Source organism: Lytechinus pictus, unplaced genomic scaffold (genome assembly GCF_037042905.1).
Source record: "Lytechinus pictus isolate F3 Inbred unplaced genomic scaffold, Lp3.0 scaffold_19, whole genome shotgun sequence".
In the NCBI taxonomy this organism is placed as follows: domain Eukaryota; kingdom Metazoa; phylum Echinodermata; class Echinoidea; order Temnopleuroida; family Toxopneustidae; genus Lytechinus; species Lytechinus pictus.
In genome coordinates this window covers 2,770,236-2,914,414 of record NW_026974140.1, presented here as the reverse complement: position 1 = coordinate 2,914,414, position 144,179 = coordinate 2,770,236, and the positions used below count along the sequence as shown (strand labels likewise).

The 144,179-nt window shown below is 36.3% G+C and overlaps 4 protein-coding genes across 20 annotated transcripts; 3 read left to right on the top strand and 1 right to left on the bottom strand.

Annotated features, from left to right (window-relative positions):
- Positions 1-22,132: 22,132 nt before the first annotated feature.
- Positions 22,133-24,721, top strand: LOC129261029 (adenylate cyclase type 9-like). The gene has a single exon (XM_054899065.2). It carries the CDS (start codon positions 22,644-22,646, stop codon positions 24,333-24,335), a length of 1,692 nt encoding a protein of 563 aa, XP_054755040.2. The 5' UTR covers positions 22,133-22,643; the 3' UTR covers positions 24,336-24,721.
- A 12,375-nt stretch (positions 24,722-37,096) lies between these two features.
- LOC129261198 (uncharacterized) lies at positions 37,097-45,937 on the bottom strand. Its single transcript, XM_064114477.1, has one exon. The coding sequence runs from the start codon at positions 42,537-42,539 to the stop codon at positions 41,820-41,822; it is 720 nt and encodes a 239-aa protein (XP_063970547.1). The 5' UTR covers positions 42,540-45,937; the 3' UTR covers positions 37,097-41,819.
- Positions 45,938-78,023: 32,086 nt separating this feature from the next.
- On the top strand, positions 78,024-90,966 carry LOC129261030 (adenylate cyclase type 9-like). Of its 2 annotated transcripts, none has more exons than XM_054899069.2 (5): positions 78,024-78,090; positions 80,794-81,104; positions 81,813-82,039; positions 83,312-84,865; positions 87,665-90,273. In XM_054899069.2, the coding sequence occupies exons 1-4, from the start codon at positions 78,087-78,089 to the stop codon at positions 84,861-84,863; spliced, it is 2,094 nt and encodes a 697-aa protein (XP_054755044.2). In that variant the 5' UTR covers positions 78,024-78,086; the 3' UTR covers positions 84,864-84,865; positions 87,665-90,273. The 2 variants fall into 2 exon arrangements, with proteins under 2 accessions (XP_054755044.2, XP_054755042.2); XM_054899067.2 differs by having other exon boundaries at positions 78,025-78,090; positions 87,660-90,966.
- A 16,031-nt stretch (positions 90,967-106,997) lies between these two features.
- LOC129261031 (histone lysine acetyltransferase CREBBP-like) lies at positions 106,998-143,627 on the top strand. 16 transcript variants are annotated; one of them, XM_064114216.1, is made up of 27 exons: positions 106,998-107,134; positions 115,352-116,196; positions 117,366-117,905; positions 118,308-118,581; positions 120,520-120,633; positions 122,377-122,496; positions 122,686-123,286; positions 124,223-124,340; positions 124,678-124,936; positions 127,205-127,599; positions 127,818-127,928; positions 128,286-128,715; positions 129,003-129,121; positions 131,395-131,634; positions 132,320-132,408; positions 133,215-133,295; positions 133,785-133,841; positions 134,344-134,489; positions 134,862-135,009; positions 135,319-135,459; positions 136,277-136,390; positions 136,818-136,983; positions 137,414-137,590; positions 138,166-138,333; positions 138,513-138,782; positions 139,118-140,434; positions 141,294-143,627. In XM_064114216.1, the coding sequence occupies exons 2-27, from the start codon at positions 115,519-115,521 to the stop codon at positions 142,074-142,076; spliced, it is 7,656 nt and encodes a 2,551-aa protein (XP_063970286.1). In that variant the 5' UTR covers positions 106,998-107,134; positions 115,352-115,518; the 3' UTR covers positions 142,077-143,627. The 16 variants fall into 16 exon arrangements, with proteins under 16 accessions (XP_063970286.1, XP_063970284.1, XP_063970285.1 ...); XM_064114214.1 differs by having other exon boundaries at positions 107,009-107,134; positions 133,191-133,295; XM_064114215.1 differs by having other exon boundaries at positions 107,029-107,134; positions 124,202-124,340.
- Positions 143,628-144,179: the final 552 nt, after the last annotated feature.

Here is a 144,179-nt window from a genome sequence, read left to right as displayed (position 1 = left end):
TTTTTTTTTTTTTTTTTTAGTCCAAAGTTGGGGGTGCGGTTAATACACGGGTGCGGTTAATACACCGTTACTTACATATTCGCCATTAATTTGAAGCTTTTTTATCCCAGTTTGAGCCTTGTCTGTTCATGCTGAGATAAATTATGCACGTTGGATTCATCAATGGAATTCATGCATTTTCTTCGATCAGGCATGGGCACTGTGAATCAAACCAGGAAATCATGACACGATCGACGTAAAATAAACCTTGCTCTCATTAACAATATTTCTTACTATGACCATAGGACATTATTTAATCGTAATATTCTAACAATAATTTGCACATAATAATCATTAATATGAATTTAGAGCTTGATATGAAGCATTGTATTCCGTTTCCATTTTTAATGACAGACATCTCGAATTCATGGTCGAGTGATGGCCTGCACTTGTCTAAAAAATTATATCATATCAGGATTGATCCTCAAACATCGTAATTGTAGCAACTCTTCTCACAATCGTAATTTCACCATAGAATATCATTTTACATGACGAAGCAGAGTAAATTATGTTTGATATTGACTTCCATCAATTTGGAGCTCATTTATTCCCAACTCTAGGTTAGTCCATGTTTACGTAGCTGCTCTGAAGTAGAGAATGGAAAATAATCGCACATTTGCATTGTGCTTCTATTGTAAAAGAAGACAGATGCAATACAAAACAAATAATGACAATATTAATACTTCCATATCAACATGACATAACTCTGCTTACATTTCCAATATTTTTATCATGGCCATAGAAATTTATTAGATCGTAATACAAGGCTCGACATTAGCGGTTGCCCGGGGCCACCAGAAATTCACCTCGGGCAACCATTATTGAAAAATGCTAAGTTTTGGTGGCCCGAATCGGGCAACCAATAATTTTTAAAGTAGCGCAGTGCAGAGCCGGGGCTGAATTGGGGTACTTGGCCTCCCTATTTTGTGCGTTTACAGTGGCGGCTCGGCCTGGCCTAAATTTTAGCCTTTCAATACTTTGTCGCAGTGGTGCTCTACATGTAAGCGAACAATTATTTTGTGGCGCGCCGGGGGTCACGCTGGTGCCGGAAAAGGCATTTAAATCACAGAGAGTTTCACTTCGGGAGTTTTGTTTGGTATGGCATTTGGCCCTGCATGCGTTTACAGTGAAAAAATGCCGGGCAGAGCCGCAGCTCAGTCGCGGAGACAACCTCCAGACCTGGGCCAAATACATGGCCGCTCTTGGTACCGCATTTGGCCTTTTGAGCGTTTACAATGAATTTTAGGCCGGGCTCGGCCGCGGCTTGGCCCGGCCTTTTTTCACTGTAAACAGGGTCTAAATCTGCCCTTTATATACATTCACTCGCCAACCACAGGCAATCTTGATTGACATGTATATAAAATCCATAATATTTGAATAGATTACAGTCACCCAAGGGGAAACAGAAAAAGTGGCCACAGGAGACAGGTGGCTTATTCCTTTCAAATTGGAGACAATCTTGGTGGCCATTAAAGACAGGTAGTCACTAGTGATACAATCAGGGTTGACAGGGTACTAATGGATAATTCGTTTGTCATTCCCGATCATCGCATAGCAAAAACGGAAATCAACCTCATGGTTCGGTCTTTGAAAACATAAAAACGAAATCACAACGAGAAAAACCTGTTGTGATTTCGTTTTTGGAGATCAAAAACAGCAGAATGAAATCAGAAATACTTTTGGGCTCTTTCTGATTTTTCATTCTATACTTGTGTTTGTTATATATCAAAAACAAAATCAGAACACGCTTTCCGCTCTGTGATTCTGTTTGGAAAAACGCAGACAGCAAAAACGAAATACGGTTTCCGCTCGTCTCTTAGCCGAGTTTTCCTTTCTTTCATGTATATTAAAGAGCGCCCTCTACGTTTTCGATCGTTATACACACGTGCGCGCAGTACAGTGCAGGCATGTTACGACCACGTGCAACACAAATTCACGTTTAACATGGCTTTTTCCAGCGTTTTCTTTTCGGACCTTCACAGAGCAGGAAGTGGAAAGCGAGTTTCCGATTTCGTTTTCGCTGTCTGCGTTTTTCCAAACAGAATCACGGAGTGGAAAGCGTGTTCTGATTTTGTTTTTGATATATAACAAACACAATTATCGAATGGGAAATCAGAAAGAGCCCACAAGTATTTCTGATTTCATTCTTCTGTTTTTGATCTCCAAAAACGAAATCACAACAGGTTTTTCTCGTTGTGATTTCGCTTTTGTGTTTTCAAAGACCGAACCATGAGGTTGATTTCCCTTTTTGCTCTGCGATGATCGGGAATGAAAAACGAATTATCCATTAGTACCCTGATTTGATACATGTAGGTTGCCGCTGAATACAGGTTTGACTTTACTTGTACATGTCTATTGGTGGAGTAGTACCTGATTACTAAGAAAGCATGAGGACCGACGATTTAAGGTCCTCTCCAAGGCACGTGGTAATGAGGATAAAAGCCTTACCAAAGTGCACTGTCGCACAAAGTGGGAATCGAACCCCAGTCACTGGAATCCAAAATCCCTGCTCTACCAACTGAGCTATCAAGCCTTAAATTACAATAATAGGGCAAGGCCACTTTCCGCAGGACTCATTTCTACACTCTAAAGTTATAACATATTTTGAAAGGCCACAATAAATCTCCAAGGTCAATAAAAGGGGCACTGTGGCCAATGAACACGCCATTTGTGGCAATGGTCTTTGAAAGCCTTGGTTTAATTGATCCGTTGCTCCCAACTGTAGAATTGGATGTACATATTAAGGGTGCGTTTATGCGCCACTTTTTTACCCAAGAATCATGATTTGAATCATGATTCTGCAGAATCAGGATTACGTTTGATTACGTTTAGTCAAAAGTGAAAATAAACGTCTTTCAAATCACAAACATGAAACACAGAAAAATGGGCGTTTGGGAATACGTTTCTGTAGAATCACGAGCGAAAATGGTCGTATAAACGCAATCGTGATTTGAATCATGATTCTATGATGTCACTGTTTTGGGCTGCTTCCTGTTTGACTCTTGCCAAGCTCAAGGCATGTGCTATATGTGCTACGCATGCATTTCTGTGTTGGTTATCGCATCGTCCACTGGTTTTTTTTTTTTTTGGTCATGACTTTAACTGCAAGTTCTAGTGAATTAACTAACTGGACAGACAATGATCTCAGTTGTTGAGTTTACAATGTCAATATTAAATTGGATTACGCTGAAATTCACTTCGAACACCATTTTCGATAAACTGACAAGATAAATAAAAGTAAACAAAATGAGGTATAATAGACTGAATATTGGAAGCAAAAGATTGATTTATCGAGAGACGTGCGAAAAGTTGACCTATACTTCTTGGGTCTGCGCACTGTGATGCGCACATGATCGGCCCGAATCAGAGGAGAAACAGCGTTAGAATGAAGGTCGTCTAAACGCTGATTTTGTGGTATTGTGATTCATGTTTGTGTTTTGAATCATGATTCAGATCATCATTCAAATCGTGATTCTGGCTTGAGGTCGCATAAACTCAGCCTAATACCCCTTTCATAAACCCAATAAAGCCCAATTATGTGGCTAATAGCAGCATAATTTGGTCGTAAAATCAGAGGAGGACAAGAGTTATCCGCATTATTCTGATGCTGCTATTATCCGCATAATAGCGGCATCGGGACAAGATTTTGAGTTTATGAACGTATTTCCAAATAATGCGGATAATTGCCATGGTGCGGTCACAAGGTCACCCTTTTCCAACACAACCGCATCGGAGGGGGCGTGTCCAGTTGTCATGACGATTATCCGCCTTTTTCAGGACGGGCGCTCGTAAAAATAATGCGGATAATTTTCGGAGTTTGTGAACGCAATTTTTATTGAATTATCCGCATTGCTCTTAGGCGGCTAATTGGAGGATAGGTTTTATTGGGTTTATGAAAGGGGTATAAGAGCAGCATTTATGCTTGATTTGGGTCAGCTATCTTGGTGGGTCATGCATTCTGGGAACATTTTATATGCAAATGGAGAGAGGGGAGTGCACTGTAGTCACTAGCGTACCTACGGGGGGGGCAGGGGTACGAAATCCTTTATTTGTGATCGAAGACCTTTTTTTTTTTTTTTTTGCTTGTCAAATTTTTTGGCGGACGGTTTTGCCCCCCCTGTGGAAAATCCTACATGTAGGTACGCCACTGACTGTAGTGACAAAAGAATTACACTAGATACAGAAATGAAAGTGTAAATTTCTGGATTCAATTGTTTTATGTTTTTAATCAGGGAAAGGGTATCAGGCTATTGATTTCAGTTATTGCCGGGCTCAGGTATCCTTGATAATTTTTGGAGGGTACCTGCTTTAACAAGTCTTACAAGACCTGCTGTCTATTGTAGTAAACACACTCAATGCAAACAGGAAATAATCCAAAACTTCTAGATATTATTTCATTACCCGTCACTTTGTTCTATTCCAAATTCTGTTGGTATAGAGTTATGTCATTTTCTCACTTTCCCATTAAAAATGGCTGATTTCTATAATGTCTTCTGTAAAGGAAGCCGCCATGTTTTGCAATATCTGTCGCAGCAGAGCCTGCTTTACAATCATAACATGCAGGTCACATCACAATTGACTACACAAAGATCGCCTGTGCTTAGAACAAAATCGTGTACTTTATGGTAACCACTGTTCAAGGAAGACATTGAAGATGCCAAATGAATCCTGACTTAGTTTAAATTAGAATTCGTCAATATTGACAAAAAACTAGAATTCAAAGAATAATGAATATCGCATAACAATCATCTAAATTGTATCTGTTCACATCATTCAACGATAAGAAACAAAAAAAACAATTAGATGTGTGTGTCTATTAAAGTAAGAAGATAACTTTGGTACAGTGTACCTCCTTGGTTTGAGTACTGTATGATGACTGTAGAACAGGACAAACAATAAATAATGGAACAACTCAAAATTTAACAAAAGGTAACTTTTGAGCATTTTTACCAATTTTGATGATTTTCACTATCTCGCTTGTTTGATTTAAAAACATTTAATTCGGCTTTCTCTCGAGGTTGAGTACTTCGCTTGTTGGAGGATTTCAAGTCTAGTCATCAATCCAAGTCATAACAACCATATACATGTATATATGGATGAACTGTAATAAAATCTCTCTTTAACCAACATCTTGTTTTAGAGAGGCTGCTGTGTTGTTATATTTTACATTTTTGCTGGTAGTCATATTAATCATTGTCAAGAATATTTTTATTCTACCAGTTAAGTCGTTGAAATTAACCTCATATCATGTTGCCAATTTGCAGAGCGCAAAATATTTATGTTGGTGGTAACTGTGTCAGTATAAATTGAAAAATACAGCAGAACTTGCTATATTCATAAAAATAGAACCCAAGTGAAATATTCAGCTTTAGATGTACATGTAGTCTAAAACATACACAGACACCAAAAAATAAGTTCATTTTTTCAGTGGATTTGAATTAAAAACCAGGGTAATAAAATCCAAGTCCTTTAGGATCACCTAGAGACTTTTTATTATTTATTATTATAATTAAGTACAAATATTATGCTTAATAATGCATATCTCAGACTGTATTTTAAGTACATGATTTATATCTTGATTTAATCCTACAAAAAAAATGAAGGAGCGGTTTGTTATTTCCACTCAAATTGGCAATACTTTCTCCACAAGAGTGAGGTTGGATTTGAAGAACTGAATTCACTTCAACATCTGTTTTACCATATGAACATGGCTATAGACATATATGAGAAGGCAATTTGTCTGTTATGGGTGATGTTTACACATGGATTTAATTGATTATTAAAGAATTGTATTTCACAAAAGGGCTTCTCCAGAAAGAATATTGATTCTAACACTCTGAATGAGAGTTTAAAAGTTAAGTACACCTTTGTGTGTATTTGTAGGTAACTCAGCAGCAAGGTAGTAGTACCTGTGATTCATGGTTAGAGTGTCAGTAAATTATGAAAGATTGGTGTCAAGTATCATTACAATCATGAGACAGCATCCAAGGATTTATGAAAAAAAAGTTTACCTTCATTTTTGTTTTGTTTTAATTTTATAGCAAAAAAGTCTTCCATTTTACCCTTTTCTTGTTTTTCCTGATTGAGCAATTAGTTTGTTTCTTACTTTGTAGTCAGGCATGTGTAACCCTTGAATATGAATGAGAAAATGATTGAATCTGCAATTCTAAAATGTTATCTCAAATGTGAGACAGAGGGGAATGCACAAATTTCTTTAGAGGGTTTATTTGATTTCAGGTTCTGCAAAACTTGATATGATATCATTATCAAGAAAGAGGGAATGGCATCTTCAGTTTGAAGTAATTCTATATATGGACATGTTTGTCCATGTACATGTACAGTATGTTTGTCAATAAAGGTACATGTACAACAAGTTGGATTTGAAAATAACATTGAATCATGTTTTGATGTGCACCTATTTTTAGGAATAGATGTGTGGATTTCATTTGATTAATGAAATGACAATGAGATAATTTTTCAGCTATTCAGCTAGATATGTGCAGCAGTACAGAATAAGTAGTTATTGGTACTCTTTATATTCAACTCGTTAAATATACTGGAACCATGTATTTTTGTAAAAAGCCAATATCATAAGTGATTTTACATACCAGCTCAAAGCCTCAAACCTATTAATATTTAATCAAATTTTCAATTTTTTTGGGCACATTCTGGAAGCCCGTGATTCACTCTTATTGAATTACCAAATTTGCATTATTTAAAGAAAAGGAGCATATTTAAATTTCTTTATACAAACTGGCTCAAACCTCTCTTGATTTTACGAAGCGGCCTAAACCTTTCTTTGTGTACTAACCTCTTTATAATGGCGCGCAGAGGTCCAAAACTCGACCTAGATGTTGCGTGTATGCCGTGCGTGTGTCGCTAAAAAACATGCACATGGCATTGAATGATTTTACAAAGTGACCTTAACCCCTGTTTTGGGTCAAAATAAAATGTTTTTGAAATGCATACATGTACCTGCACTTCATTTCAGATATTGAAAACCTAAATTTGAATTGTGAACAAAATTTTGGATATTATAAAAAAAAAAGGATGTATACTTTAAATTGGTATAAATAATTGATCTGGTTTCTTTCAAAGCGAGAAGTTATGAGCGTCTTGAAAAACGCGATTACATGTATCTCGAAATCATGTATTGGAGACCAGGTTTGAGCTTGTTTGTAGAATCACTGACGATATGGGAACCACAGAATTCCAGTAGTGAACAAGTTAACAAAAAATGAATTGACTCATTGGGCGGTACTCCATCACTGCAAGATTGCTCTGTTTTATTACCTCTTTCAAAGTGATCTCCTCCAGAGAAAGCAAAATGAAAAGCGCAGAATAAAAGTTGCAGGTTCAACACTTTGAAACTATTAAACAAAAATCATCTTTCTGATGTAAACACCATTTCAGCTCAAACAAAAACAGCAATTTCCTAAATTTTAGCAGGTAGTTTCTCCAAATTGTGAGTTGGAGAAGAGATGGTTAAGTTACAGGGGAAGCTTTTTAATACCCGCTTGGACTTTGCATTATGATCAGGACAGTGTGGGTAAAATTTCAAAGGTTATATAAATTTGGACCATGGACTGTTTGAATTTTGTTGTATAGGTACTCATTTCAAAAGAATATTCAAAGAGTGATCTAATTATTCCTTGTAAGAATGCATTTGTTTGGTAAAATATGCTTCATTTGCACATCATATTTTCATGGTTTCAACGTTGGATGATAAAATAAACTCAGTAAAATTAATTTGCCAGCACAAAGATTGTAAAAAAATGATCAGTCCTTGACTTCATCGTGTGTTACATTTTTACAACTGAGGGCCACATTTCCAAACAAAATTTCTTTACCATATTAAAGGAAGCAAGTCATATGGAACTTGAATGTGTAACAACTGCACCAAATAGCTATGTACATAGTATACATACACAATCAAAAATAAAATCAATCTTTTGATAATTTACTTGACATTGATGGTGGTCGTTAACAAAAAAATAATCTATTTTTAGCCTGAGAGTGGGTCGTTTGTGAACAAATAATAAAGGTACCTAGGCATGCAATGCACTATTAAGGTGACCTACCTTTCAGTTTGACCTTTCTCTTTGGAGTTGTGGATTGCAGATGGACTATTTTTTTATTTTAACTGTCAAAGACAATATTGAGTTATACAGAAGAACAAATATCAAAGATCCACTGTTTGACATTTGTGAAATGTCTGATAGTGGTTGGTTTTTATTTTAGTTGACGAGATGATACGCATTCTGCTCCTATATCTTAGCTTTTTTTCCTTTTTCTCTTCATTTGTAAGAAAATGTTTTTCCTTCTCATTGTGCTGGAATATTGCATAGAGTCCGTAACAGATTTTTTTTTTTGGTGAAATATGATTTAGTTGACTCGGACAAGAAAGTGGCTGATGGGGGGGAGGGGGGCTGGTTTGAAATATGAATAATGTAATGGATTTGCAATTTAAGGGAAGGAAACGGATTTATCCGAAGAAGGGTCCAGAAAATTGGCAGTTTTTGTAGAAATAGTCCAATTTATTTATCATGCAAAAAGGGAGAAAAATATCTAGAAGTTTTATTAAAAACGAAGAGATGAAGAAATTGTGAATGTTATGATATTAATAAAAGGTGTGTTTGAGGTACATGTACATGTACTGTATGTCCACTGTACATGTACATGTATTAAAGCAGTAAGCTACTGGTACTAATTTCATACTTCTCAATTTTCTATATGATTCACACACAAACATGTAGCCAATTGAATGCACATCAATATTGAGTGGATCAAACCTTTGGTGTGCACCAAGGCTTGTTACTGGCAGTCTGGCACCTTTACTTTTTCACTATGTTTAGGAAAGGAAGCATGGGACAAACTACACGTATTACTTCCAATAGATAATGTTTATATGTACTGTATAGGATTTGTACATCTGTAAATGCTGAATAGAGATCACCGACATAGTGATATTTTGTCTTGTTGATTAATAAAAATGTGATTATTTTGTTCATGAGAAATTATTTTGTTATATTATTAAAGAAAGGTAGCAATAAACAAATGGCGCCAAACCAGAATAATATCTCCTGGGTGTGCATATCTGTTTGCTGTATATATACAGTAAAAAAATAGCATGTTGTTTAAGCTTGTCACTCTAACATAAGTTGTTTAAACTTTTTGTAATAGTTTCAACTTTTTAAACAACTTGTTTAAAAAGTTTAAACAGTAGTTGTTAGAGTGACGAGCTTGAACAACCTGCTTGAAATTTTAAACAGCGTTTTTACAGTGTAGTAAGCACAGGTGTGTAATACATGTACAATTATAAAAATGTGTAAACACATGCTTAGTTAAAATGTTATAAAGTGCATCAAGCTATACCTAAAAAGTCTGTAAAGGCCCTGTCACATCGTTCAGTGCAAGCCTTGCGGGTGAGTTGCGGGTGATTGCCCGCAGGCCGCAACTCACCTGCAACAAAGTTTTGAGCATGTTAAAAACTTTTCTGCGTGCAAATCATACTTGCGTGTGCTTCTGTTGGCAACTGCGTGTGAGGTACGTGCGAGAAACTGTCAATTCGGGGGACAAGTTACACGCAAGGCTTGCAGGGAACGATGTGAGTCATTCGACTGGGCCTTTATGTACACAGAACAAGATAGTTGTATTTTACACTTTCATTTTGCACAAAATCAAGATAATTCTCTCATTTTTACTTTTATCTTTGAAAAACCAAAGAAACATACAACAATTCATCAATAATTTTAACTGCTTTTTACCAAGCATAGTACATGTAGATCAGTCAATATAAACAGGGTCAAAGATTATGGTACTACTATTGGTAGGCTGTTGATGACATCATGACAGCCTATATTCACCTTCATTGAATGATATGTGTGACATTGGCCATGTCAAGGGTCCCTGGTGTCCAGGGTATGGGGGGGGGGGGGGGGCTAAACTTACATGTAGCTCATGATTAACAAGATGATAGATGGATTCAATTCAACCATTTTATTGCCTCATTTTAATAGGAAGTTGAGATATGCTAGTTAGAGCATAGAGTAAGTGTGGAATTATGTGTTCACAGTCTTGTATTGAATTTTTTTTTCATACAATTTTTTTTTCGTTCTAAATTTATTTTTTATAATTGATTTTATTTGTTTAGTTATACATTCATTTATTAATTTTTTAGGCCAACATCATAATTTTTTGTATTCATTTATTTATTAGTTATTTAATTCCTTTTTAAATTATTTGATTATTGTATGTGTTTACAATAAAAATGATATTGACAGAAAATAATCTACTCTTTTTTATTTTTTTAACAAATAAATAGCAATGTTCAGAGCCACAGACCTGCTTTGCAAGGAAACCAAATCATGTCATAAACAGAATATTTGAGGGTAATGATGGTGACAAGTGTAAAATGAAACAAAAAGGTATCAATTTGTTTGACTGGAACTGGAAGAAACAAAACAAGCACAAAAACAAGAAAAATATCTCTTCAATTTTTTTTCTTCCAGTTTATGACCCTGTAACTTAACAAAATATGTTTAACTTTAATACAGATCTATGTAAACAATCAGTTTTCTTTCTTTTACATAGTTTGTCATAGATAAACAGGTGAGGTGCAATCAGTTTATTACCGGAAATACATATTAGATAATTACATATTCGAGGACTGTTTCACCAGGAAAGTGAAGTGTTTGTATCATCTATAGTGAATTTTCTAGTGTTGTTGCAAATAGATTTTTTTTTTAATCCTAGATTTTATAACTTATGCTATGAAAGTTGCTTGTAAGGTGTACAGTATCAGTCAGATTTCTTTTTTTTTTAAAGACCATCCATCCAAGCACGTGCACATTGCTTACTTCCCCTTTCATTCCATTTCTTATAGAGTTTGCAAGCCAAAATAGTTAGTAGGAGACAGTATTGATTTACGTTTGTCGAGCTCCAGAAAATTTGAAAAGACCATTTCAAGCACATATATGGGGAAAATCCCTCAGTCTCAGTTTACTTTATAGAAAGAAGATTTTTTTTTTCCTGAGATCAAGAATTTAGGGTATTACAATGTGAAAATTAGAAGTATTTTTAGGAAATTGAATAGGAAATTATTGAATTGAAGGGAATCTTTAATTTGATGGTGAAAATGATAACAACAAAGAAAATACATTCTTTTCTATCAAGAAAATGAAATAATATTCCTATATACTTGAAATACAGATAATATTCCATTTTCATATGAGTATTGGTATGTTCAGAGTGGAGGATGGGTGCTCATCTTTTTTTTTTTGCATTTCAATCATTTATTCAGCATGCAAAAGTAGCTTTCTAAAACCGAACCGTACAAAAAACCTCCCAAAGCAGTTACCGGTATCTGCTGCAGTGTATGTGTGTGCATGTTATATTGTGCTCTGTAAACTTTTAGCACTGTGTGTATTCAGCATGCTTCTGCAGTGCATTTTCAATAGTGTGAATGTAAGACCCTCTTTCCTTTTCTGATGATGCTTATTTTCATTAAAAAGTGATTATATGCTTCAGTGAATGAGAGGTGCTACATATTTATACTTATAGCTTCATTCTTTCTCATTCGTGGTCTTGTAAATTTGTTGTTGTTCCTGGTTATTCTGACATAGCTTTTTTCTTCCGTACTGTTTTTGCGAAGGGGAATTCTCTCTTTATTTCCTGCTGAGGTACTCAAGGCACGGTGCCTCTGACTTGCCAATTACACATGCTATACTGTAGTGTGTGTTTATGGGGTTATTTTGTGTTTATCAAATAATAAAAGGCATAGGTTCTTTGTTGAATTGTGGTTTTCTGAATTTAGAAGAGAGAATGAAAGATACAAGTTAATCATCCATTAGTGTAATGTATCAGGGTCTGATAAAGAAGACTAGAGTTTCATCACCAGCAGAATGGGGCCTGGATTTGCATGTGAGGGTAATATTAGCTCTGGAATACAGCAGTGGCGTGCAATCACACAGACTGAGCTGTATGAAGGTAGCTGAGCACTTGATCGTCGTCGTCGGCTGCTCATAGTCAGCCCAGCAGCGAGCAAGAGGGAAGGGCGAGACACTTCGTTCATTCCTCGTCGTCATGCTGGATTGAGATAGAAAGGATAGGTATCCATACGTAGATAGCAGTGAGAGAAGAAAGATTGGTGTGCGGGAAGAGGAGCTTGGAAGGGTTGCTGTGTGCATGCTACCAGAAAATGGGTGTTTTCACGTATGGTATGTTGTTCCAAGTGATTTCCTTGACTCACTCTATTGACTGTTGTCTTGTTTGAATGCTCACTGGTCTGGAATTTACTGTCTATCAGGTAATTTAGAATGATTACATTTTATACTAGTATACATTGTAAGTAGTAATCATGTCACTTTATCCTAGATTGCTTTTGAACAATATGTGTATGAGATGTTTTTAAGTTAAAATTCTTCTCATTTATTAAAGTTTTACAGGCCTATGAAGTATGATATCCGAATTAGTGTTCTATGACTTCAGACTCTTTTATTGCTCTTTTACACTGGTATTTCTAAAATCTGGACCTTCCTTAGAATGGAACTTTATACTTATAGTCCCAGATTATATAGGGTTTTTTTTGGTCATAGATTAAGCATGTAGCCCTGGATGTAGGAAACAATGACTATTCTCATACACTTCTATGTTTTCTTGGCTGATACTAATTACATGTATATTAAAAAAGTTTTTAAAAAGTAATAATTTGAAATTCTATTGATTTGATTTGGAAATATATGCATCCTTAAAGTCAGCTCTCTTTGCCGACCACATGTATGTATTTCAATTTTCATGATACATGATACACCAATATCTGTAGACACAAAATGCAAAATAAAAATAAAAATGCATTCCGAATACATTTATTTCCCTTCCTACATGTATAATATGTTCTATTTATAAATGCACATGCATGTGCTAAAGGGATTTCCTTTTAACCCTTTAGCTAAGGTCTTGTATTTCTTGGTAACCTTGCGTTGCTTCGCATGACTAATGCTTAGATTACTAATAAATGTGGCTTGAGTGCTGGCTTGTTCCACAAGCCACTTAAATAAGATATGAAGGCGTATCGTAACCTTCTTTTGAATTCAATATATGATTTTTTTTTACAGAAAGCAGTCATTTTATTTGTACATGTATAATACTAATATGTTTTGCGGCTCAGTATGGGTTTCGGTTCATGCTCTTTTTGACATTGAAAACAGACAAAAAAAGGTGCTTTGGAACACTGAGATTAAATATCTGTGCTCGACCTTTTCGGTGACACCCTTGCATAATGATCACTCACGCGGATAATATTTGACATTTTCCTGATGTTGAATAGACTTGGTTTTCTATCGGTATTATGAGGAAAGTGTATGTAGCACTATGTATGCAACACATTATTTAGGCATTATTTGTGTATATATGTCAACAAAGACCCGTATATCACATTTCATCTGTACAGAGGGATGAAGCAGTCTAATTGAGTTGGTTCTAGTATAAAAATTCACCAAGCACAACTCTGAAAAATTATCTACAGTTGTGCTCAAAAGAACCCCACCACTAAATGCACTCCTTCCTGCAAAACATTGAATGCAGACAACAACATTACAAAGTTTGGCAAGCCCAGAGAAAAAAAAACTTTCTTGAATAACTGTTTATTTTCTGGTGGGGTTCACTAACTTTTCAGCACCACTGTACTGTAAGTAGATTTTCCGTTTCAAAAAATGATCTTTTCCGTTTCTGAAAATCCGTAATTCCGTTTCAACTTGATCTAAAATGGATATTCTGTTTTGTCACTGAAAATGTACTCAACAAAAACCTGAATTCCATTTTGTAAAAGTGAATTCCATGAATATTTACATGAAAAGTATATGAACCAAACAGAATTTCTGTTTTATGTACCGGTAAAACAGAAAATCACTGTCCCTATGTAAATCAGATGTATACATGTAGGTTATGTTATTTGAACTTTCTCTTAATTCGCAAAAATGATTTTATTGTACTACACATGAAAGAGCCTATGAAAGGTAATCAATGACACCAATGAATCTCACTCATGCATGTGTATCTCATTATATGAAATATCTTGTAGTTTATAAATTTGACAAATCAGGCTTTTGATTGAATCCTAAAAAAATAGATAATGATTCCACATCAATTAAAAAGGTGGAGTTAAACCATGTTTTATATGACAGGAGGAACACATTGTTTATTAAAGACTCCTTTTTTTCCAAACATCGGTTTCATGTTCCCTTCTGGTAATGTTCATTAGTTTCCTTTTGTTGGAATACCCTTGACTTGGCCCACACCATTGCCTATCAAGTATTGGTCACTGGGCAAGGTTTCCAACTTGAAGACAGGTGCAGCAATTAATGTACTACCATGTTGCTAAAACTGCCTCTAGGCGGTCTGCCTAGCACGCACATGTGACATTGCTCAACATCTTACATGTCAGTCTAATATACATGAGATTTGGAGCACCCTCAGACATTAGCGTATTTGCCATGCCGATGACGTAATTTGAATGACGATATTTGAATTACGAATGGTGCACATGACTGAGAAATAGTGAAGTCTCTGCAGCTTCACTTCCTGAAGTGGTGAGTGGAAATGGGAGTCCTTTAAACATGTGCATGAAGCTTGTGAAGCACAGTGAGCCGATCAAAGACACCGTTCTTACTCTTGGAAGCGATTTTCCAAGCCGGTTCAGAAAACCACTTCGCGATGTAGTTTTCAAGATCGCTTTGCCTCGTTAAACTGATTTTAGCATAAGTGAGGACACAACCGTTCTTCGGGAAGCGATCTTTGCACATTTTGAGTGCGCTGCTCCACACGACAGGTGTAGAATGCCTGCGCTGCGTTTTTTTAATTTCACGCGAAACGTGTCACCCCACTAGAGCGTTTCCATAGCAACAAGATTGTTTTACGTGAAGTGATTTTGAAAACCACTTCCAAACTGGTTTCCTGAATCGGTTTCCAGTAAACTAGTTTTAGAAAGCGTCATGAGAACGGTCTCAAAGTTGGGTGCTGGATCAGAAGATTTAATTTTTTTATGTAGCCCCACCCTCAATAAGCTGTAGAGGTAAATAATTATTTCCATTTTTCATATCTGTAATTTTTGCTCTGTAATTCATTTTCTTTTCTTCTTTTTCAGTGTAAAAAATGGAATATCATGTAAAAAAAAGTTAAGAATTACCACATTTATAAACCTTGATAGTGGGTGGGGTATATACAGTATTATTGTAGATGGTTCAATATTTTCTTGCAAGAAAGCAATTTATATTTTGATAATAATGACAAGAGTCTAGAAAATTAACAAAAGGCAGTGAAATTTTGTAACCCTACATCCTCTTTGCTTGGAGTATTAATTTACATGACAACAAATTGTATAGCAAGTGTAGGGAAATCCCCTTTACCAGCCCAGATAGGATCCTATTTTGATATCATTAATCAAATTTATTTGATTTTTCTTTCAAACAAGGCTTTAATTGCTCCACAGATTCATTCTGAGGTCTGTATTTACCATCACATTATATAATGATTTTAAAAAAGATAATGATTTTGGATTTGGTTGGCCTCTTTATTTGTTCATTATTCACATACAGTATGGATTTTTAAAATGAATATACTGGTATCATTTGCTTTAAAGATACGATATGTGGTATCTCAAACTGAGTTCAAACAGAATCCAATGGAATAACCACCAAAGTGTCTGTATGTATGAATAAAAAATATGTCTAAAATAGCTCTGGAAGAAAATGCGTAATTGCTGAGAAATGAGCAAATTAAGAACGAAATTCCATCAAATGTCAGGTATTTTTCGAAGCAATAATACACTGTCCCACATATGCTTTTCCGTGTTAGTGATCATCAGAATTATCGGTTTTGAGCTAAGATTTCATTTTTTTTTACAAAGATAAGTTTACATTAATGTACCAGATCTATATGTATGATAATATTTGGACAATTAACCTTGATTTAAAAGACTTCTCGTGAAATAATTGTTTGCTGCAACTTCTGTCTTTTACCTTTAACATTACCCTTACCACTGACAATGATAATTGTGCTACCTGCTGTGAAAATCAACTGATCTACTTCTAAATTGAGGTGAAAAATGATGTGTTACCTTGATAAAATATCTGTATTTGCACTTTGCAAATTATAATGAGCTGTGGAAAACGATATCAAATGTGGTTTATTCTTGGTCAGGAAAGTGGTTGCCAAATTTGTGTTGCATGATGGGTAATATAGGCTGATGCATTGCTTTATATTACATAGGTTGCATAAACTAATAAACACTGTATGTGCAGGTATAACTGTGAGTAGTGTAGTCTATAGTGTCTTTCATTCTTTTCCTAAACGCTTTTCCGATGAGTGGTTCTTTAATAATTGTTGTGAATCCATTTTGCTTTAATTTCAAAGTGAGCACATCAGATGTTAACTCCCCCCCCCCCCATTTACTTTGCCTTAAATCAGTCTATTTTCTTTTCAAATACTTTATCATTCTACTTGTAAGTACATGTAAGCTGAAATGCCAAGGAATGATAATGTTGCAATATATCATTGTTGCTGTGGTACAAATAGGCAATTTACCCAGCCAATTGCTTGGAGGGGACAATTTTCATAATTGCAATATTTTTTTGGCCAATAGATGGTGACATGCTTCACACTTGTACAAAGGAGAACTAACAATTTTCAGAATGAAGGATTTGGTAATTTGGTCATTTTGGTGCCTCAAATGAGGCACTTTATTTATCGTTCTTGTCTTAATGGTGTTTTGTTGATTGTTTTGTAACGTCAAGCTTTCTAACCCAGCCAATATCATGAATAATAAACATCAAGATTCAATTGTCTACCAATTTCATATGAGATCTTGCCACCCCTGTATAATGGAGAAGAACAAATTTTTGCAATCCTGGCCAAATATATTACCTACTTACGTAGAACAGAGTAAATGATCCATTCAAGACTATTGTAATTTAGCTATGTTTACCAAAACGCATTGTACCCACAAATAAAATTCAGACAAGAAAATGAAGACATATTTTCCATCAATCTTAATTCAGTACAAAGCTTAAATAATATGGGATACTGTACATGTACCTATGGTAGAATTCAGTCAATATACTGGTCAATTTAAAACTCTTTAGACACTGACACTTCTCTAAGTACTGTTGATTTGTGCACTCATCCATCAGAAAATGGCAAGCACTGCTAAAAAATTATCATGTCTCAGATCTACTTTTGAGTGAAAGCTTTTCAAAATACAAGTTTCCAGAAATTCGTTTAAAGAAAAATCATATATCCGATCTTGATTTTTGCAACAGTTTGATGAAACAAACTGTTTGAAAGGAATGTGATGAGTAATTCATATCTACATCAACAACGGCTTGATCATATTCTGGTTGTAGATTCTAGGAGTAATTTTTAGAGGGGGGTGGGGTTCTTGTTCTTTGTTGTAAAGAAGAGCCCTTTAGGCGGTGCTGCACCATCCCGAGTTTGCTCAATCTCGAGATTTTAGCCCGATCGGCCCACTTCGCGATTAATCTCGAGATTCAAGAAACCCCGTCTGCACCATCGCAAGAAGAGCGATTCCTGCTCGAGCGAGGCAACAAGCCCGATATTACGAGCATGCGCACTTTCGGATCTTGGAGTTTCAACGGCCCGCGCTTTTGAATAACTTCCCGCGATATGCAAGCAATGTACTCCTTTCACTAGCACTTTCGCCGAATTCAACCGGTGTTATGCAACAATCCTCTCAGCTCAGCGAGTGAAGAAGTGATGTATTCTTCGTTAAATATGATGGCGGAGTAGGAGGCAACGACAGAGAGAGAGAGAGGGAGAGAAGGAGGAAAGAAATGCTATTTGCTCACATTTTGCGAAGGAATAAGACAACACTGCTGTCAGTGTTGTTATTGAATATGACCATCGTCGTTCGTCGATGAGCGCCTCCCCCTTCGGTCTGGTCTCTCCCAAAATCCATTCACTGGTGGGACACCATCGTTGCTTATGAACGCTATTCGCATGTATAAAGTTGACTTTCGCACGTGTTTATGTTTTGACCAAGGCGGAAGTGGAACGCGAATTGCATTATAGACTGACGTCATGAATAAATTACCCCGAGTCCAATCTCGAGTGCGTCTGCACCGACGAATTAGCGGGATAATTCGTAAAATAGCGCGCTATTTTGCAAATAAACCCGATTTGACTTGGGATTGCAATCTCGAGATTAATCCTACGAACTAGCGCGATAATTGCGTCTGCACCGCCAACTATCTCGAGATTTTTCTGATCGGGATAATTTGCCGGATCAGAAATAGCGCGCTAATTTGAAAACTCGGGATGGTGCAGACGGCCCTTTTGATTGTAATTTGAATAATTATTTTTTCTTATTTTGTGGGGCAATAAAATCCCCCAATCTCTTCCCTATTAAACAAATGCATGTCTTGTTGAATTCTGTACCACCCTCATATACAGAGATGCCATAGTCTTCAGACTTTTGCCTTGCTCTGACATCTTCCAGTTCTATTCCAGGCCTTTCAGGCTTTATGTGTTATGACAAACATGGGCCGCTTTGACATGTACATGAATGTTCTGGCTTCTTTCCAGGCCCAATGAGTTAAATTGACTGGCATCCCTTTGTTTGATCATGGACCTACAGCAACTTGGTTTGATGTTATAAAATGAAACGGATAGAGTAGTTGTAATCAACGTATGGATTTTTATGAACAAAATCAAGATTCAAGAACACTCCCATTCCCAATCTTCTCCTACACAATCTCTTATCTGTATGTTTACCTGTACATGACTATGCATATATTCTGATGCTACCTATACCTACACCTAGCTGGAGGTCATATCCAACAGTGACAGTATGCAAAAAAAATCACTTTATTCATTTATTCTATACTGATAATATCTAAAAAGCCATCATATCCATCTCACTGATTGAAGGTTCATGCCATAATTGTTTAGCTCACCAAGGATGTTTACTAGCTAGAGTTTTTCATCTTTCATATCATACCCCCCCCCCTGATCATACCTCTCCAAAGTTGACATGTTTACACCTGCACTATTAGGAAAATGACCAGACATTTCCTGATTCAGAAATGCTACAGTCCTGTGTAAAAAGAGATGGTATTTGGCCGGTGTGAAAGCAAAGTTATCACTTTTCAAAAGTAAGATAACTTTCACATTGATTTCTCAAAGGTCACAGGGATACATTGATGTATCAAAAGGTCAAAAGTCATGATCCAGCAAGAAAAACACTTGTATTGGCAAAAACTGTTCTGCAGTTGCCGTACATTTTTTCAGACTCACATTTATTCGTATTTGTATTGAAGTTTTAACCGTGACTTTAAATCACAGTTATCTCTTTGTGAAACTTCCCTAGATAATATACACACCATTGTAGTATGTCTGAACACAGTGTATTTAGCTGTCATACCAATGACCTTGAAATAATATCTACATGAATTTTCAAATATGTATAAGATGAACAAGAATTCATTGATAGAATTTTAAAAATCCTGCAAAGAATGCAGAAAAGATTTAATGTACATGTATGTCATATTGTGATGTAGGCCTGTTTTTTTTAGATAAGATGCACAATATATGAGATTACCATTGTGAATGGTTATTCTTTTCTTGTGTGTCTCGTGTATTTTATATTTTTTTTGGTATATGACTTTGCCATTTCGAGGGGTTATTATTATTTTTTTTTTGTGTCTTGTATACTAAGTTCCATAATCTTTAGTTTTTTAAGAGTATGAAAAAGAATGGAAATAGTTTCACTTTAAAATGGCTATTGTGTACTGAAGCACTGCATCAATATTAAAATGCAAGTTTGCATTGTCCGCATGTATATACGATATATTTGACATTTAACTTGTGTTGTGTAACCTTCAAACGTGGTTTGTTTTTTTCCATGATTGTGTATGTAGGCTCCTTGTCAACATGCAGTGGAATTTAGAGCATTAGTTCAATACTTTTACATTTTGACCTTATTTCATTAATTTTGTTTCAATTTTTCACAAAGGTTTATTTATTCTAGATAAAATTAAAAAAAATCTGTTCAATAATTGAACCAGGGAAGGGGGAGTTAAATGTTTGGAAGCTTTGATGTACTAATAATGGATGATTTGGAAAGAATTGCCCTTTTGCTTTCAGAATATCATGCAATCTTTTGGATTGCTAAATGTTTATTAAAGTAAATACATGGTTGATGTTATATGACATGGGGCCTGTTGCAGAAAGAATTGCATTTAAACGCAAGTCAAAATATCAAGCGCAAGTCCCGAATACGGGTGCCTCATTGGCTGAAAATCAAGTTGCGCAAGATTTTTTGAGTTGCGTTTGATTGCAACTCTTTCTGCAACAGGCCCCTGGTTAGATAGTACTGGTATTTGTTCCTTGTTTTCACAAAATGGCAGAAATTTTTGGACGTTCCTTGATGAACGTTTTTAGCGTGTGTTCAAAGTCGATTTTCAAATTTAAACAGCAACATGAATCATAATTGAAAACTCAGTTACAAAACACAACATAGAGAGGATTAGTGGTGCACTGTTCAGTGCTGAAAATATAAAGCTGATTATATGTGGATCGTCTTTAAATTTCCCGCTTTCGCTAGCGCAGCTTTACCCATCACAAGAAAGGTCAGTTCTGGCACCTGCTTGTGTTGGCTTCTAATGCGGGAGCAAATATATATTTTTAAAAACTTAATCATGTTTAATGTCACATTCGCGATGCTGAAGGTCATAAAATCTGAGCTGATAGCGTTTACAAACACATCTTTTTCTAAATTTAAATTTTCCTCCCAATCAAGATTTTAATACCGGGAATGGAGGACATTGAACACACACCCTTTGTTTCTAATTATCTGTGTTTTGTAATCATGTTTTTTTATCATGATTCATGTTGCAGTTTAAATTTAAAAACTGACATTGAACACACCCATAACCTCATAAATTTTCAGAATATTAAAATGTAGTGTTGTGTTACTATGTTGAAAATGAAAATGAAATCTCTCTCTCTCTTCATTTTTTCATACTCATGTTAAACTCGAAATCAGATTCTTGATCATATGTTTGTTCTGTGCAATTTGCATTATTGCCTCTTCCTTCATTTTGTGCAATTTTCAAGATGTTCTCTATTATTGGATTGTTATTGGCAATTCCATGGAGATACCAATAAAGTCATCAAAATTGCTCATTATGTTGGACCCGATACCGTGTTGTCCGTCTGAAACCGATTCATGAGATAGAAGAATCTAATCTTAATAATCCTTTTATTAATCCTCTTTGCTCAAATTGAATAATAAGTGCCGCCAGGGGTAGACACAAGCTATGAATGATCTCTCATTAGGGGGTATCTATCGCACCATAGCTCTGTTTTTGTCCACTAGTCCAATGGCAAGATGGCAGAGAAAGGCATCCACGTCATACCCATATGCATCTCTCATAATCTTTGCCATATCACACAGGGAGCGGCTTCTATTTGCCCACATGATTAGATTTAATCGCATTTGTTGCCATGGAAAATTGGAAGTTGTATGAATTTCTACTCAATTGTGAGAGTACATAAAGAAAATTACCTCTGATATTCTTGTGTTGTGAAGTTCACATGCTGTATGAACATGCCGGAGTAGGAAACATATTCCTGATATAGCTTTCAATCTTTTACAATTGTATCGTGGGCGCGTTGTGGTCTAGTGGTTCTGACTCTCGCCTTTCAAACAGAGGGTCGTGGGTTCGAATCTTAGCCATGGCGTGTTTTCCTTCAGCAAGAAATTTAATCACACTGTGCTGCACTCGACCCAGGTGAGGTGAATTGGTACCCGGCAGGATTAATTCCTTAAATGCATGAACGCTGAAAGGCAGCTCGAGCTAAAGCCGGGGTAATAATAATAATAACAACAATGCGCCTCCGAAAAGGTTGTTTCTAGATAGATAGTGCTATGAAAATGCCTTTTATTATTATTATTAGTATATAATATACATGTACTGTGCCATAAACCAACTCCATTGCATACTAAATATAAAGTGCACTGCCTTTATTAAGAAAAAATAAAATTATGGAGAGGAGCTAAATATGTGTACGTGGTAAAATTTAAATTTTCACAAAGAATCAAATCAGTGAAAGATAGTATATAACTGTTTTTATACTCTTATCTTTTGGATTTGAGAATTGCTTTGAATGTTGGAATAACAGTCAAATGTTCTTCCCCAAAGCTTTCTACAAGCTTTAATTCTTGATGTAGTATTTTACAAAAAAAAGTGCTTTCGGTTCATTGTGGTATGTTTTGATGCAGCAATATACTTTTGGGTAGGACCTGCCCTTACAATATAAATTTTTTTTTTGATAGAGTGTACCAGATGATTGGTTCAATTAGAGGGTGAGGTGGCACTACGAGAGTCAAGACATTGAAATTGTATTAAATTTACATGTTAATGATATTATAATTTTTTCTATGGTTTTTCCCTCTTATCTATTTCAACAAGCATTTGTTTTTTCTCAAATATGACTCAAATTAGATCTGCTATACGTAATATTTTGTTTGGTTTTATATTTTCCAGTGAGCTAAGTGTTCACCAGTGAGAAGATCAGAAGCCACAGACATGGTCTCCGTGACTGAGACAGAGGTTAGGTTCACACCAAGCAGTCGAGGAACAGAAGAGGGCGCTGTAGAGGTGACTGTCAAAGGATCTAGCAACATGCCAAGCACTAGGAGACAAAGCTCTGAGAGCAGCAGAAGGTCCCTGAGTGGACGCTGCTGCCCAAAGCTCTTTGAGCGTGCCTCAGGGAGCTGGTGGGATCCCAAGTTCAACCTTCCCATTATTGAGGAACAGTTTCAAAGGCAGTCGTTCCCTCAGCTCAAGAAGCGGTTCCGCTATGCAGTAGGGTATGCTCTTCTAGCTTGTATAACATGGATGACTTATATACCTATCAATATGGGCAACATGGAGCAGACGTGTGACTGGATTATTTTTGAAATAGCACTTGGGTGTATGGTCGGGGTTTGTATAGCTCTTATAGCCTTCACAACTTGTAGGTATTATAGGGACTATGTAATGCACACTTCGCTTGTCTTTATAGTAGTCGTATGTGGACTTACTCTAGCTTCATTTGCGTCTTTCACCAATGATTGCGAATGCGATAATAGAGTGATTAGTACTGTTGCGACGTTTGCGGTATGCGTTGAGATGATCTTGATGACATATACCGTGATACCATTACCATTTCTATACTCAGTGTTTACTATGATGTTGTTTTCATTCGTGTATGAGGTCTTATTCTTCACCACCGCACTACAGCCGGATGAAGTGAATGCAACGCATGTGTTCACCAAGCTGTTCCTTCACTTGTGTATCCACATGATGGGCATGCATATTTTCTTTATGTCTCAAGTGCGTAACCGTAGTACATTCTTGAAGGTTGTAGAAACTGTTGTTGCCCAGAACCTGCACAAACGGGAGAAGCAGATCAAGGAGGCTACCATCCAATCTCTTATGCCTGACATTATTGCCAAAGAGCTACTGAAGGGTCGAGAGTCTAACCCCGAAGTCAAGCCTCACAAGGGTCGTAAGCAGTCTTCTGAACCCATCTTCCGACCCTTCTACATGAATCGCATGGAGAATGTTAGCATCCTGTATGCCGACATCGCTGGGTTTACCAAGATGAGCGCAAACAAGAGTGCAGAGGTTCTTGTTGGTCTTCTCAACAACCTATTCGGCCGCTTTGACCACCTCTGCAGGAGGCACAACTGTGAGAAGATCTGTACCTTGGGTGACTGCTACTACTGTGTGTCCGGATGTCCTGTGTATAGGGAGGACCACGCCCAATGTTGTGTTGAAATGGGTCTGAGCATGATCGAAGCTATCAAGGATTTCTGCCAAGAGACAGGAGAGAAGGTCAACATGCGCGTTGGGATTCATACTGGCACTGTGCTCTGTGGCATTGTGGGTAATCGTCGCTTCAAGTTTGATGTGTGGTCCAATGATGTAACCATTGCTAACAAGATGGAAGCTTCTGGCCAGCCTGGGAAAGTTCACGTATCTGCAGAGTCTGTCAAGTTTCTTGGAGAGAGATATGTCTTGGATGAAGGCAATGCAGACAAACATGCTCTTCTCATTGGTAAGTTCAAACTTAACATTTCTCTCTCCTCTACAACTTCATTAATATTTTCCCATTACTTCCTTAGTTTGGTTTCTAGTTTGCTGCATAGAAGCATCATATTTATGTATCACTATCAGCTCAAATACATATCTTGTAGGGGTAGGCGGGGTAAGTTGAGCATAGGGGCAAGTTGAGCCACCACCCCCAGGCCAATAATGAATGAGTCAGACATCGTGGTGGTGTCATGCATGGATGACCCATTACATAACCCTTAATCCCACCACATTGTTTTCAACTTTGAAACAGAAATTACTTTTTAGAGGGAAAATATGAATTTCATCCAAAAAAGTAAAAAAGGGTGTGAAATAGATCAGTGCTTTTTACCCGCACACGTCTTTAAATATAATAAAGAAATAAGAACAATATTGTTAGTCCAGGTATGGATTCTCATTCTTGTCATAGTCTTTTACATGATGAATGCATAAGAAATGTGTGGATGTGAAAATACCACATTAAGTTCGGACTGGGGTAATTTGTGCCAGCCAACATGGGGCAAGTTGAGCCATGGTAATTCTTATGGTAATGTAAAAAAAAAAAAAACAACTTAAAAAGCCATTGATATGCAGGCAGAAAGGAGCAAATTCACATGACAGTTCTTTTACTTTTAGAGGATGTTAGTATTTATAGAGAATTAGCAAGTGAAAAGACTTTAAATAAAAATTGACATGCTGGTTCTTCCTGCATACATTTTGTACATAGTTTTTGTGGCTCAACTTACCCCAGAATGTGGCACAACTTACCCCATAGATGGGGCAAGTTGAGCCATTTGACATCGTTTTTTTCAAAGGTCACAGTGACTTTCAGTGTGGGGGTAGAAAGTTATATAGGTGAAAAATATTTCCCAAGAATCAAATTTAAAGGCAAGGTACTTAATACTACAATATTATTAGTCATATCAATTCTAGCATGCAAAATGCAAAAAGTGTCACAACTTACCCCGCCTTCCCCTACAGTATGCATTTTAAATACAGCCTTTGTCTGTCTGGTGTTGTCCATGCTTCCGTGGACATTGTCAGGGCACTGAAACCTATCCTTTCATTAAATATGGTAGGCGGAATTCAATTGCAAAATATATGCTCCACTTCCTGGCGGTGTTGATATATACAGTGTATAGTGGCTTGTAAGCAAGATCCTACACTTGCAACTATCACTCTGATATTTTGCTGCAATTCATATTAATTTTTGATGCTTCATGCATTCTTTGAAACCAATAGATAAGTGTTAGAATTATTTGCCACTATTATTAAAAGATATAGGCCAGTATATTTACATACTTTTCATAGAGCCAAAATGTTGTAATACTCTTGCAACTATCAAAGATAATTATCAATCTGATATTTTGCTACAATTCATGACAATTTTTGATACAGTCATGCATTCTTTGAAACGACATATTTACATGTACATAGAGCCAAAATATTACAATATTAACACAGTGTGTACATGTAGTTATTAATCAATCACTTGACATCTGACTATCCATCATATCTCGACATTTTTTAACATTTTCATAAATAAAACCCATCTTGAAAGCTGTATTTATACAGTGTTTTGAAATCAAATCATTTTAGAAATGACATATGATATTGATACGACTTTCTGTTTTTTCAAGTGTGATATGATTTTTACATTTAGATGTTCTTTTATTGAATGTCAGGGATACATGTATATGTATTACATGTCTTGTAGAATTTTAAAAAGTCATCTTTGCTTAATTTCGTTTTTTCAAATTGGCAATGCCAGTAGCATTTCTAACTGAGTGGTTTCAGAGCCACAATGTCTGCCTACAATATATTCCCAAATAAAATCTGTCTGCTCTGTTTCATCTCCTTAACCTTCATTTTTTATTTCCTATGGTCATTTTATCTAGTAGCAACCGGAAAGGGAGATGTCTGAAACAATTTCAGCTCACATTTTCCTTTTCCTTAGTCTTTCTCAAAAAATCAAATCGATAAAAAGGTTTCCGTCTAATTTCTCCTTGAAGGTATCTTGTGCTATTTTTATCTGTGGAGTATTCATTGATCTTCAAGCAGTTCTGATGTTTGAAAATGTATTTGCAAAATACTTATGACCATGTTGTACGGTAATACAGAGCAAACAGTGTATCAGCATTATAGCTTGCCTGCTTCGTGCTTCTTGACAATAGTAGGAAACATGTAACAAATCGGAGTGGGCGTTGTGATATTGAAAGTCAGAATAAACGTTAAGACGGGCAAATTTACCATCCTATTAACAGGCAGAAATGCTTGGCACGCAACAAGATGAAAGCATATATGGCTAGCGAGGTTATAGGATGTGAAGCAGATAAAATGGAAGAGATTTTTTTCCCAGCCCTGTAATTTAAGGTGAAAAAAATGTTATTATTAACTTTGCAATATAGACTTGTTTGTACAGGGTACCATTTTTAGATTATTCTTCTATGCTTCATAATTTCTGTTTGCTGTTCGTTCAGCAATCAAGGTGGGATGAATGGGAGAATACTTGTGTGATAGAATTGGATTTGTAGGAAGAGAAGATATTTATTTTCTAAAAATATTTTATTGAATGCATTTCTTTTTTTTTAGCTGAGCTTCTGCTTGTTAAGAAAAAGCAGCATAGTCTGCAAAAAGGAAGAAAGACAAGTTTTGTTCTCTAATGAAAGCAATCAGCCCTCCAGAGATTGATGCATGAATTTGGATAAAACAGTCTTTTTATGACTATACATGTATATTTGCAAAGGAATATTCATTTTTAAATATAAATTCCTCTTTACGTACATACATGTAGCTAATGTCCATTTACAAATGAGGATTTAGTTTAGAATTAAAATAGAGATCTAATACATGGAGATGTGCAGTACGTGTATGTATATCTCTACCCACATCTTTTTTTTAAACGGCTAGTTAAAATGTTTACCCAGTTTATGGTCGAAAGGGAGCGAGCATCCAGGTTTGTTGGGGAATATATTTGGTAAAAACACGTTTTGGGGGTAAATTGTCCCATATAGTTGCATACAGGAAACATTTCAAAAAATAATATTTTTAATACCCAACAGACATTCATTGTTCCTTTTTAACCCAACATTAGGTAAATGTTCATGTAGTTTGTGTGGGAGAGTTCCCAACTTGAGAATGTAATGAAGATATGAAGGCTTGTGGGTGTTGAAGTGGTTTGTAATGCGATTTGATGAGGGGAAATGATGTTGATTTGGTATGACATCCATGCATTGCATTCTTCAGATGCCTGGATGCCAAGATGAAGACATACTTCTTTTTTATACATCATTCATATTCACAACGACACAACCAATATGCAATGCCCAAGTGGCTCTCCACAGGGTTTTTTGCCTCTTTATTTTTCTCTCTCTTTTTGGCAAAGAATGCAGAAAAACGGGAAGGGCACACTTAGGCTTTTCCGAGAGCCGAGAATTCAAACCGGAATCTTTCTAGTCAAGTATTTTTGGCTGTAGGCAGTTCATAATAGAGGTTTTTCTTTTGAAAGTGAAGGGCCCTTTTTGCATTTGATTTCATCTTGTCGTCCAGTCAAAGTTTTTAGTCAACTTTTTTTCTGGTGTGGGAAGGGGTGAATTCTTATTTTTGAAATTTGTTACATTTTATGAGAAAGTTTACGAAGCTGTCATAGCTGAGGTAACATTGGAATTGATATCAGACCAAAATTGCAAGTTTGGATATTTTTTTTGTGTGACATTGGGTCAGTTCAGCATTTGGAAGTAAATTTTATTTTCTACACTACATGTACATTTATGTAGACTTGCATACAATACTGATCGTATATTAAAGGGCCTACATATACATGTATGTTCCCCAACATGTATCTGTTTATAAATTATGTTTATTGTATCTAGTCAAAATTTTATAGATGCAATTCATGGTATAGTATCATATTACAGCTGTGCCTGTGCGCACCGGAATCAGAGGACTAGCATAACCAGGGTAATATAGGAGCACCTTGAGCACCTAGCAAGGTGGATACATGCGCTGTACAAATCCTATAATATTATTATTAGGTGATCTGTCAATCGACAGATCAACTATTAATTTCGTACAAATTTTCTCTTTTAATTTTTATTTTTTTTTATTTATTTATTTATTTCTTAAATTTTATTTTTCCACCCTTTTCTTGTTCCACCGAAATCTTCAATTTTCTTCAAAATATTATCAGTTATGGGGACATATCATGTCATGTGTACGAAACAGGTTCAGGGTCAAAAGGTCATCATGACGTCATCTAGACGCCATTTCGTAAAATCACATTATCAATCATATCTTCATTATCAATTAGCAAAAACTAACCATGTTTACATCACATCAACTTCAGGTCAAGGGTCAACTGTCATCAAAGGTCATGTAAAGGTCAAGACGTGCGCGTATGCGTGCGTAAAATTTTTAAAATGCTCTAAATCACTTTTTGACCAAAATACATGTAGATTATGAATCAGGTCATTTTAAGCATTTCAAAAATTTGCGTACGGTTACCTGCGCGTTCTCGCGCTTAACGGCACTATACAACATAGGATCGCCATTTTATTCATATCAATGCATTGATAATATAATTCTGAGTAATTTGATACCTTGACCAACCTTCTACGACAAGTAATAACGAAATTAGCCTCCATCAAAGTTTACAGCACACGCGCTCGCGCGCGCTAACCATAGACAATATATGTGCAAAACATGCCTATACAAAATTCATTATAACTCTTCAAGAAGTCAGTTGACCCCCAATTTTTTTTTCATATTCGAATAGAGTATGGATAGGAGATATGATTTCATGTCTCATTTGACCCAAAATTTCATCGTGATCGTGACGTTACCAAAATGGCGTCGGAACTCAAAATTTTCATTTTGCTTCTTATGACGTCATCATAGTTATGCAAATTTGACTCTAACTCCGTAAATATTGGTCAATTTTCGCTCAGTTTTTTATATGTTGTAGCTGAGGATATACTCTATCTAATGTGATGGCTATATTGTCATTTTAAGGAACGAATCATCCTGAAAAATGGCAATTTATAGAGGCATGTCATTTTCGTTCATTTTGCGTGCAATCTAGATGGGAAATGACTTTTTCTCAAAACTGGATTCTACATTCCTCTATTTCGCGAGCCATATCTCCATTTTTTTCTGTTGGTTTTCTCTGAGCTTTGAGTATGTTGTAAGCTATCGCAAGTGTGGTCTCCATTTTGCGATCAGATGCCGGGATCATGCACGTATTTCACTTGCAAAATTGGATTTGAGATCCTCTTAATTTGCTTATGTGTAAAGTCTATGGGAAATATTGTAGCTCAATTAGTAAGGCATTAGACTTGCATCCTTAGGGTCCACGGTTCGAACCCAAGGGTGAACATGAGATTTTTTTTTTTTTTCTTTTCAACATTTCGCAAATGATCCTTTATGACCATCTTAAGGTATATAAGTTAAAATATTGCACAATATAAGAGATTAAAATCCCTTTTTAATATAACATGTACCATGTGTATGACCTATACCTTTTCACACAATATTTTCAAATTTCCCTCTTTTTCAAGAGTATGAAACACATTCTTTTCGTAAGAAGAGTTCAGTTTTCATCATGATGATCATATTGATCTCAATAAACATGGTGATTGTATTCGTCATCATGAAAATCAGAGACAGATCACCTAATTCGTCCTCATGACGAATTAAAATTCTAGTTTTTATTATACTTATGTACACCAACTCCAAAACTTATTCTGTTTCTGTATATTCATTTATGTATCTATTTTTGCACTTCCAATACCGGCTGTTCTCCTTTATCAGCTAAAATTGATTTCAAGTTTAAGATGAAATTTAACTGAGATATTACATTTTTGATAGAATTGATGGTAAATACAGCTATTACGGTACATAGGTTAGAGAATCCCCCAGGCCTTTCTAAAATCGGTTTATTACCAACATGTCTATGTGATGTTGCTTGTCATCTCATTTCCTGTAATTACAGGGACATAAATAGACATAATCGCTGCCATGACTGTGAGAGTCACTGCATGTTTAGGAAGGTGCCCTGCACTTTTTATAGATCATTCGTCTGACCTAGGGAGAGGTGGACAAATGTTGATAATACTATCAGACATATGGGTAATCACTTAGCCTACTTCCAGGCCTCTTTGCTGATGTTCAATTAAAAACCAATTTAATCCCCCCCCCAAAAAAAAAAAATTAGGAATTTATAAATACTAGTGCAATATCATGAGGTCATTTGGCTACTCCCTCACCAACACATCAGGGGGACTGTTAGGGGCATGGGGAAGGGCTGATGATTATTTTCTGCAAAAAAGTTGAAATTTGTTGGATTTTGTCATCATTTGGATTGATACGTTTTTGAGAGAGGAATAGGTTCGTGATGAAAATCCCATCTTCACTAAAATGCTTATTTATTGAACCTGAAGATAGAAAATTCATATTCGACTTTCCCTTTTTAAATCAATGATCAATTTTGTTAAAATATCAGAGGTCAAACAAAATACATTCCAACTACTGTACATGTTGATAAAATAACAAAGTATTAATCTAGATGCATGTTGTCCATTTATTGCTATTAAAGTCAAAGTGATTTAGTTAAACTTAATGTTCAATTAGCATCGACAATATTTTAAGCCATTTATCAACAAAAATTATAGTCCTAACTAGCTGCTGAATGCATGTAAACTGAGACCCTTCAGAGAATAAAGTTGATCCTGTCCCAATTATATACGGTAAACTGCCAATTGGTCCATTGCCAACTCGTCCACTCATCACATGGTCTACCTTTTATCTAGTCTAATGCCATTCCGTCCATCAACATTTCACCTAACAACCATTTGGTCCAATAATCACTACGTCTAATCACCAGTTCGTCTAGGACCATTTCGTCTAATAACCAGTTAGTCTAATACCCATTTTTTGTTCATTCATTTCGCCCAATTAAATCCAATTAGACCAAATGGTTATGGACTAAATGGCTATTGGACCAACTGGTTATTAGACGAAATGGTGAGTGGATTAAATGGCAATTTGACCATGTGGATAGTGGATGAATATAGATCAAATGATAGTAGACGAGTTGGTAATTAAATGAATTGGCATTAGACCAATTGGAAAATCATGTAGGTCTACATATAGCTCTCTGGTTGAAATATATTATGCTACATGTACATGTTGTACCACTTGCCTTTTATTGTCTCAAATATAGAACTTTGAGAGAATATACAATTGTTTCGGAGGGGGATGATTTATTCTTGTCTACAGACATTGTGTTTAAATAGTAGGCCAACTCTGTGTACAGTTTATAACCTGTTTATTGGAGACACGTACATGTATGTGCACGGTCATAATGAGACTGTCTATGTGATCTTTATATTTGTATTAGATTCAGAAACTACATTTTGGTGATATTATGCTGCTTGACATTAAAAACAGGAAGTTTATTCTTAGCACTGGAGTGAAAGTGATACCATTTCATATTATTTCAGACAGTGTCATTTAGAGTACAGAGGAGTATACAAAACAAATTTGCTTTGTAAAGTTGGCCATAAAACCTCCTTATTGATGAGAAAATGAGAAAACGTGGGAAGATTGATGATCACTATGATTTGTTCACTAATTGAAAAAAAATTCATGAAAATAATTAATTAAATCCTTACATGGGCAATGTCATAAAAAAAACAAATTGCTATTTTCTTTCACAACTCATAAGTTCATAATTTTTTAACTTGTACAATACTAGGCCTATATCAAATATTGATTAAGAAAATAAAAAATTCTAGGCCTATTGGTATTGCTATTTAAAAAACATAAAAGCTGATCAATAATTCATAATAATAATAATAATAATAATTCATTGTCCCAATTGATTTTCAGGTCTTCTACATGTAATTGAACTTTATTAGATGATGCCAAGGAAAACTTCATTTATAATGACAGTAAATGTAAAACATCTCTATGAATTTTGAATATACAGATATAAAAAGACCCCATTTTTTCAAGTACTTTTGCATGCTTGAATTTGAAATTTTATAGGTCCTACATGCAGGGACTCGATTTTAAGGCGCGCGAGAGCGATCGCGCGCTACATGTGCGCCTTAATCCATTTTAGGTAGCGCGATTAATAGCGCGCCTCGCGATCGCTGAGCTGCGCGGAAATCTGAATGTCGCCCCCGGAATTACTGCCGAGTGATAACAACTCAATGGCCCACTAGCGCCATATGCTCGAGCTCCGCTTGCCATTTAAGAATCATCCAAAATCCACACTCAAAATCATGAATAAGCCTTGAAAATAGCGAGGAGCGCAGTTTCAAATTTTGCGTCTTTTTTTCTGTACCACGTATTTCCATACACATGGTACCAGGTATGGAAAAAAAATCAACGCAATGGTCGGGAAACAGTTGCATGTAAAGGGGTCCATTATGACTACCACCATGTGCAATTTCGAATGCACATGTTTCCCCTACAGATATCACAATTCTGTGATAAAAGAGGAAATAAATACCAGAGTCTAGTAACCTAGCATTGGTGAGTTGTCATTCGGCTTTGCTTTTCAAAACGGCCTATTAACATCCAAAATAAGTTACCTTATTGATGAATTATAATTTAAAAATCATTTGTTTTCTTTTTCTAGGGGATGAGGTAAATATCAGACAATAAATCATCAAACAAAGCTCCATCTATTTTACAAGGCCGGCGGCAGGCTCGCGCACGCATTGGCGTTTGTTCTAGCTAGCCAGTCAGAGCTCTGTCTCTCTGCCAGAGCTCTGGGGGACAATTCGCTCAGTAAAGGCCTCAATGATGGTGATTTTCTGTTTCAGACAGAGTTTATATTTCAGGTATATTATTCAAAACTGCCAATAAAGTTTGATGATTTCTTCATTGTCATGTATATTTAAGTTCTTAATGAATACATTCTCACCGAATTTAGACTCCCCCAGAGAGAAATGCAATTTTCATGGAGATCTGCGTTTTGAAAGAACTTCAGGAAAAGTTAGGGTATGTCACTCATCCTACGAACGAGGTTATGTGGGCCTTTATTACATGTACATGGCCGAGTACAGGGTATTGTACTGGAATAGACGGAGTAGAAATTAGATATTGAATTCATTTATATCCAAGTCCAACTCACAGTCACACACACACACCCACATCCAAGATTCTAAGCATGAAAAAATAACTTTAAAAATCATACAATATTAAACAAAAAGTAACATAATCCATTAATAAGTGAACAGGTATTCCTCAAAATACAAAAAGAGCATTTGAAAATAGCCCCCAAAATGCAAAAAGTAGCCCCCGAAATTTGACAAAAAATTTAAAATGGAGCCCCCGAAAAAAAAAAAATTGTCAGTGACTTAACCTTTAGCCAAAGTCAAAACCTCACTCAAACAGGTTTTATAACACACAATCTCATTACAATACATTGTAAAACAATTATATTTCAAGAATTACAATAACATGTTCAATGAGGTACAGCATAAATATTGCATATATTCGATTGTTTCCTTCCTTTGGTTGTTGATTGTAACTTGGTTCATATATTTCCTCCATCCGTTTTGTTAATTGGACAAAACGCTCCCCTTGTATGTTAAAGAAGAGCTTTTTGCAGTGCTCCTCTACCGCTCTCCTTAAAAGTTCTAGGAGAGCTTTTTATTGCTCCCCTCATAATTATTAAACTGAGTCCCTGTACATGATGTACATGTAGCTGAGGATATGCAGCTCTATGCTCCCATTAGACCAATAAATTAATGGTAGGTACCCTGGGAGAGCTATTTTTAGATCAGAAGTGAAACTAACATCTGGGCCAAAATTCCAAGTACCAGTATATATCACATTGCTATATGTTGTCTCAGACTGGCAGGTATGGTACCCCATTGACAATGGGTGGTGAAGAGCTTCAAATGGCACATCAGTAGGAGCAGACATTGAGGTTGATTTTAAAGGGAACTGTTGGCAAAATTAGGATGCATTCTATCAACTTTGTTATGATAGAATCTCAACTGTGAATTACATATCTATCAAACACAAAACATGGTCACTGTGGGTGAACCATTGAATTATTTTTGTCTCACCTGCGAAGCAGAGTGAGACGATAGGCGCCGCTTTTCCGATGGCGGCGGCGGCGTCAACACCAAATCTTAACCGAAGGTTAAGTTTTTGAAATGACAACAAAACTTAGAGAGTATATGGACCTAGTTCATGAAACTTGGCCATAAGGTTAATCAATTATTACTGAACATCCTGCCTGAGTCTTGAGTCACATCACCAAGGTCAAAGGTCATTTAGAGTCAATGAACTTAGACCATGTTGGGGAATCAACATCAAAATCTTAACCTAAGGTTAAGTTTTTGAAATGTCATCATAATTTAGAAAATATATGGACCTAGTTCATGAAACTTGGACATAAGGTTAATCAAGTATTGCTGAATATCCTGTCTGAGTTTTGAGTCACATGACCAAGGTCAAAGGTCATTTAAGGTCATTGATCTTTGGCCAAGTTGGGGGTATTTGTTGAATTACCATCATAACTTTCTAAAATTATATATAGTTTATAAAATGTGGATATCTAGAGGGGTAATCAAATATCACTGACAAGTCTTAGGTTGCATGATCAAGGTCAAATGTCATTTATTGTCAATGAACGTAGTATTGTATCATTATATGAATGGTGTTTTTTTGTGAATAATTATTTTATAGTAGTTTTCAAAGTCAGCACTGCTGCAGGTGAGACTGCCAGAGGCGCTCCACTTGTTTGTTTTTTTAAATCAAAGTCAAAATTTCTTTTATTCTAAGCCTACCCATCACTCAATTTGACCTGGAAAATGTAGTTCGACTGGAGTTTACATCTATGTCATGCTTGCAAACTGGAAGAAGGCCTGTTTTAATATTTGAAAATCATGTTGCATTCAATTTTCCTTTGATAGTTCTGTAGAACCATCTTTCGAAAACTCACAGTATAAATAAGTATTCACCTTTTGAGAGACATTTCATTTTTAAACATTGGAAAAAAATCACTTTGAGCGCACCCATAGTATTTCTAGGGTAGTGTATATAATGGAATGTGTGGTTTGTTTTAATGACTAATTAAAAGTACAAGATTCAACCAAACAAATGAAGAAATATGACCTATTTATACCATTTACATGTAGGCAGTATTGGTTTGTTTTCACTGGCTGATTTTTAAAGCAAATTCATCCATGGACTTTGTACATGTAGGCTTATGGTGTACTATGTAGGCCTATCAGATTATCTTGAGCTTTTTCTTTTTAACTTTTTAAATGAATTTTGCTTTTTTCTACACAATGTGATAGGCATGCAGGCCTACATGTTTGGATCTTGTATTAAATTATGCAAGTGATTGGAAGTCGATTTTTATATTGAACCTCTTCTACATTCAGTAGATGACCCAATACAGTCCCTAAAATGAAGGCAGAATTAAATATTGATTCAGTCATATTCATGAAATTCCACAAGTGTATGAATCATACACAAATTTATCCATGAACGACCTCGAGCTTCCAGGCTGGACTGGGCAATGGGTCAAATAATGACATATTGATACAGCGGAATGCACATATGAGTCATTCATATTATTAGAGCTTTGTATTCTGTTCACTCAATTGAATGTCTAAACAAGGGTTGAAGATCCTAATTATATACATGTACGCAATGAGTTTGGTTCGTAGTTACGTATATTATGGCAATAATGGCGCAGGTAACTTTCCCCTTCAGTAAGTATTGATTTAAAGCTGGATTTCCACTTTGATGTCGCCCTTAAAAGAAATTTTAAATAGACCCACCCCCACCCCTTCCAATTTGTAATAGTGGGCAAGCCCCACCAATATTTCCTGTACTAGCAGGTACTGCAAAAATTTAAAAGCAGAAAAAAAAAGCAAATTGTTTTTGAATGGTCACATATTCATTGAATTATGTTTTTTATATGCTCATATTTTGTCGACTTTTCATTTTAATAGTGTCACTAAGTTTAACTTTATAATTGGAAACGATGTTGATGGACTTCTCCTTAATTTTAAAATTTCCTAAATACCGGTACTACAATTCTTGATTTAGACATTGATATGAAATAGAGCTCGCTTATAATTTCATATGATCAAAATACACTCTATTTGAAGAAAGAAATTGGGCTGACTATAAACATTCATACAGTAATTAAAGCCTGCATTTTACATCATGTTACACACTGCAGTTGACTTCATAAATAGTTGTTCATGTTTGCACTGAAATTTGATGAAAAACAGTGAAATTGCTTACATTCATAAATAAAAAGGAAGTTCACAAAGTGTATTTGAAATACCATTCATGGGTGAAATATACTGCAATGTTTATAGGTAGCACACCATGCTATTATAAATAGGACATGTATGAATAATATGCTCAATTGTGAGTGAAGTTCAGTAGACATAGCCACAATCCAGCTCAGTTTACAAGAGTATACAGTGTCAGCAATATAATAGCAGATATCAGGAGTAGACCCCGCCCCCCCTTCCATAAATAAATGTCCTCTCTCTTCATTGCATAAATTTGCTTTAATGGTTTACTATACACCATGGTTTGGCAGCCAATAGAAATAAATATTTTCATAAAAATTTTGCAAAGTGCACTGTATACCATATCAGTGATTTTTTAAAATGCAATAGGACTGAAAACAGCGTTAATTTTGAACTGTTCTTTGATACCGTTGGTAAATTTTGTCTGATATGTGGCTTTGTTTGACATCAGATGAATCACCTGTAACCTTGGGTTTGTAATCCACCATTAAAATCAGAACTTTGGAAAACCTGCCTCTTTATCTCATTTCCAACATTTTTTGACCTTGTACACTGAAGCTAGGTCAGGCTAGTTTACAGGTATAAACTTTTGTCAGTGATGAATTTAATGCGTAAAAATTGGGGATTTTCTTTTCTTCAAATAATAGCTCCACGATCAAATAAAGCTGTTTCTGACAAAAAAGGCCTTACTTTACGTACATGTAGTGATATAGACTACATTCAAATTATTTGCATGTTGGTGAAAGTTTTGTGGTAGTATATGTATGATTGTATGTACACATACATGGTCAGTCTCATTCTTATTCTGGGAATGCTCTGATAGCAGTGTTCAGCTGGTCTCTCATCTAAAAAAGTTAGGGTAATTAATTTTATCCCAGATCCTTCATAATTGTATGTATAGAGATTGTAATAGATTTATTTGGTAATGGAGTGTTGTTATTTGTTCATTTAGTAGTAGAAGTAGTAACAAAATTAGAATAAGTATTTGTTGTAGTATACTGTATAGTGTATTAAAGTAGTCCTAACAGTAGTAGAAGCATTAGCCCAACGAAGCTACGTCCATAAAACTACACATAGATTTCAAGTGCCCGTACACGATAGTTATTGTTCCATGTGGATAGATATGTATCGCGTCTGCGTTGGCAGACTAGATTGTAGATAAGATTATACAGGTATTATTTCTAGTTTGTGCTTGAGAGTTAATTTTAGTAACAGGATGACACCTGGTTTCCTGATGTCCTTAATACAGACATCAGGTCCATGATCAAAGCTATTGTCAATTTCCCTACTGGCATCTAGACCCTGTTTCCATTACCTGACGTAGCCGGGTCTATTATTTCTGCATGGAACCTCAGACCCCATTCCCAGTATAATGTCTTGAATTGGTTTCCCTTTAAAACCAATTTAGGGAACCAATTTAGAAGATCACTTTGCTAGTGTAGCCTACTCATGACCATCTCCTGAACTGGTATTCAGAACTACGGTCTTTAAAACCACATCGCGAGGTAGGTTTCCAAACTGTTATGAAAGATCGCTTCCAAGATTGATTCGAGCATTCCCATACATTATACATGTTAATAGTTTTAGGACTGTAAATGAGAATGGGGTCTGATACTCGCTCAATGGCAATTGGTATGTGTTTGGGTGTGTCCTGCTGGCATCATCAACCTGTTCCCATTACCCGAGAAAGCCTGATCTTTTATTTCTGCAGGGAGCCTTATAAATTCATGCGGGATGAACCTGATGGATTGCTCTGCTTGTCATGCAAAATTTGAATTTGTAATGAATAGAAAAAGGGAAAGATAGCCTTGAAAAATATTGTTTGCCTATTACATGTAGCTGACTACACATGCACATTATTTTACAAACTATTTTTAAGGACTTTGGACATCAATATACATGTACCTTGAGCTCTCCCAGTACTATCCTAACACATAATGTGGAAGTTTAGTTTTGAGAACCACTTTGATAAAAATACTTTTTATTATGTTTTTGCCATTAACATCCTGCCAATTTAAAGGACAAGTCCACCCCAACAAAAAAGTTATATTGAGTAAAAAGAGACAAATCCAATGAGCATAATGCTGAAAATTTCATCAAAATCGGATATAAAATAAGAAAGTTATTACATTTTAAGTTTTGGTTAGTTTCACAGAACAGTTATATGCTCTTCCTGGTCGGTATGCAAATGAGTGGACTGATGACATCACTCACTCACTATTTCTTTTGTATTTCATTATATGAAATATGAAATATTTAAATTTTCTCCTCATTGTCATTTGAAATAAAGTTTTATTCCTCCCTGAACATTTGGAACTCCCATTGTTTTAACATTTTTTTGTTCAGTCAAGTAACTCAAGTTGGTCATTATTGTCAAATTGGTAAAAAATGAAATATTGTATAATTCAAACAATATAAAACAAAGAAATAGTGAGTGAGAGATATCATCGACTCTCTCATTTGCATATCACTGAGTTGTGCATATCACTGTTTTTGTGAAAAATAAGTGAAACTTCAAAATGCTGTAACTTTCTTATTTTATGTACGATTTTGATGAAATTTTCAGCGATATGCCTGTTTAATTTTTCTCTATTGATGCAAATCAACATTTTTCTGGGTTGAACTTCACCTTTAATAACCAAAATACAGAGCTGAAATATCCTAATACAATATTGATGAGTAAAGCCTTTAAACTGATAAATGTGAATTATTTGGGCTTTTTTATTCTAATATTCTGATAACAGATCTTACAATGTTTATTGTTGTATTATTTGAGTCGAAGTGACCGTATCACCATGTCGTATAGCAATTTATTTCTTTGTAAGATCAGTGAATTTGACTGTTCGACGGATTTAGCACCCTGCTTCTGGTTTATGATTTTTTATTTATTCATATTTTTAAAAATAAATCAGCATGTAGTTATCTTAAAGTGCATATCAAAGAACTACAATGTGTCTTCAAAGTTTCCTCCATTTATATACTTGAGAAGTGGTTTTCTATCATAGAGAAAAAACAATTTATGAATATGGGGAGTGTAATTTGTTAAATTTTGACATTTTGATGTGTAAATTTTGATTTCCGATTGCAGTTTTCACACAACATTTGTTTTATGATTTTAGGACCTACTCTTCAACCTTAAGATAAATTCAACTTTGAATATGAATAATCTGTAGATTTTATAGGCCTCAATACAGGCTTGACAAGTTGGAAATAGGCATATGTTTTACAAAAATGTTTTGATTTCAAAATTTTGTGATACAAATTATATATCTCCTATTGCTATCTCCCTTTCCTATTTCCATCTTTTCCTCTATGTTATGTACATCTCCTGCTCTCACGTTCTTTGCTCATATATATATGTGCCCAATAATTTATTCATACTCTTGAGCTTGCACAGGGTTATGTTTAGAAAGGATAGATGGCTCATCATACCTACATACAGCCATGTAGGCTGCATCAACCCGTGGGCTTCTCTCTTTATCCATCTCCCTTGCACATAATACATGCCCATGAATAAATGATACATGCCTTGGTTTGGATGCAGGTGCTAAAGTGGATTTTATATCCCGACGGTGGTGTGGCGGCGGCAGCACGCAATCGTCTCGCCATCTTTTTATTTCATTTCTGCTCTTTTTCTTATCATAAAAATGTCACATTTTGATCATATTGTCTGTGAACCTCCATAGAGATGTTTGAGGTTTTACCAAGGTGATGTAGTCCTTTGGTGATGTGACTAATTGAACATTCACAAAAGGTTTATGCCTGACATCTGGATCATTCATACCCCTTTCATAAACCCATCCTCCAATTAGCCGCCTAAGAGTAATGCGGATAATTCAATAAAAATTGCGTTCACAAACTCCGAAAATAATCCGCACTATTTTTACGAGCGCCCGTCCTGAAAAAGGCGGATAATCGTCATGACAACTGCACACGCCCCCTTCGATGCGGTTGTGTTGGAAAAGGGTGACCTTGTGACCGCACCGTGGCAAATATCCGCATTATTTGGAAAGTGTTCATAAAGTCAAAATCTGGTCCCGATGCCGCTATTATGCGGATAATAGCAGCATCAAAATAATGCGGATAACTCTGGTCCTCCTCCGATTTCAACGACCAAATTATGCTGCTATTAGCCGCATAATTGGGTTTATGAAAGGGGTATCATTGAACATTCACCAAAGGTTTATGCCTGACATCTGGATCATTTACTCTCAGTGGAGAAAGACTTCACACTAGTTTTGTACCTTCAGTCACACTATGGACCCTACAACAATAGTAGAGACAGTGATTTTCCATTTCAACAAATGGTCTTTCCCGTTTCTAAAAATCTGTAATTCCTTTTCAACTTGATCTATAAATGGAAATTCCGTTTTGTCACTGCTAATGTACACAGCAAAAATCTGAATTCCGTTTTGCAAAGGTGAATTCCATGAATTTTTGCATGAAAAGTATAAGAACCAAACGGAATTTCCGTTTTATTTACCGGTAAAATGGAAAATCACTGTCCCTACAATAGGTCTATGGTCACACACACAGGCAGCTCTACGTGATAGCGAAAATAACAAATAAAAATCATGGAATAATACACACTGCATTGAAGCCAGACTAATGAAAAAAGGTTGCCAGCTCTGCATTATGAAAAAATAAGTTTTTGATCACTTCACCATTTTCTACTTCATCGAGTGGAATGAAATCCAAAAGTAAAGTAAAAATTACTGTAGGTGTAAAGTCTTTTTAATTTTTTTTTAGATATATTTATTAAGAATATAACAACATAATCATTCAACAAATATTATCTAGTACATGTGTTAAAACATATCCAGTTTTCAGTAGCTAAATGAAATTTACCAGAAACTGATGACATAATTGCCAACTTAACCTCTTTGAATTTTGAAAAAAATGAATGATAACTATGCAAGATTATTCGATTTTCCATTGACCATTCCTAACTTCTGGAGAATTTCAGAGTATTTCTGAAATGAGCACACCATGGAACAGTTGCTTTTGACCCCTAACATATCTTGCACGCTGTCCTGTAGTGATTCATACAGGGTTCAACTACATGTACATGTAGTTCATGCAAGGGAAACGCATTGAATTTGTATGCGAACTGTGCCAACTGAAATTCAGTCTTCTAGCAAACCTGGATTGGTAGTATGAAGAACCCTACTTTTTGCCTCATGATGGTGGATGTAGGGACATCTTGAGGAACAGACTAACATCCAAATAGCTGCCATATTTTGAACACACAGGGAAGTTTAAAATTCAACTAAAGGACGTCACTTGGCAAATGAAAATGACAATTAAGGCTATCCTAATTTCTGCTCAAATATTGCTCATAAGTTTATCTCTGCAAGTCCAGTATTATCCACAAATAGGCGAAGTATGCCAGCAACAATGAGACAACAAGAGCAATAAGGCTGATCCTTGCAACGCATGCTGAACATTTCAGCATTCCTGTGTATCCCTGCCTTACATCACCAAATGTAAGACAATACCAGTTATTGGTTCCACTGACATCAGTGTAAGAAGCTCCCAAAGCCTTTGAAATCTCGACACAGACATAGCCACCTTGATACGTTGAGCACATATCGGAAGAAACATTGATCATGGTGTGGACGTTCTCGATGACAATAGTTTCTCCAGCTGCAATCCCGACGTCGATGTTAGTGGCTGATGTCAGCAGAGGGGTAATGTCGTGGGTTGTTGCCCCTCTTGCTAATGGATTGGAATTGTCGCTCACCTTGAGGAGGAGGTCATAGAGGTCAGAGCCAGATGCTGTGATGTCTGTTCCTCCAGCGTTCTTGATGGTAACATTGTAGGTGATGATGTTGTCAACATCCAGGGTGAATTCAGTGAAGTCATTGGTGATAACAAGACCAAATGCTTGAATATCTGAAGGACTTGAATGGCCGTCAGTCAGCACATCAGTGGCATTCCCAGTGACATCAGTGAAGATGGATTCCGTTCCTGGGCCATCCCCAGAACCTTCTTGGCAGTCACCTAACTCAGATAAGCTGATGAATACAACAGAGAGAAATACCAGTATGGTGAGGCCAGCCATTTTTAGGATTTTTTCTTGCGACCGATTACTGTTACAAACGGATAATTATTTCCCGATTTATTTTGCTTGGAAACTGGCGTAGAATTACAAAAATCACTCTTTGAGTTGTACAGACAGTGGTACGTCTCTGGCCGTTCTTGGTTTAGTCATGGATCTTCAATTTAGATGGCTGATTGGTCATTCATTGTCTTTTCTTCCGTTATGGACCAACCTTGATCTATCAGTCATGTACATTATTTGTGATGAAGATGTTGGAGAAGATTTCCAAGTGTACAATATACACCTGTATAGGATGCAGAGGAATGGCAGAACTGGCGTTTGTTATGCGATTTATCATCCTCGTTGTAGTATTAATATTTTAAAGGTTCCACTACGTAAACAAATTATTTCTCTCATAATAGATGAAGCGTTACTGTGCATTTACATGCGTCGTTATCGTAATGGAAATATAATGGAACTGGACTTGATTAATAGGTTTCTATTGAAATTGACTTTGGTTGACCAACAATGCAGGTAAAATAACCTTCATATTTCTTAGATAATTTATTCATTGGTTGATGATGATTATAATAATAATAATAGACATTTGTATAGCGCCAACTGCCAAGCCTATTTCAAAATTATCTGTCTCTAGGTGCACTGTTATTATTACCTGTGGGTGTTTCATAAAGCTGTTCGTAAGATACGAATGACTTTACGCACGACTGGTGATCCTTTCTTGTGCTATCTGATATCCCTATGTAATTGAGTTATGACCCAAGAACAGGTTCCAGTCGTGCGTAAAGTCGTTCGTAACCTTACGAACAGCTTTATGAAACACCCACCTGGCTTTAGTTTGGGCTTTTTCCAATGCTCCTTGATATAGGAAACGATCATGACAGGTACCCATCCATCTCAAGCGCTTTAAATACTGCAAAAAGTGAAGAAAAAAATTTGTTGAAGGAAAGTTAAAACCCATGACTCTCTATTTGGAACACAACATTTCAATTTCTTTATATCACAAGTTGATTATTACTCTCTTGGAAAAATTTGAATTTTTTTTCATTGAATAGTGTTCTTTGAGCACATCTTTACACAGTGGTTGGATTTGAGAAATATATATCAGATTATATCTTGAAATTTTCAGCCCATTCTTTGCTTAAGAATTGGTTTGATATCAAAAAATGAAAATTGCAGATATTTTTACTTTTATGTGGCACCCGACCAAAATAAATTTTCCTTTAAAATCTCAAAATAAAAGTAAAACACAATTTTGAATTCCAGCTAACTGCTTTTAGGGCATGTACTTTCATATAATTTGATATTAGATTGGAATAATGACATATATACTGTACATGTACTTTATTTATTTATTTTTTTGGTGGGGGGGGGGACTGGGGTGTAGCATAATTAATTGGAAGTTAAGGTATAACAATCCATGTTTTCTGGATGAGTTTCATTTGAATTCTGTAATTAAGGGTTTCTGATCAATTCTTATATTTGACTTGTTGGACCAAGTCTGAAATGAGACAAAGACACTGTTCTCATTATACTTTTTAAAACTAGTTTATTGAAAATAGGTTCAAGAAACCAGTTTGGAAGATCGCTTTGCTAGTGTTCCCATTTGATCAGCCAAAAGTGGTTTTCAAAACCACTTCACATAAAGTGGTCTTGTTGCTTTGGGAACGCTCTCAGTAGGAACGACATGTTTTAAGCGAAATTCGAAACCGCAGCGTAGACATTTTACACACAGTGTGCGGAGTAGCGCACTCGAAATGTGTGAAGATCGCTTCCTGAAAAACGGTTGTGTCCTCACTTACGCTAAAACCAGTTCAATGAGGCAAAGCGATCCTGAAAACTACAGGTGGTTTTCGAACCGGTTCGGAAGATTGCTTCCAAGACCGCTTTGACCGTTCTCGTTACACGTTAGACTAGTTTCCACTTAAAGCTAGTTTCCAGTAAACTAGTTTTAGGACAGTAGTGAGAACGGTGTCAAACATCAAAGCTACAATGAGTCTGGTGTATAAAGTGGATCGTCTACATGGGCGACATGTATCTCAAGACTCTGATATATAGGTATAAATCGCATATTGATTCAATAGGTGGGGAACTCCCCTTAATCATTTTAGGCCTATGTAGGTCACTAGGTCTACATACCAGCCTGGCTTCACCAACGGGCAAGTGGGCAGGGGGTATGCAGTTCGATACTCGCGTTTGATTCCATACTTGGTTTATGTTCAATTGGTCTACAGGCAGTTGGTCTATATCTCTGATACTTGTAGTCTAGGTCCACATGGGCTGCACCCATGTTGATCCAATTGCCGTTTGGTCTTTAGTTAGACTTGTGATGAATGTCTATGCATGTGTAGTAATTGGATGTTGAATCTGTGGAACATTTATGAAGCCTACAACACACACAGAGGTAGATCGGGCCAAGGTCCACAGCAAATTTCAATGCCGAACAGTGATAGACTTTTACTTCTATGCATCAAACCAGAGTAACTTTTCAGTTTTTTAACATGAACCACAGTCTTAGTTTTTATATGTACTGATGTTTCTTCTAACACATACCCTGAGCAATCACTAGCTTATAAATCAGTTGAACTCTGCATCTCAATTAGTCTTATATCAATAGCCTTGTATGTAACCCTAAACCAATTACAGACAAGTCACATGACTATGTAACCCAAAAGCAATGACATGTCATCCAGGGAAAATATAGACTGCATCAATTACATGTACAGGCCTAGATATTAAATGGCCAATATTTGTACCACTAATATGAAGTGAATACAAACGATCCACAGTACATGTAGTTGTGGTTACAGAAAAATATTTCAATCAGTTGTGAAAGAAATGAGCAATTAATAGGATATAGTATCATAATAAAAGTTATAGCTCAGATCCCAGGCTATTGCTTATCATATTTTATATATACATGTATGTATGTGTCCATGTTTATTTTGTTCTTGCTTCTTATTTCCCCAAAAGGTCAATTGTAGATATTGGGGCATCCTATTGGTCCCATCAGTGCTTATATAGCCATCCATCAGCCTAATTTGATTTCACTAGCCAAGGGATGTCCCCATTCCCTTCCAGAGATGAGAGTAGATGAGAGACATCAGTAGAGAGGGGGGTGGGGGAGATCTGGGCCTCGTCTAATACATAGAGCTATCATTATTCCGATCAACCACAACTATGGAAAGCCAGCAACGTCAACATCTAAACTGCATGCTTGTTCAAAACATTTTCTCACCATGATGTATATTCATACATTCGTAATTTTCTTAAAGTTTCAGGGCGTTTCTCTGTGTGGACAATGTGCAAATTTCCTGTACAAAAAATGTTGACATTGATGTATTTCCATACAGTTGTGGTCGATCGGATCAATCATAACTCTTTATAAGATGTGGCCCTGATAAGGCAATAAAAATGGAAGAATAAAAGAACAATTTGGCAGTAATCCCAGCAATAATAGTACACAGCAAACCTGCTCTTGAAAATTTTACAAAATGTTGTTTAATATATGAACTGAGCGAAGTTGGCTCAGTCGGTAAAGCGTCTGCCCGTCGAACCAAAGATCGTGGGTTCGAGTCCACCCCGGGCAGATGACTGAAGCCAGTGCGTTGTGTGTAAACGTCTCTCCCCTGTTTCATAGATGCAGGCTATGTTACAGTGGAAAACACTCCGTCCCTCAGATAGGACGTTAAATGGAGGCCCCGTGTAGAGGAGAATCACCACCTTTGCATGTTAAGAACCCATTGCACTATTCGAATAAGATTAGGGGGAAACCCCGATGTAGTGGTCCACCTGCATTCCCCCAACCAGTTATCGGGAGGAGAGACCTGCGGGTCACAGTTCTGTGTGCGCGCCCTTGTAGACGACCCAGATTGGCTGGCTCCTCCAATGCGCCTTTGAATGTCTTTGACAGATATATGGCACGATACAAATGCTGTGCATCACCTTACAGTAGTTGTTTAAACAGTTTGAACAACCATGATTAATGTGTTGAAGATTAATTAATATGAAAAATTAAAATTTTGTTACCTTTCATTTTTCTTCATATGTTTTTAAGAAAAACTCCTGAAAAAAACATCTTCATTAAAATAATTACTCATCAGATGCCCTCATTTTCAAAATAAGACCTAAAACAGCCAAAATGTTTGGTCCAAATATTGATTATAATCCCATACATGCATTTCTGTGTGCAGTACTTATTCTTAAAGGGGATGTTCACCCTAATGAAAAGTTTGTTGTATTATTTAAAATACCTATAAAATATATTGGTGAATGTTTGAAGAAAATCCATCAAATATTAAGAAAGATATTACAATTTCAAGTATTTGATTTGTGACATCATACAAGCACCATATGTTCTGTAATGATATAAATGCATAAATTTCAAGTTTTTAATAGTTCATGATGACTAAAAAAAATCTATCAGGGGTGGATGTGAATTGAGTTTGTCTGTTGAGTTTTGATGTACTGAAGGTACAATATAGGCCTATAAAGCATTTTCAATTTTTGTGAAAATGACATTTCATTTATTTGTTTTAACTCCGGACATATGGGGAAGCTGCTTGCATATGACGTCACAAATCAAAAATTTGAAATTGTTATCAATATTTCAATCTTTGATGGATTTTCTTCAAACCTTCACCAATATTCATTATCATTTTTTCAGCTATTTTTACAATAAACTTTTGTCAGAGTGAACTTCCCATTTAAATAATTTTAGAGGGTTCTAAAATCCTACAGCAAGCAAGGTTTTTTTTTGTTACAACATAACATGCAATCACTTTGAACTCCTATCCCCCCCACATGACATTTTCATGATCAGAGCCAAACTGTATCTTTAACACCAATCATTCTCCCTTTTTCCTTCCACTGAGGAAAACTATCTTCCATCGCACCTGTTGTCTCCTCTCTTGTTCCACTAATCAATTCCAAATGTAATAATGAATCAATACATTGGGTCAAGTTTAGGACTGTATCACTTTGGACTCCGCCCCCCTCCATCCCCTCCTTCCAATTTTTATGAGCCTTCCTTATTTCATACTCAAAATCAAAACCAGACTTTTGATCAAGTTTGAGAATATATCCCTGCAATTCCTCTCTCCTTTGACAATTTCTACCAATATTTTAAAGTCTGTCTAAAGCTTTGGAGGTGTTGGTAAACTTTCAATATAGGAATTAGACCTATATATTGAACTATCTAAAACTCCAATCGTAAATAAGTGCAGTGCATGGTTGTTCAATCTGTTTTCATCTGTTATATCTTTGTGAAAATTTAAAATTCAATTTTTGGATGTGTAACTCTGTAATATTATTTTTCTTTTAAAAATGGCACTTTGAGCAAGATATCTTAGAAGTTTAGTGATTGAATATCAGAAAGCTACACACAAAATACCAGGAAATTCATTCTCACCCCAATCCATGCTTGAGAAGTTGTTGTATAGCAAGAAAGAAAGAAAACACAGGTATTTCAAATTTGATTAGACACCTGACCAGTGACCAAAATATTTTTTATCACATAAAATCATTGAATTCATGTTTTTTTATTTCATATTCTCCATATTATAACTGTTCAAGAACATACACCTATAAAGGCCTACATTTATTAATCTAGCAATGAATTGGAATAGTGACATAGTGCCAAAATTGGAAAAGTCGTTTGTTATAAAATGTTCTAAAATTCATTGTTTTGCGGGCGCAATGACATTAATTACACTTTTCTGTACCATGATTTTAACTGAGCAGGTTGAGATGAGGTGGAGCTTATACCCCTTTCATAATGCGCTTTTCACCGGCGAAGTTCGCCAGTGAAGGGGAAAGTGTCCAGTATGAAAGGTACACAGGAGAACTTCACCAGTGAAGTTCGGCGGCGAACTTCTCTACCTCTAGAGGTCGAGAACTTCGCCGGCGAAACTGTTTCACCAGCAAAGTTCGCCGGTGAAAAGGCCAGTATGAAAGCAAACCGGAGAACTTCTCCTCTTTAATGACGTCAGAGGTCAATTTTTTCCTCTCCCGAAGTCCCCTGTACCGAGATTCCGCGCGCGATAAGTTGCAAGCTCAGCTGAATGCTATGGCCAAGTAGATACCCTCGAACATAATTATTTTTTTACTAACAATATTTTTTTTAAAGTACTTTCTACATGTATAAAATGCGCTTAAATATAAAAACAAGGTGATATTGTTTATTTTTCTCGTAATACTTCCAAAATATGTTGTAATTAATTTTTTAAATACCTTTTTGTAATAGGTAAGAAGTAATGTTTACAATTTTCTTTCATTTTGTTCTGCGATTGCCCTTTGACTTTCGCCTGGGAAGAAATGTCAGTGCGAAAGGGTACATTTTTTTCTTCGCCGGGGAAGTGAGGAATGCGAGGCGGAGAAATTCGCTGGCGAAGTTCGCCGGTGAAAATGAAGAGGGCAGTATGAAAGGGGTATACAGCTCACCCTGGATGATATGCATTCCAGACACCATCCTTGGGCTAACAAATGTCAACACTGGGATATAAATAGAAGCCCCAGACTGGGCACAGTTGGTAGCATAGCATATCCCATCCAGACCAGCAATCTGATGATGATTGTCTGTCACTGAAAGGTTTCAACTCTTTATGATTAATGTGCATTTTATCCCTCCATAAAGGGTTGGGGAAAAAAGTTCACAGGGAAAAATGTAGGGTTTTTAATCAAATCAATTTGCTTTTACTAGTATTGTGGATCAGTAGATAAGTCCCCAGAATGTAAGTAACAATGTCCACAGTTCACATCTGCCACTCCCCATCTAGTCAATAAATGGCTACCTGTCAGGATTTAGAAGTAAAAAGATATTGGCAAAGGATAGTAAAGTTATTAGCACATGTAAATTATGCAATGAAGTTTAAAAATAAGCATTAATATCATCTTTATAATAGGAGCTGAAGATAGAATGAAACCAAATATTTATCACTAGGGTCTCACAGCTGTAGACTATCACATGAAACCCCCCCCCCCCCTCAAAAAACCTCACAGTGAGCTCAAGAGACAAAGCATGACCTTAAAGTGTCCTTCCAGGGTAAACAAAATGAGTCATACTAGAGATAAGACTTGTATCAAAACTTCCAGTGTAAAAACATGCCTTGTTTCTAAACTCATTAAGCCTATAGTATGAGAAAGGACTACCTTACCATGGAGGTAGGAAGACCTCCATGCTCCAACCCTATTGTTCCTACCCCATAAGAGGATGGAGTTGGACTTTAAATATGTTTCATATATATACATAATGATATAGGTATATTTAACCCAGGGAAGCCACTTCAGATCTGAAAACTGTTCTCCCAGTGGGCCCTGCTATTATTATTACCCCGGCTTTAGCTGGGCTGCCTAGGCGCTCAAAGCATTCAAGGAATTTCTTCCTATGTACCGGGTACCCATTCACCTCACCTGGGTTGAGTGCAGCACAGTGTGGATAAATTTCTTGCTGAAGGAAATTACGCCATGGCTGGGATTCGAACCCACGGCCCTCTGTTTCAAAGTCAGAAGACTAATCTACTGGGCCACAACGCTCCATGAGGCAAGTTCTAATACCTCCATGTTCATATTATTAAGATATGAAGGAGGTTATGGATGGTTGAAACAAGTGAAAGGTAATGAAGCGTTGGGAGTGACAGAAGGGTTGGAAGGGGTGAGTATCAGCTATTGGTCTACACCCACTCTCCATTTGGTCTCATCCCACTTGGTCTAATCCTACTTCATCTACAACCAGTTTGTCTACTAACCATTTCGTCTAATTGCCAGTTAGCCCATTTACCGTTGAGCTGGTTCATGAGCTCCTCAGCAAATGCAAAAGAAAGAGCTAGAAATGTGGTGGATATGAGAGAGACAATGTTTGCCAGTCAAAGCCACAAGAAATGCAGACTTGTTGGGGCATTAAGATTTGCTTGTATGACCTTATATTAAACTGCAAAGCAACTCAACTGTTGCTGAAGGTTTGAGCTCAATATAATGTATTATAGTGACCAGTCTTTCAGCAAAAAAATTATATTATTCAGATTCTGTTTGTTTTCTCAGAGCTATTTTCTTAAGAATCCAGCAGTGTTTTCACTCCTCGCAAATCAGGAAAATGCATGTAATGTGATATTTTAAAAAAGTGTTTGCATTTTTCATGAAGAAGAATAAACATTCTAATTTCTTGCAAAATTATGTTTGTTTGATTTATATATGTACCTATGAGATGGATCCTCATAATTTTAGGATAACATTCACATCAGCTACATAACTAGTGTGAAAATAACAGGTATTTTTCCTGCTCAGGGAGGTGTAGAAGCTCCTTTCTCAATTTGGACAAGATAGGCTGTGGCCTTGCTAGTGGGCAAATGCAATGAAATTCTGTGTAGAATTCCCTGAACAAACCTGAAATTCTGAATTTCATTCTGAGTTGAATTGAAACCTGATCCTGCAAAGCTGGTGCATATGCATCATTTTAATCTTTTTTCTCAGTTTGTGGTAATGATGGTTGCTTGAATGGTATTATCAGCTTGGAAGGATTAGATGTTGGAATTGAGAATGAAAAAAAAGGATCATAGTTTTTCCTACAATTGCAAACCCATTATATCATGATTCCCTAGCCCCCCCCCCCCTCTATCTCTCTCTCTCTCTCTTTCACACACCCATTTTTTATTTCCCTATGAAGAATACTAGTTTCAGTCAATTTTTATTTAACTCAAGCAGCTGAGCAACATCAGTGCCATCCATACCTCATGCTTGGTTCAAATTGCTTGTACATGTATACTATCTTACCTTGTCCATTACTTAATTATTAATGAATACTGTTTTGTTGGACACTCCTGAAATCAATCATAATTTTGGACTAGCTTTATTAAAGATACCAACTACTTTTGCTATATTCCCCATGTCTTGTTCTGTGTTTTGGTGGAGTTGGGGTGGGGCATTCCTAAAAGGATGTCCTTGAAGAGTTAACAAGACTGTAATAACTTTGATTGTTTTTTTTCATTCTTGCTTATTTTCACTTTCGCAATGTAGTGTTATTGGTGTCATCTGTATTTGGCTTATAGTTTTGTTAGAAGAGGTCTGTATTCATTTTATAGTACATACTAGAAATGCAAAAAAAAATTTTGCCTATTTTCACTCTTTAAATCTGTTCTCTGAAAACACCCTAGTTGATGTCTTCCAGTTGGCTAAGAAACACATATGGCACTACCCAAACACTGTCATCTTTCCTTTTTTTAATTTAAATCTCCCAAGGTTCCGAGCTTTGGAAATGAACGTGGCAGCCAGTAACCAAGTCAACGTGCAATGTAGGTTGTTTGTGTGCGCCGCCGGTGGGCGTTATTCTGCAGCTCGATCAATAATCGGCATTGATCGTCCAAAATTCATGGGGCTGCTAGGTGAACTTCTGCCATTTGAAAATTCTAGATGACTAGATGCAACATGTGTCTGGACATGGCAATTCATGTCCATGTTGCTTGTCGCTTGATGACGGGCAGAACCAAGAGAATAACCTTAAAGTGGGTTGGAAAAGCATAGGATTGAGGAGCAACAGGAAGAAGGGGCAGGTGTCTTTGTCGAGCCCTGCTCTTGGCCTGGGATTTTTTTTCATTATGAGCCTTGGAGTTACCCAATCAGTGAATTAAATTAGGCATGGGCTAGGTGTGCAGAAAGGACGTTGATTGCTATGTATGGGACTGGTCATTATTGTTTTGCACTTTCTGTTGCTTTCTCAGTTTATGAATGAAATTTGTTTTACGAGAGTCGAGAGTCATGGTTTTTCCTTAAGTATCTATACATACATGTAGATAGATCAAATTTATCATATTGGTACCCTTTATTTCATTTCTGGTAGACATATTGTAGGTGATTGATATAAACAGGAGACCCCAGTTTTCTTTTTTCCAGCAGTCCCCTTTATGTCATGTATAAATTCCATAAATTGTAATTTCCTTAGAAAATTAAAAAAAAATTGATTTAGCTGTGCAATCTTTTAATTATTCGATACATCAAATTTTAGCCTGATCAAATCGCTGACAATTCTTACATTATCAGGTATTCTACTTGGTACACATTTCTTTTAACTTTTAATAAAAAATAAAACCATGTACATCTTGTTTTTACCTACTGATAAAGGTAATGTACTACATGCAGGGACACTAGTGAACTATGCTGTACTATAAATGTTCCTGATTTGAAATTAATTGAATCTGAATGTAGGAATGGGAAGGACGAGTCCCTGGTATCCATATTTAGAACAATGCTTTCACATTGAATTATCTTCCCTTGATTGATTGGTACCAGATCTCATCAGCCTTTCATTAATTCAAATTCTACTGGTGCGTGAATTATTGATTAATGGTGCACGCTGAATACAATTTCACTGAAAGAAATGACATGTATTTCTATTAATGGGACTAGCCATATTAGTGTCATTATGTTTATTTCTATTCATATTTGATATTAAACTGTTCAATTATAGGACTTGGATATATAGAACCAAATAGAACTCAAACCTTTACGGTTCTAATTAAAGTGATTAGGATTAAGAGACATAAATCTACATTCTGCAAGTAAACTTTGGGTGTTTTCAATGTTGATTCTGAAATTTAAATAGCAACATGAATCATGATTGAAAATGCGGCTCTACTGAGAAACAATGTCCCCCAATCCCGATCATATCAGTTCATGTCCTTCAGATCGCCATTGGGAGGAACATATAAACACTAAAAAAAAGATATGATTTATCAAAACAAAATGTTACAAAACTTGCATACTTGAATGAATACACATGTTAAACCATTGATTGACAAATATACAATATTGGTGGCAATGATGAACTTTGGGTTATCTTTAGTTGTTAGTTTGTGTGTGTGTGGTGTATGTGTGGGTGTGTGTGTGTGTGTGTGGGTGTGTTTGTGTGTGTCTGTCCATTTTTTTTTTTTTTTTTTTTTTTTTGTAAATAGGTGTTGATGATTGCTGCACGTACATGTACCTTTAAATTTTATCTTTTGTTTACATCGGTTATGTATACTTTGGTTTATAATCATGTTTGGAGCTTGGCTTTTATATAAGGCTCAGCCTTTCTGCCACTCTTTATACTTTCATTTCTATCCGAGTAAAGTAATTTTTCATTCTTGTTTTTCTTTGTATCGTTTTGCGTACTATTAATGTCATAATTATTTATATTATATATTGTCTATGTTATTATATATATGTTTGTTTTTAATGAAAGTATTAAATAAATGAATTGAATTGAATTGAGTTTTAAAATACTGTATGTATGCACATGAGCACCATGGTATCATTTATTTATGTTTGACTTTGATGCTATCCTATTCCACTCAATAATGAGATTGCATCAGGTAAACAAAAATATTCAATTTCAATATCTACAGTAAACCAAAACAGGGGGTTCCTTTGATCATACCATTGAAGAATGTATTGATGCATTTACCATCTCTGGTATACATACGCATGCCCATCCCGCATCATAATGACTATGTACAGCACCTCAGTGAGAATGCAAATTCGTCGGCATTGGCGAATATCCATGAGATACTAATAGTGCCATATGTTTGACTGATTGTATGGAGGTATTTCAATCCTCCAGGAAGCGACCGAGAAGGGAGAATGAAGAGAGGCGTTGGAGAAAGAGCATCTTGGCCAGCACATCCCACTGTGCTCTTATTTATCTGGTGGGTGCCTGGTGATGAGAAAAGAAAAGATAGTGACAGGAGAGAAAGAAAGAGAGAGAGAAGGGGAAGAGAGTGCTTAGTTTCCGACTGTATGACCTTTAAAGATGGTTCAAATACCTTTATATTCATTGCCATCTAGTATACAATGATATTCCTTTCTTTAAAACCTCTTTCGGTTGACAAAGCAGTGCCTCTGCATTGCAATTCTGGCTTTCCACTTGAAGATATGTTGTAAGAGAATCTGATAAGAAATATATTGGAAGTAAAAATAACTATAAAGACATCATCTTTCATTTCAAATTCATGTTGGTCTTCTGCATGGAAATTGATCAAGCACTTTTTATGATTAGGGCTTGTTGTAACAATGTAAAAAGTTACCCAAAAGGGAGTGTCCTCATCGATAATGCCATCCTCTGCATTGATAATACGATGGACATGCAGTGAGCAACTTGCTGTTTTGCAGCGCTTTTGAAAAATGGCTACAAAACGGTGAATTTTGCTCACTGTGATCAAATGTTTTGCCATGATGTGTGAGAATAGTTAGTTAGTGTATGTTGCTTGATATTTCTGAAATGTCAAAATGCAGCGTCATATAATAATAATAATAATATAGGGTATATATATTGCGCACATATCCACCTTGTTAGGTGCTCAAGGCGCTCCTATATTACCCGGCTAAGCTAGGCGTTCATAGCGCACACAGCTTTTTAAGGAATTACTTCCTACCGGTACCCATTTACCTCACCCGGGTTGAGTGCAGCACATTGTGGATCAGTTTCTTGCCGAAGGAAATTACGCCACGGCTGGGATTCGAACCCACGACCCTCTGTTTCAAAGTCCGAAGACTAATCCACTGGGCCACAACGCTCCACATTTTGATGACTACTTTGTAACCAATGGAAGAATGGTGGGGAGGGAGGTATTGGATATGTGTGCGTCACAATTTTTAAGGCCTATGTGGCTGGCATAAGGGGCATTATGGGCATAAGCACAAGAGTTAACAAAATCTTCTTGTGAATTCCTATCCGGAGCATTATTCAGAATTTCTTTCTCATTACAAAATCACTAGATGTTATGGCGTGTGCCTGTAATCCAAGCTAAATTGGGGGAAAGTTACAAATTGATGCAGAGGTTTGAGGTTCAAGCCCTGGTTATGTCTTTCGGATGATGATGTTTAATGTCAGCCCCAGATTTAAATAATCATATCTGATTGATTCATACCTGTCAAAATACAATCACACACACATACATCACTGTCAGTAAAGCAGGTTAGAGATGAGATAGCATGCACTATCTATGTGGTGAGGAGGAAAGGCACATAGACTTGGGTACCAGGATTTCCTTTCAGTTAATTATTTATCTGATGGCAGTAGGTCTGGGGCCCGTTGCAGAAAGAGTTGCAATCAAACGCATCTCTAAAAATCATGCGCGACTTCATTTTCAACCAATCAACAGCGCGCATTTTGGACTTGCGATTTATTTTTTGACTTGCGTTTAAACGCAACTCTTTCTGCAACGGGCCCCAGGAGTGTCAAAGGGGGAAATCCCTAGTTTCCAATGATCATGATTTATAGATTAGGTATTGAGTGAGTTCTTGGGCAGTGTGGTGAGGATTGGGGGTAGGTCAGATGAGGTACTTGGTGAATAACTTAGGGTTTGAGGACTGAGGAGCTTAATGAGACTACTCATCATTATACTTTTTGAATCTCCTTGGTCTATTAAGTTGATAATAGAAAGGTGCTTGAAGATATTATTTTAAAAATGGGACTGTGCTCATGTAAGGCTTCACGTGCACCAGACGAATGATTTTAGGTTTGGATCGATCAGGTTTTTTTTTTATGGAATCATGTAGGTCCATGATGAGAAGGAAGACCTTGGATAATCTAATACACATTGGCTGGTTGTTTATATACTTCATTTTCAAGTTTCTTAGGAACATAACCACCTTGAAGATGACTCAAATTTAGGCCTGAGGTAAGGTGAAGGAGGGTTAACAACCAAGAGCAACAATATGTCTAATGATTCAGAGAAGGGTAGTTCACCTTCAGATGGAAAGGTGTCTTGCGATAATGGCTGATGTAACGAGAAGTGACAAAAGGAGGGTTGAATCACCAAATGACTGGAAAAATATTTATAGCATTTGAAAGCTTGCATGACCAGTGAAGCAAGATAACAGCAGTACTCTGTATGATGAGCTCTTGATAAGATACAGGAGGCTTGGCTGCATTTTTCATTTTACTCTGCCCAGTTGGGCGGAAACAACAGTTGCTTCACCTGTGTTTGCTGACTTCATTTGTCAAGTTGAAGCATGGACCTATTACGAATAGGTCCATGGTTGAAGCAAGGTAGTCTCCTAAGTTTTTACCCCCCTCCTTGATTCTATTTTTGACTGTGTTAGCTTATTAATATCTAATTGCCCTAATCAATATCATCATCAAGGTTGTCAAACAAAAATAGGTCTGTAATTCTTTCATTCCCATAATCTTATTGTAAGGAGCGCAAGATTCCCAAACTGATATATTTAAACAGGAAAGTAATAATGGATTTAACCTTGAATGGAGTGAAAAGATTGGAATATGTTGCAGTTTTACAAGTGTGGTTGAATATATGAAATTTTGATTTCTGAAATTGTCATCAATGATTGTAAGGCAACTCTACAATTCTTCAGTGTCTACTTTTGATTCCTTCAATCAATAGTCAATTGGAGACTGTCTTATTATGTTATAAACACATTTTCCTGCCTGCTTATTTCTGAGGTCAGCCTCCAAAGGGTTAGAGAAAATTCCTATGAACAAATATTTAAACATCAACATGGATCATGATTGAAAACGTGATTACAAAACGTGGATTTAATGAGGAACAGAGGGGGGGTTCAATGTCCTATTTTCGATCGTGAAAGTAAACATCTTTCAAATCATGGTTCATGAGTCCAAAAAGATGTGTTTGTAAACGCGATCAGTTCTAATTTTACAACATTGAACACAATTGGGTTTTGAAACGTCTTTAAATTTGCTCTCGCAGAGGAAGCCTTACACAAACTGACCTTTCTTGTGATGGGACAAACTGCGCAATAAAGCTGCGCTAAAGAAAGCGGGAATTATAAAGACGATCAACATATAAACGGCTCTATATTTTCAACACTGAACAGTGCACCGCTGATCGTGTTTGTGTCCGGTGATTTCTATCAATCATGATTCATGTTGCTGTTTAAATTTGAAAATCGACATTGAACACACCCTATGTGTGATAATTGTATTTACCAAACTGGTGGCTGCCCTGGGAAAGATCACCAAGATTGTAGCACAAACTGCTTGTAGCACTCTATATACATGGCATTTGAGCCATGATCAGCCCTATGGCGTGGATGGGTATAAAGAGCATCTATCAAGAAAGCAAATGCGAATGTGAGTTGTAGGGATCCCCAGACAGTCGGCTTGGAGCTAAATTAGCCCATTAATCATTGGGAGAGCTCCCTTGGTAGTCGTGCACATGATTCCTACTGATTTATGTCTTCAGGAAATCTCTGCCTTTTCATTACAAAAAGAAACTTTACTTTAGTAAAGAGAAATGGGATTTTGAAAATGCATGATTCCTTTGACAATTTGCATCTATATATGTAGAAGAAGGGTCTGATGGAAGTAGCAGAATGCAAAGTTGCTTTAGTTTTTTTCCTTCTTGAGACATTTTCCACATTTTTATGCTCTTGAGATCTTTCAATGTTCTTAAACTTTACCAATCAATGGTTGGAGAAGATTGCCAAGAATCACAATTCAAAACACTGATGTGGAATGCCATCCGTGGAGGAGTGTGAAATTGTGAATGTTATTTTATGGGGGGGGGGGGGTCAACAACCATTCTTGTTTCGTTTGTGTGCATCATACTGAATACTGCTCAGTATAACTTTTTTCTTATTCTTATTCCATTTTTCGTAGAATAGAGTTCAACTTCAGCGCTCATGTATTAGTTTACATTTGAAGCCAGTATGCAATTAACATGATTAAGGTCTCGGTTCCATCCCGGGGGGGGGGGGGGGGGCACTCAGAATATAATGCATATTGGGTATGTGCCGCGGAGGGGACCCCCATTTTTACACTCAAATTTCCGTTCCAAGGCATAGCATTTTTGTCTTATTGAGAAAAAGAACAAAGAAAGCCGCTCCAAAGCATAGCATTTTCTTCTTATCGAGAAAAAAAGAAAGAAATCCGCTCCAAAGCTTCGCATATTTTCCGTTTCGCCGTTCCGGCCGTATTGATCTGCTACAATGAGCCGCAGTTTTGGTGAAAAGCGGCCGCAGAGCGCTGTCCGACCATCGCATCTGCGCTAGCGCACCCGGCGCCCGTGCCGCCGCTGCATGCACGTATAATATGCCCGTTCCATAGGGATGAATACGCAATCCGACACGCAGGCGTCCCGTTCCAAGGACCCCCGTTTTCACAAACATTTGTCGTTCCAAAACCCGTTCCGAGGACCCTCCTTTTTACAATAAACCCGCTCCAAGGCCCCCGTTTTTTGTCTCGCCCGCGGCACATACCCACTACTTTTTTGGTCGAGTGCCCCCCCCCCCCCCGGGGGTTCCATTATATTTCATAAGTGATGATTCTGCAAGCTTATTTTAAATTGTTCCAATCATATAACAATAAAATTGCATGAACCTTGCCTGTTTTCATCTACATGTACATGCCCCAAACCAAGATTCTGCATTGAAACCTGTCGCTTGATGATGAACTGCATACTCCAGGTCCATTCATTATATCAACACTTTTATGAGTTTGAGAGTATTTCCCAGTCACCAGACAAGTGTCTGCAAATGGACAGCACTACCTGTTCAGAATTCTCATCTTATTTACCCGATACCGACACGATTGGCAATGGATAACAAACAGTCCCAGTCAGACCGCAGGTCCCTATGCTAATGAGCAAAAAGGCCAGATTCATCCAAATCATCTCGTGGCTGAATCCTCCTCCTTGCAAAATCTCGTGATTCGTGAGATTTTCTTTCTCTAATAAGAATTTACCTGTTTTAACCTCCAGTTAAATGAAATATTATTGCACCATCAGATAGAGTAAAAGTTAGGGGAGACCGGGGTTAGTTGGAACATTTTTGACAAAAATGGCTGTAAAATTCAAATAGATTTTATTCGAGAAACAATCAATATATCAGCTTGAAGCATATATCTCAGGGCTTCAAATGTACCCCATAAAATTTTTAACTCTATTATGGTTACTGAAAAAATCCACCTTGAACAAGACTATCGCAAACGTTCCAACTTACCCCCATATCGGGGTAAGTTGGAACATGGTATGGGGTAAGTTGGAACACTGCATGGTCAATTAAGAATTATACTAAAACTACTTAAAACTGTAATATTACATGGTTTTAGCCTATTTGCTTTATCTTATTCAAGTTCAAAATATTAAAGTGTGGATTCGTTGAACTTTATGTAAGAATTATACTAAAACTACTTAAAACTGTAATATTACATGGTTTTAGCCTATTTGCTTTATCTTATTCAAGTTCAAAATATTAAAGTGTGGATTCGTTTGAACTTTATGTTTTCTATTATACAGCCACTCACGCAAGCAGACTGTGTAGTAGAATTCCGCATATTTGGGTGCGTTTGAGTTTACATGCAATTAAGTGTACTATCAGCAATTTCATATACTTCTGCATCAAATTTATAAGACAAAAATTGATTGTTTTTATTTTTTCATACTTAATTATGCAAATAAGCATATACAATTTTCCAGAAATTTGTTTTTTTTTTGTATGTTTTTGCCTTTAACTCTATTTATTAAGCTAGTAGAATTTTTGGTGAGAGTATCAATTTTCACATTTACAACAAATATCCACCAACAAATGCAAAAAATATAATTTCTTATGTATTTTTTGTTTTTTTTAACTTTGTTTTTTCCGATGGACTTTGTCAGGAGTCTTTTGCGATCATAAATAGCATAAAATGAATCTATTTGAACCAGCAAAAGTAAAAAAAATAATCATACATTTATGACTTTTGGTTGAAAAACACAATTTGCATTGACCTTGTACATAGAATCACCTTTTTGAACAATTTTGGGTCCGAACATGCACATACAATTTGTTGCGTAATTTTGAAACCGCGCACACAGGCATCACAAATTTGGTCTCAAATGATGCGCAAGACTTGAAAGTAAAAAGTCAGCTAGCAGTGTAGTAAAAAAAATTCGTGCGACGGCGTAGTGACTAAATTTCTTGAGGGGGGCTCAAATTGACCCCCCCCCTTTTGATAAGGGTTAACATTGCATTAGGTGCCTACAATAGGCCTTAAAATAAATGCACACTCAGACCTAACTGATAAACAAAACAAGCATGGTATACAATACATGTTCAGAAGAGTGTGAAATACTTTGTTTTTTTTTCTCATATCCAATATTTTCATTCATAATTATGTTTGGGGTAAGTTGGAACATGTTCCAACTAGCCCCTTCAATTTTGTTCCAACTAACCCCGGAGGCTCATTTGACGTTTATAAGCTTACAGCACAAAAAAGGGACTTCACCATGGCATATTAATAACCTCATTTTGTAGCTTGGTTTAAGTGTCTATTATACCCCTAAACTGGCCAACTTGATCTGTAAACTTCTCTGAGATAATCAAACATTTCTGAACGAGAAAAAATTTACTCAGAAGGTCAAAAAACAAAAATTTGTTTCTAACTTCACCAGGCTTGTTGCACATGTGTTGTCTGTAATATGGTGGATGGCCGTTGATAATGACAATAACTTGAGGGCAGTATTGCAGAAATTTATTTAAAGACGTTAAAGAAAATTACAATGTTTCAACTTACCCCATGTTCCAACTAACCCCGGTCTCCCCTACTCTTTCATATTGGTCATTTATTTTGTATACAATATTTTGTTAAATAAGTAAATTTCTGGCCTGAAAATGTGCCTCAAAACTGAATTTTCTTCCTCTGTTTTCTTTTGCAAATTGTGCAAAACTTTTTATTTTGAGCCTCAATTATATTTATATCAACATAAAGCTGAACTTCTGTACTTTCTCACAATGCCACTCTTGATATGCAGCATCTTTTAATCGGGCCAAGATCACACTTTTCCCACCAAGGTACAAGACGAGATTTCTGAAATTTTGTACTTGCATGAAATCCAGAGTTCTGATTGGCTGGATAAGATTCACAGAACAACAGGCGCGGGGTATTTGAGGAGATTACCACATGGGAAGTGTGACCTTCCCACGAACCCAGGCACTGGAACCGTTGGAATTTGCCAGTGTGCGGTCTCTTTGACCAATCAGAGTGCAGTATTCTTGTTTTCAAGCTGCTTTATGTACTTGGCAAATGAAAAGTGTGATCTTGACCCGATTAAACCAATTCTTATTTTGAAACCTATATCATTTCAAAGCATACATATTCAGCTTTATCATGTTATAAAAATCATTTGGGCTCAAACAAAAATAAAGTGTGAAAATAGCAGCTTTTGTCAGGTGAAAATATTTATTTTGTAGCATATTTTAGATCAAAATTTTAACCTATATTACAAAATCTTTGAATAAATCCAAACACATGACCTGAAAGAATGATTCTTCTTCTTTACAATGGTACCAAATTCATGAAATTCGATGCACAATTAGAGCAGCAATGACCGAATGAAAAGAGGTGTTTTGGTCCGCATCAAGCTCATTAAATATGCAAAACATCTCAAGTCATGAATATCACTTGGATGAAAGAAGCCACTTTCTTGGGACCTGCAGTCTGACTGGTCCCATCCATACCATATGCATGCATTCATTTGAAATGCAGATGACACAGGTATTCAGTCGAATGCAGATCGGTAAGAGTTCCTCTTCGGTATGATGCCAGCTTTCACCTATGTTTTTGCAGGATAATTACGATTTGGTGTTATCGTAACTACCATAGCTTCTAGTCTCATTGTGATTGAGTAATGTAAGTCAAGGAGCCCTTTATCAAGCGTATTTTGGTGATTGTCACGACATCTAGATGTAGTCTTGGAGGCATTCACCAAATTCTACTTGACAACAATCCTGCAAAATTACAACCCTCATAGCATTTGGTACGTGTATTATGTGCTTCTGAATCTTTTCCTTATGGCTCCCTCAATATAAATGTTTGCAATCAATCACCAAAAAACTTAATTGTGATTGATTACATGTTAGGCGTTTAAAATGAAATATAATTTAGCAATGACCTTGTCGGCCACATCATTTTTTTTGGTGATTGATTGATTAAATGATTTAGGCTAAGTTTGTCAATATTCATTGCTTGACCTCTCATTATAAGCCCAGTGAAGGAACCTGTCACTATCACAGGATAGAAATTAAAGCAATTACAGTAGGCCTATACTTTTACTTCAATGATCATATATTTTAAGGATTTATCTTTTGAGATTACCATTACCAGGGGCCTGTTTCAAAAGGAGTTGTTTAAACGCGACTTAAAAATCAAGCCCAAGTCCCTAATATGCACGTTTCATTGGTCAAAAATCAAGTTGTTTGTTCTTTGGACTTACTAAAATGGGTCCCAGAACAGGATTGGACTAGCTGAAAATACAGGTGGAACACCCTGATGTGCGTCTGAAATACAAGTGTGAATGCATTTGACTGTGTATGCAAAGCTGTGTTTGTCTTTTAGAGTGCGCTTTTAGCTGTCACTACAGTGAGAGATGTAAAGGTTACACTCGGAATTCAAATGACACTGGCTTTACTGATACTATGTACACACCAAGGATGCAATGAGCGGGCTTACATCTACATCTTCATCAAGCCCAAATTAAAGTTGTCACAGGAGCAGTGATCTTGAGAGAATTTTGTAAAAACTAGATGAATTATAATTTCATCATTATATAGGCCTGTAGTTTTGACTTGAAGTGATGTAGGCCTATATGTAGCTGAAAAGGGTGAGAAGTGATATTTCACCAACATAAATAAGCTTACAAGCACTACTTACGTATGTATGTCTTGGACAAATACACATAGTCAATCAATGCTATTGACATGACCTTGTAGGCTATTACCCCCTTATTTTGCTTATTACTTTTTTCCTCCTTAATTGTTTGGCACATTCGTTTATCCATGCAAACACTGGTGTTTTTGTTATGTTTCAAATCAATTTTTTTATCATTACAATAATTGTGATTATTGCTTGAATGACATCCATGAATGACATCTCTCTAGATACTACCAACAGTGCCATGTGCATGTGATGATTCTATCAAATATTGACAACTTGCTTCATACTTCTTGTTTGTTATAGGATATTAACTTTCAAGTTTGCATTTTATCTTTCTTCTTATCCTCAAAACAGATATGTTACTAAGGTTTGGCTTTCTCTTCTAATACAACAACCTGCTATTTTGGACACTGATGCAAATCATCACCTTGTCATATAGCACCTCTTAATAGGAAAAATAAATGGGATGGCTCTACCATCTAATCCCTCTCTAAAGATTTAGGTAATAGGACTCTCTGGGCATGAAGGTTCAGGCTGCAAGTAGTGTAAGGGTGTGTTCAATGTCAGTTTCAAACTTTAAATGGCAACATAAATCCTGATTAAAAACATGATTACAAAACGCAATGAGAAACAAAGGGTGTCGTCAATGTCCACTGTTCCCGGTCGTAAAAGTAAATGTCTTTCAATCCACGATTCGGACGAAAATTTAAACGTCGAAAAAGATGCATTTGTATACACGATCACCTGAGATTTTTACTACCTTCAGCATCGCGAATTCGACATTGAACACGATTGAGTTTTGAAATGTCTGAATTTGTTCTCGCAGTGGAAGCCTACACAAGCAGGTGCCAAATTGACCTTTCTTGTGATGGGTCAAACTGCCCAATAAAGCTGCGCTAATGAAAGTGAGAAATGTAGACAATCAACATATAAGCAGCTTTATATTTTCGACACTGAACAGTAAACCGCTGTGATCGTGTTTGTGTTCTGTGTTTTGTAATTGAGTTTTAATCATGATTCACGTTGCTGTTTAAATTTGAAACTCGACATTGAACACACCTAAGACTGCATTCAAATTAGTTTTTCAGTCAAGAATCAATTAAATATATTATTATTAGTATAAAGAATATTCTTGCAAATTAATGTAGTATGATCATTAATGCAAACTGCTTTTTTTGTTGGGTGGTTATGAAAACACCTGAAGTTGACCCATTAAAAAAAATCTTACTTGGCTAAATCAAGCCCCCCATTTGCTAACTTAAGTCCATGCCTGGGTTACTTAATCCACCTTCTTGAATTCGAGCCTCTTAGTTCAAAATGTGCTCTTCCGAGGAAAAGCTGAAACTTTTAGATAATCATTTTGACCCCCCCCCCCTAAAAAAAAAATGGTATGAAATGCAAGTATTCATCAACTTTGTGTTTCTGAGCTAAAAAAAAAAGAAGAAAAAATGTGAATGTAGTGTCAGCTTGTTTGGTCCATGGTGGGTTGGTTTGGGCTGGGCAGACATTGATGAGATGTCAGGCATAGCAAAATGTGTTAAATGATGAAGACCCTGGAAATTATGATGACATTTCCATATTGTCACATTCCCATCAGCATTGCAAGATGCATGTCATGAGTTGGAATGGAAAATATTTCTATTCTAGTACAATTGTTAGGTTGGGGTGATGGTGATGAAAGAGCTTCAGCAGGGATTCCAACCCAAATGAAATGTTTGAAAACAATAAAATAAAAAATAAAAAATAAATGACACAAATTTGTGATGATAAACCATTAAGTATCCAGTGAATGGGAGATTATCCTTTCCACTTGTCACAATTTATTTGTCAAGTTGCCAATTTGAGATGTACATAATCTTAGGGACCTCTTGTTTAAACAGCCCAAATGTTCTTATTCTTGGTACCGGTACCATTTCTTTCATACTTTCATCCTATTTTTTTTAAGTTTGTCCCCTTTCACACAAATACTTTGTTAACTTGACATCAAAGTTCTTCCCCTTTAATTCTTTTATTGAGACCAGATTATAAAATAAAGATTGGTATGCCATTTTATTTTGTCATCAAGCAAACAGGAGATTTTGTAAATTGCAGTGCTTTGGCAGACAGAAAGCAAGTGACATTACCTAACACTGATGCATTGAAGATATGTCAGGCAAGCATCAGTGGGCATTATATTGCCATTATTGTAGGATGCATTTGGTTCAGCCTGCTTCCCTTTTTCGCAAAATCAGGGCAGTGAAGTTCTAAAAAATTATTTCTTCTCATCAATATTGACAAAGTTGACACTGATTTCTTACAGACTTCCCTTTTTAACCAAACAAACAGGAATTGTGAAGTTCCATCCATTTCTTTCAACATTTGACAAATTTGACATGTAACAGACTAAGTGATTTAACTCGTAACAAAGCTTCTAATATGGCTTGTCACCTCACCCTAGCCGTGCAGATGTGTGGCATCAAGTATAGTGTTACAATCTGTGCATGGTGCAGACAATGCAGATGATCATTACGCACATCTTACCGAACCTGATGGTTCCCGAATAAAGATCTCATTACAGGATTCATGTTACAACCAGAAGGGTAGCTCTCGAAAGAAGGCAGGCTAGAGCGAGGTGAAACTTACTGTTTGGATGAGGTTGCACAATGCAGTATAAAGGGGGGGGGGGGGGGTATAGACAGAAAGCTACATTTGCGCTATGAAACGGAAGAAACAACAATAGTACTATTTAGGCAGGCAGATGTGGAAAGTAATTTATGAGAACATTTCAACATGTTAACAAGTCTTTGCTTTACAAATAATCTTTTTTCTCATAAAGGATTTTTTTTTTAATGAATTGTTTCATAAGAGTTTTGAACGTGAGTTTAAATTTAAAACAGACGTTTGAATGTATTTTTTGCAGCTGGGCAATCCTATGTGTTATTACATGTACATATCATTCACACTTATAAAAAAGTCAAGAGACAACACGACTTTTATACTTGGAACTCATTCATGAAAAAAACTCTTGACTGACGTTCCTTCCAATTTTATTTGCATTACCTACCTGTACCTACATCATGGATATTACATTTTCAATGCATGTCCATAACAAGTGAAAATGAGTGCAAGATAACCATAACTATAAAAGTCATATAGTTACTTTTTGAACTATAGGTTATTTGCAGGAGGAGTAAATAACTTGTAACTTGTAGGCTACACAGGAAGATGATTCATGTAAATAAACATTGCATTACTAGAAATCAGTCCATCTTTTGATACACAGAACAACTATACAAAAACTGACATCCAAGTTTTAATAATCTGACTTTGCATTATTTTCCCTTCTTGATAAGTTACTGCTTATCGAACTTCAGCGCTGATTTCAGTTGATTTAGATCAGGTAATCTCTTGAGTGCTCTCGGTCACATTCAGCCACGCCCAGTTCTACAATTCTAGATATCCTCTTGAACAAGGAAAAGGTCATTTGATACATTGCTGGTATGATTTGAGGATGTCGTTATCGTTAATTCATCTTAGCTGTTGTAGAGCACGTCGGTCCCAGACTCATTTTTGCTTCATCAAGTTTTAAAACAGTAATGCTAATGACTTTGACATTCATGTGGCTCGAATGACCATCCCATGATTTGAAGTTGTTCAGGCATGAAGGCTGATATCGCCTCCAGATGCATTGATACCACCAACAAGCTAGATAAATATTTTACCCCCCCCCCCCCATAGGTGTATGTCAGGAAAAAGAAATACATGATACCATGTATTTTAATAATATTCCATCAATTTGAACATTTCAAGCCCGTATGCAGTAATTCTTTTCCTTTTCAAATGGTTTGTACATGTGACTTCAGAAAAAAGAATTTTAGGCCACCAAAAGAAAATTGAATGTGCATATTTTTTGTTGTTTTGAAAATGGATCAGGGGTCATGGATTGAAGACATACAATGTAAAGGACACTGCCATGTAGAACTTTTTCCGATGGGGGGGGGGGCAAGATGTATAAAATGGTTACAGCCCGATAGACCGCGGGTCCGATAGACCGCGGGTCCGATAGTCCGCGGGTCCGATAGTCCGCGGGTCCGATAGTCCGCGGGTCCGATAGACCGCGGGTCCGATAGACCGCGGGTCCGATAGACCGCGGGTCCGATAGTCCGCGGGTCCGATAGACCGCGGGTCCGATAGACCGCGGGTCCGATAGTCCGCGGTGTGTGTAAAATTATGATCAGGATATAGTGAGATCCAATGTCATCAAGAGGTCAAAAGGCCAATGATACGAGTCCATGGGGTTCTATAACGATGACCCAAAGGACAATCGCCCCCTGACATCTACTTCAAGGAAAATATTATTCCCATATTTTTATCGTGCAGGGACTGTTACCCCCCCCCCCCCGGAAATTTACCCTCTAGACGCCATACGGAGCCTCTAAAATGCCATCGACTTGACGACATGGCGAGATACTTTATCTTGCCTTGTCGACTAAATAAGCTTATTATGTCCATGTGTCCGCATGGCGCGATACGTTATCCTGCCAAGTCAGTCCACTTATAAAAAGTTATATGTCAACATGGCGAGATATTTTATCTTGCCAAGTCGACTACATGTCAGCAAGGCGATATATCGGGATTCTCGCCGGGACTTGTACACTTCATATCTCGCCATGTGGACATATCGACTTGACAAGATAGAATATATCGCTATGTCGAAATAATAAGCGTATTAATTACTTAGGCGGTGGAAGCGGGGGGGGGGGGGGGTATTTCCCCTCTAAATTTGAGGTGGGGGACGGTCCCCCCTAGATTTTTAGTTGAGAACCTTTTTGTTTGCTTTTCAATTTGTTTTCTACGTCCACCCCCCCTAAATTGAGGTGGGCCCCCCTAAAATCTTTTTGTCCCCCCCCCTAATTTTGGTTGATAACCTTTTTTTTTCTTGTCAAGAAATTTTGGTGGTCCCTCCTATAAATTTTGGTTGATTTGCTTGTCAAAATTTTTACCTGTGTCCATCCCAAAATTTCAGGTGGACCCCCTATTTTTTTTTGCCTTCCGCCACCAATGATTAATTAAGACATGGCAAGATAAAGTACCACGCCATGTCTTCACGTTGATGGCAGTTTCAAGGCTCCGTACTAGGGGTAATTATCCGGGGTAATTGTCTGGAGAGTAAATTTCCGGGGGGGAGGGTAACAGTCCCCGGCGGTAAAAATATGGGGATAATGTTTTCCTTGAAGTAGTTGTCAGGGGGTGATTGCCCTAATTGGGTTATTGTTATAGAACCCAGGCGCGGATCCAGGATTTCGTGGGGAGGGAGGGGGGAATTTGACTTGATTTTTGGCGCCCATGTGTACTTTTCGAAAAATGGCGCCCACTCCCTCCTGGCCAGGCTAACTTAAGTGCCTTAAATGGATTTTGAATTATCTTATAATCACATTAAAAAAAAACAAAGACCACTTTTTCATGTGTTCTATAAAAAAAAAATCCTTCAATATACATGTATAATGTGATATCAATGGGAGCGCGAACCACGAGCGATGGGGGGGGGGGGGGTGTTCAAATTGGTGTAACTTCTAACCAGAGTAGGCCCTACTAGAATATTGTGTGAACGAGAGCTGTAGTTTCTGTACTGTTGATTTAGAATACCCTTCAATAATATTAATGATAACCTCTTGGGAATAATGCAATCTCGAAGCAATCGAGTAATTCTCCTCATCAGTGGCGTATTTATTCAGCATGGGTGCACGGGGGGGGGGGGGGGGTGGCGACGGCACCAAGTTAAAAAAATAAATGAAGTGGGAGGGGGGTAGACGTTAAAGAAAATCTGAGATTTCATTCTTAAAAACACATTGAGGTCTCTCACATGGCCTAAATAAATAATGAGAACGCGAAGCGCGATCTGATTTTTTTTAATAGATTTTTCATGTATTATATCCTGAAAGCCTAAGTCAGGGGCGGTCCCAGCTTCCGCCAATAGGGGGAGGGGCCATTTTTCACCCATATTTTCCCCGATCGGCCGCTCAAAGTTGATTTTTTTTCTTTGAAGGGGTTGTCCCAGTGCCGTAATGAGCCAACAATTTCGAGGGGGCTCGATATGGTGTATCGCATAGAATTAATAAGAAGTTGCCAGTGAGCGAAGCGAGCAAGCAAATATGCCGACATTTTTATTACAAAAATACAAGGTTGTGATAGATTTTGACATAATATTTGGTAAATAATATTATATTTCATCCTAATCCATTTCCTTTTATCTCTATTTTTTCTTAGTCTTGATTCTCTCTTTTTTTGGGGGGGGGGGGGGTGGGCAAAACGCCCATGTCCTAACAGTCATTTCCTAGCTTTACTTTATAAGCCACATAAATGTGTAATAATCTCTTAAGCCCTATGTAATCTAAAAATGAAATTTCATGTATTTTGTCCTGAAAATTGAACATTTTGGGCAATGTTTGTGAACCTGAACAGGACGCGTATGTAACTAGATAATTACCACGAGCGCGAAGCGCGAGCAGAAATGTTAAATATTCGTTCTGGCCTGGTCGAAAAGGGACCTGTTAAGGATGTTTTGTAGTTAGCCATTAAGACGATACATATTTCAACGATTAAATAATGCGAGCGCGAAGCGCGAGCTGAACATTTTTGATATTCCAACCTAAAAAGATGAGATTTCAAATCCCCCTATGGGACATTCGATTCATGTTTGTCAATCATGAAAAAGCATGGGTAATTTTTGGTATCTTTTTACAATAATAATGCGAGCACAAAGCGCGAGCAGAAAATTTTTGATATTCTGATCCGAAACTGGATAATTTTAGCACATTTTGAATAAGATCAAGCTTTGTATCTCAAAAAAACATGCGTGCGCGTGTTTTAGAGTTCGACAGAATCCTGGCAATCTGAATACATTTCATTTTTCATCATAAAAATCAATAATGCGAGCGCAGAGCCCGAGCTGAAAAAAATATTTGAAATTCCAATATGAAAAGGGTCAATTTAAGCACTGTTTACAGCACTGTGTATATAGTGAAATTTGATAGCACTATATAAATAATACGAGCGCGAAGCGCGAGCTGATATTTTATTATTATTTTGACCTAGGATCGAGACATTTTAGGCCTAAGGACATTTTGTCATCATATACGAATGATGACTGTCTTCTATTTCTTTTCCTAAAACTTGTCGATATTTATTTCTGAAAAAGGGAAAATTTAGTTATTATGAATTCATACAAATTTTATTTAATGTTTATTAATCTGTTAAACCTAGCGTGTGAAATTTGTTGACAGTGCATGAGGCCTGAAAACTGGATATTTTAAGTATTTTTGTAATCATGAATAGGATTCATTGGTTGATATATTTTTAGCAAATAATGCGAGCGCAAATCGCGATCCGGAACTTTTTAATGGGGGGATTTAAGTAGTTTGTTATAGAATTAATATATAGGTATACATAACTCATCAATCAAAATGCGAGCGCACAGCGCTAGCTCATAGGCCTTTATTATTATTTTTTTACAATCGAGACACCTGAAAAGGTATATTTAGAAAATCTTATATGAAATACAAAAAGACAATAGGTAGGCCTCCTTGGCAAATAGTGCGAGCGCACAAAATGTTGTAAATGTTGATTCAAACCATAAAACGGACATTCTCCAGAGCACTTAAAAACATAAATTGGTAAATAAAACAAAATAATGAAAGATCGATGTCCGAGCTGAATTATGTTTTGTATATTGATATCAAAATTTGATATTTTAAACTACATATCAGCATATTGAGCAAGATATGTATTTCATCGAACAGGCAGTGCGATGCGCGAGCGAAACTTTAATATAAATATTTTCAAAAATTGTTTTCCAAGTCTTCTCCTGACCTTATTTTATTCACTCGTCTTCCTCCTGTTATGTTTCGTCTTCTTTTTTTTCTCCTTTCTTCCCCCCTTTTTTTCTTTCCCCGTTTTTCCCAATTTATTTGCTCTGTCAATAGGGGGGAGGTTGCCCTCGGGCCGCCTGGATCCGCCTATGTTAGTAGTTGTTATGATGAACACGATGCATATCTATTAAGAAATGAATGCGACCGCGAAGCGCTAGCTGAAAACTTGATGAAATGAAAAATACATTTTCAGTTGTCAGGTTAGAATATCAAATATTTTCAGCTTTTGCTTCTCGTTCGCATAAAAAACTGTAAGGTCGGGATGCGTATATAACTAAACAATTTATTGATGCCAGCGCGAAGCGCGAGCTCAATTTTTTTATATACTGACTTAAGAAAGACTAAGGTATAATTCCTATTCTAATTGCTTGTCCTTTTTCTCTTTTTTTCTGTTTCTTACCCCTTTTTTGCGCCACCATGGGGGGGGGGGGAATCTTTGCCCCCTGGATCGGCCAATGTATGTTGACTTGAAAAACACTAACACTTACATGTGGGATTGATGCAGAAGATGCATACCTCATTAATCAAATATTGCAAGCGCGTAGCGCGAGCTGAATTTGATAATAACCCTTTTTTGTGACCCTGAACAGGGTATCTATCTCGCTAAACAGACTTAAAACTCAAAAACATTGGTTTTGTCTGTTATCGTAAAAACGGGATATTTTAATTCAGCCGCATTAATTTAAGTTTTTTGGGCAGGACATATATTTCACTATAAACAGGCAATACGAGCAATGTTGCGCCCCCGGTCAACAATGAATTTGCATTAAGCCCCCTAAGTTCAAGGTCAATTTGTCGCCCTCGGTTGAACATAAACTTGGCGCCCCCATGTGAAATATAACTTTGCCCTCCCTCCCCCTCTCTGAAACATGTATTTGTCGCCATATGGTCAAAATTCAAATTAGCGCTCCCCTAGTTCGAATATTAATTTGGCGCCCCCCTCCAGTTCAAACATCAGTTCGGCGCCCCATAGTTCGAACGTCATTTTGGTGCCATCAAATCGACGTCCAGGTCAACATCTCCCTCTTCCGTTTCCCATCTCCATTTCTTTCTTTTATTCTTTCTCTTATCCTCATTCCCCTTCCTTCCTTTCTCTTTCTTTCTCTCTTTCTTTCCCCCTCTTCCTCTCCCCTTTTCTTCTTCTCTTCTTTTCCTCCTCTCTCTCTCTTTTTCTTCTCTTTATTTTCCCCTTTTCTTCTCTCATTTATTGTCTTCCTTTCCCCCTTTTCTTCTCTTTTTCCCCCATCTTTTCTTTCCCCCTTTTCTTCTCTTTTTCTGTCTTTTCTTTCCCTCTTTTCCTCTCTCTTTTCTCGTTTTTCTTCTCTTCCTCCCCCCTTACTCTTTTTTTTTTCTCTTTTCCCATCTTCCTCTCTCTTTAAATATTATTCTCTTCCTTCCTCTTTTTTTCTTCTTCTTTTCCTCCTTTTCCTTACTCCGTTCTTTTCTTTTCTTTCTTTTCCCCTCTTCCTCTTTTTTCTCTTTCCCCTTTACTTTTCCCTTTTTCTTTTCTTTCCTTTCCCCTTTTTTTTCTTTTAATCTTTTTTTCTTCTCTCCCTCCCCCTTCCCCTCTCTCTCGCTTTCTTCTCTTCTTTTCCCCTCTTCCTCTCTCTCTTTTTTCTTATCTTTCTTCCCATCTTCCTCTATTTAAATATTCTTCTCTTCCTTCCTCTTTTTTTTTCTTCTTTTTCCTCCTTTTCCATTCTCCTTTCTTTTCTTCTCTTCCTTTTCCCTCCTCTCTTTTTTCTCTTCTTTCCCCTTTTCTTTTCCCATTTTCTTTGTCTTTCCTTTCCTCTTTTTCTTCTCTTTTTTTCTTCTCTTCCTTTCTCCTTCGTACTCTCTTTTCTATTCTCTTCTTTTCCCATCTTCCTCTTTCTTTTTTTTTTTTTCTCCCTTTTCCCCTCCCCCCCCCCTCTTTTTTATGAGCTGGGGTGGGGGGGGGGGGGCTGAGGCAGTTCCCCCTCGGCCCCCCATGGATCCGCACCTGATAGAACCCCATGGCCTCGTATCATTTGACCTTTGGACCTCTCGATGACATTTGATATATCTGATCATAATTTGACACACACTGCGGACTATCGGACCCGCGGTCTATCGGACCCGCGGACTATCGGACCCGCGGTCTATCGGACCCGCGGTCTAACGGACCCGCGGTCTATCGGACCCGCGGTCTATCGGGATGTCCCCGTATAAAATATTCTGAAGAAACTGTGATGAAGGGAAACAACCAAGCTTGACAAGGGGGCATTTATGCATTTTCTAAAGTGAACGATTTTGTGCACACCTATATGGTGAATTGGTGAAAATTTTCAATAAAAATTGTCACACTTTCTACTTTTCCTCTAACTGATGTAATCATGTAATATTTGTTAAACCAAGGAAGTCTTCTCTGGTTAAAGTATGGTTACCAGTACACAGTACCATGTATTGTATAAAAACATATGCTGGCTATGAAAATGACCAATATTTTTTACAACTGAGCTGACCAATGGTCATTACTCGATATATACCACATACTAAAAAGAATGATCTTCTGTGACTGTGCATTGTATATTACATTTAATTGCATTGTATGCATTGTCACAAATCCATACACCGCACGATACAGGGGGTATTACTTCTAAATGTCACATTACCATAAATTCCAGTAAGAAGATTATTCATACTGCAAAATTCTAAAAGCCCCTTACATTTATGGAAAGAGTTGGTTGAAATCATTTCATACTTGTATTTCTACTATGTATTCCCCACTCCCTTTTCTTTTTACCTTACCAAAAATGGATATTGTAAATGGTCTCTTTTACATATTTCCCAGCCTTCTATTTTCATTAATATAAAAACATAAGCATTGAATGAATATTTTCATCAATCAGGGCATTATTAGCCTGTTTTTCCTCATTCTAATTTTTGCTCCTTGCTCCGTGAAACTGGGAAAACAAATGAGAGGCCTGCGGGAGAGTGACATAGAATGGCAGCTTTTCCCCAAAAGATGCTTTGAAAATCTAATAAATTGTCTTCCATAAACAAAGATAAATTAGAATTCTAATAATATTAGCTCCACATCCCTGTAGCAGCCCTGGTAGAAATTGGAATGAAAAGGTTATAGGGAGAGACCTAGAGCTTGGATAGAGAAGAAACTCTAGTCTGAGAGAGAGAGAGAGAGACAGACAGATGCAGAGTCAGAGAGAGTGAGAAGGAGACAGACAAAGATGTTAAGAAGATGAGGAGCATGCCAGAACAAAGAGTACAAAGAACAAGGTTGGAATTAAAAATGAAAGAAAGAAGACCAGACAATGAAGGGATGGAAAGGGGAAAGAGATTTGCAAAATGGGTTAAATGATCAGTTGAAAAGGAATGCAGATGGAATAAATAAATCTTTGAAGGGATGAGGGATAGAGGGAAGGGCATAAAACCTGCTTCCGAGGAGAGAGAGTTTAAAAAAATCAGAAAAAAATTAGACTGAAGGTGAAATACTGAGTGAAAGAAAGATGCATTATTGATTTGATACGGACATAAGAGAAGCAGGAATGGCAATAAAAAAAGAAAGAAAGAGCTGAGAGAAAGAGTGATGTTACAATGAAATAAGAGGGAGGAAGACAGATAGTGACAGCTCTCGAGAATGAAAATAAAATAGTAGATTTTATGAGATGATGTTGGATGGAATGAAAAAAGAGATGAGACGAGGAAGGAGGAAGGAAGTGACAATATCTCCGCCTCAAATTAAGTTACGTTCACCTCTCCCGCCATATTGAAAGGCCCCCTCAAGTCATCGACCGGCAATAAAGGTGCTGCCTTTAATTTAAAAAAGCATTATTATTTTCCCTGTCGCACATCCCTGGGTGTCAAATTCTAAAATAGCTTTTGAAAGAAGTGTTTATTGAGATATGGAATCAGTGCTGGCTGAACAGATATGTCTGCATGTTGTCTCTAATATGCAAGCATAGCCAAGGATTGTCTTACCATAATCCTTTTCAGCACATCTATTTATATATCACAGTGTGAAGATTTAACATTATCTTGAGACTGGAAGAAGTTTTTTTAAACATTTCTTTAACTCCCTTCCCCCCCCCCCCCACTTTTTAATGTGGATTTTATTTATGATAAAAATATATATGTCAAACAATACTAAAACAAAGAATTTTTTAAAAATATACCAATGAAAGGAAAATTTCCTTTGGGATGACCCACTTAACATAAAGTATATTTTAAGTGTATCTGTTCTTCATCTGGGTCTCTTAATGTGGGATAAATGATACCTTATAAGTATTTTGTGCATTTATATCTCGCCTGAACCAGATATAGTTCTGATAAAAAACTCTATGTAAAGGTTGCACAATATACTTATATCCCATTTAATTTTTTTTTAACATTATAAAAACTCATGAGCCTAGGACAAATCTCTTTGAAAGTTCAACAAAAACTGTGAAAAGCACCAACTATTGGGGGGGGGTATATTTCCCTTTTTGTCTCACCTGCGAAGCAGAGTGAGACTATAGGCACCTTTTTCCGACGGCGGCGACGGCGTCAAACACTAAATCTTAACCGAAGGTTAAGTTTTTTAAATTACAGCATAACTCAGAAAGTATATGGACCTAGTTCATGAAACTTGATCATGACATAAGGTTTATCACTATTACTGAACATCCTACCTGAGTTTCAGGTCACATGATTTAGGTCAAAGGTCATTTAGGGTCAATGAACTTAGACCATGTTGGGGGAATCAACATAAGTAAACCTAAGGTTAAGTTTTTGAAATGTCATCCAAACTAAAACATATATGGACCTAGTTCATGAAACTTTGACATAAGGTTAATCAAGTATTACTGAACATCCTGCCTGAGTTTCAAGTCACATGACCAAGGTCAAAGGTCATTTAGGGTCAAATTGGGGGTATCTGTTGAATTACCATCATAACTTTGAAAGTTTATTGATCTACTTCATAAAACTTAGACATAAGAGTAATCAAGTATCACTGAACATCCTGTGCGAATTTCAGGTCACATGACCAAGGTCAAAGGTAAATGAACTTTGGCCATTTGGGGGAGGTATCTGTTGAATTACCATCATAACTTTGAAAGTTTATGGATCTGATTCATGAAACTTGGACATAAGAGTAATCAAGTATCTTTGAACAAGGTCAAAGGTCATTTAAGGTCAATGAACTTTGGCCATGTTGGTATTTGTTGAATTACCATCATATCTCTGTAAGTGTATTGGTCTAGTTCATATAACGTGGACATAAGAGTAACCAAGTATCACTGAACATCTTGTGCGAGTTTCAGGTCACATGACCAAGGTCAAAGGTCAATGGACTTTGGCCATGTTGGGGGTATTTGTTGAATTACCATCATAACTCTGTAAGTATATTGGTCTAGTTCATAAAACTTGTACATAAGAGTCATCGAGTATCACTGAATATCTCATGCAAGTTTCAGGTCACATGACCAAAGTCAAAGGTCATTTATGGTCATTGAACTTTGGCCATTTTAGAGGTAATAATTATTAGATTGCTGTCATAACTTTCAAAGTTTATAGATATTGTGTATAAAATGTGGATATAGGGGTAATCAAGTATCACTGACAAGTTTTAGGTTGCATGATCAAAGTAAAATGTCAATGAACGAAGTATTGTATCATTATATGAATGGTGTTTTTTGTGAAAAATTATTTTATAGTAGTTTTCAAAGTCATCACTGCTGCTATATTGAATCGTGTGATGCAGGTGAGACTGCCAGAGGCGTTCCACTTGTTTAATACATAGGCCCTATATTACAAGAACTTGGATTTCACACTGGCAAATTATTGGGGATTTTTCCTGATTAAGCTGGTATGAAAGCACCTAAAGAGACTTGTTTCTGGCATTGGTCCATGTATCTCAGCCAATTATTAACGATTATCAGGTTTCCCTTAAACTAAGAATTATGGTTTTGAATTCCGATGACACACTGCTCATAAATGCAAACTTCTCTTGAAATGTAAAGTGGTTTGTTTTGATCTTGTCAGGCTGAGGTTGTGAGACCCCGTTCACATTCACTTTTCTGGACGAAACCAAACTAGTAAATTGATAGAGAGCTATGCTTCGATCTCATGCACAGTGCTGATGTGAGACGGATCACTCTTGGTGTCATGAGAATATTTCAAGTATTTAGCTGTGAAGTCAAGTTCTCATGCACAATTCAAAAGCATATGCATTCCTAAGCATCTTACTCTTTGATACAGAAAAAAGATATCTCCAAATCACACAAGAACCTACGGATGGAGCTTGCTTCCTGGGACAGCTTTGTTCACAATTCTATTAAAGCTGGTTGGTGTTTCATAAAGCTGTTTGTAAGTTACAAGTCACTTAAAAGCGCGAATGGTGATCCTTTCTTAAGAGCTAAATATACACCTATGAAAATAAGCCTGTTCACGGTTGTAAACTGCGCATGAGCAGAAAAAGGTCATTGGAGACAACCATGGCTTTCAAATTCACTGACATAGGCATTTGTGATTTGATGATTATTCATGTATTCCTTTCAAAATATTTATTACATCCAAGCTGAAGAGTAATAAATAGAGCCTTCATAATCACTGGTATTTGACAGTAGCCTAAACAATAGTCAAATGTGCCAAAGGCAGACAATAAAACAGATTTCCAAACTTTATCCCTGATGTACTATTCTAGTCACCTGGTCTATACAATGCCTTTTGTTCTTAGAATTTGAATACTCTACCGGTAAAGCTTACGCAACATCTACATTTGAAAATTATAGTGCTTATCCTAATGAAAAATCACAAAGGTCATTTGAGAAAAGTTGATCATGAGCTAACTGTGAATTGGCTTATTTAGTGAGCATACTTTACCTGGAAAGGATCACCAGTCGTTTGTAGTATAGTCGCTCATAACTTTATGAACAGCTTTATGAAACACCCACCTGTACCGACCGCACAAAAAACGTTGTAAGCCTAATAGAGCGCTAATTAATAGCCCCGTCAAATCTGTCTGTTTGTGAAGTAAAAACATTTATTTCAATGTGTAAGTAATGCATTGTTGTAACATTAGGCATCGCTGCCACATTACCGGTTGTAACAGGTCCTCTGTTTAGCACTAACAATGTTTCTTTGCGGGCAGTACTTGGCCCCATCGTACGGAGAGTTGCGATTGATCTGATCAACCTCAACTATAGCAAGCCAGCAATGTCAACATCTAAAATGCTTGTTTGTTAAAAATGTTTTCTTGATATTATGTTTGTTTTTATACAACAGTGTATTGTTTTCTTCTAAATTCAGTGTTTCTTGTTGTTAACAAAACACATTGTGCAAATTCCTGTACGTAAATTATTATATTGATGGATTTCCATATAGTTGAGGTTGGTCAGATCAGTCGTAAGTCTTTGTTAGACAGGGCCCTGGGCCCGTCTTTCAAAGAATTGCAATTGATCCAATCAGTCACAACTATGGACGGCCAGCAACGTCAACATCTATTTATGCATGTTTGTTCAAAATATGTTCTAACTATGATTTATATTCAAGCATTCATTGTTTCCTTGAAAAGTTCACTGTGCTTCTCTGTATTTACGAAGGACAATGTGCAAATGCCAAATATCCTATAGAAAAAATTATGACACTGATGGATTTCCATAGAATTACGACTGATTGGATCAATCGTAAGTCTTTGTAAGATGGGGCCCTGGGGCCCATTGCAGAAAGAGTTGCTTTAAACGCAAGCCAAAAAATCAACCGCAAGTCCCAAATGCGCGCTGTTGATTGGTTGAAAATCAAGTTGCGCATGATTTTTAAAGTTGCGATTGATTGCAACTCTTTCTGCAACGGGCCCCTGGTCTATGAAATCAAACAATCCAGGGCCCCATAACATAAAGCTTAGTGATTGATCTTTTGGCTAATTTTTACAATTGATTGTTATTGTGTATCAAATTGTAGTTATCAGCTATATGACAGTTTCATGTTACAGGGGCCCCCCCGAAAGACCACTTCACAAGCTGATATATTCTGCATTGGTTCAGAGGATCATTTTATGCATTCACAGTTGCTCTGGACTGGTCCATGCTTGATTGGGCTAGGAAAGCGACTGTGAATAAGATATAAATCTTGGGTAAAAAAATTAATGGGTGAATTGCTTCTACTGTAAGAGATTGGAAAATGAGAATGCAGTGAAAGGGCAAGGTCTTCTGTCACTTTCTATTGTGTATGTCAACGGATTGTCTCTTTCCAAATGAGCATTTCTGTTTCCTCCATTTGGTTTTGATGTTTGATTAATCTGTGTTAACCTCCATTGAACTTTAAACATTTAAGTTTTTTAACGATTTAATTACCAACATCTGATTCTGTTTTGTGTAAAGGGCAAATTGAATTTATGTTGCTTTTCTTATATCACAAATTATATTTTCAAAAATTACTCAGAATGATTAAATATTTGTAGGATTGATAAAGGTGACTTCTTGAGTTGAAAAGGGGGTAATTTTTTTTGTAAAATGATTTTTTTTATTCATGATTTAATGAGGTATATCCATGAATTGTTTTATAAAATGGGCGAGGTGGGCAGATAAACAATCTGACATGTTCATCAGTCATCAAAGTCGGTAACAGAGACTTGAAGTAAATATCAAACTACTGTCTGGTGTCCACCTTGGCAGATATCTTTCAATATGGATCAAGTGATGTGATGTTGACCGTTTGTCAGTTGAGCTGTAGAGGGCAGTAGACCTGATATCCAATAGATACTAGTTGGATGTGTTTAGGAGCATCAAGAGTACTTTGATAGTTGGATACCTCAGATTTGCATCTGCAATATGTTTTTTTTTCTCTCTATTTTGGTTTTCTTTGAGTTATTTGCTCATGAGTCATGACACTAAGAAATTGAGTGTTGTACTGGCATGACTGATTTCTTCCCTCGTCCATTTAACATTTTTGTATTGGTCTTGCCTTCTGAGCCGATGACTCTGTGGCCTGTGGTCTCAGATCATCAGCCAGTAGAAATCATTGTAGTTTAAGGGCAAAGTTATGATAATTGTGTGGTGAAATGAGCACCTAGATAGTATTTCATCATCTTTAATCTAACAACTTTCCTTGATTTTGAATGACTGAGAACTTGAGAAGCATCTTTATCTCACTGTTGCTATGGTTACTGTTTGATTAAACATCTGACAAGTCATTTCACAAAGAGTTCTTCAGGGGAGCGTTTCATCAATATTTTCATCCGACAAGTTGTCAGATCTGACATCTTTCCATGATTTTGATTGGCAGAGAAGCACTGTTCCTATGGTAACTGTCGGATAAAATGGGACTTGTCGGATAAAACGTCCGACAAGTCCTTTCATGAAATGCCCCCCAGGTCTATGACTTTGCACTCCTGCCATCTGCTTTTGGCACTATCTGATATGCACAAAGACTAGTTACAGTCATTCAATATAATTATGCATTCATATTTATATTTTTTTAAGTTTTTTGTATCTTCAGTAGTGCCTTAACAGTCTATACATGTAATATATTGGAGAGGCAGCATACTGTGGGTTAGCAGTGGCATGACCATCCAAACTTTTGTTTGCTACAACCTTCTGGCACCACTGAATCTTTTCATGAAAAGTTGATTCTCATCATATTTCCCCCTTTTCACAGGTTTGCACTCACTTACATTTATATACCTTTTTAATGATAATATACATGTATTTATGTAAACCTTAAATCAAACAACATGATTTTTTTGTTCTTTTTGCTGTAGGTATGAAAACTTACTTCATCGCTGGTCGCAATGCTTCTGCGAGCCCTGCAACCAAGTACCATGGCAACATGTCCTCAGCATCACTGGACGCAGCCTCCGGGAGTGCAGCCAACGTGACAGAAGACACAGACAGTGAGCGTGGTGAGGGAAGCGAGGCCAAGCAGGACTTACAGAGCAGGAAACCATTGCTGTCCTCTAATATCAACGGCGCTAGCGGTAGTGGGGGTAGTCCAGAAAAGTCTGTTGGGGAAGGATCAGAGACCGTGGAGGAAGGCAAGGATGCTGTCTTGAACCATGCTGAAAATCAAGCGGTAAGGAATAGACTTTGATTAGATTTTATTTCTATTTCAAAGCAAAAGATATATCAATAATTTAATTTAATCTTGTAAACTTGAATTATTGTTGCAAATTTGAATAAATGTTAAAAATTGAACATTTCTATATTTTTATTGTATTAGAAATTATGTACAATTTATATGTTTTGTTTTTTCTCCACTGTGAATTCAATGGCAATTCAGCTTTCAAGCTGCAATAATTGATTAAATTCATCTTGAATCCTTGAATTGAATTGATATAAAAAGAACTAACCCAATATACCTAGGTACAATATAGTGGAACCAAATTCAGGAGCAAGCTTGTGAAAGAACATTAAATGATCAGCAGTATTTGAGAAAAAACAGATCAGGAAAAGACTGCGGCTGCTGTTATGTCACAGTTGATATGTAAGATCTCTTTGCCTATAAAACACATTGAATCATTAAACCGGGTACCAAGAATTACAAAGCAGGGCCAAATTTTTCCTAATGTAGGTCAAATGTGAGTTGCAAATTGATCTGATTTCAGAAATAAATCAATATACATTCATCTGTCATTTCAAAGTTGATAAATTAACACTTCATTTAAGCAGTTCCAGATCAACATAATTGTTGCTGCCAAAACCTGATTAAGCTGTAATGATAATTAATAGACATGGATGTAGTGGATGACTTGATTACTTTGCTTCTGTTTATCCTCACTAGGGAGGAGATAGTAAGCCAGAGAATGGCGGGGTCATCAGTCAACCAGGCTCTGGTGCGGAAACCCCTCAGGGTGGGGCGATGGAAGCAAGCCCCATCACTCTCAATGCATCCATCATCATGCATCATAATGAAGAACCTAACACAGAGAACCAACTCACCAAGTTCCTCAAGGAAGATGGTCAGATGGACTACTTTGAAAAACCACCCATCAGTCAGTTCTCTCTCAGGTAAATAAGACATGCTGAAGGTGTACAGACCTGCCAACCAGTACGTTTTTGGCGTATTTAGTACGTTTTTGCAACCAAAATACCACAGTACGTTTTTCTTTAAAAAATACTTTTTTGTAAAAAAAAAAAAAAAAAAAAAAAAAAAAATTTACAAAATCATAATTTATTGAGAAAAATCATCTCTATATGTCTCTTTTTCATAAAACGTACACAAATATGATCAATGTAATTTCAGGTAACTTTTTTTTTTTCAATCAGTTTGTTAAAACCAGGGTGAGATATATACATGTTTAAATTTTTTTTTTTCATCTGCAAGAGCAGTGTGCATTTTAGCTTGCATGCAGCTTGAGCGCCGCGATGAGCGAGTGCGCCACGCATGTTATTATAAAATACTCTTTTGGGGGGAAAATACACTTTTTTTAATGACAGAATACACTTTTTCATTCCCAGAGGTTGGCAGGTCTAGGTGCATCATAAAACGGTTCATTAGTAATACAAAAACAAATTACACATGACTGGAATCGGTTTTATATGGGTAAATCAGATTCTCAATTATTTTGAGTACCATCAGCTATGGTTGATATTTGGGGAGTATTTCATGAAACAAAAGAGTTGGTGATCTTTATGGACTACTGTTATAAGCTAGTGCATATCCTTGCTTCTGACTCCTTGAGAGCAAATTGGTCAGTGAAATTCACTGACAAGCATTTCATGAATTACTCTTTGGATCTTTGTAAACTGACATTCTTGTTTCAACAGTAATTTCAATCGATGCAAAGTTTATTGGTATTTTTATGCAAAAGCTGATTAGAGTTGTAAGGCAATTCACACCACTCTGTTGACATGCCGGTTACAATACGAGGTATCTCATTTAGCTGGTCCACTGATCACAGAAAAGGAAAATATGTGATTGATGTAATCTCCAAATACCTTAGATACCCTTTCAATCAATGATGAATGATAATCAAGTCGGTTTTAATAAAAGCAGAAAGGAAAAGGACGATGTCTGTATGAAGTTTTCCAAAAACTTCATTGAAATGAAGCTGTCATTATTTTAAATTAAAATCAAAGACATTTGAAAAACGATTTGATGAGCTCCTTCCAGCTTTCCTTTTTATTGATATTCAATTCCTTATCCAGTAAAACAAGTCATTTGCAAACAGACTGATGATTTTGAAATGTATTATAAACAGTGCCAGAGCCTTTCAATGAATGTACTTTCATTGTATTCATGTAGTGATAGAAGCTTTTTTCTTTTGTGTCTTCTCTCAGGTTTCTTGACAGAGAGGTCGAGGACAAGTACCACTCTCAGTTCACTCCTGATTACATGCAACCTGACCGCCAAGTTGATGGGAATGATGATAAGCGCAACGAACGTCGTCATTCATCAGAGACAATCTCTACCACCCGCTACAATACCCTACTTGATGTCTGCATTGCATTTGCCACTTTCATCCTGGTTGGCATTTCCTGTTTCCTGGTGTTCAACATACCTATACCTTGGGCTGTCTTATTCCCCATCATCTCCATCCTGCAGGTTATCATCCTCTTGGCTATGGTCCGAGAAGCATTCTGCAGGAACGTTGGCATCATCCTGGCCGAGTACATTGCTGCACTGTTCCACAACTGGTACCGACGTCACATCTTGGGGGCGCTTCTCCTTTGCTGTCCAGTCATCGCCGTCTTCACCAACTACTCCTGTGACAACGATGGCTGCTTTGGCGAGAACCGGCTCTTCTTCTGTTTCCTTCTGGTGGTGTCACTCTTGCATTTCTGCAACTTTGTCCAGCTGAACCTGTGGATGAAGCTCCTTCTTGCATTAGCAAGTGGTACCATTCTGCTGGTCCTGCTCTTTATATGCAGGAATTGTCCTGTTATGGTTGACATGGAATTCTTTGATGGTACTACACCTACACCCTATGATCTGGTTGACGCTACACCCACCATGCTGACAGATCTCTGTGAAATGAATTCCCACCATTATGTCAACCCTGAAGAAGTCATCCTTGTCATCATCCTCCTGCTCATCCTCATCTTTGTCTTAAATCGTGAGTATGAGATTGGCTTCCGACTCAACTACTACTCCAACTACCAGGCTCTGGTTGATCATGAAAAGATGAAGAGTCTCCAGGAAGAAGCAGAGAAATTGCTGCATCACATCGTGCCACAGTTTGTCACCGAGCAGCTCAGGACCACCTCAAAGTTCTCCCAGAATCACGACAATGTCGCCGTAATCTTCTGCAGTATCGTCAACTTCAATGACTTCTACGAGGAGGCATACGAGGGAGGCAAAGAATGCATCCGAGTTTTACATGAACTTATCAGTGACTTTGACAATCTCCTCAATGATCCTAAATATAAGGAAGTGGAGAAAATCAAGACGATAGGTTCCACTTACATGGCTGCATGCGGACTTCGTCCGAGCGAAAAGCCAAATGATGTACAGACACTAGTCACTCTCATGGACTTTGCTGATGAGATGATGTTGCAAATACAAAAATTTAATGAAGATGTCCTGAGCATGACAATTGGTGCATTTAACTTCATCTTGAGGATAGGATATAATCATGGGAAATTAACCTCTGGTGTTATTGGTACAACCAAGCTCCTTTATGACATCTGGGGTGATACTGTCAATGTAGCTAGCCGTATGGACTCAACGGGTATGCCTGGTCATATCCAGGTTACAGAACACTCCATGAAAGTGCTACAACCATATTATGAATTTGAGAAGCGAGGAGAAGTGAAAGTCCGGGGCAAAGGAGACATGACGACCTATCTTGTAGTGAAAAAAAGACCTGTTCCTCTGTCGGAGACCCAATAAAGGTACAAACTGTTCAAATTGATGTAAATCCTTCAAACCATTTTCCGCAATTCAAATTCAGTCATCACTACTTAATTGTCATATCTTGCATTGGTTTCAATCGGAAGCCTATATATTTATTTTATGTTGACTGGGCTTTAAGGGCATTGTAAGTGCAGAAATTTGTAGGGTACAATTTGTTTCATAAAATTGATAAAATTACCAAGCACAAGTTGTCCATACCCGGGCAAGTTTAGGCCATAGCTCGTGAGCTGTAGTAAGCTTTCAATTTCATTATTTTATGATTTATTTCCTCCATTCGTGCTCTTTTTTTATAACAAGTTTTTATGAATAGATGAATAAAATCAGAGCCAAGATTATGATAATCTTGGCATAGTTTAAAAAACTTTGTATGAATTATCCAAAATAAAGATTCTATCAAAATTCACACATCCACTTGGGAGTGTTCCAATCTGACTCCATTTGCTTTGTGTGCATGTGCATATTGTGGAATCTAATGCAATACAAATATGCTGTACTTAAACAAGAATCTGCCAATATGTTCCTGTACATTCTGCACAAAGAAGTAATCAAGTTTAAATAACCACATTTTTTTTCATCATATTACACAAGACCAAGATGAGTGCATTATATGACCATTAAGGTCTACCATAAAAAGTCACCAGAAACAAAATTTTAGATGAAAGTCCCATCTGACAGAGGGCTTTCTTGAAGCTCAAAAATGCTGCACAGCTCAGAACCAATAGGTGATCATTTATCAATGGGGTTAGCATTCACTGTACCATAGATTGTTTTCTTTGAGAAAAGGGAGATTAAAGTTTACAAGTCTATTGAAGAACACTTACTCTCCCATTATTGTGCAAAGATTACAAAAAGAAGATTAGAACTCAATAGAATATTGATGAAAGGGTCATCAAATCGCCCCAAATTAATACACTCATTGAGCATATCCTGTTCATTGTTTTGGGACAAGAAACAAACCTTCCCATTCAAATTCTTTGGAGGCTCTCAGAGAGACATTATATTAAGATCTTTGGAAAGAGGGTACAACATTGAATTAAAAAGGACAAAAAGGAAGGTTTAATTTCACTTTCACTTTTATAATTAGGGTCATTTTCTCTGGTGTTAGGGAAATGTGGATGCATGTTAGAAATGAAAGCAACCACAGACTTGACATTTGTAGGTTCACTCTGTTTATTTCCAATTTGTCTTATGCCAATTCGTCCAAGTGCCAACCCGTCTACTACCATTGATTTGGTCTACCGTCAGTTCGTCCACTCACCACATGGTCTACTTTCATTTAGTCTAATGTCATTCCGTCTAATAACCAGTTGGTTCAATGTCCAATTAGTCCTTATACCATTTGGTCTAATTGGACTGTGTGTTAAATTGTGCAAAATGAATTAAAATGAAATGGATATTAGACCAACTGGTTATGAGATGAAATGGTCATAGACAAAATGGTGATTAGACGAAGTGATGATTGGACCAAATGGTTAATGGACCAAATGATTGTTTAAAGAAATGTTGATGGAAAGAATGGCATAAGACTAAATGAAAGTAGACCATGTGGTGAGTGGACGAGTTGGCGATAGACGAATTGGCAATTTACAGGTTCACTCTACGAGAGAGCACAAGTCTAGTAAATTAGTACAAGTGCATTACCTAAAGTTGTTTCAAGAACTGTTTTACTTAGTGTAATATTCAGAAATTACATTGTATGTTCCATGATTTACTGATCAATATCATTACAAAAGAGAATATACAAGCAGTACAATTATACTAATGTAAAGTATGGTACAAAATCAATAGAAATATGTTAGGTGCCACCATTTGCAGGGACTTACATTTCAAATGAACTTGTCTGCTTTATTTGGATATGGGATAACAAAATCTTTGGTGTTTGCCAAACGTTTTACAGCTATATATGATAAGATAAGAGTTGTGACTCAGTGTAATAATTATTTGGGGTTCCATTTCATAAAGAGTTACTATGGTAACTCTGACATTATAACAACTACCATGGTAATAGCAGCCAATCACAATCAAGGTTTCCATGGTAGTTACAATACTGACATAGTTATATATGTCTTTAATATGCTTTTCACATTGCATTTCCTTAACCCCATACTATCCTTAACCCCGGACTTAACCCCATACAATATTTTTTTTGGATTCACACTGTCTTTCTTAACCCCATACTATCTGCTTAGCTGGGGTTAACACCTTAACCCAGGACTATCCCACAGCTCATGAATATTGAAGATTTTTCCATACAGAGCGTGATTAATGTGCAATTTCGACTTTTGTGATTGGCTATTGCTTAGCCCCACTTTTCCTTAGCCCAGTTTCGTTTCACACTGCGTCTCTTAGCACTGCAATTGTGGTGCTAGCACCACAATAAGCCGGCTTACCCTGCTTTTTTGCAGGGCCAGATAGTACTGTACTATTTACCGTGCTAGCCCACTTTGCTAAAACGTAGTGTGAAAACGAAGTGGGCTAAGCTTAACCCCAGGAGCTTAGCCCCACTTATTTCCTGGGGTTAAGGAAAAAAAGTACAGTGTGAAAAGCATATATGAAACAGGGACAGGAATTTTTTTCAAAATGGACAACTGCCTGAAGAAATATTTTGCCTCTCAAAACTACAACCTTAAAAAAATCTTGACTTTCATTAATTCCACTGCTATCTGTCTGTTTGACTGCCGTGAAGTTACCTGCAATATTAAGTGATTTCTTTCTATTTTTAACGCCTTTATTGGTATTTTGTCTTATCTTTCTCTCCATTTTTATCTTCAGTTCAGGTGTGCAAAGCAGCCAGTCTTGCAGAGCGTTGATCTGTGAAGGACTCCAGATAGAACTACAACTGAATCCATAGAACAACGAATAAAAACCTGTACTGCTGAACACCGCCTCTTGTGTACATACCAACGATGTAGAGAATGACCACTGAGTTCACACATGTCTGGAATTATGATGATGAAACCATTCTGAAACAGGGTTTAGCTGTATTTAACATTGCCACATGATTTTTTTTCTCTTTTTTTCACTTGATAAATTTGATTACCATTATGACTAAAACCATAGATTTGCTTGTATTTGTTTTCTTTGATGAAAGCATGATAGAAAGGAAAGTCTAAAATGGAAACGTAGAGATCAAAGTGATATTTTTCCTCTCTTTATCAATGATTATGGATTCATGTTGATATTGAGACCCTATTCCCATAAAGTTTTTGACATGATCTAGTATCCACACGTGCTTTGAAAACACGATTAGTATGATGGAAGGGACAAAGTCAAGATTGTAGTGAAAAGTCTTAATTGATTGGAGGGGGGTTCGTGGTTTGATTAGTAATAGTCTTGATAGATTGGTTTGTTAAATATTGTATTAGGGGTCTTAATTTAGTGGTTTGGAAAATATCACATTCATTGGGGGTCTCAATAGAGTGGTTTAGAAAAGAATAGATTAGAGAGTATGGGGGGTTGATAAAGATTGAATTAGCTGTAGGTTTTAATAATTATCATCATTATTTATTTAACAATTTAATATGATACAAATATTACATAACAATTCAGAAAACAGAGATTTGACAATGTATGATCAAAAATGTTGTCCTGAAAGCCATGGGGATAATATATTTCACTTTTAATAATAAATGTTGCAATAAACCTTTTGTTCCAATATGATGACTTAATGAAAAAGTCTTAGTATGGGCTGATAAGGAGTGTGTTTTTTATCAAGAATTGCTTATGTGGGGGACTTAAAAGAATGGTTTGGTCAGGAGTCTGAACACAGTGAAATTGGTTAAGATTTTGGTTGTAATGACTGAATAGAATGGGATTGGACAAGGTTTGGGTGTGATAAGTTCATACATTCAAAATACTAGTATGCTAGCTGTGGGCTTCTCCATTTTTTAATCCATTGGAAAGATATGTATCGAAAATAAATTAATATACTGTGACAGGACTTTGTTGATCTGGAATAGAGAATTTGTGTTTGTTTCAAACTTTTTTCTGAAATATTTGTCCTTGGTCAAATTACAAAATACAAATTGAATGATTTTTTACATATGTTTTAGTTTCCGCAGTAGAGGTGATTTATATATCAGTCAACATTTCTCATTTTGACAACAAATAATGAGAAGCTTAGTTTTCAGTTTGCTGTATAAACATTTGACTGGTGCAGCATCCCAAAACACCATGCGACATTCACTAGCAAATGAAATTAATGTCCAAGTCCACTAAAATCAATTTCATGATATATGATTAATCTGCTGACTCTAAAGATTGATTTTAGCCGTTAGAGAACTACCCCCCTTCCCTTTTCAATGAACTAATTCGCTGAAAACTTGGTGTTTTATTCTTGCTCTTTATTGTGTGTGTGTGAGTCCACACCATCGCAACTTTTTTTTTTCTGTATATGGTTATTGCTTATAAACAGCATCACTATAAAATCAACGTGAATTTGCTTCACCTGCTGACAAGTAGAAAACAAATGAGAAAATATAGCATGGAATATTATTTTAAAGTTCACAGTGATATTTCTTTGTTACCTTGTCAGGAACAAAGCGACCTCACTTTGCCATTTCGCCCAACAACTTTTGAAACATACATGTAACATGAAATATTTGCAAATTGTAAAAAAATGACTCCCAATGAATTTATGTTTATTATTGCATGGGTATCTGTCTTTCTTTGTTATTTTTTTTTAAATTTGTTGACAAATAATCACTGAAATTGTTTGTGGTAACACAATGTAATGATAATTTTTATATGAGCGTATTATTGAAGATACCCACTATCAAATAATGCAATTGATTGTGAAGCTCTTTGTTACAGGGCCCTGGAAGTGGTTGTTAATCTGTTGTTTTGGCTAGAAACAAGTCTTTTTAGCTCTTTCAGTAGAACTTCCATCCTTTTCCTGTCCTAAGCTTTGCAGAGTTCATGCAGGTCAGGAAAATTCTGGAGCGTCAGGAAATTTAGTTTTTCCAGAAACAAAAAAAATAGATAAATGGTCAATTGCATATGGAAAGACATGATAATCAAATTCCAGATAATTTGATTAAATGACCTATAGAATGCCGAATTGTGACGTCAATTTTTCAAATTTTGCATTTCGGCATTTTTGATGCTATATATAGGTAGAGCATGATGAAATACACGTACCTCCACAACCCTAATGTGGTAGGAATCGTTTCATCAGACCCAAGATATTACCTCATGAATAGTTAGCCCCATTAAAATCAGTGTATTATCAGCCTGGATCTAAATGTTATGAACCAGGCAGTACTGCATTGACTTCAATGTGATAAATCATGTATTCATGAGGTCATATCTTGGGCACCCATTGACCGCTTCCCACCAAATTTGGGTTGTAGAGGTATTTCATCATGCTATACCGAAATATGGAATGAAAAAGTGTTTAAAAAAAAGGGGGGGTTTTGGTGACGTCATCATTTTGGTACTCTATTGGTGTCAGTGACCAACCTGTTTGATATTTGGGTAGTGATGCTCATACTTCAGGCACTAGTGGGGACTTTGTCGAAAGTTACATGACCATCTATTGCTAAATCTATTTGAGCTTTCCAAATCAATCAATCATATGTCTTGCAATTACTTGTAAGTTTGCAAATGATTGCTGATATACTTCTTGCAACAAGGTGTGTAAACTGATTTGCTACAGTTGAAATTTATGAATTGCAAAAATTTTACAATTGATTGAAAATCATTTCTGACCACACCCCCTAAGATTGACAAGTCATGGAAAATGTCCATGTCCCTTTCTCTGGAAGTCAATGAACGTAATTGGCAAATGTATGATGCCAACCTGGTGTTTGGGTCATAAACTAGTCCATAGGAAAACAGGAAAAGACGTTTGGTACCACTAAATCTAGGAAAACGTTGTATGAGTATATGATACGATGAAGCCCTTCGTCTTGCAGATCTCAAAGAAAAGTGTTATAAATGAACAGAATTACAGAAGGCAACATTAGACAAAGGTGAACTGTTATGAAACAAGCCACAAACACCCTAGGCTATGCATTGAGTATATTACAACTATTGTTAGGTACTTTGTACATATGTTCTTCTTAATAACAATAATAATAATAATAATAATAATAATGATAATAATAATAATAATAATGATAATGATAATGATGATAATAATAATAATGGTAATGATGATGATGATAATGATAAGGATGATATTAATATTAATAATATTAAAGCACTTTATCAGTCTTAGACTGCTCAAAGTGCTTCACAATAATTTCTTCTTCCCTGGCTGCTATATTATCTGCTTACTATCCAATTGGATACAGTATGATGGCAGCCATGATTTTTTAAACTCCTTTTAGAGATACAGAATTTTGTCACCTCAACAGTGTTGATATATATCTATATGTTGTGTAGTCTCCCTTGTCTATGAAATTTCAAATATGGTTAGGCAAATGAGAGCACACACAAAAAGCACATTTTTTACTGTAAAGAGTTTCAATTAAATGCAAGACGACATGTACACATGTAGACTATTCATGGTTGTCAGTATGGTATGTATCTTTTGTTAACTTTCCATATCACATCAAACCAGTTTTTACACTTGCACATATATTTACACTTGTTGATATATATATATGCATCTTGAAATAATGATACTAGAGGTGATGTCTGATGCAACACATTCTTTCTTATGTTCATAATCTCAGTTTTGCTTTCAGCAGCAGCCTTTATACAGAAAGTGAAAATATTTGCAGTTGTGTACCCTCAAAACTGAAATGATCTTATGAGCTTCAGAACAGAGCATCAGAAAAAGACTGGTAATAAATGAACATTTAGATAAGAAGTAGTGACACAAATATTGTTTATTTTTGTATGATTTTGAAGAATAAAAATGAAATAGGATGAAATCTTACTGAAAGTTTCATTTATTAAGAAATAATTTCTGAGCAATGCACAAAAATACTGAAATTACCACATTTTTTACAGTCTGTGGCATGCAAATTACCTGTTGTGAGTTATAGTATACTTTTTAAATCTTTATGGATAAATAAAAAATATGATTTGTTAAATGCTATGTTATGTACCATATACTGTAAACATATGTCTATGTTATGATAGTTTTATTCAGGTGAAAAACTGCTATATCTATTCAATCGGCAGTTATGTTAATTAAGCTCAACTGACTTGGGGAGTTAAACATTTTTGTAATGTTTCAAACTTGTAAAATGACTGTAGGGTTGGATAAGGTATGGAGTTTCTTAGATCATTATTTCTTTAGAGATCTGCATAGAATTGATTTTAGATTGATTATTTGGTGAGACATATATCTACATCAGATGCTCACAATCCAGGTGTTCAATTGATTTTTAGTGATGATTGATTACCCGAGTTCTTGAATTGCTAGAGTTGGTAGTCTTGTAAACATAGTTCTTTTTAAGCTCTTGTAATATCTTTCATACTGCTGCAAAATTGCATATTCATACAGATTCTTGGTGATTTGTTTCATTTTTTTCCCACTTATGCTAATATGAGTAGGAGTATTGCTTCGCAGGTCATGCAACGAACTGACATAACATACTTATTGGAAAGGAAAAATGATTTATAAACTTACCTCAGCTTAATTGAATTTCACCTCTCTTCTCTCAATTTTTATGACTATTGAACGGGATATATGTTGAGACCTTACCTTTTAAAGCTGCCCAGATATTATTGTCATTTTAAATCAAATCATCATTAATGGTATTTTTAATCATCTCGTTTCAATGTACATTATAAAATTGAAATGGAATTGTGTAAATGGAATACTAACTAATTTGATTTAGATTTCATGTTTCCTGTAACATTTGTACACTGCAAATATTATCTTGTATATGTTAATGATTTTTGAAGAAGGAATACCTGACTTTTACCAGGGATTATATAAAAGAATGTTTTTGTTTAGGGGTGAATGAAGTGATCTTGAGAGTAAAATAGATATTTGCATTGCAACAGTTCAGTTATTAAAAACACTGAGGAGAGAGAGTGAGAGAAAATGGAAAGAGAGGGGAGTGGACAGAGACAGAAAGTAAGAGATATAGGGAGATAGGGGATAAGATTGATAGAGAGAGAGATGAAGGTGAGTACATGTATACAATGTGTGTGTGTGTTGTTTAAATATGCTGTTCTATGATAAATTCACAAAAGAGAAATTTAAACATTTGATGTGACAAAATGAAGAAAAAGTTTGTCATCATATTGTATTGTAGAGTATCATGTAAACGGTGCCTACAGCCACATGAGAAAATATATATCCTATAAATAACTGATTCATACACTGTTCAATCATTGTATTTGGTTTTACACAGAGTCCAGCGCTTTTTTAAAAGCACTTTGGCGTGAAGAGTATCAATTTTGTAAAGAGATTTTAAGTTGAACTATTTAGCAGATTGATAAAAAATAAATAGCTGGCCATTGAACATGTATATCCGGCCAGATGATGGCGTCCTGTGTGTCTAAAGTACATGTAGTAAACAGTACAGATATAATACTTTATGCTGTCGATATAATATTGTACAAAAAGTGCAGTTTGTAATATAGATATAAATACTACTAAATAATAAATAATTGGCAGATGATATTGCATAATTATGTGCTTTTAACTGGAATGTAAATGTAGATCATGGATGTATAAATTTTTTTATTATTATTTTGGTTCGAAGTTTGCTGATCTTGATTGAGTTTTTGTTTGTCATTGCTGTGAAATATGAATTTTTATTTGCTGAGTATCCATACTAATCAATGGTAGATCGATATTGACTATTACATGATAAGATACAAATAAAGAATGCAATATAATTGCAGCTCTGTTTGCAGACCGTTTTGTCATTTGTTGGGGTTGAAATGAATGTTTGAAGTTAATTTAAATACATGAATATATTTAGACATGGTTTCCATTATCTAAAGACTTCTGATAATGGTAGCTTTGCTATTAATTACAATGGACGCCTTGAAACCTGAGCCTTGTTACCAAAGTAACTAACATATTGGCAATGTTAACGTAAGTCGTAGGTCCCTTGTGAAATAGGCCCTGGTAACTGGTTTAAGAAAGCTAATTGATATAACTCCAATGATAGTGTTAAGAACATTCTAACCACATTAGTTTCCATTGATGACAGAGTTTTACAGTTAACTAATTTGCAATCACTTGCAAATTGTTTTATTATTGATTTTATTGAAGCAAAGTTGAAAAGATCAATTTGTTACAAGAATGGTTTCCATCTGAACCACATAAAACACAGAATATATTGGTTGATTTGGACAAAAAAACAAGGAGTCAAATAAATGTAACAAAGAATATAATGTAGGCTTATAATGATAAAAAAAGAATGTAGAATAAAAACATCACAATAGGTTAAGATAAAATTAAAACTGCAAAACTGAAATTTATATAGACACAATCCCCTCCCCCCCAGGATTTTTTAAATTTCCCTTAAAAAAAAACAATGAATTTGAATAGACGTGGTAGATAATGAAGTATTGTATTGTCTCGAGTGCTTATCAATAGTATGAGCACGACTGCAAAATGAAAATTGGAGAGAAAATTTTTTTGGATCTCGACACTCTTTTAGGCCAAGTCTACCCTAATAACAGTTAATTGAATGAATATTTAGCAAGTGTATAACAAAATTTTGTCAAAATTTGATGTGAAATACAGTGTGACAGTCATCTGACAGTTCGAAGTTTCACTTAATTAAAACGGATTAATATGCACATCTTTTCTCTCATTTGCATGTCACCTGTTGGCAATAGTTTGACCCTATTGGGAAGGTGGTTGTCCCCCAACCCCTTCCCCCTTTTAGTCCACTAAATGGTCTCATAGGCCATGTACAAGACCTTGGGTCTGTTTCATAAAGAGTTACAAAGGTTGTAACTTTGCCATTATGGCAACTACCATGGTAGCAGGGCTCAGCAGCCAATCAAAATCAAGGATACCACGGTAGTTGCCATAATGGCTGCCTAAGTTACAACAGTTGAAACTCTTTATGAACGGGGGCCCAGGAAAGGTTTCTTTTTGTTGATTTGTGTTCTAGATGGGTATTGAAGTAAATTCATCTTGGTTGCCATCTTGGAAACCTTGAGCAATTTTTTTATTAGCCTAATTAGCATATATACAGTTTCATCCGCATCCAGACGTCTCCGCTCCCACACCACTGCACATCTTCAACTGCTGCCTGGACCAAGAACTAAAACCAACTATGGTGACAGATCCTTCTCAGTTATTGCCCCGAAACTCTGGAACAATCTCCCCATTAATTTCCTTTGTTATTCTTTTTCTGAGATATCTTGTATTTTCCCCCTTCTTTCTTAGCGCTTTGAAACTTTTGTATAAAGCGCTCTATAAATTTTGTATATTATTATTATTATTATATACAATATGTAGTATGCTACTACCTTTAAACCAGAAAGACTGAAAACATATCATTTTTCTAAGAGTTCCTGTGATGAGGAATAGATTCATGACAATATTTTGTTTATTTTGAAGGTACGCAATTATTGTCATTGTAATTAGCATAATGAGCTAATTAGCATAAGAATAAAATATATGTATTTGTGAATGTTTCTCCAGAAACCCCCAAAATACAGCAGCCTTTCTAGGGTTTTCTATGAGGAATTCATTTTCTTATACTAGTTTTACATTTTGACCAATGTAATTGTTATAATTATCATAGTTTGCTAATTATTATACACTACTGTATATGTTTAATATATTGATTTCTTTGTCAAAGTACCGTCTACAAAGTCCTGAAAACATAGATGATACAGCTCTTCTAATGTTTTCTATGTTAAAAAAAACTCATTTAGGACACTTAATTTCCCTTTAACCGATGACAATGTCTTAATTGGTATAATGCACTAATAAACATCTTTGTGCAATATATGAATTTATGAGTATCTGATTATAAAAACGGCCGAAGATCAATTTTTGGCGAAATTGAGAAAAATATGGGAAATAGATCCTTATGCAATGACTCATCTTGTGTACAAATTATAAATCTGAAATCATCTCGGAAATGCCTTAAATAAATAAGGAAAATCTGTTACGAGTGTAAGAAAAGCCCAAGGCTTTTCTTGCATTCATATCATAGCGCCCTCTCTCTCATTACTTCTGCTACTTACTTCAGAAGTCTATCATTCATATGAGTGTAAGAATGACCCAAGTCCATATGATTCTAAAAGCGACCCAAGTCCACCAGACAAAAGGCCCCGCCCACAAGTAACATGAAAATATTAATTTTCGTTAAAAAAAATTTACACTTAACCTTGTTTACGATGTTCTCTGATGTCTTTTGGCCAAATATATTTCAATTGCCCAAATTTTTTTTTCGATTTTCTCGAAATGACCTCCTACGGACTTGGGCCTTTTTTTATATTCATGTACTCATATATCCTTTTTTTTTTTTTTTTTAAATCGAGAGTGCCTGAAAATATGAACACTACAGTTATCTTGTGGTTTTTTATGACGAGGAATTCATTTATTACATTATTTTCCCCTTTGAATCAATGTAGGCAATTATATGCGCTAATGTGCAATATAACATTTTCTGTCACTGTATTGTCGAACACGGCTTGAAAACATGGATAAAACAGCTCTTCTAATGTTTTCCACGACTAGGAATTCATTATGTTATGACCCTAGTTTTCATTGTGTAATCAATATTATAGTTTTAATGAGCATAATTAGCAAAATGCACTATTGTGTTCAATAAATCGAATTTTGTTTATCAGGTAAGCCTGAAAATATAAATCCATGTAATATATATTTTATACGGCTTCTATACGGCCATGACTTTGGTCCTGCAGTTCCCACAGGCGGCGGAAGCGGGGGGACACGTCCCCGCTAAACAAGAAAAAAAGAAATAAAGGAAGAAAGGAATGGAGAAAGAAAGAAGAAAAAAAAAAAGAAAAGAAAAGAAAAAGGAAAAAATAACAAGTATACTGAACAGCTGAAACAAAAAATATTGACACCCTTTATAGAATAGCGAAAAATGACAGTTTTTACATGGCCAATATACACACATTTAAGCTCGCTCCTAATGCGATTTTGTTTAGAAAAAATGATAAGCAAAATGAAGGAGATATAGGTCAAATATCTCCATTATATAATTAGAACCCAATTTCAATAAACAGGTTGTTGATTTCATACAATTTTTTTTTTACAAAATGCCCTTTGGAAATATCAGAATTCAAAGGCTGCAACACTGTAAAAAACATTAGTTGAAATTACTCAAAAAAATTGCCTGAATTTTTTTAAGTATTTATGATTTTGGCAGTTTTAAGTAAAATTTACCTATTTTCTTTGCATCCATTTTACTCAAGAAAATTAAATTACAATAACTTAAATTAATTAAGTAAAACAATCACTAATATATATTGGAAAAATCAAATGGGGAAGTGAACTTTCATGATTCGAAAGTCCGCTCCCCATCGTCCCACTTTTGGTGGCATCATTTTCATCTTAGACATGTTACATCCAAATATTAGACTTTGCGCATTGTTACTTACCTGTACATGTATAGGTACTAACATTGATATTTATACGCTATCGTTTCATTCTTACAAATAAAACAGTGAGAATAATATAAGCATTTTCAGAAAACCTAAAAATAAATCTGAAATTTTCTACTAAATGACTATTTAATGTTGCTCTTTCTTTGATTCAACAACAGAATAAAATAGTTAGCACACCCTTATCCAACACAATTTCAAACACAAATAGATATGACAGTTATTAAAACAAAAACAACATTTACTTGCTCTAATGAATACTCATGCATTATTTAAATATGGCGTTAATTGAAAAACATAAGTACATTCAACATGATTTTATAAGTAATAATCATTTTTGCCTAATTGAGTTAGATTTTACTCAATCAAAGCAAGCTATCAATACGTGAATTTTCTTAAATGTATATTGAACCGAAATAAATCAAGTAAATTAAAAGACAAATTAAAACTACTTAAAAAAACGAAAAATAATTACAAATTGTAAATTCTACTGAAATACATTAAGTGTTAATTACTGATTCAGAATTTGTTTTTACAGTGCAGGGGCTTTGCGCCCTGGACCCTATACCCGCCACGGGCTTCGCGCTACGCGAAGAAGAAAAAAAAATGGAAAAAGGATGACGAAGAGAAAAATAAGAGCAAGATAAGAATAACAAGAAAATTAAATAAAAATAAGAAAAATAAGATAAAAATAAAATAAGCGGAGGGGAATAATTGGAAAATGAAAAAAAATTGGGTCATTACATAAAAATGAAAGTTTCGCTCGCGCTTCGCGTTCACATTCCCTGTCAGGGAGATAATCTGCTCAAGAGGATAACATGGAGCTTTGAATATCCCATTTAAAATCAATATGCACAAATTATTTTGTTTGCGATTTGATTATCCATTGTATTTTGTTCTTGCTTACAAAAAATGCTGCAAAAAGTTCAACTTACGCTACGCGCTCGCATTATTTTGACAGGGAAATTTAGTGAGATACGTTTATCGTGTTCATGGCTTTAAAAAAAGTGCATAGAATGTCCGGTTTTGTGTCGGAATATCAAAAAAGTTTAGCTCGCGCTTCGCGCTCGTATAAAACGTTTGCTCATTTATCCATCCTGTTCATAATTCATGATCATGGGGGGGGGGGCATTTTCGAAAAGCACGTAGGGGTACCAAAATCAAGTCGGGCCCATGAGGTGCAAATTCTGGACACGCGCCTGCCTGACTAGATGTCTCATCTTGTTTGTAAGAATGTTTGTAAGAAAAAAAAAAACTTAGATGTACTTAAAACATTAGTGGGGACTACTCCCTAAAAAAAATCAGCTTTTACTTTTAGCAGCCGACTGAAAAAAATGTGGGTGAATATATTTTTTCCGTCACCCCCCCCCCTAAATTTTTATGCTTCCGCCTCCAATGGCTATGGATGGAACTGTGATCCTAACTTTATCTCAATACAGTGACAAAGAAATATATGTATTGCACCTATATGTTAATTAGCACATAATTTTGTTAATTACAATTATTACATTGATTAAAATGGAAACCTAATGTCATAAATTAATTCCTCATCATAAGAATCCATAGACTGATAGACGAGCTGTATTGCACATATTTAGCGCATTGTGTTAATTACATTGACTTCATTGGTACAAAGGGATGAATAATGTCATAAATGAATTCCTTATCATAGAGAACCATAATTATAATAGCTGTATTCACTAGCGTACCTACGGGGGGGGGGCAGACTGCCTCCCTGACGAGTCACAACCCATGGAAGGGACATATCCCTGCCCCCCCCCCTGACGAGTCGTGAAGACCTTTTTTTTTTGCTTGTCAAATTTTTTTTCTGGTACGAAATCCTTTATTTGTGGTTGAAGACCTTTTTTTTTTTTTTTTTTTTTTGCTTGTCAAATTTTTTTGCGGACGAATTTGCCCCCCCCCCTGTGGAAAATCTGATATAAAATTACAATGGAATATAATATACACACTCTAAAAAAGGGTAAAAATGCTCCATGAGGGTACTTATGTGTCCAACCAACATTGGGCATTTTTATTTATCCAGTGTGATGAACACTTTGCCCATTCTAAAGTAATTGCCTGCTCGATGAGATACATCTTGCTCAATAGGCTGATATGTAGCTTAAAATATATAAAGTTTTGAAGTCAATATACAAAACATATTTCAACTCGGACATCGAGCTTTCATTATTTTGTCTGATTTACCAATTGATATGTTTTAAGTGTTCTGTAAAATGACCGTTTTATGGTCGGGATATCAACATTTGCAGCTCGCGCTGTGCGCTCGCATAATTGATTTTCATGATAAAAAAAATGAAATGTATTCAGAACGCCCAAATTCTGTCTAACTCTGACAGTAATGACAATAATGACAGTAATATTTATTCTCAGATCACCCCAACGGGTATTGGAGAACATAACAACATTTGAAACATATTTACATTTGAATTTAAACATATTTACAAAAAATATATACGAACAAAAAATACAAACAAGAAACCCACATATTTCACTGAAATATTATGATAACATAATAAGATATAAATAAATTATTTCTTGAATTACTAAATTTTAGAACTAACAGAAAAAAAGTAAAACATGATGCGTACAAAGGCACCAGCAGCAAACTAAATACAAAAATTAAACAGTTTATCAAATAATACATATGTGATATCTATATCTATATAGTAATCAAGATAAATTATTAAAAGACAAATAAAACGAAATAAATGAATACTTCTATTCTTTGATTACTCTATCAGAAGCGAAGCATAATTATTTTACAAAATTTAGCCAGATTTAGAAGTGTTTTTAATTTAGCTGTGTTGAATAATTTTTCCATTTTGTAAGTGTTATGCCTCTTTGTGAAGTAATTGTCTAAATATAATTTTCTCTCTGCTGAAAAAGCCGGACAAACAAACAAATAATGGTATCCATCGCCTACAAGTTGTGATTGACACAGATTGCAAATTCTATTATTTCTTTCAACATTTTCATACCTCCCTGTAACTATTGGTAGACGATGGTTTTCACAGCGGAATTTAGAAAAGCATATACGATATTTTTTAGGAAAAACAATCATGTATTTTTCTAATTCAAGAGACTTTTTATAGATCCGATAATTAATACATTGAGGATTATCATACATTTTCGAGTACCAATTTTGAAAGAGGCAATCTTTTAAACGTTGATCAATTGTACGTTTGATCCAAGTACTGTTTGTGGTTTCACATGTATACCATAAATCAGACATTCCTAGCATATCGATAGTAGTTTTAATTTTTTTAATCCATGAAGATTTATATACGTTCTCATTATACAAAACCTTCAAAATTCTATATATCATTCCCGATAATTTGTTTTCCTCAGCATGTTCTAAACTACACCAGAAATTAATCATTCTATTAGAGATATATTTTTCAAGACCATATCTACCTAGTTCGCCTAACACCATACAATTAGCTGTTGATTTTTTCAACTTTAAAATTTGCTTACAAAACTTCATGTGAAATATATCAAGATCTCGTATAACTTCGAATCCCCAGATTTCACTGCCATACAGAAGAACTGGAATAACAAGTTGGTCAAATAATTCTAACATTATATCAATAGGCAAGTCCAATGAATAAGACTTTGTTAACAAACTATATACATAGCTCTTCTGGCTTGGTTCAATTGTTTCGTCTGCGCTTTTTTAAATCTGTTATTATAATTGAAGGTTATTCCTAAATATACATACTCATCAACTACTGATAGTTCACGATTGTTGAAATGAAAGGACGGTAATTTCCGCACTTTACCCCTAGAGAAAACAACAACCTTTGTCTTATCTGAATTGACATGTAAAGACCAAATATTACAATATTCATATAACGCATTTAAGGCAGTTTGTAAATCATCAGGAGATTCAGCTAAAATCAAAGTATCATCGGCATAAAGCAATGTGAACAACTTCATGTACACTTGTATCTCATTTTGTCGAGCATGTGTATTAATTTTTTTGGGTAAAACATTCAAGCCATGACATTTATCCTGGATAAAACAACTGAAGTCATTTAGAAAGAGAGCAAAGAGCATAGGTGATAGGTTTTCTCCTTGTCTAACTCCAATATTACATTCAAATAGGGAAGATATTTCGTTATCATTTATTACACACGATTTTGCCTGACCATACATATTATATATAATTTTGAAAAACTTTCCATTAACATTGCTATTCATTAATTTCAACCAAAGAGCCGATCTATCTACTAGATCAAATGCCTTTTTGTAATCGATGAATGCACAATATACCCTTTCGCTCTCAGATAAGTACAAATCAATTATTGAATGCAGTACAAAAATATGATCAAGAGTCGAATGACCATTTCTGAAACCAGCCTGTTCTTCACCAAGTATATCATTGCCTTCAAGATAAGTTGTTAACCTTTTATTCAGAATACTTGTGAATAATTTACCTAGACAACTAAGCAAAGTAATGCCTCGAAAATTATTCGGGTCTTTTGGATCTCCTTTCTTTTTATACAGAGGTCTAATTAGTACAATTGTCCAATCAGTGGGAACTACACCGGTGTCGAACACAATGTTAAATAAAAAAACAATACAAGATAACAAACGGCCACTTGAGTTTTTCAAAAATTCATTAAGAATTTGATCAACACCATATGCTTTACCATTCTTTAAACGTTTTACTTGCGCGACCAATTCGTCGATATCTATAGGTCTGTTCAAATATTCGTTCAGTGAACTTATTGCGACAGTGTTTGGTAAAGGAAAGTCCCGAGTAGTTTTTAGCGTCTGGCTATAAGATTTCGAAAGTGCTGTTCGAGTGTGTCAAGGTCAATGTCAATTTGATTCCTTTTAGCATTCATGGAGGTGAGCATATTCCAATATTCACTAGGCTGATTAAATTTAGTTTTACGCAATTTTGCATGTAGTATCTCATTATACTGAATTTTGGCATTTTTAACCACTTTCTTATAGATGCGTTTTTGGTCTACCAATTCCTCCGAAATTTGTTTCCTGTTTAAAATTTTCTCAGATTTTAATAAATGTTTTAGGCGAAAATACTCCGAACGTGCTTTCTTACAATTACTATCAAACCACGGTTTAGAATGATTATTTCTGTTTACTTTTATCTTCTTATGAGAGTAAGTTTTAACCATATCACAATTCTTTGCGGCGTCTAAATATAATTGTTGGATGGTAGACACTAGATAATCTAATTCTTTTTGCATAATTTCACGAGAGGGCATGCTATTCAACTTTTTGTATAGTCTATCAACCGCATCTGCATCAATACTGTTTTGAAAGTCTTTCGCTAAACTTCCAGACCATTTAACTTTACTGACACATTTTGATTGAGAACCTTCTAAAACACGCGCACGCATGTTTATTGAAATACGCAGCTTGATCTCTATTCAAAACGTGCTATATAAAGTTTCAGATCAGAATATCAAAAGTTTTCTGCTCGCGCTTTGCGCTCGGATTATTAATATAGGAAGATACCAAATTATTTTTCAAATATTATGTTAAAATCTATCTCAAACTTGGATTTTTGTAATAAAAATGTCAAAATATTTGCTTGCTCGCTTCGCTCGCTCGTAACTCCTTATCAATTTTACATAATACGCCATATCGGACCCCCTCAAAATCGTTGGCTCATTACGCCACTGGGACAACCCATTTAAAGAAACAAACTAAAATCGTCTTTGAGCTGCCGATCGGGGAAAATATGGGTGAAAAAAAAATCGGGCCCCCTATTGGCGGAAGCTGGATCCACCCCTGCATATAAGTTGATTAGTGCATTATGCCAATTATGCTAATTACGACGATTCAATTATTTAAAGATAAAACTAGTGTCATAAATGAATTAATCGTCATAGAAACCTCAGAATAGCTGTATCTTTTTTAAAATATATATTTTCAGGCCATTTTATACATTGATTATATTGCGCATATATGTTAATTAGCGCATTATGCTATAAATTCAATTACATTGGTTAAAATGAAAAGCTAGTGTCATAAATGAATTCCTCGTCATAGAAAGCAGAACTGTATTTACTAGATTTCAGGCCGTTGTAGGCAATACTTTGACAAAGAATTCTAGATATTGCACATAATATGTTAATTAGCGCATCATGCCAATTGCAACAGTTACATTGGTTGAAATGTAAAACTAATATACAAAATTAATTCCTCGTCATAGAAAACCCTTGAAGGGCTGTATTATCTATATTTTTTTGGTTTTCTGGAGAGACATTCACAACTATGTATATAATACATTTATGCTAATCAGCTCATTATGCTAATTAACGAAAACGATAATTGCGTACATTAAAAAATAAAACAATTGTCATTAATCAATTCCTCATCACAGGAGCTCTTAGATGGATGATACCATTTATGATTTCAGTCTTTTTGGTTTAACAAGGTGGCAATTAAGCTGAATTTACTTCAATGCCCATTTACATGACGAATTAAAAAAAAACAAAAAAAAAACTTGTACTTCACAGCCTTTCCAGGTATGAAAATTTTTCTTCTGGACTTGTATGGCGAATGACGGGCGAATTTTCCAAGGGGAGCATTTTTGTTATCATGATGAAAAGCTGGACCCGCAAAATAATGGTGCATGTGCTTTTTTGATACAATATGCGGCAACACTTTCAAAGAGTTCGTACAAGTCGCTGATGGTTCAACCCCCACCTCCCCGCTGCAATAAATATATAGACAGGGAGCATTAAGGGAAGTAGGAGAGAACAAGATGAATGGAATAAATATGAATATAGACAGAAATAAGATTGAAAATAAAAGGAATGTGCAGAAAGAGAGCGTAAAAGAAAATAAATATATATCAGAATCAATTGTTATTTTTACCCCCAATTTTTTTTAATCTTTTAGTCAAGGAAGGGAAATGGACAGACATAGGCGGATGTGTAGCGGTTGAGGTCCCATTTTGGCAGCGCAATTGCCCCCCCCCCCCCCCTTCGACATTTTTCGCTATCAATCCGCAGGGCGAAATTTTTACCTCGCTGCTCACTGACTTTTATAATTTTAAGTCTTACACAACTGTCATGACTGTTTAGACCAAATTTTGTGACGCCCGGTTACGAAATGATGTAAGTACATTTCAGACCAAATACTTATACAAAACATGACTCGTGTGCAAGGTCAATGTGTTTTCAGCTAAAATTCATAAATGAATGATTGTTTTTATCTTTATTGACAACGCTTTGTGGTAAAATGTCATTAAACAAAGGTTATAACAGTCATAATTGTAATGCAGGGCCGTAGCCAAGGGGGACCCAACGCTCGACAACAGCAAAATAATAATAATAATAATAAATAAATAAATAAATACATAAATACATAAATACATAAATACATAAATACATAAATAAATAAATAGAAAGGGAGGGTAGTTTACAATACATTTTCGATATACAGTGCGTATCAAAAACACGGGACAGTTTTGAAAAGTCTATAAAAAAATTGTTTCAAATTATTATACCCATATTTTGATGTTAATAGATGCTCTGAGATCTTTTCTTTGAAATGCCATTTAAAACAATAAATTTTGTTCATGCTTGAGCGAACACGGGACGTTTTTGTCGGGGGTTCAAAAAGAGGCTTGCGCCAAGATGGCAGACATGAGAAATTTGATGATTAGACTTTTGGCTAATCAGCAGACTTCCTCTTAATCTTTTCATTATCTTTGCCATACTTTTCGAATTATGCTGTCAAATTTCATTTACAAATTTATTTATTTACCTGAATTATTTTGTTTTTCATTTAAACTTCTTTTACCTTAAAATTTTTTTTCATAAGTAAGAAAAGATGACTTTTTGTCAACCAAAGTAAGCAGATTTGCATTGTTAATTGGGAGAATTTGTAATTATTCAAATCCTTTTATTACTGGTATGTGAAACAAAATTATGTTATTGTACCTATAAAAGACATGAATCCTATTTTCAAGGGGTTATTGAATCCTTCACCAAGTTTAATTATGTGCTTGACAGGACAAACAGGAAAGGATTCATGTCTTTCAATGGCAATGGTGTATTGAGTCAATTTTGAAGGAGCAAGATATGGCAGATCGGGTAAAATGTATTAAAAAGTTGTGAAGCGAGCAAGCAAAAATTTCCACTTTTTCATTAAAATATCCAATTGTGTGATTTTGACATAATATTCAGTAAATGATATCATACTTCAATTTCTATGTTTTCTGTTATTTTCCTTTCCACTTTTTTTTCCGTCATTATTTTTTATTGGGGGGGGGGGGTCACCCCGAGCCCCCACCCATCAGTATACCACTGTACAAAGGCACCCTAACCTTTGTAGCACAATGAAAGGAATAAAAAAAAAAACACTCTCCCATACTTCGGTTTAAAAAAAATTGTTCTTGCCTAAAAAAAGAATATTCAAAGCTAAAAGAAAACATTAAAAAGGAACAACAGATCTATTCAAGCAAATAAGAAGATTTGGAAATGAATTTTGACCGCATAATTCGAAAATTATGGCACAGGTAATGTAAAGGTTAAGAGGAAGTCTGCTGATTAGCAAGAAGTCCGACCATCATATTTATCATTTTATGCCATTTTGGCGCAAGTCTATTTTTTAACCCCAGACAAAAACATTCCGTGTTCGCTCAAGCATGAACGAAACTATATTATTATAATGGCATTTGAAGGATAAGACTTCAGAGCACCTATTGACACCAAAATATAGAGATCATAATTTGAAACACAAATTTTATAGACTTTTAAAATCTGTCCCGTTTTTTTTTATACGCACTGTATAGAGTGATCGAAATGTAACGAATTACATTATACATTAAACTAAAGGAAAGAGGTTATAGTGATGATAATAATGGTATGAAAATAAAGAAGTATAAAATGAAATGAGATATAAAAAAGTACAATGCAGATAGAATAGCAATTATTTAAAAGAAGAGAAATTTCTCTGATTGCACGGAACCCCACCACCAGCACGGGAAATGTCGGTTGTTTCCACATATTTTAGAAAGTTATTTGTTTGTGGTTTAGGTGTTTGCATTGTCTTTTGACAAAATCAAATGCGAGGAAAGTTTGGACATGGATCAAAAGACCGTTAAAAATGAATGCGCCCTGATATATGACAATGTCATTATTCTGTATGTGGAGTTGGGATAAAAAGAGGGTTTCTTTGCAGCAATTATATTCGTGCAATTATATTGGCCTATAACCCTATAACTAAAATGGTAGACAGACACGATGAATTAGAAATTTTGTTTAAAAAAGACGACGATTTATTGTAAGCATGGCATAGAATTTGACGAACGAATGTTGCCATATTTGATGACCATGATGTCATTTTTATTGTGAAAGAAGCAAAGTTGTTACCAGATATCAAGATAAATGAGAAAAGGTAATACCATAGAGATGTATACTAATTACGCTATCTCTATGGGTAATACACATCACTCCGTGTGGAAAGTTTGCTCCGATGCTTGAAGGGGGCGTGGCCTATTGCGTTCATGCGCATTGAAACGGGGGAACCCCGGCGCATGCAGATCCCGAAATATATAGGCTCCGCCCATTCTCTGTATACTTCATACTGTCGTCGCTCGTTTGTTGGAGCCATCAGAAACAAGGTAGATTTCCAATCAGACAAGACAGTGAGAAACCACTGACAGACATGACAGAGGGAACGCGCTGGCGAGTGCCTTCGTAGATGTTTCCTTTTAACAGGTAATTAAAAAAAAATATTTTCCCGGCCAAAATACTACATAATATAGATCTAAAAATGGGTATCTATAGTAGTATACGTTTCTTTCATTTTATTGTAATTTAGTTTCATTATCACTGTCTCTTTCTCTATGTTTGATTGATAGGCCCCCTACATCTTATATTGAAAAAAGGGTGTGGAAAGCGATAGTTGTAGCAGCAGTAAAGCAGTAGTAAACTTGGAATAGTATCATGTAGTAGCACTAGTAGTGGTAGTAATAGTAGTAGTATACCCTTTTTACACAGGATTTTCTTAGCCCCGGACTATCGCTAACCCCGTACTATCCTTAACCCCGTACTATTTTTTTTCCTTTTCACACATGCCAAATTGTTATTGCTAACCCCGGATAAGGAATGCTTGCTTTTCACACACGAAACTCGCTAACCCCGGACTAGTGGTTTTTGTCGATCATTCGTAGTACAAGTACTTCACTCGTACACTTTTAACACACGCTACAATTTCCTTAACCCCGTACTATAGGTGGGGCCAAATTGCCATTTAGCCCCACCTATAGTACGGGGTTAAGCTTAGCCCACTTTCGTTTTACACTAGCGATCTTAACCCCGTACTATCGCTCTTAGCACCGCAATTGCTGGGATAACCCTGCTTTTTTGCAGGGCCAAATAATCCCGTACTAAAGGTGGGGTTAGCCCACTTTGCAAAAATGCTGTGTAAAAAGAAAGTGGGCTAAGCTTAACCCCGTACTATAGGTGGGGCTAAATGGCAATTTAGCCCCACCTATAGTACGGGGTTAAGGAAATTTTAGCGTGTGTAAAAAGGGTAATAGTAGTAGAAGTAGTAGTAGTAATAGTAGTAGTAGTAGTAGTAGTAGTAATAGTAGTAATAGTAGAAGTTGTAGTAGTAATAGTAGTAGTAGTAGTAGTAAAAGGGACAGGGCCCCTATATTTTGACGTAGGCCTATAATATTCAACAAAAATGTATTTCACCGGGTTCCTCTTTTGTCTTCCCTTCCTTCTTTCCCTTTGTCGTGTTACTTCTGTAAGCATGATTCGGTATATCGCCCTGCATGGCAATCATTTAGCAGGAGGTATTCTTTGCAGTGATGTAAATTTTGATTTGCGCCAATGCAATTAATAATCCAGACAATCCTACAAGGGTAATTCCATTAAAATCCATTTCAAAACACATTTTCAGTAATAAAAGTTAATTTCATTAAAAATTGCTTAGCACAAATATATTTTGTAACTAACTCATGTTGGATTTAATATGCATGACACCATTGGCAGGGGCCGCGGAAGCGGGGGGGGGGGGGCTTCAGCCCCCCACTTTTTCCAAAACCGTGTACAAAAACGTAAAAATGACCATATGATTGTGATTTTTTTGCATGGTCAGCCCCCCACTTGTGGCCTAGCCCCCCCCCCCCCCCACTTTGAAAACTGTTCTGCGGCCCCTGATTGGCATCTGGATTCATTATTGCAGTAATGCCTTACTTTGGCGCAAGTCAAAATTTACATCACTGCAAAGAACACCTACTGAATATCCAAGCGTGGAGATATTAAACATACTGAAATATGGTATAAATTTATTTTGGAGCAGATACTCTTTCTGACTGTGATGATTATGCGCTCATGACATATTTTTCCTTACATTGGGGATTTGTGAGATGTCAAGTTTTTTTAATCACTCGGTATACATGCCGATTTTCTGCCTTGTCAGTGAACTCATACCCGCGTGTGATATTTATGTTTTTATCATACCCCGTTTTAAATATGATATTAACAATTTCATTACCCTGAAAACGATACATGGGTTCATTTGTCTGCCTTTTTAAAATTCATTTTGTCTGTTGGATGACCGTATTTCTGTAATATCTGTCAAAATATTTTGGTCCCATATTATTTCGATTTTCAAGACTTTTTTGGCGAGGACTTTCCTCGTGGAATTTTATTACCATAAACTCCTTAAATAATTGAGATTCAATATAATGACCCCTAGTCCTCGTTCACCTCCTCCATTCTCGCTCAAACAATAAACCCATGAACCCGGTTCACAAAAGAGAATTCCACGCTATTGACGTGCCTGGTCAGGCAGCAACGATGGCGCGCATGTGCACGTGTGGTAAACGTTTGAATCGGATTTCGGGGAGTCCCCCACCTCCTTATATTATATAGCGTCTTACTTGGCGCACGATTCGCGAAAGTTTTCTTTCTTAACCAATCAAGTGCTATCAAATTAATCCTGATCTATCTTGATCAATGACAGGTCTGGTAATAGTACAACAAGTCTTAAGAATTAGGAAATGACTTTATGACATGAGTTATAAGCCCTAGCTATGAAACTGACTTCCTACAAGCTATATGTGCCTGCCATAATTTTATACCAAAACCGACTTTCGAATAAGATTATTATCATTCTAATTTACGAATTCCTCAGTCTTTCACGCTTGTTCCCCATTAATGCACTGTTGCCCATTGTCGCTTGTGATCCACTTATCAATATTATTTGTATTTTACTTATTCATTTAAGTTTTTTTTTTTTTTTTTTTTGGGGGGGGGGGGTTGTCGATAAAGTATCTTAAGATGTTCAAAGCCATCAAATATGTCTCATTATTCTGACTGAACACGACAAATACATGTTTATATTTATGTAGGCCTATGCTTCGCCATATATAGCCCCTTCTTCAAAATTTACGTATAAAAACAAGTTAAGAATGAATTAGTTATGAAAAGTTTGTGTGTGTAAATTTGAGTTTCACATAGTTTTATAACTAGTATTTGAGAGATGTGGATGATAAATAATTCATTGCACTATGCTTCCTGATGAATGGGTCCTGCGACTTTACATTTAAGATTCAAACCATCAATCAATTTGGTTTGGTTTGTACCAAACCCAAACCACACTTATATAAAATTATGGAGGAATGAAAACTGCAACTTGCAAGTGAATTTCTAATAAAAAAAACTCCGATGTTTATGCAGCATAAAAGTACTTTAACTGTGTTTGAAATAACTATAAACATTGTAGAAAAATGTGAAGTTGTGTTACTACAGTAGTTGTAAAGATATAATTGCACCTACGACAAAACTGGCCTGGGTTTTTTTTCTCCACCGATTAGCATCAGCTATGATAGATCCTACATTTACGGTACACACACGGTAGACACACTGATATGATCGCTGCAAGCGCGCTAAGACCACTGGGTATTTAAAGAATCTTACACTCCGTCCACTGAATTCGTCACCTGAATTACGAAATCATCCGAAATATCCCGTTACTTGCCGATTCATTTGCACTTGTCAATCATAACTACGTCAGTACAAGATTGACCAATCGCAAGCAATATTCGACGCACTCTTTTGATATGCTAACGAGAAGAACGTGACTAAATTATCTTTCGGATTCGGATTTTTCCGGAAGCTTCCCTTGTTCGGTTTTCTGACAAGCGTAAAAGGTTTTCATCAACAGCCGCCATTTTGTGAATGCCCTACCGGGCGAAAACAGCATTTTCCCCCGGATTTTTACGCCTCATATCGGAAACCTTTTTCCACTAGGCGATCTGAGGAGTTTAGCTAGTATTTTGATTCTCCATAGACGTTGGTTAGATCGTCTTAAATTGTAGCATAATGTGACTGTTGGTCTCTCAATTTGACGAATTTTTCTCGGAGATCAAGCTTTGTACGCCCGCATCATACTGTGTAAAGATGTGCGCTGTAAAGATTCATCATCAGAGACATCGCGATGCCCTGGTTGAACTCTACATCCAAGATGAGATTGTTGTTGGCGAGTAGATGGTCCGATAGGAACATATTTTTGAAGATTTTCTATTACTGAGTATCTATTATAAGGATTCAAATATCGAATTTCTACATTACAATTTCAGAATGGCGGACCAAATCGTCGATGGGCCGCCATCGAAAAGGCTAAAGTTAGCGTCGCCAGCGAACGCTTCCAACGAACGTGGTGAATCAGGTAAAATCAAAATTACAACATCCTGACCCTAGCTAGCGCTAGCATGATAAGCAATGTCTTTGTTTTCATTTACCGTAAAGCAGTTGGAAAAAACTCAGTTCATATTGATAAATTCAGTATCATATTTTCTCTTGTCAATTTAATTTGTCAGGTTTTATGGAAATTGTTCCCTTTTCAGGCTTTCAAAAACATTGAAGAAGAGAGGCTGGTTATTTTGCATCAGTGCAGCATGTATTGTAAGTGGTGTTTCATTTGATGTGTGTCCAATGCAGACAGCCGATATACATATAGCTGTAGCCTATGTCTCTGTCACTGATCGGAGGAAAAAGCTTGTTATTGTCAATATTATAAGGTGTAGGTTCTAGACTCTATGATAGTAGTAAGTATACCCAGTTGTTGTGTGTCCGGACAGGTTGTGTGTCCGGACGATCAATTTTAGAAAGTCATTCGGAAAAATTTGCAAGCGAAGTTTCATAAATTTTTAGTACAAAATGTTAGAAAATATTATAAAGAACAAAATAGAAGATAATTACAAGTATTGAATTCATATTTTTATTTTAGTGTAATCCAAATACAAAAAAGAAGGCTTCAAAAATATAAAGTGTCCGGACACCCGACCCCCCCATCCTACACTCTATCATGTAGGCCTATGTTCACCTGTTCTAATGTAGAACCTATGCCTGATTCCGAGAGTGAAGATTCTGGCAGGCGGCAGCCATGATGGCGTTCTTTCTTCTTTTTTTTGTTTAATCATGGTAACTACCACCGATATCTATTAAACTCAGACTGAGGGAGGAAGTGTGTGTGTGTGTATTTGAGTTTTGTCAGACGTGTATCAATCAGATATGATTATTTACGTCTGGGACCGACCTTTAACGTCACCATCCGAAAGATGTGACCAGGGCTCGAACCTCGAATCTCTGCATCATTTTGTAACTTCCCCACGTAGCTTGGATTACAGGCGCATGCCACAATGCCCAGTTTGGTGCCCTTATTTATAACTGTTCATTAATGCAGTAACCAGCTGTACATTCTAGATCAGCGGAGTAAGAAGAAGAAAAAGATGGAAATCTCTGTCATGTTCATCGGTGTCAATAAATTTTGAAAGCTATGATTTAGATGTCAACAATCAAAATTGTATGTGAATTATTGGGTCAGATTTTTTGGGGTAATTTTCCAAAGATGTTCCTATTGACAATTCATGTAAAATGTTATTGGAACTGAGCCACTTTTCCTTGAAATTTCAGACATTTTAGCTTTGCTTCATGAGCTTTTGCGCTAAATTTTTTTTGCAAGTTTGTAAATATGCTCATCTACAATTGGTTCCTATCCATTGACTCGAAGCCGCAGGTAAAGTCAGATATTTGAAAGACAAGTGTACCTATTTATTGTAAGGTATTAACGTTCTGCCTTTTACCATGCACTGTCATGACTAGATTTTTCACGAAAGATTGAATCCACTCCTAAGAGTCCTAGTGATTTGATTTTTGTTAATCTTTTTAATTATGAACTTTTTTTAGTGAAATTAGTTATTGTGTATTGCAGTGTACAGTGTAGATATCACAATTTATATCTAAGGTAAAAAATTTGAATGAATATCTGGCCTTTGTACAATGGTGCTTGAAAGTCTGACTACATGTACATGTAAATGGCAGCTTTTTCCAACCTTACTTTAGATCCCAATGTCCCCTAGATCACGTTGAATAGTATCATCTTTATAGCTGGAAATGTCTCGCAATCATTGCCTCACCCTTTACAGATTTGTTTTTGCTGTCGTTATCTTGTTCAGAAAATTCAACTTAAATTTTTTTTTAGCCACCTGTCCTGACCATGCATTTTCTGTGATAATAGATAAGTTCATGTAATATCTCCATGCAGATACCTGTATGTGTGGGATCAAATGTAGATGTAGCTGTTACTAGCAGTCTATTTGAAGTAATTATTGCTTTGGCAGTGTGTGACTGTGACATTCGGTGACTTCACTTGTGAAATTTCCAGTGTTATATAGATACAGCAATGAAGACTGCAATGCAGTGCAATGTTTCATTGGAAAATTGTAATTGCTTACTTGAAAATTAGGTGTTTAGAGCATAATAAACAAAACAGATATTGAACTCAGGATGATCTGATGATGTTTTTTTAAAAAACTTTATCATATGTACAAGGTAAACAAGCTCTAGGTTTAAGTAGACACTATCAGACCTATCTCTGAATATCTGGAGAAAAAGGAATAAGGAAAATCAAGTTCTTTCCTCTTCAATAATCTTGAAATGAGCTTTGCAGCCTGTCTCATAGGTGAACAAGAGGAAGGGATTTTTATTATTTTTTTTAAAGATGATTTCTGTTAAGGTCTTAATACAAAGTTATTGGTAAATTCAGATTGGAAGTTAGATTACTGTAATGGTACATGTATGTGCATGTAATAAGGCAGTCATGAACCCCTTGCGCTTGACTTCTTGTAATTTGTGATCATCTCGAAGATGCTACTCCTGTGGGCACTTTAGTTGAGCATAGGCCATTCCTCAAACTTTCCCTATTTCAAAATACTAGTACATATAATTTAAATACAGTTTTTTTGTCTGCAGCCAAATTTCATTTTGTTCAATGAGTTTCTGATTTTATTTAACTGATGGTCCAGTGCTAATTCACTATACAGGTCTGCCTATTTCTTTATTTAGCAGTCTTCTTGAGCATCTGAAAAACTCAAAATGACAAGAATTTGCATATTGATTTTCTTTAGTCTTGAATCAAGCAGTAAGTGTTAAGAGAAAAGGCTTCATTGCACCAGGGACTCAGGGAGCATCCAGAACCTCAGAGCTTCCATGGGTTTTAAGTGGGCCCTGGACCCCGGCTGCAATTGACTTCATGTTTCATGTTCATGGCATGTACTTTGAGCTTATTTGCTTGTGTCGCAAATTTATTGAATTTTCAGTTAAATGGGAAACCTTCCTAGTCAAGTTTCAAGTCATACATAATTTTAATATGGACATCTTTATTAAATGGTCCCTTGAGCTTACAACTCATTCACTGTACTATTTAGGTATCTACAAGTATTGTTTTTAAATCTTGAATAAAGTGAATTCTCTTTTCAATTTTCATGTACACTGTACAAGGTGTTGAAAAATATTGAGACGAGTTACACAAAATTTGATTTTATTTCCACTCAACAAAATCAAGCAGGTCATTGGTGGAACAGGTTTTGATGATGTAGAGAAGCAAGTGTGCCAAACTTGACAGCACAGAACTCAGAATAATCCTTCCAATCCAGTGCATTAAGGTGTGACAGGGTTGGATAGAAAAGTGCAATTGACTCGAGGATTCATTTGAATGGGAAAGTGATTTCTGCCATTTCAATGTGAAATATTTTTGTGATACCACCTTATATTTGTATAGTATTTACATGAAGAATATTTTAATCAGGGACCAGACTGACTAGCCTCCCACCCCCCCCCCCAAAAAAAAAAATATGCAAAACCATTTTGTTACAGGTGCCAAGAAAATTCAATACATGGAAACAGTCTCAGACCTTCAACTTCAGTCTGTTGCTTGTAAAGTACATGTAGTACTATTGATGTTAGCTTGTAATTGTATTTTTCATTGAAAACATACATTGTTAACTATTGAGTGATGTTTGCACTGAGATTAACATCAGTTGTAAAATTATCACTGCTAAGTGGTCCATGATTTCAGGCATGTTTCATTAAGAGTTTCTAATTAATCTAACTATGGTAACTACCATGGAAACTTTGAATGTAGCCCTGTTACCACATTAGTTCCTTAAGTCATAAATGCAAAGTTACCATAGTTGTCTTTTATGAAACCCGTTCCAGAACTAAAATTTATCTTCAATGTTCTCGTAGCTGTTGGAAGTATGTTTTTTAATGCTTCACAGAGCATGAAAGTGGAGTAATGGACCATACATACATCATTTACATGTATGCATCATGTTTGCAGTCAAGAGAATGGGTTACTTTGACTTCTTGAGTCTTTACTTTGTATCCAATGTTTGCAAGGTTTGTTATGTCGAGAGTAAGGCATGTTGGAACAACAACATGTACATACATGTAGTTTTACAAAATAGATTTTGCTGCAGTTTTCACTTAATACATGTACATTTGATCTTATGGTGATTCTTTACTTAACGTAATAAATTAATAATGAACATATTCCTAGTATAAATCAGTGCCATGATATTACGTTTGGATGTTGCTGAACTTCAAAGTACATTTCTTTCTTTCCCTTTATTACAGAATTAACCAAGCTTCTTGACATTGATGTTCCACCTCTGGCTGATGATCTTCATGTGAGAAGTCACAATACCAATGAGACTCCAGTATCCTTCTCCTCAGCCAGTGCCAGTCTGACAAGTGTTGGAGGAGCTAGTAGTGGCAATACGTCAGTAACTGTTGTGTCATCAATGCCAGTCACCACTGACACACATAATGACCCAATGAAAAAGAACACACAGCTTACCAAGTTGCTGCAGTCTCCACCCCGCACAGGAGTAAGTGCCCAGGTCAGTCAGCCTGGGAGTGTTATGGGAAAAGCTGTTGCAGTGTCATCAGGAATGCAGCAGAGTCAAATGCAGGGTGGAGTTTCGAACTCCAACCTAGTCAACATCTCCCGTTCCTTTACTAATAGCCCTGTGCCAAATAGCATTGCAAAGCAAGCAGCAGGGCAAGGTCTAGCTCCTTCCCCAGCCGTGAATCAGACTGTTGGTGCAACTTCTGGAATTGCCAACACACGGACAAATAACGCTAGTGCAGCTAACACTATTGGTCAGTTCAATCCCAGTACTGGGGCTATGCCCATTAACAGTATGGGCAATGCAAATGTTGCCTCAAACATGGGACCTGGTCATGGGATGATGGGCAATAGGCCAAACATGATGAATGGACCATTTCAAGGTGGAGATGGAATGGCCATGGGTATGAACAATTCCATGGTTCGGAATAACAATCCTGTAGCCAATTCAATAGCGTTGCAGCAAATGGCCAACAACAATGCAATGGGCAATAGTTCTGTGGTCAATGTTGGACAACCTAATATGATAAGTGGAATGGATCCAGCGATGGCAAAAGCAAGGGCGGCAAAGGTTAGTATAAAAACTTACTACCTTCCTTCAATAAAAAGTATATTAGATGACAGATGTAAATACAATTAAGTAACATTTAACTTACATGAAATTTATTTTTTGTTCAATTCTTTATTTACTCTGATACCGCTTGATCCGAAACTGGTGTCATAAATGCAATTAGATTGATAGCAAATTACAAATTGCATGTATTGTGCATAAATTGTATGAGGTATTGCATTTTCAATGTGAATTACACTAATCTTTGGTGAAGGTTTTTTTTTTTACACGTACAAAGTGTGGCTTGTATCATCTCTGTAACCCCATCCCTGGCGATCATTTAATATTTGGGTCTATAAGTAGCTGAATGTAGGTGCATGATGTTGTGATTGAATGTTTCTTATTGGCCATATGGATATTATAATTGAAACCTCAAATTATCTTGGTTTGTTATCAGGGTTATTTGATCACATGACTCGATGCTTGTCATGTACATGTTACCCCTCCCCCTTCCCATCAGAATTTGCTCATGAAAAACAAGTTCAGAATTATTTCAACCTCCATTGAAGGAAAGCAGTTTATATTGAAATGAAAATATAAAAAAAAGTATGTGAATCAAGACTTTTGTAAAGGGCACAGAGTTGCAAAGAACCAAAATGATTGGCATGGTTTTTTCAATGGGAAGTTACCACAGGTGGTGATCCTGAGTGAGACTGACATTTTTTGTAATTTTAAAATGGATTTCTAGAATCACTGGAATCTGAGAGGTAATGCCAAAGCAATTTGATCCTTTTTCACTTTGTACCAACTGAAATCAGATTTGCTAAATCATCCAATTTGATATGTAGTTTAATTTCAAAATTTTGTGAATGTATTGATTCTTGCTGGATAAGGTTACTCTTATGATGCCCTTTGGTTTCCGAAGGAATCTGATTCACATGAATTGGTCTTTTGAATCAAGCTTTTATTCTATTTCATCTTAGCATCATCTCAATTTTTTAGCAGAATATTGCATGGTTAAGTGGTTTCCAAGATTTTCTCAATGCATATTTTCTGAATATGGTTTTGTTATTCTCTCATTAATCTTAGTAGTTTTTTTGCCATTGTCTTAATCTTCTGTAAACCTGTTTACATCTTATTCATGGTGGAAGTTGTAACTCTTTATTTAATGCTTGCTTGCTTGCCTGCAGGTGGGTGGTATGGCAAATGTACAGCACATGACCCAGCCAAACACCAACAACCCTTTCCATGGATTCTCCTCTTCCATGAACACTATGCCTACACCCACACCCAACATGAATGCATTGTCCTCCTTCGTGCCCACCACGACCAGCACTTATGCATTAGGGAATATGGTGGATGGACTCAATATGCCTGGCAATATGAACATCAATCCCAACAACATGGGCTCACCTGCCGTAAATATGAACCCTAATATCGCTGGAGCTGCTCCCAACATGGTCAGGAATGTGATCACTAACTTGCCTGGAAATATGGGTGGGAACACGAACATGATGCACCCAAATATGATTGCTGGTGGCAACTTTAGGGGAAGTATGAATGTGCCAGGAACATTGCAGCGGACCATATCATCAGGAAATGTGAACATTGCAGCAAACAATGCTGGGGCTAGTATTCAAGATGCAAACAGAAGTGACAATATTGCAGGGAATCATGGTGTTGGTGCTGTAAGCAATGTTAACATGAATGCTCAAGCTGGAGTGAATGTGGTAAGCTGCTTTGTTGCAATTGTAGCCTTCCTAACCTTCTCATAGCCTACATGTATACTGTGTCATATGCACTATCCTGCATGTCATACATTTTATACTTTTGAGTAGCATTTACAATATTTGAAATTCATTTTTTTCTCATGTACTATTCCCTTTACTTACTTCTACTCTCTTGCTTTCCTTTTTAAATTGCATTTAATGATCTAATGGTGGTGGTAGATGTGTAATTAATTCACTCATATGGGCTTATGTTTCATGTATGTCTTGTTTACTATTGAACTCTTGTTTAAGGGCAACAAAGAAGATAATCATCTCTGTTTTAATTAGTAAGAAGAATGATCTTTTGTGATTGTGTGTCTTATGTGTGTTGTTTACTTTATACATGTATTTGTAAATTTCCAGCAGCAACAGCCACCACAGTCGTTAAGTGCTCAACAGTCACTTGCAGGAGTTGGTGTAGGTACAGCTGCTGGTGGCTCCCAGGCTTCAGCAGCAGACCCAGGCAAACGCAAACTCATTCAAAGGCAACTGGTACTACTCTTGCACGCACATAAGTGTCAGAGACGGGAAACTGCGGCAAACGGAGAAGTAAAGCCCTGTGCTCTACCACACTGCCGAACCATGAAGAATGTCCTCAATCATATTACTAACTGCCAAGCCGGAAAGTCTTGCCAAGGTATACAGAGATCCTTTACTAATAGTGTTCATTGCAGTGTTTTTAACAAGTACCGTAAGTAACGGACTATAAACCGCACCCATGGATTAACCGCACCCCCAAGTTTGGACTAAAAAAAAAATAATAATCCTTCTCACATTTACATGCATACTGGTATTTGAGGTACGAAGAAACAAAAACTAAGTTAAAGATTTCAAAGTATCCAAAGAGATTACCGGTATGCGGAAATCTGCTGTTCTTGATCAATTCATCTACAAATGTTAGCAAGAAAGAAAGGTCCCGACAATATTGGCCACTTACACACTCACTCACCTCACAGTCACAGTGTACACACACACAGCACTGCCATTCTTGTACATTACTACGATATGGTACCAGTAAATCTTATCAAATAATGATCTGTGTCTTTCCCGGCGTAGGAGGAAGAAACATTCACATTTCTTGCATCACAAACTCACAATCACTTTCAGAATTTGTCTAGCATTCGATGTCTTAGCATGAATTTTGGATACGGGATTACAGGAAGGTTCAAGAAACAAGAAATTGGCATTTTTTACAGTTGTTTTTACGGCTTCGTGCCATCTCTCTCGTGCGTGGTGTACATGGTACCTTATGAAAAGCAAACGGGAAAGAAAAAAATAAGCTGGCGCAAAACGGGACTTTGGAGGGATCGAGGGTTAAAATGAATGGCGCCAGCTTAAGTTGCACTATAACCACAATACAACGCAAGTGCAAGCTAGCTAGCTTAGCTCACTCAACTCTCGCTCAGCTGTGTCAAAATATTACCGAGTATGCTTGGCGTCTCTTTGAACTTAGCCAGGGAACTTCGCTGCTTTGAATCGAGAATAAAGTAGAAATTAGTGTCATGAATGTGGGTGCGTTTGTTATGGACAATATTTGATAAGATCGTAATAATCGCTTCTCATTACCCGCGGCTCATACCCCTCTAAACGACATTGCCCTGGGCGGCTACGCCCGGCCACTCGATGTGTTGTGAACTGGCAGACGTCTTACATGTTCGGGAGGGGTTACGACGGGCTGGCTCAGACCCGTCACCGTGGATAAACCGCACCCCCCGATTTTTGCTTCTATCCCGCCGAGAAAAATGTGCGGTTAATAGACCGTTACTTACGGTAAATCAAAGTTAAGTTGTGCTTGATACTTGTTAGATTGGCTACCAGTTGAAGTCCTTAAGGCCTTTCGCTTTTGAGCAGAATTGATATACATGTAATTAAAAAAGATATGTGTATTATCTGTAGCCGAAAATGTTTTTGAAGTATAATTTGTTTGAAAATGTGGCATTATTGAATAAGCTTTACAGATGTTATTAAATTTACGTACAAATGTTATTAGATTTGCGTATCTGCTCGTTTTAAAGATAAACGTTAGTTGTCACAATTTTGAAGTGAGTTTGTACAGAATTGAATGAAATGACTACCCAAGTGTCTGTATGTATAGATAAAATGGGTATCTCATGATTCTGGATGAAATCCTGTAATTTGCTTAGAATTAGGAAAAACAAGCCTGATATTCAAGCCAGATGTTGGGTCTTTCCAAAGCAATAATATACTGCACCACCAGTGCTTTTCTGTGCTGGTGGTATTCAGTGTCATCATATTTCACCTTATATTCCATGATTTCAAGTTCAATTTATGTAACGGTACCAGGGCCCTGTTGAATAAAAGTTATTATTATCTGGAATCCTTTATTTTGATTGGTTGGTGATCAGCATTACCATGGTAGTTACCATTGGATGGCAAAGTTAGCATAATAGTAAGTTTTATGCAATGGGGCCCAGATCTGCATGTAGATCCATGATGATATGGTGACAATTAATGTTAGTTTTACAGACTTTCTTATAAAAATCAGTGTTTTCTCAACTACGTTCATTTATCTTTAACTCTAGTAACTAAGTTTGATTTATTTTCTCTCTTGCAGTGGCCCACTGTGCTTCTTCTAGGCAGATTATTTCTCATTGGAAAAATTGCACAAGGAATGACTGTCCTGTTTGTCTCCCACTGAAGAATGCTTCAGATCGTAAACAGCAAAATTGTAAGTACATTGCTATGGCAGGAATGAAATCATCCAGATGAAAAATGTGTGGTATTGGTATTTGTTCTTGTTGTCAATCAGACAATTTAGATTTGCAAACAGATGTGATGTACACTTAATTGGCATATCACACATGCCAGTGGACTTTATAGAGCTTTGTTTTTAATTTTCAAGGTTCATTTACCTTTAAAAAAAAAATTATTTGGAGTTTTCATTGAAAGAATTCTATGTTTTACTTTTCCTCTGCCTACCCTTGGGTCACAAAACTATAGGTCACAGAGATGATTATTTGAAAGTTTAGAAAGTTTGATTCTATTCAGGCATTAGCTGTGGCATACATTTTTGTCTCACCTGCATAGCAGAGTGAGACTATAGGCGCCGCTTTGGCGGCGGCGGCGGCGGCGTCAACACCAAATCTTAACCTGAGGTTAAGTTTTTGAAATGACAGCATAACTTAGAAAGTATATGGACCTAGTTCATGAAACTTGGCCATAAGGTTAATCAAGTATTACTGAACATCCTGCCTGAGTTTCATGTCACATGACCAAGGTCAAAGGTCATTTAGGGTCAATGAACTTAGACCATGTTGGGGGAATCAACATCAAAATCTTAACCTAAGGTTAAGTTTTTGAAATGTCATCATAACTTAGAAAATATATGGACCTAGTTCATGAAACTTATACATAAGGTTAATCAAGTATCACTGAACATCCTGCATGAGTTTCACATCACATGACCAAGGTCAAAGGTCATTTAGGGTCAATGAACTTTGGCCGAATTGGGGGTATCTGTTGAATTACCATCATAACTTTGAAAGTTTATGGATCTGATTCATGAAACTTGGACATAATAGTAATCAAGTATTACTGAACATCCTGTGCAAGTTTCAGGTCACATGATCAAGGTCAAAGGTCATTTAGGGTCAATGAACTTTGGCCAAATTGGGGTATTTGTTGAATTACAGCCATAAATTTGAAAGTGTGTTGGTCTAGTTCATAAAACTTGGACATAATAGTAATCAAGTATCACTGAACATCCTGTGCGAGTTTCAGGTCACATGATCAAGGTCAAAGGTCATGTAAGGTCAAAGAACTTTGGCCACGTTGGGGGTATTTGTTGAATTGCCATCATATCTCTATAAGTGTATTGGTCTAGTTCATAAAACGTGGAAATAAGAGTAACCAAGTATCACTGAACATCTTGTGCGAGTTATAGTAGTTTTCAAAATCAGCACTGCTGCTATATTGAATCGCGTGATGCAGGTGAGACGGCCAGAGGCATTCCACTTGTTACTGTTTGCAGGTGAGAATCTAATCTAGCTAAAGGTTTATTTTTATTTGTTCTTATGTAAATTTGTGTTAATTCAGTTAATTTATCACATATAGTTAAAAAGGTTTGTAGTTATTAAATATTTTCTCAGTCTTTTGCATCATGATCACACAAATACATTATAATCCTGATGTTGTAATTGTAAAGTTGATAGCCATTTTCCAAAATGCAACATACATATAGAAGTAGAAGTTAACATGGTGTTAGAGGGGTCAATGATTCTTCCATTGAATCTGGGACAGGTTTGGCCATGAAAACCATGAAAAATCGAGGACATGCCTATTGAAGTAAGAGCCTGTCATTGTGCTCTGAGTGTATATGATGTTACTGGTATAAATATGTTAAAGTTTAAAATATCGGCTGTAATAGGAGTTGTCCAAACTTATTGCACTGTTTTTTGTTCGCTTCCAACAGCTACAGCAAGTCAGTTTCTGCAGAATCTTGCACCAGTCTCTGTTGATCACAACTCTATGGCACGTGCATTTGAAAGTCTAGGCATCCCCATTAAAGCTCCAAGAATGCAAGGAATATCAGGTAATCAATGCAAATGCAAATTTAAGGTTTTTATGTGTTTTTGAAAAGAGGACATGTACTGTCATATTTTTTAAGAAGGCAAATGGTCAGTGTTAACCTGCTGAAATGATTGTGGAATGTATTTTATATGCTGTGTGTTGGTATTTGAAACAAACCATATTTTCATATTTTTTCCCTTTGAATTTTTAGGAGAATCTGCTGGAAACCTGTTGAACCAGCAGAATATCCCGCAGGCATCAGGTGCAGCAGGAAATATTCCACGTCCTGTCTTGAATCAACCTCTTACTACTGCAGGTTTAGAACAGCAGCAACAGCAGCAGTTGTCAGCACAGCAACAGCCTCCAGCACAACAGGCACCAACACAGGTTACACAGCAGGTTGTACAGCAGCAGCAGCAGCAGCAACCAGGGCAAGCCCAACAACCTCAACCAAATGCACAGCCTGGTCAGACACAACCACAGCGGCCTCCCCAGCAGCCGGCCCAGCAACCATCACAACAGGCTGCTGCATTGCCAACAAGCAGCAATGCTCCGCCAGCTAGCAGTTTCCAAGGCATGAACTCCTTGAGCAATGCAGGACCTACCAACACCATGGTTGCAGCTAGTAGCAGCATAGCAGTAGCCCTGGACTCTGCAAGTTTGAACACCTCCAACATTATTAAAAGCATCCGGAATCAAGAGATTAATGTGTCTTCAGCTTCTGGGCTCCCAGCTGCAATCCAGTCCCAAGCCAACCAACCATGGCATGCATTTGTCACACAGGATCTCAGAGCCCACCTAGTCCATAAATTGTAAGCAACTTTTTAAATACAGGGATTGAAGGGCATGTTTTGTCAGAAAATCCATGTTATTAAAAGATTTACTCTTCATTTCTTGCAGAAAGTACTCGATACTCTCATTTTAGGTTAGGTATGCTCTTGTTCTTGGTGTACAATGACAACAAAAACAAATATCAATGGTTCAGTCAATGACTGTTTTGGCATTTAATATGATGAATATTTGCTCCGGTGCCATCACGTTTGCTCTAGCAACAATTGCTCTGCTGTAAATTCCACGCACTAATGGAATGGTCAACTTCAACCCTGGATTTAACACTACCCTATCCTAAACCTAACATGAAACCCTATTACAACCCTAACCCTATATCTTAGATGAAAAAAACCCTTGAGCACTTGTTGCAGGAACAAATATGTCACCGTTTGCTCCATGAATAAATTCAAAAGTTTATTCAACTCTAAAAAGACGAGGGGGTAGTTCTTAAATGCCCCCTGTAAATTTTTTTGCAATAAGTATGCAATGCAAAAAGTTTGCGCTGCTTCGTTTCATGATTTTTTTTTCAAGTCTCACACAGCTTTTGAGACGAAGTATGCGACGGGTATTCACTTTGTTTCGAAATCACATATTATGTTAGTGTCAGACCCAAAATAGCTCAAAAACATGATTTCATGTACAAATCCAATAAATTCATAAATGTATCATTATTTTCACTTCTACAGATAAAAAAAAAAAAAATAAATAAAATAAAATATTAAAAAATAAAATGCCTGTTAGCAGTGTGAAGTAGAATACTTGCAAAATTAGAATTTCTGCAAAATAGATGTTGAGGATATGCAGTTTGATTTTGAATCTGTATGTATAGAAAGTATTACTTATATACGTGGCTAAAATATTATATTTTCCCCAAGAAATGATGCTTAGAATAGTAGTTCTCGTTTCCTGTTTTTCAGGGTGCAAGCAATATTTCCCTCCCCTGATCAAGCAGCCATGAGGGATAAGCGCATGGGGAACCTGGTTGCTTATGCCCGCAAAGTGGAGAAGGACATGTATGAACAAGCAGGCAGTAGGGTAAGTTTAGTTCCATTTTATTTCCTTGATATATATGAAGAGCTCACAATTTGAGAAGTTATCTTTCTTTTCATAAGTGAAATATGAAATAATTATTTTTATTTTTACATTTCTGATGGAATTTTTTTTATGGAGGGTAAATGGGGGGGGGGGGTGCATTTAATGACATGTTAACACTTGTGTCAAAGTTTTATAGTAGTTTCTCAAAACTAAAGATCAATAGTGAGTAATGACATCCCAGCTAGATGTAGAGTTATAGTTATGTAATCAGTGTGGAATGATGGGGCATATTGTTCAATAATTTTATCTTTCTTTCATTTCAACATGCATGCAACAGGAGGAATATTACCATCTTCTGGCTGAGAAGATCTATAAAATTCAGAAGGAATTAGAAGAGAAGCGTCAGAAGAGGGTAGCTGAGCAGCATGGCAATCGTTTACCTGGCTCAGTGGGTCCAGGTGGACAGCTGCTACCAGGCCAGCTTGGGACAGGTCAAGGAGCCAGCCGTGGTGCTCTCACTGGTCTTACACAGAGTGAGTACATCTCTACCGTCCTGCAAGATTTGAGTGGAGTGACTCCAAATGGCCCCAAACGTGGTGAGAATATTACTGGTCCCTTCGGGAAACTTTCTTTCTCTCTTTTGCATGTAAATTGTTTTGGCATGTTCTCACCCCAATCAGCTTGATATGTTGACTAATTTGTTTTGCATGTGATGCTAACACTTGAGTGTTTTATTGGAAAGTCTGCTTGTTCTGTATTCATTGAGACAGCAATTATTGTGAAGTTGGTCCTATATGGTGATGTCATTGGTGATCCAACCTCATGGAATGAAACACATGTAATTTAAATCTACTTCCAGTTCTTTGGAATTAGTCTTTGCTATTGATTTTTTATTATTTTCTTGCATGATCTTCATTTATTTGTGTTTCTTGTTTTATTACTTCACTTTTTTGTGTGTGTGTTTACCTTGAGCATTTAAGTTAACCCTAATTCTCCTGGGGGGGGGGGCCATAATGGCCCCCCCCCTCGACAATTTTTGCGATATATCTGCTGTGCAAATTTTTTTGACCCAGCCTCTCACTGACTTTTTACTTTCAAGTTTCGCGCAAATTTTGAGACCAAATTTGTGATGGCCGGCTACGCGGTTACGACATTACGCAACATTATGTAAGTGCATGTCAGACCCAAAATTGCTCATAAACGTGATTTCATGTACAAATCCAATGCAAATTGTGTATTTAGCCAAAATTCATAAATGTATCATTATTTCTACTTTTACTGATTAAACTTAATTAATTTTGCCTTGTTTATGATCAGAATTAAGTCTGGAACGATTTCCATCGAAAAAATAATAAAAAACAAAGAAATACATAAGATATTAAAAAAACAATAAAATACATAAGAAATCGGTCTGGGTACCAGAATTTTTTTCATTCACAATTGTTAGGAATGCTATAAAGAATATTTTCACCAAAAATAGCATTCTAGGAGCTTTATTTAGTGAATCAGAGCAAAAAGTATTTCATGAATAAATTAGCATAATTAATTCATATAAAATAAAAATATATGAATTCAGTGAAATTTACCAATGCAACTGCGTAGATTACGTCATTCTCTACCATCATGCAAATTTTTGTTGTGATCGCGCAATCTGCGGCTGAGATCTTAAGGGGGGCCATAATGCCCCCCCCCCCCCCCCCCCCGGGAATGACAAGAATCAAAATACCCGGGAGATTTAGGGTTAAAAAGGAATTGGTGCCTAACACATCACATTTCTTTTTAGTAGTATAAGTGACCTGTTAATTGTCAACTTTGATAATTTTGCAGTTTGCGCCATTCAGTTCTAAGTATCTTTTCTTGACATATAACCAAATACTACAAAAAAGCATGTAGTGTATGTTTAAAGTGCACTTTCTTGTTGCCAAAACGACACTTGATAAACACGATCAGTTGATCTCCACCTGTAAAAGTATTAATTTCCCTTGTTAATTCTGCGCTGTTAATATAGTTTCTGATTTTGTTTGTTCATGAGGACTCAAATAAATTCTTTATTTTTCAAATTCATCCTGGCATGGCTTTCAGAATTTTCTGATTATTTCAAGTAAATATTTCATACAACTGTAAGGATCATTTTAGTTAGTAAGGCAGACTGAGTGCACTTGGCGACATCAATATTCATTCCTCTGGCTGTATTTGTGTGTGTGTGTGTGTAGTATTTAGTAATTGAAGAGAAATAGTTTGTGAAAGGACATGTACATATGAATGTTGTCTACACATCACAGGACTAATGCTAAGGTGCTAACCCTTCATGTTGCTAACATTTGCAGTATGTTAAAAAGATTCTGGAATTCATTGGATGAATTGAATTGGTAAAGATTTACTCATATAATTCCATCATTTATACATTTTAATTCCTGTTAGAAGACTGAAGAAGGATTTGAATCAGGCAACTGTATTTCTTGGCGATATTAAGTTTAATTATCATTCTAGTTAAAAATTGGCTTAAAGAAATGCCTATCAAGTCAATTTTGATGAACACTTTGTCATCTTATGGTCATTTGATAACACTCCAAAATGCAATCCAGTTAAAATTTTGTTTCTATTATGTGTTTGTTAGAACAAAACTGCACATGTGTAAATTCAGTTTAAATCTTAGTAAAAGCACTGAATAGTTAGAAACCTGGAAATCAATGGCTTATCTAGTCTTTAGTTATTTATTTTATTATTTATAGTATTTCAAATAAGAAAGAAATGAGGATTAGTTCAGAATTGTTAGATTTCTTGTAGATTTTTTAAAATGTTTACATACAAACACAAAAAATAAGAATCAATCATTTAGAAAATATGGATTCTGTTAATTGCAGATCTTGCGATGAACACTAATGTTCCTGGGAATTTGCCAAATATGGTAAATGCAGTTGGACCTGGGCAAACTACTGTCAACCCACAGCAACAATCTGGCCAACAATCAACAATGCAAGCACCATTGCACCCTGGTCAGCAACCACAGCAACCTCAAACGCAGCAACTTGCCAACCAGTCTCAACAGCAGCAGCAGCAGCAACAACCCAACCCAAATCCGTTCCGTAACTTCCCTCCAATCCCTGGGCCACCACAGTCAATGGCGAATGCTGTCAGCAAGGCTCCAGCCAGTGCAGCTATGACACAGCCGCAGAGTGTTGGTGCTATCACATCTCAGGCACAGCAACCCACCCAGCAGCAACAAATACCAACTCAGAACAACACATCACCTATTGCTGTGAGTCCACATTTCCATCCTATTAATCAATTGACTGGTCTGCAATATCATTTTGGAATGAAATATTTAACATTAGGGGTGATAATGCAGGCATGAAAAAAAGATTTTTAATGTTCTGAATCATCATACTCTAAGATGAAGTGTATTACTGGAGACAACCTCTATGGATATTTGTTGTTAATATCTTTTTTTTTGTTTTTCTTTTCTTTTCCCGTCAGTCTTCATTGCCATCAGTCAGTTCAGTTTCTTCTAGTCAGCCTACACCTCAGGCAAGCTTATCTGGTCCACTCTCAAACCATACTGATCACAGTGAAGATGTTAAGCCTCAGGTATAGTTACCATTATATTTATTCAACTTTATTCCCTATGCTTCTCATTTCATCTCCATGTGATTGACATCTCCAAAGTGGAGTACACAAATGTCATGGCAATGTATTTTTTGCTGTAGGAGGGTAGTTGCAAAAATGTCACTTGCCATAGTTTTTATGTGTTGGTTCACATACTGATACATTACATGTGTTTATATTCATGTTTTTTTTTTTTTTAAGATTCATTAATTTTCATTAAAAAAAAACTTTTGATGCTTACATGTCTCAGGAGTACACATTTATTTGAAATTTTACTTCTTTCTTCATTCTGGTGATATCTGACGAGAGTAATGTGATTGTGTGTTTCATTGTGTCTAGATTGGAGGAAAGCAACTTCCCAGCAACAACCCGGCATCAGTGGCAGAGAAGATTATCAAACAGGAACCCCTGGAGACATCAGGATTAAAGAGTAAACCGTCCATGGGTCTTATCAAACAAGAGTCATCAACGGCTGTAGCAACAGCAATCCCTCAGAAGCCATGCAGCTATGGTGACAAACCTAGCAATATGAACATCAAGACAGAACCTGTCATCAAGTCTGAGCCAATGGACCATGATGGCAAGGGGGAGGTCACTGCAGCGTCAGCAACCCCTTCCTCAAAATCCACAACAAGCAACAGTACAACCACAAGTTCCAGCGGTGCTACAGCATCAGTTAACAGTACAAATGGCACCAAGGCATCCACGTCTGGTGCCATGTCAACGCAATTGGTTAAGAATGAGTCGAAAAAACCAAAGGCAATGAAGAGTAAGTTGTGATGGGTCATTTACTTGCATCGTAAAATGTAGAATATTAGTAACATAACCATTTTAGTATAAGAATCAAATGTTAGTAAGAGATTTATTACTCTAAAAGCAGTACAGTTGGACTTGAAATTTCTCTGTGAATTAAAATGATTTCCATCTCAATATATTACCATTGTTATCTTAAAAAAGCTCCTAGTTTTATATGTCAAACAGTAAGTCATGAGAATATCAGTAAAAAATGATATCGAATTGCACCTAAACTGCTGTTTATTGTGTTTCTCTTTGTAGCATTCAAACCTGATGAATTGAGGCAGGCCCTCATGCCCACACTTGAAAAGTTATATCGCCAAAACCCAGAATCATTACCCTTCCAACAGCCAGTTGATCCTCTCAAGCTGCAGATTCCTGTAAGTATTTACAACCTTGTTAGTGTTCTGTTTCAAAGGTATATAGATCCACAGAAGAAGGAAGGGTTGGTATGTTGCAAAAAAAAAAAATAACTACAAACCACACCTATCTTTTACTTCAATATTAATCCTCATTCTGAATTAAAATGCCTGTAACTACCATGGCACTATTGCTAAGTCTTCAGAGAAATTAAAGGCTGCGCACTTGCTGCAGGAGTCGATACATGCCAGGTCACTGATTCAAGATGAGTGAATATGTAGTTTCTGTTAACCCTAATTCTCCCGGGGGGGGGGGGGGCATAATGCCCCCCCTCGACAATCTTCGCGATATATCTGCTGCGCAAATTTTTTTGACCTCGCCGCTCTCTGACTTTTTACTTTGAAGTCTCGCGCAAATTTTGAGACCAAATTTGTGACGCCCGGGTACGCGGTTACGACATTACGCAACATTATGTAAGTGCATGTCAGACCCCAAATTGCTCATAAACGTGATTTCATGTACAAATCCAATGCAGATTGTGTATTAGCCAAAATTCATAAATGTATCATTATTTCTACTTTTACTGATTAAACTTAATTAATTTTGCCTTGTTTATGATCAGAATTAAGTCTGGAACAATTTCCATCGAAAAAAACAATAAAAAAACAAAAAGTAAAAAAACAAAGAAATACATAAGAAAAGAAAAAATTACATAAAAAATCGGTCTTGGTACCAGAATTTTTTTCATTCACAATTGTTACGAATGCTATAAAGAATATTTTCACCAAAAAATAGCATTCTAGGAGCTTTATTTAGTGAATCAGAGCATAAAGTATGATTTCATGAATAAATTAGCATAATGAATTCATATAAAATATGAATATATGAATTCAGTGAAATTTACCAATGCAACTGCGTAGATTACGTCATTCTGTACCATCATGCAAATTTTCATTGTGATCGTGCAATCCGCGGCTGAGATCTTAACCCTAACTAGGCCGGGCTTTTTTGGCTGTTCTGTGGCCGGGGGGGGGGGGGGGTTGATTCAACCCCCCCCTGAGATCTCGGCCGCCGATCGCGCAAGCGCCGCAAAAATTTGCACGCTGGTAGTGTGCGATGTAATCTACAAGGCTGTATGGTAAAATTTTCCAAAATAATGAGATTTTACTTAATATGAATTAATTATGCTAATTTATGCATAAATCATACTTTTTGCTCTAATTCACTAAATAAAGCTCCTAGAATGCTAATTTTTGGTAAATATTTTCTTTGTAGCATTCTTAACAATGGCAATTGAAAAAAACTTTGGTTTGGAAATAAATTTCTTATGTATTTTATTGTTTTATGAATTTCTTATGTATTTCTTTGTTTTTCAACCTTTAATTTTTCTTTGTTTTTTTCACGAGATTTATTGCACAAACTTTTTGAAGCATAATTATGCTAAAATCAATTGCTTTCAGCTGTTTAAAGTAAAAATAATCATATCTTTATGAATAAGATGAGAAAACTCAATTTGCATTGACTTTGTACACAAAATCACGTTTTGGAACAATTTTTGGTCTGACATGCACTTACAAAATGTTGCGTAATTTCGGAACCGCGTACCTGGGCGTCGTAAATTTGGTCTCAAAAGATGCGCGAGACTTAAAGGTATAAACTCTGCGAGTGGCGCGGTCAAAAAATTTCGCGCGGTGGAATGATCGCTGAAAATGTTGAGGGGGGGGTTGATTCAACCCCCCCCCCCCGGCCATTTTAGGGTTAATTAAGGGGGGCCATAATGCCCCCCCCCCCCCCGGGAATGACAAGAATCAAAATACCCCGGGGATATTTAGGGTTAAAACAATTAAGCATTTTATAAGGGGAAAAATCTTCAGAGAACTTAACACATACTTGTCTGATGACTTGAGATATCGACTCATCATTGTTGAACTCTTAATAGGACCTCTTCTAATGGATGAAAAGAATGTGGAAACTGAATAAGTATCTTGCAGTGATAAATGCCTGGCATTCGGTTCTGTGACATTTGCTTTGCATCATTTTTCTGTTATCAAGTTCTGAAGTCTAATTACTATGTCCAACACAAGCTTTGAAATCCAAAAATAACTGTAAACATATTAAAATAAAAAACTATTGAAACAATTTTCAATGTACAGCTGATTCAAGTCTATGGACTGAGCTGCCATTAATATTATGACCAAGCAGCTCTTTCTTTTTACCCGAAATGTATATATGAATGTATGTGTATATCTTTAAGTTGGGTAATTGCATGCGGCAAAAAAAATCCCACTTACAGGATTACTATGACATCGTGAAGACACCTATGGACCTACAGACCATCAAGAACAAGCTGGACACGGGCCAATACATTGACCCGTGGCAGTTTGTGGATGATGTTTGGCTGATGTTCGACAATGCATGGCTCTATAATCGCAAGACATCGAGGGTCTACAAGTACTGTACCAAACTGGCTGAAGTCTTTGAGCAAGAGATTGACCCGGTCATGCAGGAGCTGGGCTACTGCTGTGGTAGAAAGGTAATTATTTATTACTAATCCAGAAACAATTCAAGACTTTCACCTGAAAGAGGGATCAGGCCTGGCAAGTGAATACACAAGCAATAAATATTTGACAGTAATGTGAAGTATTATAAACAGGAGGCTGCTTAAATTATGATAGAAAAAGGAAAGTGGATAACGGTTACTTAATCAACTTCCTTTGTGTGAGACAGCCATGCATTAACGATATTGGTAATTAGCTTTAGTTGATGATATGTTGAGTTCTATGTATGAAATGTAATTTTCATATGGATTGATAAATATGCAAGGAAAATGTTTCAAAATGAATACTATCGATATCTGTGATGAAAGAGTGTCATTTATTAAAGTCTGTAACTGTGATGTGATATGCTTTGTGCAATTCATGAAGAAAAAAACTCAGCACTAACAGTTGCATATTCTTATGATACTTATGATGTGGATTGTCAGGGCTTTATCTTTATGTATTATAATTTTATAGCATGTCGCTTATTCAGTTCATATTTTAAACAAATTAAAAGAGGAAATGTCCAGGTAACAACTAAAGACTAAAAATATTTTTCATTCATTCACCATTGCTAATATTGCCTTTCATTCATTGCCATGTTGAATGTACAAGGGTACCAGTTCCATTACATGACTTTTCCTAATACTTATACCTTATACTTCATTTTATTTCCCCTAGCATGTATTCCATCCTCAAGTGTTGTGCTGTTATGGAAAGCAGCTGTGTACTATACCAAGAGATGCACATTACTGGACATACCAGAACAGGTGATTACATTACTAAGTTTACACTAGCCATAAAATGTGAAATGGGTTTATGCATAGCTTTGTAAACATTGTAAAGAGCCAAATCAAATTCTTTGAAGATTTCCTATATCTGAAGCAAAAATATGGGGAAGTATACTTGTCATTCAAATGATATTTTTAATCATTCTGTCAAAGAATTAGTAACAATGCACAGCTAAAAAAATGACTGAACTCCAGTATAACTTATGTACTTTATGTAAATGTTTGTACAAAAATAAAAAGCTGCAACATAATTAATCCAACAAACATTAGCAATCACATTCATATATATTAGTGTACTTGTAGATGTGGTCTTTGAATTATTTACATCAAGAGAAAGTTTTTTGTGTTTGAAAGTTTAAGCTAAGAAAATTCCATCTTTCATTTACTTACTAATTGGAGTGAAATACACATGTGCACTTCATATTCCATTCCTTATATTCATTTAGTACTTTGGAACATAGTGTATTTAAGTAAAGAGTCAAGATGCATAGATTATTTTGTGTTCTATCATTCTATCATTCTTTGCACACTTTTTAGTCTTATGAAATTAAAAAATAGTGTTGTGATCATTGTAGGTCAATTATAAAATTCCACTTATTCCATGCTGAGTTCTTTTAATCATCACTTTCTTTCATTTTTGGTAGTCTAATCTAACCACATAACATCTCACCCCTCTTACTCTTCCATCTTTCACATTCTACCACTATCCCTATTGTGTCTTTGTGTCGGTGTACTTGGCCTAACATTACTTCAAATTACAGAAGTGTTGGCCTTGTTTCCAACAGGTATCATTTCTGTGAGAAGTGCTTCAATGACATTCAGGGTGACACCGTTGTCCTTGGAGAGGACCCCACACAATCACAAACGTAAGCCTTTTTCAAAAGTTCCTCATCACCAAATGGATATTTTTGAATTTCTTTTTATATGGAAGTGTATCAAGGATTAGTCTAAAAGAATAAATAAAGCCTGAACCTTTTCCTGTTTTCTTGCAAACTCACTTCTCATGTTTAAATATCATAGTCACTGTTTACAGTTCAGATGAAATGAAAATTTAATGAATATGTAACATTAAATTTATTACTGCTATATAATTTAATATAAAAAAGTTGATGACTGGAAGTTGCTTATGATAATCAATATATGAATGATATAAGAGGAAAAAGAAGACCAAAGATGGCATGGAAAGATATGTTAGAGAAGGAAAGCAATAAAGTTATCTGAATAAGGAAGTTCCAGACAGAAATAACCCCTCTGAAAATGCTGACTGAAATAGATGATGGTGATTGTGATAAGAAATTGAACATGGGAGAGCCTGATAAGCTTTTTAAAAATTATATTATTATTTACCAATATAGGACAATCGAGAAGAAGACATTTTGCAGGAAGAAGAATGACATTCTTGAACCTGAACCGTAAGTATATTTTTCTTCATTCATTTCATAGAAATATACACCGACAGCAAGTGATACAATAGATATATGTAACTACAGCAATTTTCTCATTTGTAAATGAACTTTGGCATAAAAAATAAAGAAGTTGTATTATTATACTGCAGGTCTGGTGTCTTATGTTATCAGTTATTGATGATTTGACATTTTACAGTCAGCAAAGAATGCTGGAGCTATTTAGGACAATGAGAAGGTGACATAAGCATGTGTTCTACTTCTAGTGACAATAGCACTTGTCTTAAAATTTCTTGGAAAAATATTGATTTAGGGTTAAGGTCATATTTAAAAAGAAACTTTAAAAAAATCCCCAGAACCCATCTTAAAAGGAGATTTTTCCCATAATCTGTTATGATATTGTTGTGCTTTGTTTTGTAAACTGGTTAAAGTCCAGCTTATTTTAACTTGTAGAGTGTTGTTACTACAATTATTTGAAGTATTTTGCACATGTATTGTTTTTCATTATCAGGATGTACAACTGCCTTGAGTGCGGTCGTAAGTTACATCAAATTTGTGTCCTCCATGTTGATGTCATCTGGACTGATGGCTTCATCTGTGATGGATGTCGGAAACAGAAAAATATCAAGAAGAAAGAAAACAAGTTCACAGCAAAGAGTGAGTAGCCAAACCAGTTTGTTAATTACGATATCATGACATTGAATATTAATTATTAATGTAGTATATGTGGTTTTTATAAAGTTGAACTGACGATACTGTATATACTTAGGAAAGTAGCCAGTTTCATATTAGTATTGGTTATGTGCAAGACGAAACTGAAATGATTACTGAAAAACTGAAATTAAACAACTTGTTTCTAAATACACCTCTTTCATATTTCTTTTCCTTTAGAGACCATTACAGTCTGCCCATCTTTCCATAACAATTTTAGATATAAGACATGACAAATTTTATACCCTTCTTAAATAGAGTTGTAAACTGCAGCAAGATATGTCATAAAGTGTGATGATAATTTCATTCTTTCTACAGAGTTGCAACCTTCGAAGCTAGGAACTCACCTTGAAAACAGGGTCAACAAGTTTCTTAGAGATCGCAACGCTGGTGCTGGTGAAGTGGTCATTAGAGTCATGTCATGTACAGAGAAGGTTGTAGAGGTCAAGCCAGGAATGAACTCAAGGTAAGTCTACATGTCTTCATCTCGGTCCTGTTTCTCAATGGACTTCCAATTATGGTATTCCATGGTAGTTATAATAATGGCAAAGTTACCATAATCAAAACAAATGGGGTTCAGATTATGAAAAGGAGCACACTGTATGGAATGGAGCAGTCAAGTAACCTTGTTTTTTCAGCATTTTGTGTACTTCACTTTGTCCTGATAGTTTATTTCCCAGTAGTATGTATTGAAACTTTTCAAGTTCAAATGTGTACCTGATTTTTCATTGACAATGGTTTATGCTTTGATCTCTTCTTTTCTTTCCCTTTGTAGATACGGAGATGATCTTCCTGATACCTTTCCATACAGGTCAAAAGCACTCTTTGCCTTTGAGGAGATTGATGGGGTAGAGGTGTGCTTCTTTGGGATGCATGTGCAAGAATATGGCTCAGATAGCCCCAAGCCAAACCAGGGGTAGGTATATCGATTCATGAGCCATCAAGAAAGTTACAGTTGCGAAAATATGATTGAGAACTTTCAAATTGTTATGTTATATTAAAGAGATTGATTGCAAGAGATTTCCTTTCAGCTGCCCTTACTCTCATAACATGACCCCCATTAATAAAATCTGAAATGCTTGGGCTGGATATTTTTTGTATTCCCATACATCCAATTCTATGCAAGTGTAATAATTCTCAACAGAATAGAGATTATTTATTTATCATATTGATAATATTAAAATTCTTCAGCATACACAAATTCAAAGAATGCATTATAATCAACCAATCATTTGGAAACAATCCCTTCTGTAAATCAACTTCACCTCCAGAATTTAACTTGATCTGTGAGTTATTTTTTATGACTGCTTAAAAAGCATAAATGATTCTTCAGGTGATCAGTTCTTAATATACCCATTCCAAACAAAGTTTCAAGGGGATGTATAGGAATCAGTGTATTATTGGACACTGTTAAACATTCACGTGATTGGTTGATATATTGTAGATCAAACCACTTCCTCAGTTTCTGCTAAATGCTCATTAGACTTGGCTCACACATTGGCATTGGAGTGAAGGCTTGCAAGACAACTTTGTTGAATGTGTTGGGTATTGCATAGGCATGGTTATTGCTGGGATATTAAGCCCTTCATTTGCTATTATTTTGTAATCCAGATTTCCTAATTACCAAACAACTTTTTTCACATATCATATGCCATCAATCATATCAAACATATATATTTTGATAGCATATGTTTGATTATCATTTAATTCTTGTATCTCTTTATATCTTTTAGGCGAGTGTATATATCCTACCTGGACAGTGTCCATTTCTTCCAACCTAGGGCTTTCAGGACCGCTGTCTATCATGAAATACTTATTGGATACCTTGAATACACTGGATGTCTAGGGTAAGATTTGCTTGTTCTATCTAAGTCAAGAGGTTTAAACATTCATCCATCTGTTCTTTGCTTTTTGTTTTCAAAGGGGGGTGGTTAAACTTTATGTGCATATTCTTTACAATAGATGAAGCGCCTTGAGCATCTAATTAAGATGAAAGTGCACTATATAAATCATATATTATTTTTTTATCCTGAAATATATGGAGGTAGCAAATGCTTTATCATTTTATCTTTGTCCATTATCCCAACTTCCTAGAAAATTTGATAAATGTAACTAATGATACCTTTCTTTATGCACTCTAATTTCTGTTTCAAAATATAATAAACGTGAAATATATGTCATTTTTTTTTCGATGTTCCCAACAAATTTTTTAACGCTATCTGTGAAACTTCTTGATACTAATCGATTTTGTTGCCCACATCTGTGTTTGTGCAGGTATGAGTTTGCCCACATCTGGGCTTGTCCACCGAGTGAAGGAGATGATTATATCTTCCATTGTCATCCTGTGGAGCAGAAGATTCCTAAGCCAAAGAGATTACAGGACTGGTATAGGAAAATGTTGGACAAAGCCCTAGCTGATGGTGTCATCAATATCTACAATGTAAGTCTCATTGGGGTCCTTCCTATTCCTAATCGAAGAGAATAATGCAAGAAACTCATATGCAATTGATTGCCAGTGTGAATTTTATATTTACAATTAGTATTTGACTGCAATGTCTTATGAATCAATTTAGGATTGACGTTTATAGAAACAGACCAGTTGTAACTTGCCTTGCATATTCTAAATTAATTGCAAGACTTGTTATTGAATTTTGGACATATGTGTGACTTGCTATTGATAAGTTTCTTGCAACATTATTAGATTTCACATTTGTGAATAGCTGTATTGCTTTTTATTGGAGAATATCATTGTCTAAACCAAAGTACCGAGTCCAATTTTCACAGAAGTGGTTCAAGCATCCACAAGTGGATTTTATGTTGTGGTCTTATGAGATTTGACCCATATCTACCTGTATTATTTTTTGTTTCAGGACATCTTGAGTGCAGCTATGGAGGATGGGTTGACATGTGCCACTGAGCTTCCTTACTTTGAGGGTGATTTCTGGCCTAATGTTCTTGAAGAGAGTATCAAGGAGTTAGATCAGGAGGAAGAGGAAAGGCTGAAGGCTGCAGAGAAGGCTGCTGCTGCACAGAGTGCCAGTGAAGAGGTAAAAATTCTTCAATCCTAGACACCATATTATTCATTCGACTTGCATGATTTACTTCATTATTCAAATATATATCTCTACAATTCTTATGTGTAGATTTTGATAAAATTGTTTTAACTTATGTTGCAGAAAATTTGCTTTTGAACGAACCTGGGAAAATCGAGTGCAACTTGCCTTTCAGCCAATCTAATGAAAAATATTGTGTGGAGCTTGTCATACAAATCTTTTTATTGATTGTAACGTTACCATTTACTTCAGTGGAAACCTCCCTTTTGATTATTTTATTTTAGCACTGTTACCATGTTATTGAATATTCACCACCTGTAACTTTGCCATTCCAAGGAAAGTTCTAGTTCATTCGCATTTTTTATCTTTCTACTCGATATTGAAACAATTACCTACTTGTACTATATGTAGTATTTTCTTACCAATTTGATTTTTTTTGGGGGGATGTCAATTTTCCTTTTTGAACTGTTCATGATTTGCTTCAGTTAATTTCCTATTTCAAAGTCATGTCCACAGTCTCAATAGTCTAGTCATTACTGACTGAATCTTTGTCTTATCTACTTATATAGCAGACCCAGGTTGGTCCAAATGGCAGCAAAAAGTCTCAGAAAAAGTGCAAAAAGACGAACAAGAGCAAAAGCAGTAGTACCCGGAAGAACAACAAGAAGACCAACTTTCCTCAGCAAGGCAATGATCTTTCACAAAAGTTGTATGCTACCATGGAGAAACACAGAGAGGTGAGTGCATGTTTTGATCCCGACTTTTTAACAGTTTCGGGGGGGGGGGGGGGACTAGATTTACAGTTGAAGCTTCTCGTGAAGCACAGATATTTTGTTAGGATGGTAAGATGAACAAAGGCAGAGTTTGAATAAATTTGGTCTAACATCTTTGTATGTTTTGTGTTTTCTTTGATTAGGTGTTCTTTGTCATCAAGCTCAAGCGAGCACACAGTGAGAAGATCCACGACCCAGACCCACTGGTTACCTGTGATCTGATGGACGGACGTGATGCCTTCCTTACCATGGCAAGAGAGAGGCATTATGAGTTCTCTTCCTTACGTCGAGCAAAATTCTCTTCCCTCTGTATGCTGTGTGAGCTTCATAACCAGGGTCAGGATAGGTTTGTCTATACCTGTAACGAGTGCAAGCACCATGTGGAGACCAGATATCACTGTACTGTGTGTGAGGTAAGTGAAAAACCCTTGCTGCTTTGTTCAAATATTTGAATATCCCTTTTCTTTCTTTTTATTCTTGGCTCATGCAACGAGTTAAAATAAATTGATCAGTGAATTTTGCCCTCTTGTACTATTTACTGTTTTTTGTGAGTTCTTTTTTTAATTTCTTACAAGGATATGTAAATCTCACTTTTGTAAAATAAATTTGATTTTATTTTTTTTTCATAGTTTTTGAAATGTGATAGTTACCATCAATTTGATTTATACATGTTATTTAAGAGAACAACACTTGTTTTTGAATACTCTAATCAAAGAGTTATTAATTTTCTATCCAACCAATCATCCAGGATTATGATCTGTGTGCAGTATGCTATGAGAAGATCAAACATGAGCACAAGATGGAGAAGTGGGGACTAGAACTGGATGTGGAACCTGGCTCGAATGCAGTGAGGAATCCTCAGGAAGCTCGTCATCTCTCCATACAGCGATGCATCCAGTCACTAGTCCATGCCAACCAGTGCAGAGATGCCAACTGCTGCTTACAGAGCTGTCAGAAGATGAAGAGAGTTATCCAGCACACGAGAGGCTGCAAGAAGAAGACAAATGGAGAATGTCCGATCTGCAAGCAGCTTATTACTCTGTGTTGTTTACATGCCAAGCACTGTCAGGAACAAAAGTGTACTGTGCCATTCTGTATCAATATCAAGCACAAGTTACGGCAGCAACAGCTTCAGCAGAGACTGCAGCAGGCCCAGCTCCTTCGGCGTAGGATATCGGCTATGACGCGGGGAGCGCCGCCTCCATCTCAGCCTGCAGTGCAAGCAGCACCGCAACAAACGGCAGTATCTTCGATGCAACAGCAGCAACAACAAGCGGCCTTACCCCCTGGACAGCAACAGGCAGCAATAGCTGCTCCTCCACAACAACCAAACATTCCTGCAGTGCCACCACCTCCTCAGGGTGCTCTCGATGCTGTAAAAATTGTGCAACAACAAGTTGATGCAACTAGAAATCCAATTAATCAAATTGCACAGCCAAGGACTATTTCACCACCAACTGCTCAGCGAGGAAACCCCAATCTGAAAACTGTCATGAGTCAGCCAATGATGCAGCAACAGCCACCACAGCAGCAACAACACGGTGGACAATTACAAAAATCTGTTTCAATGCCTCCTGGTGGTGGTGTTGGTGGTGTAACTGCAATGAATCAAATGGGTCAGTGGAGGCCCCCTATGGATCAGACAGGACATATTCAAGGCCAAGTGCCTGTCATGCAGCAACATGCACAAGGCATGGTCATACATAATGCATCCCAGCCTCAGCAAAATCACATGACTCAGGTACCGCCTCAAGGTCAGCAGCAGATACCTCCGCAAAGGAATAATGTGCCACAGCAGGCATTGCAGCAATTGCTGCAGACACTGAAGTCGCCACATTCTCCTCAGCAACAGAAGCAGGTTCTGTCTATCCTGAAGTCCAACCCCCAACTGATGGCTGCCTTCATCAAGCAACGGTCGGAGCATCAGCAGCGGATGCAACAACAGCAGCAGCAGCAGCAGCAGCAACATGGGCAGCTGCAGCAGGGTAACATGCAGGCTGCTGGTCAGCCTGTACCACAGCAACAGATGGCTCAACCAAATATGCAGCAGCAACCTGCACAACAGGTACGCTTAATCAGCAGTTTAGATGGGGATGAGGTTTGTGGGAACACCATGTAAATTGTCCTCCAAAGGACTGTTCATTCTCTGAATTAATTTGTTATGAAAAGAATATTTTCAATATTAAGTCTTCTTCAAAACTACTTACATGTTTACCCACATGCATTGTCCTCGGGTAGTTTTTCACAATGCAAACCTTGTTTAACTAGCATTTTATTTTTAAAGCAGTAAAGATATGACATAAGTCAAAGATTAAGCTTGATTGTCTTGGCTGGAAAGCTATAAAAAAGAACTCTAAGAAAGAAAATATGATTATGGTAAATTTGCTGTTATGGTAATGACTATGGTAAAAGGGCTCAGTCACCAATCAAATTTGAGGTTTCCACTGTTATTACCTTATTTGCAAGGTTACTACAATCAGATGTGTCGGTGTAAATTTGTATTTTGTTATTCGACACGCAATATCAACCAAGTAGTATGTGTGTAGAATCAACTACATTTCCGTCTGGTAAGGACTGTTCAAGCTCTGCACATCATATTATGTAGTGCACAGTGTTTGACCAAGTTTTTTTTTTTTTTAGCTCTTTAAAAAAAAAAATGGAATGGGTCAGCAAATTATTTGTTCAGTCAACCTTATATCCTGTGCACAAATTGTCTGATAGAATTTTCCTTAGTACCATCATGATAAAAAAATTATTGCAAATTCAGAAGTATTGAGAGCATACAAACCTGATTGGGTGTTTTCAAGGTACCCTTGAAATAAGCTTTTCACTCTCATCCCAATAGGATCCTGTATGTTTTGCATTAATTTAGTGATTTCATTCTAAAGTCAATTTTTAATGTTTTCCCTTTCAACATTTTTCAGATGATGAATCAAACGTGGATGCAACAACGGCAAAGACCAAGGTTTCAGCAGGGTTATATTCAACAGCAGATCCAACCGCAGAACCCTGGCAAACCCTTCCAACAAATGCCAACTGGCCACCCAGCACAGTACAGTCAACACCCTTCTGCCATGCAGCAAAGGCGAAACATGATGCCACAGACCATGCAGCAGCTCCAACAGCAGCAACAGCAGCAGCAGCAACAACAGCAACAGCAACAACAAGGCATCTCACAGGGTGACCCTGCCATGCAGTACATGCTTCAAGGCCAGGTTCAACAGCAAGGCATTATGTCCAACCGCTCGCCACAGCAGGTTCTGTCGCAGGTTCGTTCTCCTCAGACCACGAACAACCCCCTTGCCCAGGTCCGGTCACCGCAGACCAATGCCAATAATCCCTTAGCCCAGGTCAGGTCACCACAGACAAATTCCAATGCCCTGGCACAGGTTCGGTCACCCAATCCTAACCAGTCACCGAGACCTCAGTCACAACCCTCTCCTTCACCAAGAACTCATTCTGCTCAGCCTTCTCCAAGGCCAGTAGGAGCAATAAACTCTCCTCACCCTGTGGGTGGGACAACAGACATTCAGATGGATCAGACCCCTGTGTTGTCACAAAACCCAACGGCCATGGGCCATAGCAATAAGAACTCGCTGCAGAGTCCCGCTACAGTGGGCGGAGCAGCACCAGGTCTACAGGAGGAATCCGACATGACACCACTCGATCCTCAGGACCAATTGTCAAAGTTTGTAGAGATGTTGTGATTGTCATGGTGGAGTATTCGTTGTGTGTGTTACTATTTAAATCACAAGGCCAAATATGAAATGAACAATCTTTGTACAAAGGAGATGAATATAAAATGTTATAAAGCAGAGACTTTTTTTTTACATAGACTTCCCGTCTAATGTTTACAAGCAGTCAATGATTAGCTTCTTCTGATGGGGATATAACTGTAGATTTTGGTGCAGAATAAGTATTGTTTTCCAAAGTGTAATTTTTATGATAATTTTATTTCATATTTCAATTTCATTCCTTGCAGTTTCTTATGAAATCTAAAACAAGTCTTGTATCATTGCTATAAAAAGAGAAAGTAAGGAAATTTCTATTTGTACAGCTCTATATTATTATTATTATTGTAAGAAAGAGAAGAATAATGCCACTCACTCAAATATGAAAACTTTCTTATTTTTCATTGTTTCATAGTCATTTTTGTATACAGTAAAAATTTAATATAACATGGTGCATTTCAGTACCTGTGACATGACTAAAGATGTATTTCCTTGACTCTATCCACTATGACTGTGACATATCTATGTGCTGTACAATTTTAGTATAAATAGGTGTAGGTATTGTGAATGATCTTTATTTTCCTCCCATTTTTAAAAATGGTCTACATTACTGTGTCATAGTGGAATTTCTGTCCTGTTTTTTGTATAAAAATTGTTTGAAAAAAAATAAGAGAATCATGCTGAATGTTCTATTTGAAGGTTGTAACTAATTTGAAGAACCCCACGATTTCAAATGTTTGTACAAAAGAATGACACCTAAAGTGTATTTCCTACTTATATATCATATGCGTAATATTCTAAATAAATGTCTGCACTTTTCAAATTTGAAAGGAAGTTCTTTTGTCAATGACGTCTTTCATTTGGTTCATTATTTTATGTTGTATTCATGGTAACGGTAATCCCTGGGCAACTTTTCCCCCCTTTTTCTGGATTCCATGTGCACAGACATCTCTTAGACATATTGCATTGGTAATTCTCGACTTGTTTGTACTATCATATATTTTCTGTAGGAAGCCATCCATATCACAATTCTTGTTTTATCAAAGTTATGACACTTCTCTTTATGAAACTGAAATGTACTTTAAACGTAGGACTCGAACAGCATTCTCACGTCTTTATATGTAAATTAGAAATTATGTGAGGTCTGTTTCAATCTGAAGTCCAGCTATGCAAAACCGTTAAAAAACCCCATTAGTCTGAAGTCTGAACACAAACTTGTGGCAGATTATGTCTCTGAGCCATTGTTAATACAAGTGCTTTGGACTTGAAATTCATTCTGAAATGTTTCCTTTTTATTATTACTTGAATTTCCTTGAATTTCACAAAAATATATACATCCACATTTATATTATGATGGTTATTAACTACAGAGAGTGGAAAGTGTATCTTTGCAAATGTGAACGTCAATGATGTTAATAGCAATTTTAAATAAAGAAAGAAGTCAATTATAAAGCATTATTTTGATAGCAAGATGATTGAATCTTCTTTAAAACAATGAATAAACATGTTTTTAAGACAGACAAATGACTACTCTGTGTGGAAATATGTGTATTATTCAGATATATAATCTGCAGCAATGTTCTATCATCTTTCAAGTTTTTAGTCTTCTCAGTAGTAGCTTTTTTATATGTCCCTCTTCATCCCTTACAGGCCCCAACTAATATTGCTCAAGACCACCCCTAATATCAAAATGATTTGTTAATAGTAAAGAAAAGAAAAAAGTATTGTATGGTATACAGGCTAAGTGAAATTGTCATCAAAATCAGATGTGGAACCTTTTGTCTGACATTGCTACATAAATCGCAACACATAAAGTAGACTTTACAAATAACTTAGCTGATATTGTAAATTTCTTTGATTATATAACTTGCCCAAATGGGGCAGTAAGTTTGACATGACCAATGCCAAATTTGAAATAGAAAACTTATTTTTTTTAAATGTACAAAATCAGTTCACTTAAATTACGAAGGTGAATGAATGTGAAACAGTGTGTCAAACTTTGGGCCGAGTTTAGTTTCTGGATATTTGTGTTTCACAATGGCTGCTTTATAAGTCAACTTGTGCGTTCAAACATTTTAC

Excerpts from the sequence above, each read along its gene's own strand:
- LOC129261029 (XM_054899065.2), top strand. The coding sequence starts at position 22,644 with ATGGTCTCCGTGACTGAGACAGAGGTTAGGTTCACACCAAGCAGTCGA.
- LOC129261198 (XM_064114477.1), bottom strand. The coding sequence starts at position 42,539 with ATGGCTGGCCTCACCATACTGGTATTTCTCTCTGTTGTATTCATCAGC.
- LOC129261030 (XM_054899067.2), top strand. Across the intron at positions 81,105-81,812 it reads ACCATGCTGAAAATCAAGCG|GGAGGAGATAGTAAGCCAGA; the intron begins GTAAGGAATAGA and ends TATCCTCACTAG. Across the intron at positions 82,040-83,311 it reads ATCAGTCAGTTCTCTCTCAG|GTTTCTTGACAGAGAGGTCG; the intron begins GTAAATAAGACA and ends GTCTTCTCTCAG.
- LOC129261031 (XM_054899070.2), top strand. The coding sequence starts at position 111,014 with ATGGCGGACCAAATCGTCGATGGGCCGCCATCGAAAAGGCTAAAGTTA. Across the intron at positions 127,600-127,817 it reads ACAACACATCACCTATTGCT|TCTTCATTGCCATCAGTCAG; the intron begins GTGAGTCCACAT and ends TTTTCCCGTCAG. Across the intron at positions 135,010-135,318 it reads AAGCCAGGAATGAACTCAAG|ATACGGAGATGATCTTCCTG; the intron begins GTAAGTCTACAT and ends TTCCCTTTGTAG.